The sequence below is a fragment of the Stegodyphus dumicola genome, chromosome 7 (assembly GCF_044657685.1).
Source record: "Stegodyphus dumicola isolate Sdum_Otavi_A_Nest chromosome 7, ASM4465768v1".
In the NCBI taxonomy this organism is placed as follows: Eukaryota; Metazoa; Arthropoda; class Arachnida; order Araneae; family Eresidae; genus Stegodyphus; species Stegodyphus dumicola.
The window spans coordinates 97,812,222-97,956,400 of NC_140774.1; the positions used below are offsets into that span (position 1 = coordinate 97,812,222).

The 144,179-nt window shown below is 33.3% G+C and overlaps 2 protein-coding genes across 4 annotated transcripts; both read left to right on the top strand.

Moving 5' to 3' along the window:
* Nucleotides 1-24,973: 24,973 nt before the first annotated feature.
* LOC118201343 (uncharacterized) lies at nt 24,974-72,589 on the top strand. 3 transcript variants are annotated; one of them, XM_035373436.2, is made up of 7 exons: nt 24,977-25,201; nt 29,105-29,221; nt 43,215-43,531; nt 56,196-56,342; nt 60,098-60,300; nt 68,954-69,041; nt 71,156-72,589. In XM_035373436.2, the coding sequence occupies exons 1-7, from the start codon at nt 25,111-25,113 to the stop codon at nt 71,345-71,347; spliced, it is 1,155 nt and encodes a 384-aa protein (XP_035229327.1). In that variant the 5' UTR covers nt 24,977-25,110; the 3' UTR covers nt 71,348-72,589. The 3 variants fall into 3 exon arrangements, with proteins under 3 accessions (XP_085676749.1, XP_035229327.1, XP_035229328.1); XM_035373437.2 differs by having other exon boundaries at nt 29,108-29,221; XM_085820623.1 differs by lacking the exon at nt 56,196-56,342 and having other exon boundaries at nt 24,974-25,201.
* On the top strand, nt 25,201-27,704 carry LOC118201344 (transcription factor YY2-like). The gene has a single exon (XM_035373439.2). It carries the CDS (start codon nt 25,359-25,361, stop codon nt 26,385-26,387), a length of 1,029 nt encoding a protein of 342 aa, XP_035229330.1. The 5' UTR covers nt 25,201-25,358; the 3' UTR covers nt 26,388-27,704.
* Nucleotides 72,590-144,179: the final 71,590 nt, after the last annotated feature.

Sequence of the window (144,179 nt, forward strand, 5' to 3'; positions counted from 1 at the left end):
GTCCAATCTCCAGTCGCCCTTTAAAAGGGGGAGTATATAAAGTATTTTCTCCCTCCTTCTAGTATGCCTTGTAATGATTAGCACCATCGGTGCGTATTTCAAGAGGTCCGGGTTCGAGTCCCGGCAAGGGCATTGCTCATTTTTCACGTCTCCTGCATCAAAATAACCTAATGACTCTAAAAAGTAATCTTAGCTTCCTTTATCAAAATCGAGTAAGCGGTAACCATTTCTATTTTATAATAAACCCCATAAAATATGTTTTTCACCTGGCTAATAACATTCGCTACAGATGCATATATTTTTATGTTATGTTTCAGATTTCAGCGATCTTGCGCTCTGTTCGAGATTTAATGTTTCTCCAGCTCCTTTTACAAAGTGGGCAAAACTAGTTTTTAAAGGTCTATTTTCTACTATTATGCATGCAACTTTCGCTCATTTATCCTTTTGTGATGTTAATTCATTGTTAAGTAAATAAAATGGAAAAATCAACATGAAATCAGATTGTTCTCTGGGATTTGATTGGCCTGGTTTGGTGCGTTCACTAGATTACACCGAATCACTCGGCAGCTATCTGTATAAGGGGAGGGATGCCTTCGTCGAGGACTTGCTCAGTAAAGCTGGCTTATACCGACGTTACGACAAAAACCAGGAAAACGCCCATGAAGCCTGTGATACGAATCCGAGAAAACTATTAGTCTTCAGCACTTTAGCGCTCGCCGCTGGTGGGCCCGTAAGAAATAGATTAAGAATAATTATTGAAATAACCGATTTAATTTGCTAACCTATGTTTATCACTCGGCAGTTCATAAATTAGACATTTTAGCTTGTAGTATTGTGTGGCCCCAACTTGTCAGCAACCGTGGTGGTGACTGCTATGAACTGTAAATTTACACAAACACGTAAGAAGGATTTAAAACCCTTTTTATTCCACTTTAGAAATAACAGCTGCGTTCACTTGACTCTCACAAACTACGCCGACCCGGCGGTTTAACAAAAACAGAAATGTAAAATTAAAAATTAATGATAGGATGAATAAACAACTAGATCACTACCTACGAGGCTCTGAAATCGTAACTAACCTAACCGCGTTCTAAAATACAAATGAGATTCAGCGAGCTTACTAGTTAAGCAGTTGAAAGATTCAGCGAACTGCCGAGATAGGCACACAGGCCGAAATGCGCGGTTCTTCAATTTCTACCTAGCAACCTTCACGTTAGCGATTCAAGAAGCACACTTACAAACTTGTTTCCCTTCTATTTAAACTCAACTTACTTCTGCTAAAATTTGAATATACTGCGCGTTCTACTCCAATTTACATACTCTGGCATTGGGAATTCTAGGGGAAAGTAAAGGCTTGACAGGAAAGATAGCTTAAAATAAATGTTAGTTAAAATAAATATAAACCTTACATTTGCAGCTGCCAGAATTTGGTAAACTTGAAAGCAGGTCCTAGAAACGACCTGTTGAAAAGTTTCCATATTCTGACCTAAGACTCAAGAACTCCGTTTACATAAGACAAACTTTTGCCTAAAACATTTACCAATCGTTTATGTAGATGGTTAGGATACAATATCTTCTTACAGGATCCTTTTTGCTGTTTGGTCTTCATCAATCAATCTTTTTCTCTTCCTTCCAGCATCTGGAAGGAATAAGTATCAGTATATTCTAAATACATTATGATTTACACTTTCTTAACACTGGATAACGTTTTCGTTTTCGATCCTTTTCTTTTCCTTAATTAACTGCTTACATTCACATTCATTCAAATATTCAAACATGAATTTAACTTTACCTTGGTTCTCCACCATGTGTGGTGTCAAACGGGAATCTTCGTGTTTTTGTATTACAACACTTCCCCTAACCACAATGATTTGTTAGAATTCAAACGACCAAATATGACACACCTTAATCCAGCATACTGAAACTCGATGAGCTATGTTTAACATTCTTAAATTCAAGTGTAGGTGGAGAACCCTAAAAAACACATTTATTCTAATTTTCCCCCCTCATTCATTTTTAGACATGCAGGCTTTCGCTCTAAAGCATGATTTTATCTACTGTTTAATACTTAGATTTGAACTCATTTCTTTTGAGCATTTATTTTCAGCATCTAAAATTTTATGCTTCTAGACTAAATTCTACTTTTACGTAACTTTCAAGTATTTACCTATATTTACAAAATTCTAAGTTACGAAGTTATTTTACTTTCGGCCAAATTTTGGCTTTAACATAACAGAACCAGTCTTTTGACCAACACGAACTGCTTGCTCTTAGATTTTACACCTAAAGAAAATAATGTTTTTGCCTTAACTAAATACAGTAAAACAAAACTAAGTCTCAACCGGGACAAATTGACTTCCGTCAACACATAGAACTTCGTATTTACACATAACATTTCAGAACAAAAGAAAAATTTATAGAAGATTTTAACTTATCTTTGACTTTTCGATGCTTGGAACTCCGACATCCTCATCTGGCAGAATTGATCCCAGGTTACAGAGTTCATGGAAGTTAATCTCCTCTTTTGGTTTCTTCGAGTTTCCTCCATGGTGACTTTCCTTTTTCGAACTCTCTACGCCGGCCTCTTGGGGTGGTAGTCTTCGGGTTCCTGTCTTTTACATTTGGCCCCTGGACGGCTGGTCTTGGCGGCTTCCGGTCTGGATTCTTGCTTGAATTTTTTCTGCTAGTGCCAATCTTTTCTTTCCTCTTGCTGTCTTTTTCTTCTCGTGAACGGCGGCCTTGTTTCCTCCTGACTATCTGGCCCTGGAAGTGGTTTCGTCGACTCAGATTTTCTACTGTGGGAAGTTGTACCTGGTCTTTTCCTGTTTACCAAAGATTCTTTACGAGGCGGCGTTGATTTCCTGCACTTCTTGAATGCTGGAGTGTGACCATTTTCCTTCCTTCTTTTCGGGACCCTAGAATGACTTGTAGAAGGGCTAGGTTCCTTTTCTCTTCTCTGCTTCTTGGGTGGTGGAGCGGGCGGCGTTAATTCTGGAATTTCCACTTCTTTTGCGCTTGAGTCCTGTAAGAAACTTTTAAGGATTTCGAAATCATTTTGATTACAATATTTTTTCACCTGGTCGGGACTTGCTTTACAGGTTTCCCCTCTGTCGCTCTTAAGGTACAATACGACTCCTTTGATTTCCTGTATTACATAGGGGCCTTCAAACTTTGGAGCCCATTTTCCAGTGAAATTATCTGGGGCACTTGATAAAGAAAATTTCCGCTTTAACACTTTATCCCCTACTTTAAAATCTGCTTCACGGCGTTTTCGATCATAGTAAAGTTTCTGTCTATTTCTTGCCGTATCCGAACTTTTAACCGCCTAATCAATAAGTTTCTGTATATCTTTTTGTTTGAATTCTTGTTCCCTTTGTTGCACAAAGAATAATTCATCTAGTGGCGTAATTAACTTACGTCCTAAAAATAATTCTGCTTGATTTTTTCCAGTAGTATCATGATTTGCAGTTCTTAAAGCATAAGCTAACTCATTTATGTAGCCATCCCAGCGCTTGTGATGTGTGCTAACATAGCTTCGAATTAGTCTTACAATATTTTTATTAACTCTTTCTGCGATGTTTGCCTGTGGTCTATACGGAACCATTTTGATATGGCGTATGTTAAGTCCAGAGCAAATGTTTTCAAAAATTTGGCTAACGAATTGTTTACCGTTATGGCTAATGACTTTTATCGGTGCACCGTATTTTAAAATGTACCTGTGTAAGAATGCATCTGCAACTGTTTTGTCTGACGCGCGTTTAAGTGCAACAATTTCTGTCCACTTTGAAAAATGATCTACAATTACTAAAAGAAAACGATTTTTATTTAACTCACTCTGGGGAAAAGGACCAAGATCTATGCCTAAAATTTCATTTGGAAATGTAGGGCGAATGCTATTTAAGTACCCGGCCGGGCTGTAATTAATATCATTTATTAATTGACATTGATTGCAGGACCTGACATACGCAGTTACTATTTTGTATAATTGCGGGAAATATACCGCCTCGCGTACCCTTTTTTATAGTCTTTCTGACCCCTGAATGACCCGATGTTGGCGCGTCGTGTAATTCCTTCAAAATGCTCAATCGAAGAGAGGCTGGGATGACTGGTCTAAACTCAAAATTTTCGTTTGTTGATTTCGTATAAAACAATAAATTATGTATTATTTCATAGTTTTCTGCTCTACTTCTTATTGCGGCGACATCTGTATGTTCAAAGATTTCGGGGTCTTTTAAATAAGCATAAATACTTCCAAATTCAGGATCAGCTTTTATTTCAGCAATAATTGTTTCTCTAGAATCTAAAATTTTAGAAGTCAACACACCGCATTTGAGTTCATTCCCTTCATCGTCCAGTTTTATTCGGGATAGTGCGTCAGCTACATTATTTTCTTTCCTGGTTTATATTTAATTATTAGATTATATTCTTGAAGTTTTAAAGCCCATCTTATTAACCTGGGCATTAAGTTTTTCCCCGAGTATAGTCTATCAACAGCCGCATGATCCGAAAAGACTGTTACTGGCGCTTTGCCGAAATAAACTCGAAATTTCTGTACAGCCATTAATACGGCTAATGTTTCTCTCTCTGTAGCTGTATAATTCCTTTGCATAGAATTTAAAGTTTTACTAAAAAATGCCAAAGGATGCCCATTCTGCATGAGAACGGCACCTACGGCATAGTCCGACGCATCTGATGCAATTTCCAGGTTTTCGTGTCCTTCCGGGAATTTCAAAACAGGGGCATTGATGAGTGCTTCTTTTAACCTTTCAAATGATGTATTTGCTTCTGCTGTCCACGTAAACTTACTTTTTTTCCTTTTAATTACTAACAACGGTTCAACAATATTCGCGAAATCTTTTATGAACGACCGATAATAAGAACATAACCCAAGGAAAGTAGAAAGTTTCTTGGCGGTATTGGGAGGTGGGAAATTCTTGATAGCTTTTATTTTTGAATCTTGAGTTTCTATACCCTTTTGCGAAATTTTATAACCCAGATATTTAAGTTCTTTAGTCGCGAACTTGCATTTTGATGCGTTAATTGTAAGACCGGCCTCCTTTAATAATTTAAAAACCTCTTCCAAATCTTTAATATGTTGCTCCAACGTACTACTCGTTATAATTATATTATCTAGATAGATTAAATCGATTTTCCTAGGACAGGCTTTAGAACAATGTCCATAGCTCTCTGGAATGTTGACGGGGCCCCACACAACCCAAAGGGCATGCGTAAAAATGCATAAGTGCCCGATTTTGTGATAAACGCGGTTTTATGTATATCTTCAGGTCTCATAGCTATTTGATAGTAGGCCAGACGTTAAGTCCAATGTAGTCATGTATCTCGTAGACTTAATCTTTCTAATAATTTCCTCTATTACCGGCAAAGGGGAAACCGGGAACTTAGTAATACTATTAAGTTTTCTGTAATCGATAGCAAACCTCCAAGCCCTTTTATCCGAAGGAGGGAAATCGTTCTTTTTCCTACATAGTACGACTGGACTCGCGTACTCACTATTTATGGGCGTTATTATCTGGTTATGCAGCATTTCTTTAATGTGTTCCTCAATAACTTGCTCTTTCTGTTGATCATACCTGTAGGGTTTAGTCCTACAGGGTTTATTGGCAGTTAGTTGTATATCATGTGTTACAATTTGACAGTTACCAGGCCGTTCTGAAAACAAGTTTGAAAAAGTACTCACCACTTGCTGGATGGCTTGGCTTTCAAGGACACTCAAATGGCTCAAGTCTACCTGAGATTCTTCCACTGGCTCCACCACCCTCCGATCCATTTCCAGCATGATCGAATTCTCCTGAAAATTTAGCTTGGCTTTCGCGGCCTTTAAGAACTCCATGCCTAAGATGACTGGATTCTGTAAATTTTTCTCCACAAAAATTAATACTTTAAGGCTCTCATCTTTTATGTGTATTTTTAATGATAATTTCCCGATACATTGACAGATTTTTCCTTGGGCCGCTATAATTTCTGTGTTTTTATTTTTAAATAACCGTAATCAATTAAAATTCTTATTGAAAAATTTATCACTCATAAAATTACCTTCTGCCTCTGTATCAATGAGGTCTTCCACTGGTACATCGCCAACCAAGACTTGTATAATTGTAATTGTGAATTCTTTACCACGACCGTATTTAGGTATCTTCTTGAGGATTTTTTCGAAACTTCCGGGGTCTGGACCCTCGCTTTTACAGGCCCATCTAATCGTTTAAAGCTTTCTTTTCAACTTCAGTCTTTTAGGTACGCGGACGGTTTTTTTCAAATTTCCTTTTTGTGCCTTGACCTTCGAGCTTCGATGAGTTGGCTTGATAGCTCTTTCCCCCATAAGAGCGATTTGTGTTTCCGGTCTGTTGATTTGAGAATTGCCTTCGGGAAATTTGAGAATACGATTCCCTTCTAGATTTTTCCGCTATTCTTCGGTTTTGGAACTTGACCGCCAACTCCAAGAGTTCCTGCAAGGTGCTTGGATTTCGGATTTCCAAGTAATCTTGGACAGTAGGTAGCAATCTTGGTAAAATTATTTCAATTATCTCCGTGTTGGGTTTCTTTCCATACAGCATGTTTGTCAGCTTAACTTTTCGCAGAATAAAGTCTGTCAAATCTTCCATATTACGTTGATAAAAACTATACAGTTCGGCTTCTAGCTTTGCTCGGTCTTTCACTATGGGGAAGGCCTTTAATAAAGATATTTTAAAATTTTCAAAGGTATATGTTTGGCCTCCGAATTCTCTTAATAAAAATGTCCCTATACTCTTCCACCATAGTGAGGCCTGTCCTCTTAGTGCAGACGTGGTAATGGCAACTTTTTGTCTTTCAGGCACAGGGTATAACTGGAAGTGATTTTCGACGCCTTCTAAGAATATTGGCACCGATTTTTTCCGTCGAAATTGACGTTTGGCTTGATAGATGCTCTCATCGTTTGGACCATGTATCCAAACCCTTCTAACTGGTTCGCCATTTCTTGCTGTTGGAGTTGTACAGGAGCTTCCATCAGGTTATCGGCCATTTGAGTTCGTAAGTTGTTCGGGCGTCAATGTAGTATTGTGTGGCCCCAACTTGTCAGCAACCGTGGTGGTGACTGCTATGAACTGTAAATTTACACAAACACGTAAGAAGGATTTAAAACCCTTTTTATTCCACTTTAGAAATAACAGCCGCGTTCACTTGACTCTCACAATCTACGCCGACCCGGCGGTTTAACAAAAACAGAAATGTAAAACTAAAAATTAAAGATAGGATGAATAAACAACTAGATCACTACCTACGAGGCTCTGAAATCGTAACTAACCTAACCGCGTTCTAAAATACAAATGAGGTTCAGCGAGCTTACTGGTTAAGCAGTTGAAAGATTCAGCGAACTGCCGAGATAGGCACACAGGCCGAAACGCGCGGTTCTTCAATTTCTACCTAGTAACCTTCACGTTAGCGATTCAAGAAGCACACTTACAAACTCGTTTCCCTTCTATTTAAACTCAACTTACTTCTGCTAAAATTTGAATATACTGCACGTTCTACTACAATTTACATACTCTGTCATTGGCAATTCTAGGGGAAAGTAAAGGCTTGACAGGAAAGATAGCTTAAAATAAATGTTAGTTAAAATAAATATAAACCCTACAAGCTGATTGTTTGTGAATAAACTATATTGTAGTTTTCTCCAAATTTTCATATTACGATTTTATATGGAATTTCAATGTTTCATTTTACGATTTTACATGGAATTACAGCAATTTGGAGTTATTTCTCATGTATTTATTTTGCTCCGTTCATCATTCTGATTCTTTATTCTGTCAAAGAGAAGATTTCGCCTTTGTCAAAGAGATTGTCAAAGAGAAGACACATAAGAGGATCTTTTATGAAAAATTTGTCAGCAACAATTTTCTTAATTTTGCTTTGAAAATATTCCTGGGTAATCGTTTTGATCACTGAAAGAAATATAAAAAACATATTTCCTGCATCTAAATGTCAACACCCTGTATGCCCTTATTCTTTTGAAAGTATAAAAGATTAATCTTTTTAAAATAAATTAGAAAATTTATTATGTAGAACATATGTATATCCATTTCATTTAAAATCAAAGAAAAATAAATCTTTGGATATAACGATGGTTTTGGACGAAATGCGCCTATGAAAGAAAATTGGCGTAGCATTCTTTATCAACATTTAAAACTGTCCTGAAAAATATTTTTGTTAAATTTATGTTTTCTAAAATTTTAAATCATACATTAAAATTCTCTTCGATAAATAGTTGAAAGAAGCCTAAAAGTGCTTTCGCTCTCTACGGATACCATGAAAATGCGAAGATTTAAGAAATTATCTCATTAACCTTACTTCACACTGCAGGTATAAAATGGATTGCGTATTTGGGTATAAAATGGATTGCATATATGGGTATTGCATATATGAGTATAAAATGGATTGCATATATGAGTATAAAATGAATTGCATTATAAGGTATTTCTCCCACTTTTCCTAGCGTCCTTCGTGGTGTAGTGGTTCTGCGCACTGGGCCGGTATTCCAGAGGTTCGCGGTTAGATTCCCGGCGAAGGCGTTGTTAATTTTTCGTTTCTTAGGCCTCCAAAAAGTATCCTAATGTCTCTACAGTGGCGCTCGAACTAAAAGGGTTGTGGATGATGATTCTCCGCACCCAGGATTTGGCGACTAGGTCCCCTAAAACCCTAGTCGCCCTTTAAAAAGGGGAGTATATAAGGTATTTCTCCCACTTTCCTAGCGTCCTTCGTGGTGTAGTGGTTCTGTACGCTGGGCCGGTATTCCAGAGGTCCGTGGTTCGATTCCCGGCGAAGGCGTTGTTAATTTTTCGTTTCTCAGGCCTCCAAAAAGTATCATAATGTCTCTACAGCATATATGGGTATTGCATATATGAGTATAAAATGGATTGCATATATGGGTATTGCATATATGAGTATAAAATGGATTGCATATATGGGTATTGCATATATGAGTATAAAATGGATTGCATATATGGGTATTGCATATATGAGTATAAAATGGATTGCATATATGAGTAATTAACTCAGAATGTATACATCAGTTTTCTCTATAAAATTAATTTTATCTATTCTTTCCTCTTTTTTTTTTCAACATATTTTTGGCTTTTTACTGTTACGGAATTGCTAGGGGTAATTTTTCTTTAGGGTTTTAAACATTTCTACTTGAAAAATGTAGAAGGATTTGAAGGCAAGATTTACAGACCCACAAGAAAGTAACCTGATCGACATCTCCCGTGGTGTCAGTCAGACTCGCTGTCCCATCTGCTGTTGAGTGGAAAGAGAATCCTGACTGGTTTTCCGACATCGATCTCGATCGGTGTCCAGACTATACTTCAGCGTCCAGCTTTTTGTTTAAAAATTAGCTAAATCTTGTCAATCATTCAATGACCAGCAGGAAGACATCCCCTTTTTCGGCATTATTGGCGAACAGGCCCGGCAGAAGCGGGCTTGCAAGGCCTTTGTAGGCGGGCGCCGACCAAGAGAGGCGCTACCAGCCGACGACCTAAAGCTATTTTTTTAATGCAAAAGAATGTGCGCTTACCGAGAAGAAAAACGAATTTACATTGAATGCTTCGCAGAACAGGGACCGTGGGCGTTTGCGCCCCCCCTTGCCTCTCTAGACCATCCATTAACGCCTTGCCACCCATCCATCAATCGTTAGGTACAGTGCCACACAAAGAAGTTCGAGTTCCAAAAGCCGTGGGAAATCACGCTTTGAATCAAGTTTAATCTCGGTAATATCGTACTTACACCGACTACACACGAAGATGTTATGCACTACTTAAAATAACTCCTCTACGCACTTAGTACCATATAATGGTCATTTTCCATGAGTCTAGAAAGCCGCGTGTTATGTATCATCTGCACATTCTTAATATTTATTAAGCGTTTGGCGAAGAAAATTTTCGATGCACAATAACCTTCCTACTGGAAAAGAAAAATCCATTTGATGAAGTACGTACTTATTTTATTTTACTTAATATACTTTCTATTTATCCTCATTTAATTCATTTTATTATTATTTTTATTTATTTATCCTTGATACTTAGGCACGATTTGCTTAACAGAATTAATCTTGTCAGCAAACAGTTGCAAACTTAAAAACATTCATCGGAGAATATAAGAAGTGACATCAATTACAAAAGTATTCTTGAGAAAGCCAAACAACTTAATGAAGCACTGGATGGTGAGCCGCGGTTTAAAACTGTTGAATAAGTTCGACGAAGGAAAAGGATCTCCAGAAGAGAAGTTTAGGATAAATGTCTTTTTTAGAATTATGGATACTGCATGGGCATTATTAAATGAAAAATTTGATGCAATGAAAAATCACTGTGATAATTTTAGTTTCCTGGGTAATTTATCAGAAATCGATAATACAAATTTGAAAATGAAATGCAGTAAATTAGAAAAATTGTTACAGTGTGGTGACAATAAATATATTAACGCAGAAGAACTTTATAACGAAACAGCTTCGAAAGACAATTTTACAGCCGGTATGAATGACCCATTCGATATTCTGAACTTAGCTGTGTCAGATAATTGGTGCTTCCCTGAACTTGAAGATCATATTGAGAATACCACTTAGCATTCCTGTTAGTGTTTCTAGTAACGAAAAATTATTCTCCAAATTAAAATTGATCAAGACACATACGGTCAAGTGTATCGCAGGAAAGACTCACGAATCTAGCTTTGATTGCCATTGAAAATGAAATCTGTCAAGAAATAGACGCAAAAGGAATTATAGAAAAATTTTAAATATGAAATGCAGAAAAATAAATTATTCTCGAGAAATTGTTACAAAAAATTTCAACAAATGACTCCTTCAAAACTTCCTTCTCCTATATAAAAATTAAGAAAAAGGGGGGTGACTTTAGCTATTTTGCTGGCGGGCGCTCGGTAACCTTGCGTCGGCGCTGTTGGCGAAACTGCAAATTCTAGCAACCCCGACCTCACCCCACTCTTGCAACGCCATCTAGACTACAAGTCTAGGTGGCGTTGACTCTTGACGAGAAAAGCAATTAAGGCATTCATTCATTCACTGACCGGGAGGAGAAAAAAGCTATTGTTATGGTATCTGCTTCATCTTCGACATATGTGTATAATTTTCAACCTCATAAAGCTGGAAAATCTCATAAACCTGAATAAACAGTACCACTAAGATTATGGTAATGAATGTTTTTGTCAATTACGGGAGGGCATTTTTTTAATAAATACGATAGCATTTTCCAATGCCACAAATTAAAAATACAACAGCCGTTTTCAAGGCCAAAAAAAGAAGGCAGACCTATAAACAGTTGTAAATAACATTATAAATACAAGCTAACAAATCCTTTAGAAAATATAATATAGAACTTGGCACCAGTACTACCACTCTGCAATTAACCACTCGGCAACAATGGTAACTAACCATTCGGCACCAGTAGCCGAGTGTACGAAGCGAACTCGAAAATCATGGTAAGTGAATATTTGCTTCTGGTAGTGCTTAAATGTATAACATGTTTTTCCTTTTTTATGTTATTTTATTGTTTGGTTTAAAATGTATTTTATTGAGATTATGTATTTTTTGTTTGCCTATATTGTAGACTTTGGTGCTCTTTGACTTTTTAAGTGATAATATATCGATGTGTACATGGACAAAGTAAAGGGAGTGCGCAATGCAAGTTTGTGCAATTCTGGGATTTTTTTTAAGTGAAAATAGTTCGACGTGTACATGGATAAAGTTAAAAGAGTGCGCAATACCATTTTTGTGCTATTCGGGGATTTTTTTTAACTGAAAATAGGTCGACGTGTACATGGATAAAGTCAAAGGAGTGCGCAATGCCATTTTTTGTGCAATTCGGGGGGTGGTTTAAGTGAAAATAAGTCGATGTGTACATGGATACCGAGTTTGTGCAATTGTTTGTCTTGTTATTTTGGCTTTGTGTACCGGCGATTTTTGCGCCAAAAATCGCCGCTTCGCAAGCCAAAATAACGAGTCAAAGAACTGCACAAAATCGGTATCCATGAACCTGCAAGTTTCGCCAAAGGGCACCCTAAACTATACTTTTACCAAATGCACTTTTTAAGAATTTAATTTTTTTAATACTTTTTTAGTTCTTATGAATATTTTCGCTTTCTTGTAACTAATATAAGACATTTCTAATGCTATAATTTTAATTGATTAGTGGAATTAGTTGGTATATGAATTAATTAATGGGTATATAATCATTTCATTCTTAATTTTTATGTTTGTTTCACAATTTTAAAGCTTTAATATTTTTCTAATACCTTCAAATTTTTAATGGTAAGCTCTTTAGTAGACTGCAATCTGAAGATCTCAATTTCCAGTCTTTTTATTCATTTTATTTTTGTGCCCACCAGTGGCCGAGCGGTTAAGACGCTGAACACTGGTAGTTCGGTCCGAGGTTCGAATCCTGCGAACGGGCTGGCTGCATGGGCATTTTCGTGGTTTTCCCCATGTGTAACGTGCATATTCACAAAGCCTACAGACCGTTTCTGCTACTGTTTGCTCCGATTGGTTAAAACAGGAAACGTTGGGTTACAGAATTTTGTGCTTGGCTACTTTTGCTTCATCGCCTTTACTATGAGCGTGCCGTACCGAAAAGTGTGCGAAAACCACTGGAGAAACCACAGCTCAGCGGTAATGAACACGGAAAAAATTCTTTGGCTTCTTGATCGCCGGTTCTATCCCCGTTTGTGACTTTTAGAAACTCTGCCCTGCACGGATTTATTTTTACCCTAGCTTTATTGAATGACTTTGTCGTTATTTGTCGTTTCGTCTTCGGGTGCGCTGTTAAAATTTTAACACCTTTATTTTCTCTATTCTTGTTAATGCTAATTGTTCTTGTTTTTTTATTACTGGTTTGTGCTCTTTTTAGTTGATACAAGTAGCAAGATTACGAAAAGCGTTTCAATTGAAATAGCGCATGATGGAATAAAATATAATTTTAGTTATACTTACTTCATAATTTAAGTGAAACGAATAGGTATTCGACGCCGTTAAATGTTTTCATTTGGTTTATTTTTTAATATTCCTTTATTTATATAAATAAATGCGCTGTGGAAATTTACACAGCAGACTCTTTCTAAAAATGACGAAAAAGTACATATGTCATTTCCATGCAAACACTTTTCCTTGCAAAAGAATTATCGTACTTTTAATAGTTTAAATTCAAATACAAATAAACTATTAATAAGATCAGTAGGTTATTTAAAATATATTCCGCACAATTCCCCTTAGCTTTCATTCAAAAATTAAAAGATTATCGAATGAAATAAACGCTGTTTCTTCTCGCTTTACTGAAAGCCCAAAAGGTTTGTTTGTCGTTAATTAACACGCCTACAGAGCGATAACTCGCCATGCCAAATACGACGCCAAGCAGATGTTTCATACAATGAGAGCAGACCGTAGAAGAATGGTCTGTAGGCTTTGTGAATATGGATGTAACGTGTATACGGGCTAGTTTCCCTTAGAAAGTACTCCACGAAGGCATCTCTCCATTTAGGCAGATAGCCTTCGTGTGCTTTGCCATAACTGAATAACCCTAAGGTACTACTTTGGTAGACGGTTGCACGGATTTTTGGCGATTTACTTTGGCGCAATTGTTGGCGCGGTTTTTACAATCGTCAGCCATCTTGTAAAACGCCGTTTTTACGTTATTTTCCGCATAGTAAAGTATTCGAAACTTAAAAAAAATAAATATCGTTAAAAATAATAGATTAATTTTTTTGTTGAAAACTTTGTTTTTTAAGATGGCAAGCAAATGTAAATAAATACATTTACTACGAGTATAAAATACTAAAGAAAGGTTAAATTATTACTTTCATAAAGCACAGAAATAGAATAAAAATACCGCTATAAAAACATTGCGCCAACGTTTAATTGGATTAAAATATTTCGTAAATTGAATATCGAATTAAAAACCATCATACCAACGTTTCAAAGAATTAAAATATTACTTAAATTAAATACTTTAAAATAAGTAGGCTTCGTAAGCGTTCTTATTTACTTATTTTAAAGCTAAAATTACAGCAATTAGTTTCTTGTCGGTCAAAAAGGAGGAATGTCTAATATTTTTCTTACCGTTACAGCGATTATTTCTTCCAACATGACCACAATACCATATACGGCCGTCTTCAGAATGGACTCTTCTAACGATCTTCATCTGTGATCGAGGTTTTCTCAAAATATTTAAAATAAATTTCCTCTGACCCTTGAAAGAATTTATAAATAAATCTTTGATTAGGAAAGCCAGGCTGGCCAAAATAAGGTCTCAAAGGACAATTTTTGATTCCGATACCAATAATTCTTGGTACTTATCAAAAACAACATTCATCTTTGAAGGAGACATTTTTGAAGGAATTCGAAGATATGAATTAAATTTTAAAATGGCGCGGTAATGCACAAATTTTCAGCAACCTATCAGGGAGCTGATTACAGCTCGTTAATGCACAAATATTCTATAACCAATCAGAAAGCTGATTACATTACGCCTAGAATTAAAATTATTTAAATAACCGTTCATAATAAAATTATTTTTAAAACAAATGCAAAATTAAATTGTATTTTAATATTTAACAGCCATAAATAATGTTTAAAACATTAGATTAAATTTATAGATATTAATAAAACCAATTACTTTTTAAGTAAGGTGACGTCATTGATTACATCATCCACAACATAAAATTATATAAAATATTATAAACAACAAGATTTTTGTTTCAAATAAAAATGCAAAATTAAATTGATTTTTTTCTTAAGCGTACATCATCTGAATTATCTTTTTTAAAATTATAAATAGAACCACATCCAGAAATTAGCTGATGCCATTTTTTAATAGATATTTTGTCTAATAACAATTAAATAATTTACAATCGTGCTTTTAAACAGTAACCAGAAAGATAAGATAAAACGTATTGTAGGAGAGTGATTTTCTGAGACTGACTTTAAATGCTTGTCTTAGGAGACAATTAATACAGGATATAATATTCATAATGCCTGCTATAAAATATTGTCAGAGTTATTATATCGCAAATTAAAATCAAATTAATGTCTTTAAAAAATAAAAATAAATATTTTCTCCTCGTTCACTGTTTTGGTAGCAACAAGCCGTTAAGAACAAGCTGTGTTGTATTTTATATGTGTTGGGTACGTGCTCAGTGATGATTACAAGATGTACACAAACATCGTTTATTCTACATTACTCATCTACTATTCTATATTACAGTTAAAGATAATAATAGATACAGTTACAGTTACATATATAACATCTCCCTTTTTTATAAAAAAATAATAATAGTAGTAAAATTAAACATATTCTTTTAAATAATAAGGTTTCTTAACAGTCCTACCAGATCGAGTGACGTAGTTATGTCCATTTGAAAACTTTGATGATACTATACCTCTTTCACTATTTGGTGACACAACACTTCTGTTAGATTTTGAAGGACCTTACAGGCACATCTAAATTTGAAGTGCTCCTACTATTTTCATGTATCTCGGGTTCATCTATAACTTCATTCTCATAGTTTTGTATTGCAAACTCTTCCTGATTAGTTCCTTTAAGAAGGTCTCTTCTGTTCCTTTCTACAATTCTTCCATCTGTTCTTATAATTCTATATGAATGTGGTCTTTCTGCTTCTTCTATAATTTTCCCTCTTTCATTTAGTTTTTTCCCATTCTCTTTTATGTAAACATGATCTCCTGTTTTCAGTGGTTTTAATGGTCTTGCATTCCTATCATAATAACTTTTTTGTAAGGTTTGTCTCTTCAATAAATGTTGTTTATGGTCTTCATATCGTTTAGCTTGGACAAAATTCTCTTTTATAGGCATCAATCCATTTACTTTTCTTCCAAACATCAATTCTGAAGGTGACTTAATTTCATCTGAAATAGGAGAGTTACGATATTCCAGTAAAACTAAATATGGATCTTTGTTGTCAACTACAGCTTTTTCTAACATTCGCTTGACAGTTTGAATATGTCTTTCAACCATTCCATTAGACTGTGGATAATTTGGACTTGAAGTTCTGGTTTCAAAATTCCATCTTCTTGCAAAATCTTTATATTTTCTACAATTATATTGTGGACCATTATCCGAATATACTATTTTCGGAATACCATGTCTTGCAAAAATTGATTTCAATTGCTTTATCACTGCTACACTTGACAAATCTTCCAAATGTCCAATTTCAACATATTTGCTAAAATAATCTATAACTATTAGATAATCCCTTCCTTGAAAGTAAAAGAGGTCTGTTCCCAATACTTCCCATGGACCATTAGGTATTTCTTTAGATATCATTGGTTCTTTAGTATTAGCTTTTTGTAAACTTAAACATGTTTGACAATTCAGTACCAAATCTTCAATTTCTTTGGACATTCCTGGCCAATATAATATTTCTCTTGCTTTGATTTTGCATTTTACTACTCCTAAATGACCATAATGAATTCTGCTTAACATATCTTTTCGTAAACTTCTTGATACAACAACACAGGAATTTTTAAATATTAATCCATTTGCTTCTGATAGTTCTTCTCTGAAGTTAAAATATGGTTTTGCCAGTTCTGGAACCATACATTTTTCATCTGGCCATCCAGTTTTAATTAATTTTCTTAAAACTTCATCTTTTTCTGTTTCCAGTTGAAAAACTTCCATTTTACCATTAGACATTGGTATACATTCTACAACTAATCCAACATGAGCTTCTATTTCTCCTTCAAAGAAATCAGATCCTTTATCAGTGAATGATCTTGATAATGCATCCGCTATAAAAAGTTCTTTTCCTGGTTTATATTTTATCTCAAACTGATATGTCTGTAATCTTATATGCATTCTTTGTAGTCTTACAGGGCATTTATTTAATGGCTTTTTGAAAATTGATTCCAGTGGTTTATGATCACTTTCCACAGTAATATTTTTTCCAAATATATACTGGTGAAATTTCTCACACGCAAATACAATAGCTAAAGTTTCCTTTTCAATTTGAGCATAATTCTTCTGTGTATCTGTTAATGCCTTAGATGCATATGCCACTGGTAAATTATTCTGCAGTAAGACTGCTCCTAGTCCTTCTTGAGATGCATCTACAGATAAAACTACTGGCATGTTTATATCATTAAAACTGGTTTATTTACCAAGACATCTTTTAGTCTTCTAAATGCTTTTTCATGTGTTGCATTCCAGTTCCAGATAACTTGTTTTTTCAACAAATCTCTTAAACATGATGTCAATTTTGATACATTAGGTATAAATCTAGAAACATATGTAATCATTCCTAGGAAAGTTTCTAATTCTTTCACATTTTTTGGTGGTTTTATATCTAGAATAGCCTTAATTTTGTCTTCATCTGGTTTTAAACCATCTTTAGAAAATATATGTCCCATATATTTCACTTCATTCAGCCCAAATTTACATTTATTTAAATTAAATTTAACATTCTTTTCTCTGGCTCTGTCCAACAATTTCTTTAATCTTGAATCACGTTCTTTTTTATCTTTACCCCAAACTAATAAGTCATCTATATGTATTTGAACTCCTTCTAAATCACTAAAAATTTCAGAAAAACTTCTGTGGTAAACTTCTGGTGATGAATTCAGTCCATATGGCAATTTCAAAAAACAATATCTACCAAACGGTGTGTTAAATGTAGTAAATTCACAACTTGAATCTGACAGTTTAATTTGCCAAAATGCTTTGTTTGCATCTAAAATACTAAAGACCTTTGCATTTGTCATTTGAGATGAAATTTCTTCAAAGGTTGGTATGTGATAATGTTCTCTCAGTATATTTTGGTTAAGGTGCTGAGGATCTAAACACACTCTTAAATTTCCATCCTTTTTCCTTACTACCACTAATGATTTCACGAATTCTGTTGGTTGGTTAACTTTCTTTATAATACCATCTTTTTCCATTCTTGCTAATTCCTTTTTTAATGGATTTAATAAGCTAAGTGGAATTTTCCTACAGGGTTCTATTTTACCAACAGCTCCTGATTTTAATTTAATATGATATGTATATTCAGTTAAATTCCCAGTTCCTTTAAACAAATCTTGATATCCTTTTAAAAGTTCTGGTAACCTTTCATTAGAATCAGGATTTACTGTACAAATCCTTTGTATTAGGTTTAATTTTTGCAATGTAGGTAAACCTAAAATAGCTGGAACAGTTTTATCACTTGCTACGACTTGAAATTCTATTTCATCCTTGTCCCCTTTCGATGTTTCACATAATAATTTACATTTTCCAACTACATCAATTGTAGTACCATTGTAATTATTTAAAGTGACTTTTGATTTAGTCAAACATTTCTCTCTTAAATTTAATTGTTTAAATTTAGGCAATAGTAGCACATTACACTGAGCTCCAGTATCCAACTTAACAAATAAATATTTAGATATGTTTACTTTTAGTTTTTCAAACCATTCAGTTTTATTTTTAGAAAATGGATTTATATCTTCTACTGACCCTAAAATATATTCATTACCATTATTATGTAACTCATGCTCTAAATTATTCTGTACAACATTAACATTTTTAAAAGTGCACATTTTAGAAAAGTGATTTTTCTTTTTACAGTACAAGCAAATCTTATTATAAGCAGGACAGTTGTATAACTTATGAAGAGTTCCACATTTTCTACATGGTTTTGTATTATTGTACTTATTTCCTTGATAGTTTGAAGAAGATTTAGTACTTTGTTGCTTTTGTTTTACATGAAAGTCTTTCTTACAAGGCTGACTTTTTTCCTCTGAAGGTCGAAATTTATTACGTTTGATAGCTTCTATTTTATTTTCTTCAGTTAAAGTTTTCAGCTGAAGTTCTGCTAATTCAGAAGCTGTACACATTTTAATACATTTCTCCAATGTTAACTGATCTTCCCTTAATAATCTATCTTTGAGATTTTTATTTAGAATTCCATTTACTATTCTATCCCTTATTAAACTATCTTTTAATTCTGAAAATCCACAGTTGCTATTTAATTTCTTTAAATCGGTTAAGAAATCATCAAACGATTCACCTACATGTTGTGTTCGACAGAAAAATATATGTCTATCAACACTTTCGTTTGCTTTCGGTATGCAAAAATTTTCGAAAGCTTCAATTACTTTGTCAACATCCTTCTTATCTTCTTCACTTAAATTAAAAGTATTAAATTTTTCAAGTGCTTCTTCACCAATTATATGCAATAAAATAGCTACTTTAATTAATTTCAGGTGATTTAGTAATACCACCAAACGCTAACATATAAATTTGGAATTTTTGTTTCCATTTCTTCCAATTTTCGCTTAAATTTCCTTCGAAACTTAGATTACTTGGTGGCTTTAATCCATCCATATTTAATTTAGGACTTTAAATAGTTTATATATACGTATTTTTAGCCACTTCCAATAGAAATAAACAACTCACTTACCAGCGATATAAGTTTCGATTTCACAGTAAACAACTTCCCATGATGTTTTTGTTTAGAACATCTTTACCGAGGCTGCATGGTTCTTCAAAAAAGATTTTCTTTTTTAATCAACGACGGGCTGCGCCATGTGTTGTATTTTATATGTGTTGGGTACGTGCTCAGTGATGATTACAAGATGTACACAAACATCGTTTATTAGACAGACAGACAGACAAAGTAGACAGATGTCTTGTTTTGCACCCGCTAAGTCTTTCTGCACCGATGGGCGAAAAATCAAGCATAGGTGCGAAGGAAAGGTATATAGAAAGGGGGCAATTTCGTATTTGAGGAGAGTAAAAAGGGAACTTCGTACATCTTGCACGAGTTCAAAAGGTCAGGAAGAAAAGATGGGACAAAATAAAATTTAAAATAAATGGCCCAAAAATAATAGAGAGGAAAAAAAAAGGCCTATAGAAAAAAAGGAAAAGAAGTAGAAAATATCCTAAAATACGATTGTGTCCATGAGTGTAGTTAAAAGGAGGAAAATTTTTCTTCATTTACAATAAATAGTGTCTCACAAGTGTGTGTGTGTGTGTGTGTGGTGAGTGTGTTTGGTAATGATGAATAGATGTGTTACTGGGGGAGAAAAAAATATTGACGGTGTTAAATTGCTTCGTATCAAGGTATTTAGCATGAAATACAAAGTAATATGTATGCTGAGTATATGCAAAGTAATATGTATTGCATCCTGAGATATCAACAAAAGTCATCATACAAAGTATATATTAATTTAACTAAAGTAAATTGTGCTATTTTCGTTCCCAACATTTTCATACATTTTTGCAAAAAACAGCAGCAGACAAACAAGATAGAACCATATACAATACAAGACCACAACCGTACACACACACACAAAAAAAAAAAAGATATATATATATATATGTGTGTGTGTATGTAAATTACTGAGTATATGTATTAAAAACACAAATTAAACATAGTATTTATTAATTTATATATCATAATTTGTTACAAGATTTATTATTTTGCTATCATAATTTATTACTACTTAATTAATTAATTACACAATTAATTACTTAATTAATTACACAATGAGGGACACCGTTGTTTATATAAGCTCATAGTTCTAAGAATTTATTTAAGGCAGTGACGAATAATCCATTCGTTACATATGGACATTTAACAGATAGCAAGGAACAGTATGAGAAAAAATCGGTGAGGTATAATATTATTTAAAGGCAAAAATATTTAAGCGATCTAAAAAAAAAAAAAAGAATCCAGAGGATCCGAGAGGAAATAGCGCGATGCCGTGAGTCCCCTATTTTCCCTCTCACGAGATTCCTCAAAGCAAGATAAGGGGGCTTTGTAAGTGACGACAGACATGAACTGATAACGTTGGCGTCTGTTCGGAATTGTTTAACAAAGGAAGCCACAGGCAATAAGCAATTTCAAGTATTTTTTAATGCTAAAAACTGATTAAAAGTTAAAATTTATTGATTTAAACGCACATATTTATAGAAATTTGATTGAGTGTAGATGAAAGAAGGGTACTTATCTTAAAATTCCAGCCTTTCGTTGTACTTCCTCACATTGTCCGCTGTTTCATTCTCATCAACATCGCAACTGAAAAACTTTTGAAAACGTGTAGGTATTGTAGAAAAATCAGTATTTCAAAGTAATTTAATAGATATTCCCCAAGGGGAAAGGAATTTTTTTCACTTTTTTACGGAGCGCTGCGAACGTCCAGCCGCTTGCCTCGGTGATCGCAGCGCCCTCCTTATTCACATCGTTTATTCTACATTACTCATCTACTATTCTATATTACAGTTATAGTTAAAGATAATAATAGATACAGTTACAGTTACATATATAACACAAGCGTTAAGGCTGTTCTCCGAACCTTATCCGCGTAAACTCTTAAAAATTAAAAGAAAATAACTTACTACTAGATATTCGAAATTTATATATTTTACTTTTAAATAAGCGAACGGTCTTGGGAAAAAAATTAACTCAAACTCCAAAAAATACATTGTTGGCTCTTCCGGTTTCAAGTTTTAAATATCGTCAAATTAGTATTCGTCGGATTTAGATAATAGTGAAATATTTCACATAAATTAAGACAATGAATAACATGCCCTACATTTTACACTATGATGAACTATCAATTTCAATTACAGCTTCACTGCATAAAACGATTGTTATTAAATACGCTGGATTGGCAAGAAGTCGCCAAATGTGTAGCAAATTGGAGGAACTGAATATCCGCGGGCAGTTTACTGCATACGGATAACTTGAAGAACAGGGTGAAAAGGTCGTACTAGCCTTGTTTGTGTTCTCAAGTTAGCTTGTCGCGAAATATAGACCCTTGAATGATTGCTTTCCGATTTCGATCACATGGGCAAAAAATAAAGCTCTCTTGAGCTAATGTGGCTCCCTCTATATTGCATCAAACTAACTACTTCTGCAATTTTCCTATTTCTGCTCATTACTTAGATATTTTTATGATGTGGAAAAAACTTATATGAGATGTTTTGCTTTGTATACCATCTATAGTAGTTATTTATTTTAAAGGCAAAATTGCCTCGTGCACAAATTAAAAAAAAAAAAGCCTATAATGCATGTCCAGTTTTACGATTTTTGAGGGAAAACCTATACGACGAACCAATAAACTAGTTAAACAGAAATTAGTTGTTTTTGCAAACTTTAATGTAATTCTTTCACGTTTGCGAACAAGGATCATGCACTTAGCAACCAGGGATAAATAGAAGGGCTAGCTCATTTCTTTGTTCGACTCCTCGCCGACGCGAGCCTAATGGGGGGACGTAACAGGCAATAATCTGACGTCACTGTGATGCCACCTGTCCTGATTTCTCGCGTTTAAAACAGTATTTTCATTGAGCTGCGAGACGATTTTCTAGAGGTTACGTATCCCAAATTAATTTTAATAATATATATATCTGTTTTCTAATAATGTATATATTTAAAATAATTTATATATATGTAATTTTAATCAGTTTTTATTTTAAATTCTATATTGTAAAGTATCGTTTACGTAATATGGCTTTTTGCGCTGCAGTAACATGCCGTAGCACTTACAGAAGTATGAAAGGATGATATATTTTATTTCATGGGACCAAAGGATCCAAATGAGAGTTTGCTTTTGAAGAAAGTATGGATACACAAATGTCAAAGAGAAGATTCTATTAATGTGAAGAGCGGAAAAATTTGCAGCGAACATTTTCTATGCAGTGTTTATGAAGATGATATGAAAAATCGCTTGTTTGGATAGCCACAAAAAGAAACTGTTGGAATGGAATGCTGTGCCGAAAGTAAATTTTGATGACAATAATAAATCGAAATTGATGATGACAATAATGAATCAAATTTTAATGATTTTGAAATAAAACTCACAAATGAAAATGTAGATCATCCTGAATGTTTAAGGATAAACAAGAATGCATTGATAATTTGAAGAACAAAATAATATCCTTGGAAAATTGTATTAAATTGTATTAAAGTATTGAAAAATAGAGAAAAGAACAATTTTAGAATGTTTGTTCAGCGACAAAGAAGGTGGACGACATCTAGACAGAAATTAAAATCTCAAATAGCGAAATTTGGGGAGGGGAGCACAAATCGGAGAATTTTGAAAAATGTCTAAAGCTTATTTTTATAAAGACGCAGATTAATGCATTACTGAAAAAGAAGAAAAAAATCAGGTGGACTAGTGAAAATATTTCACGTAGCATCGTCATAAGAGCTCTGTCATCTTAAAGCTATGATTTTTGGAAAGAAAAAAAATTGGAATATCTTTACCTGGTATTATCAAATTAAAGAAATGGTGTTTATTTTATTTTTTAGTGTTTTCTAAATTTTATTGTAGTCAAAGAATTCAAAGTAATATTCTTACTCTAAAGAAGGAAGGAGGCGAATATTTGTATTCTGTAGAAAAAATAGGCGTTCTCAGTTTCGACGAAATGCATATAGATTGAAAACTTTGCTATGACTCTAAACTGGACTAAGTTGGTTCTTTTCAAAATGTGCAGTTTGTTTTAATCAGAGGTCTCATTTCGCGCTCTGCCTCAAATTACTGAGAAACCGCGTTTTAGATAGAGGATTTGTTTTAGAAGATGGATCTGTTTTAAATTTTGATATTATTAAAGAGGTTTTAAATAGAGATTGAGAAGAAATCAAATTGTGTCAAAAACTAAAATTATTTAATGTTCAAGGGAAACGAGAGACAAAAAGTCTCTCCAGAGAAAACATTATTTTCAAAAAGTACCGCAAAAGGTATACTCTACCGCACAGGAAATCAGAAAGCATCTGACTTCTATGAGTTAATCGATAATATCTTCGGTATTATGTGTATGTGTGTATTTAATTATGGCAAAGCACACTAGGGCTATCTGCCTAAGGAGAGGGATGCCTTCGTGGAGGACTTTCTAAGGGAAACTGGCTCGTATACACGTTAAACATGGGGAAAACCACGAAAACACCCATGCAGCCAGCCCGTTTGCGGGATTCGAACCTCGGACCAAACTACCAGTGTTCAGCGACTTTACCGCTTGGCCGCTGGTGGGCCTCTTCGGTATTATGAATAGTACCAAAATAGTACCAAGAAGAATAACAAGTATTTAACAAACTAATTTTGTTAAAACGTACTTTTAAAGTTATTCTTATTGTATCCTTTGTAACTAATTATTGATTAGATTTTGTGCTAGATTAGCATTCTAGATAAAATATAATAGTATAAAACATCAAAGTAATTGGCATAAAAAGACCTGCTTCCTCACACTTTACTCACACTTTTGAAAAATTAAATAACTATTTTAGGTACTCTGAATAAAGCTATTTTGTCATAATTAAGGTAACAATCTTATATACATTTATTTAATTGTAATATAGATATAAGTATAAATTACAAAATTATTTAAAAAATATCTATTATATTGAATCGGAAGAGAATTATAACAATGTAAAATTTACAATTAGGCAAAAAATCAAACGTAGGTTAGCAGAAATGTTGCCATATATGTCATATATGTTTAAACCTATGTCAGTGTAAAGTTGTTTTTTGAGTAAATTTAAATAGCTGCTATTATAGTTATCTTAGAAGCAGCATAAAAATTCTCACAGTTAGCATGCAAATAAAAAAATGATTAGAAATAAACGTGCATTAAATAAAAAAACCTGCAAATAAAAATTAAAAAAAACCACGGAACTTTATGTTAAAAGAGTAGCACATTTTATCTATTATTTTAAAATTGAGTAAGCATTATTAAATTTTTTAATGGTTCAGTCTAAAATTCATAAATCAGTAACATTGCCTCTTCCAAATTATAGCTATCTTTCACACACAGCTCATTTTAAACGCTGGTTCAAAAACGCTAATTTCCAAGCTGTGAATTATATTGGCGCGCTCAGCGTCATCATGGCTACGTCATCACTTCTCACTTTCTGCTTCAGGGGAAAAAGCTCTATGAGCTAGCCCTTCTCTTCTAAGTCCTGCTTAGCAACAAGCAATTTGGATTATTTGCAATGAGTAGTTGAATAAATCTGGCAACATCGCGAAAAAGAAAATGGTGGTGTATGTTTCTAAAGTCTGTGAAACTGTTTATGATTTGAAAATGTTTATATTTTGAAAAAATAGCGTATAGTCGTAATATTCTGTTTTCTATGTATAAAGAAGCAGATGCCGAAATGAGTTTCAACAGAGAAAAAGGTCTTTTCAATGTCGCACCTGGTTTTCATTTCCCGAAACGTGAACGTACGTATCTGATGTTTTAATGTAAAAAGAGAATTTTTGACTTGGTTGTATAATTAATATCGCTGACCGAATTTAAGAGCACTTCAGAATCGGATTTTTAGAGACATTAAAAGGTTATTGAACTCCTTACATAACTGAAATCTGTTGTAATGTAAATATGAATATGAATAGTCTAGGATCTACAGATATAGCTTCTGAAGTTGTAGTTTCTGATACCCGTGAAGTTGAAATTGCGGATATCTTAGTTGGTATGCCTGTTGAGACTGTAGTTTCAGGTGTTGAAGTTTCAGAAGAACAGCCATTAATTGCCTTGCAACCATTACTGGATGCCAGTAGTCAAGGGATAATTTTACAACCCCAGGAAGAAATAGTTGGTGCTGATTCCGAATCGGAAGGTTTGTCAGCTTACGAACAGATACCAGTCTCTACAAATGACGTTATCTTAGACACTAGTGCTGGGCCTGTAAATAAGCGAGGAAGAAAAGGCAAAAAATTAGCCAACAAAGGCAAGTTGACTGGAGAACAGTTAACAGAAAACAAACGTGCAGCACGAAAATGGGATCGAAAGCAAGTTCAGATAAAAACTCTGGAAGGAGAGTTTTCCGTAACAGTATGGGCATCTGGTAGTGATGATGATAAAAAAGGTATGTCTGTTGACGATTCTTTAACGCCAGAACCTGATCCTGATTACACAGAATACATGACAGGAAAGAAGACTTTGCCTGGCGGTATACCTGGTGTTGATTTGAGTGATCCTAAACAACTTGCTGAATTTGCTAAGATGAAGCCTCGTAAACAGAATGATGATGTTGCTAGAACTATAGCTTGTCCTCATAAAGGCTGTAATAAAATGTTTCGCGATAATTCTGCTATGAGAAAACACTTACATACACATGGCCCCAGAGTTCATGTGTGTGCTGAGTGTGGTAAAGCATTTGTGGAAAGCTCTAAATTGAAAAGGCACCAACTTGTCCATACTGGGGAAAAGCCTTTTCAGTGTACATTTGAGGGGTGTGGGAAACGTTTTTCTCTGGACTTCAATTTGCGTACTCATGTTCGTATTCACACGGGAGATCGACCATATGTTTGTCCTTTTGATGAATGTAATAAGAAATTTGCCCAGTCAACTAACTTAAAATCTCATATCCTTACTCATGCTAAAGCTAAATTTGAAGTTTTTGGTTAGTTTATTTCATCTGCAGAATTTTTTAACACATGATTTTTTTTTTTTTTTTTAAGTCTTTAAATTTGTTCAGAAAGTAATTGATTTTGATCTGACATGTTTTTCGAGAACTTTTATTTAAGTTTTTACAAAATGAAAAATAGCATTTTTTATAGCTACTTTGATTATAAACGTAAAAACTTTCTGTGCAAACGTTTAAAGTAGGAAAGTATTAATGATTATTTTTTACTGAAATGTACTCATTTAGCTAATTGTAGTAATATTACTATGTGAGCTGTTAAAAATGAATAATAAATTGTAATTACTTGGTGCTATAATGTGTGCATTTTTTATTTCATGTCACAGAAACTGCGGTTCAGAAATCTATCGCTGTGGGTTTCAGATTTTTGTTTTTGTAAAAATTGCGTTATCATTTAATTTGTTACATGCTCAAATTTTATCCAACGACAACAGTAAAATATATTACCATGTAATAAATTATGTTTCCTTATTTAGATTTTGATCTGAGCTTTCTGAAATGAGTATATTTTTGGAATATTTCCTTCCTAATTTTTATTTTCAATGTTTAAATATTTTTTATTTTAGAAAAAATTGTATTTTTTGCTTAATTTGAAAATTTGTAGTTAAAAAATTCCAAATGTGGATTAATTTATTTTTAATTTTTCTTCCTTTTCGTGCAAAATATATAGAAGTTTTAAGTTGTAATATATGTGATACCTAATGTGATATGGGTATTATTCTTTTTGGTATTGACTGTAGAAATTTTAAACTATGTCTGATTTGTTTGTGATATTGTTATTTAAAGGAGATATCCCATCTGTGTTATGACTGAATATCAGATGTAAGAAATACTTTTGTATTAAAACATTAATACTCTACTATTTGTTATCTGTTGATCTCCTTCTATACATTTTCTGTTTCCATATTTCTCTGTGCTGTTTTAGCTTTTTTCCTGTTTGTAATATATAAAACAAATAAAAAGCCCAAGTTATAGGCTTTTTATTGTACATAATTTTTTGCATATTGCAAGTAATCTAGTACACCTTGTGGCAGTAATTTCATTTTGCCAAATGTTTTGTGTTTATCATTAAGTGTGAATCTTTCTTCTGAAGTGTAGTGACTTTGAATGACAAAAAGACTACAAGTGTATATGATAGCTTGTATGGAAAAAAAAAAAAAAAAAAAAAGATTAATTGCTAGTGTGTGTACATTGTGGCAAGACAAGTCATTTTTTATGCTGGCATTAAAATAATTGTTTGTTTTTAATTCATTTTTGTAAGTTAAAATGTCTATGGGTTAAATAAAATTTCTAGAACTAAATTGTTTTGTCATGTGTTATTCCTCTTTAAGATAAAATCACACTCAACGAAATATATGTATGTAAAACTAAGAATGTTTTTTAAAGATAAAAGAACATGTAATATATATATTAATTAGTTAAGAGAAGGAAATTGATTACCAATCATTTAATGTGTTCAGTAAATGCTATTCTGCTTTAAATTTAAAAATGGTAAATTTAATCTAATTTTGCATTGACTTTAGATGAAAGTGGTACATTACCTTCTAATTAAACTGAATATTTTTGTTTATAAGAATGAAATTAAGGCTGACCTTTTCTCTTTAAGCAGTTATGTATATAAATAAAAGTGTTATGATTTTTTCCCTTAAATTTCTGAAAGCAAACGTGGTTAATCTATGGATTTTGGTAACTCGGCGATTTTTTGGCGACCAACCCTGCTACAGCAACCTGCTAGTTTTGTTTTGGACGCCATTTTGTTTTCACGAGGTAAAGGCTTTTTTTTTTTTTTTTTTTTTTTTACTCAACATTTTTTTTCCAACAATCTGCTAGCTGAATTATGCTTATGCTAGAACTTTTATGGAACCAAAGTGCTTAATCCTCACGAAGATTAGGTGCAAAATTGGGAGAAAGTGCAGAATTGGCCACTGCTTGCCGCGTTTTTAAGAATTGCAGATACACTGTATCATCCATGTACACGTCAACCTATTTTCACTTTAAAAAAATCATAGAATTGCACAAAAATGGCATTGCGCACACTCTTGAATTTATCCATGTACATTGCTAAAGTCCTAGCTAGTAACCTTTATCGCCTTACCAAAATGTCACCAAACTACCTGTTACCATATTCCAAAGATTATCTGCAAACATTTTTATTAATGTAAAGTGACAAAATTTGCATCCTGTAAAATTAGGAAATATATCCTGTATAAAAAGAAAACTAGATACCAATTTTTGATTACTATGTAACATTTGCCAATCCATGCATCGTAATTTAAGTAATGTGTAAGTAAATATTTCTTTGAATTAAAATTTTAGCATTTATTTTGTATGTTTTACAATAGCTGAGGTACTAAAATGGCAAATTTCCAGACTTAAACCAGGAAAATCAACTAATTTTCATTTTTATTTGCTTATTTATTGTATTTGCTGTTCACTTATTTGTAATGCTTTTGCTACAAGTGAAATTTATACAGGTGCTTTCAAATAATTGTTCAAAAACTTACATTAGCATTTCAAGTTTCTTTATGAATGAAATTTGTTACTAATTTATATCTTAGATGTGTTACAGAGAGCATTTAATATGGTTAATTTTTTAATCTTAAAAAATCTTTTGAGGCAAAGCATTGAATTTGTGGAAAGGTAGGTGAAAGAGTTGTAGCATATTTTCTTAAACCAATTTTCTCATGATTTCTGTTTTCAGCAGGAATTATTAAAGCCCTTCAAAAGCTGCATGAAAAGATACAACGTTTAGAACAGGTTAGAAGGTCGGAGAAGCAGGCAATATCAGCTGAGGTACAGACTGGAGTTGATGATGGAGGTAAGATTTGTAATAAGTAAAAAAATCTCACGATTTGACTGCAATATAATAATTTCACATTTAAAATTCCTATAAGTTATTCCACTTAAATGTGAAGAAAAATTTTACGTGGAAGAGGTTGCATTGTAATAATACATTATTTTCATGACACTTTTGACTTTGAAGATCTTTTATGAAAATTCACGTGATGTGAAAATATTTGAGAAGAAATTCAAATTCTTTAATGATTCGAAATGATATATATCAATGCAATAAGTGGAAAATATTTTTTAATATAACTTTTCAGGCTTTAATTTTTTAGTGTAAGTTATTATTGTTGTGTAGAGTCAGTATAATCTGTTACATAAGAAAAAATTGGGTACTTTTCCGTTTTGCTGGCGCAGGTGATAAAGTCACCAATTGTGGTAAAACTAATGCCAAACGTAATATCTTTTTTACGCCTCATTTTCAAAACAAGTTGCAGCCATTTCTTATCAGGTTGATTTTTTCTTTCAATATTGGCATACAATTACATAGAATTTTTACCAGATAATTAAATTTTATGCCCTAAGGCCATTCGTGATAATTAAGTCAGGATGCAATCACACCGCTCATCTGAAGGCGAAATATAGAAGAGGTAAAGTCAAGGACGTTCATCAGTTCTAATGAGAATACACTAGCAAAGTAAAGCACTGCTGTTTTACATAATTTCTGAATAAGCTATTCATATGAATTGAAATAATTCTTGCATTTAAACTATTATTCCAAATTAAGATTTAACTTGAAATTAATGTAGATAATTGCTGAGAGAATTAGATTTTTGTAGCGTAGTTTATGTGAGAATTAGATTTTTGTAGTGTAGTTTATGTGAGATGAGATCACTTGGTGTCACGTGATATGAACCAGCGAATCAGGATGTTGAACCATGAAAGCGTAGTAAGTTCTTAAATTAATGTCTGTACAAATTTGTCTTTATTTATTGGCTTTTTACAAAATTTTAAACGGTATTAAAATGTTCATGCCTTCAAAATAAAGAATTCTTAGAACTAACATTTTTTATGTGTATACTGTATGTTGTTGCCAATAAAGTCTACTTGGCAAGATTTGCGCCGGTGAAACGGAAAATTGTTTCCTAACCCTCCCCGTTACGTGACTTGCTGCGAAGGATTGTTAAATTATGATTTTTGGAAATGCACATTTTCTTGTTTGTAGTATTGCTCAATATTTTAAGCATACCAATGTATTTTTAGCTCAGAAGGGCTATTGGTCTTGAAGCGGCATTTTGTGTAGAGTCACACATTGAATCACTTTTCGAATTGTTGCCATCAAGTATTATTTTCCTGTATTATTTTTAGAAATTAAATAATGAAGAATCTGCCTGAATGTATGTATGCTTCTCTTGTGAAAAAATGATACATAGAATTTTTTTATTTTTGAATAATGTAGTCCTGCACCTAAATATGGGCTCTAATTTTGATTTTGTTTTATTAGCTGTTTTATGTTTTGTAAAACTTTAACGAATTCTAGATTAAAAAACTCAACAATTTCAAAGCAAGCAGTGGCAACACTGTATGGAACAAAACATTTTTATCTCCAACATGCAAAACTGTCTATCATAAATTCTAAAGATATGCTGTTTTTAAATATTCTTAGCCGAAATGCTCTTAAAATGTGTATGCATGTATGTATAAATGAAAAAAAAAAAAAAAAAAAAAACCTTTTGGGCGTAATATAAAATGAGTTCTTAAAAAAATTTTTTTTCATTATTTATTGTACAGTAGAATTCCAGAAATCCGCAAAGCTTGGAACCAGACGTTGAGCGGATTTTAGGATTTTGCGGGTTTCAGAACAGAAAAGATAAAGCATAATATTTGGACTAAAAGTGCAAAATGAATAAGGCATATTAGATACATTTAATTAAATTATTATATACATTATTGCAATAAATTATTATATGCATTAAATTTTTGTTACATATATAAATTGATTATATTTTTTTAAACTTTTATATCAATAATTTAGTATTTCCGTTTTGACTCGTTATTATTCGGTAAGTATTTTTTTCTTCAATATTTCGTACTCAATGTTGCGGCTTCTGGAACCCATAAACTGAATGTTTATATTTGAGAGGCAACACGGATTTCAGGTCGGCGGATTTTCGGTATTTGACTGTACTTCTTTACCTTTATGGCTAGTGTTGCCACCTCTTGGCCGTATCTTCCCTCACCCTCTTATCTTTGTACAAATTGTTTTTGGCAACGAAGAATCAGGAAATAGAGTGGTATAGATAATGTAGTCCTGCACCTTAAATTAAATATAGAGTGCTATAAAAATAGAGTGTCTTGTGATTTTTGATGCTATTGACCATTTCGTCTGTGCACATTGTGTCGTTATTTTCGAGAAACTTGATATTCTGGGAGAGTAATATTTATTTTAAATTCCTTCTCGGAGCCAGGAGATTTTAATTTTCAGGGCTCAAATCCAGGAGTTTTGGGAACCTATTTATGGCTCCTCTTTTTTAAATTCTACCAAGATTAGCAATAAATTAATATATGATAGACTATTGCCAATAGGCTAGCAGTGTTATGTGAATTAACACTTTCTCAAAACACTGCCAGCCTTTTGGCCTATTTTAAAACTTTTTGATTTTGCAACCACTAAGGATGTTATGATTTTTGCATTTTATCTGAATTAATTTTACATTATTATTTCCTGTTTATACTGTTATTAAAAACAAATATTTAATTTGGGGGTAACAGAATTTCATTTTAAGGATATTATCAAACCAAGGGCAAGCTATGTAAGTTTAATAATTAGATTTTAGTCTTGGTCTTTATAGCAAATTTTTCAAACCCTATTAAAAAATATTCTTAAACTCAAACTTGTTTGAAGAAATTAAGTATTTAAACCGTTCTGGACTTGTCGGTTTCAAATGCTCAATTCTGGTGAATACGAAATATTTTAACTGTTATGCTGCATGTAAATGTATACAACTTTAGCACATATTTGGAAACATATTTTGTTAAAGAAAGTTCAATAACTTTATATTGAAAAAATATGCACCATTGAATACTCTAAAAGTTCAAAATATAATGCACACAATACAGTGCAAGACCACTGTAGTCGCTTAAAAATAAAATTACATGTATCTAGAGTATGTCACAGCTCCTTTCTGCAAAAAAGAAAGCTTAGCAAACATTCAATATGCACTCTTAATGAAAACATTTAAAATCAATTTTTTAACATTATGGAACAGTTTAGTTCTTTCAATACCAAGTTTTCATATAATTGAGTAAGAGGTATGGTCTTTTGTTTGGTTTATGTGGTTAATGGCAAAGCCTCGAGGGCTATCTGTGTAAGGGGAGGGGTGCCTACGTGAAAGACTTTCTAAGGGAAACTGGCTTGTATGCACATTACATATGGGGAAACCACGAAAATGCCCATGCATCCAGCCTGTTCGGGGGATTCGAACCTTGGACTGAATTATGAGCGTTCAGCGATTTTACTGCTCAGCCGCTAGTGGGCTGTGCATGCTCTTTGGATAATATCTTATCGGCTCCAAAACTTTGTAACGCTTATGGAGGTGAGAAGGAGTACCACCATTATGCTTAAGTCTTTTTTAAATTAAATAATATAATGCCTGTAATTTACTTTATTCATTATAAAAATATTTTAAAAACTAGTTCTTAATTCGTAAGGGCATGGGTAAACTGAAGGAGGAACATCTTCATGTATTTTATAATATCCTTGTGGGAAGTAAACACAAGCTTGGCAGTAATCTTGGCACCATTTTAATGGGGGCTATGAAATAAGGAAGTACCTTATTTTTATACCCCTAAGCAGAAAAGAGAGGTGCAGACACACTGGAAATTTTCACTATTAGATGAAAATAGTTTTTGTTTCTTTTTAATTAGCTAACAGCTTTTATTATGATATTCTATCATACACATTTTGTGATATAAAATTTAAAGTGGTTTGTATTGCCTATAGGTAAAGTGGTAATTTTATTGGATTTCAAATTTCTGCACTTAGTTTTGTAAATTATATAGGATTTTCTGACATTTTTCAATATGCCAAGAATGAATAATGAAATTTCAGACCTTTTTTTTCTTATTTTTTAGTTTCTGTTAAAATTGCAAGATAGTTTTTAACTTTAATACCTTTCATTAGAATTTGTGTAAAAAATACGCAGGAAATTCTGTTCCCAAATCTGAAGCAGAATTTTCAATCTTAAATAACCTCTGAATGTGTTTTCAATCTTGAATAACCTCCGAATGTGTGTAAGACTTGGGGAATACGAAGAAATATTTCCAAAGTGATGTAAAATTGCTCTCCAATAACAGCCCAACAAGCAGTTTTAAAGCTAAAAGGTTATTTAATCTAAATCTTAAAATTTTTAAATGAATGAAAAAATTGGATATGTATAGTTACAAAGTTTATATAATGTTTCAAAATTACTTTCTCCTAGTGGGAAACTTTATTTCAAATAGAGGCATTGCTAAAATTTGACTGGTTTATAAATTATTTGTCCTAACTAAAACCAGAGATCTACATTTTTTGCTATTTACATTTATATATATATATATATTTAGGAGAGTTTTCAATGTTATACATCAGGGGTGGGTACAACTGTAGTGCAGATAAATGTATGAAATATTGTAAACTACTCTGTGTCTAAAACAAAATAATTAATTTATTTCATTTCTCTTTAGAAAATGTTTGATTTATAACAGTTTCACAGGAAAGACATATTATCAACAAAAAAAATAAGATCAAAATCATTTAGAACAGTGGGATCTGTTTGGGTTATTTTACTGTAACATATGACTGATTACCCAACTAAATATTAATATCTGAAGTAATACTGTTATGCTTTAACCAAAGAGGTGCCTCCCACCCCCACTCACTTAAGTTAAAACTATTTTCTCCTGCATTGGTTTTTGAAAAATCTGGTAATTTCAGTTGTGGGTTAAATAATTTATATCAAGCTATGTAAGTGTTGAATTATTTAAATAGAATTGGGGCCTTGTAAAAGCAGCTACTGCACTTAATCACAAAAACTGGTAAACTTAATTGTCTGATCTGTAACGTGCAAATTCCAAATGTCACCAAAGGCCTATGGTACTCAGTTTAGCAATAAAATCTCTGAAAACTTTAAGTAATATAATTTAAATTGCAATATACAGTAAAACCTTGAGAGTCTGGAAAGCTTAAAAATGGGTACTGTTCTGTTACCAGAACCTGATTCAGAAATGTATGAATGTATATGCGGGTGTATGTATGTGCATATATGTGTATATGTATACACACACATACATACATATATTTCTGGATCCAGTCCCCCCTGATAACAGAACAGTGCTGAAAAATGCAGTATAAGGAAAATTTCAGGTATTTGAGTGTATGAAAATTGCAGTTCGTGAATGGAAGAATAAATTTCCAATCTAAAATCATCAAAACATCGAAAATCTAAAATCATCGTACAATAATCTTATTTCTTTATACAGTCAAAAGTCGTTAATTCGGACACCCATAATCCGGAATGATCTATAATCCGGACCTCAAAGCTAAAAACTTTCTGCGCATGTGCCGAATTGGCACATGCGCACAGGCGTTTTACGCGTGCGTGTAAGACCTTGACTACTGCGCATGCATGTGCGCAAGTGCAGAATACGTTTTTGCCTGCGCGTTTAATGTATAACGGACGGTGTAAGCTAAAATTAGCTAATTATCTATTTCAGTTAATGTTAATGATTGCGTTGTTCCTTAATCTTCGAATTGGATCCCGCTTATTATTTTTTGCAGACTGTAAGAGCAATTTTATAAAAGTAAACTTGAACTTTCGATTATGTCAAATAGAATTTCCGATGCTGGAACTTCCAAAGGATCTACAAAACAAAAGTATGTTTCGATGTCCAACAAACAAAAAGTGGAATTGCTGCAAAAAATGGATAAAGACATGAAGAATGTGACAGAGAGGTTAGTGAAAACGAAAAAAATTTCGATTGACAAGTTAGTCGGTATTCTCGGCCCATCAATTACGGGACTTGAACAGCGGAACTCTGTAACTGAACAAGAAATTATGTCTGTTTATAGAATTAAAGAGAAAGTATTATCACATAAAACGAAGCAACTTAAACAACTTACATTGAAAGAAATGTTTAATAAAGTAAAGAAATAAATATTAAGCATTTTTTTTTTTTTTTTTTGTAAATTTAGATACCCTTTAGATCATAATTGTTCTTTATTTCATAAATTACGGTTTCATATTTTTAATTGTAGAATTTCTGCATGCCATCTTACGAGATTTAAACTGATGATCTATAATCCGGAAAAATCGATAATCCAGAATTGGCGAAGTCCCGACGAGTCCGGATTAACGACTTTTGACTGTATTGTACATTATATATTATAGAAGTTTGGAAAAAATGCATTTCATACATAAAACCCAATGTATTTTTAAAGGCCTTTGTAACACATGAAAGTAAAACGTCTTGTCCAATAATGAAAGTTCTATGATGAAAGTTTATTATAGATCCTGCCAAACTTGTAGCAATTATTCTGACAGAGGTTTGAAAGAAGTGATTTCACTTTATTTAGTTAGATAATTGAAAGATACAAGTTACAGATATATGATATGCAAAAAAATTAATTACTTGCCATCGTTTTTCATGTTTTATTGCAATTATTCATCCATTTACAGATGGAAGTCGTGTATCATGCCCACTAACATACACTTTCCGTTCTTTACTTTTCACCGCATATCATGCCCATTAACACACTTTGATGCCACAAACCTGTTAGTTTGTATTCTACTGCATGCTGTTTTGATTAACATAGGTCCTAAGTTCTGATTTATTTTATTTCTTTATTTATTTTTCAAAACACAAAGAAAAAACAGATAAATAGGGATTAACTTGCATTCTTCACAAAAACTAAACTAGTATGGCTGTTGTTGATGAATGCCATTTTTGATTGCACGTTGAATGTTAATGAAATCTGACTTGGTAATATTAACATTTATATTTAATTCTAGGATGATATATATTTTAACATACATTCACTTATACACAATCACATTGCATGTAAATACGATATGAGCATTTTTCAGTTCGCAAGTCCGCATGAGTAAAAATCAAGAAAGTCATATTACAGCTACGATAACATCACAGAGAGAAAGAGAGGTGAGTGCGTGCTTCACCAACCGAGTAACCAGTTCGAATTTTCCTCCAGAGAGGAAGAGGGAGAAAGCTGGTAGCGTCCTCTCTTGGGGCAGCGGACAAATAATAATAATGAAGAGTTCTCCACAGTATTCCCCCCCCCACCGAGTACCAAAGGTACGATGAAAAAAATCAGTTCACAAATATCTGGTGTTGAAGCGCACATGTCTTCCCGATCGTGTGACGACTGGTGGAGCACTGGGAGGAAGCGTAAGGTTGGTCGAAGGAGGAGTATCTGGAGTAGCAATTGGATCCGGGGCGTCAGGAGGATCGCTGGTCACAGGAACCTGAGTGTTTGAAGCTTCGAAGAAAGCAGGCATCAGATGATCTATGCTCAGGATGGTTTCCTTGTCGCACACGAGAACGGTGAAATGCTTATTGTTACGTGCACAGACCTTGAAGGGTCCATCGTATGGAGGAGTGAGTGGTGGTTTGACCGCATCGTTTCGCACAAACACGTGAGTGCAAGTGCTCAGTGCATGGTGCACAAAAGGAGCAGATTTGTTGTGGCACGAAGTAGGAGTCGGAGACAGCTTCTTCATCGCCTCTCGGAAAGTCTGGACAAAGGATGCTGGATCGACTGGAGCAGAGGATGGCTGAAAGAACTCAGATGGTAATTGAAGGGGTGTGCCGTAGACAAGTTCAGCGGATGTACCTGTGAGGTCTTGCTTGAAAGAAGAACGCAAACCAAGAAGCACAAGAGGAAGTGAAATAGTCCTTGCGGGTGTCATTACGGCACTTCAGGGCTGCTTTCAGGTCACGATGTAAGCATTCCACTAAGCCGTTGGCGGAAGGATGGTATGGTGAAGTGCGAATTCGGCGTATTCCAAGCATAGATGTCAGAGAAGCGAAAAGGTGTGACTAGAATTGTCGACCTTGATCAGTAGTCACGACTGATGGTACACCAAATCGTGCAATCCAACAGGTGATGAATTGTCGAGCCACAGAGTCAGCAGAGATATCCTGAATGAGAAAAGCTTCAGGCCAACGAGTAAATCTGTCAATGCAGGTGAGTAGATATCGTTAACCGTCAGATGGTGGCAGAAGACTGACGATGTCTATATGGACATGGTCGAATCGTTCGGATGGCATCGCAATTTTTTCCAAAGGGCTATGTGTGTGCCGGGTAACTTTTGAACGTTGGCACATGATGCAGGAACGAGTCCAGTTAGCAATGTCCTTTAGCATGGATGGCCAAACAAATCTTTCTTGTATGAGCTCTTTGGAAGCCCGGATACCTGGGTGCGATAGGTTGTGAAAACAGTCAAAAACTTTTTTCCTGAACTCAAATGGTACATAAGGTCGCAGTCTGTTGTTGGGAGGTATCGCACAATAGTTGGATTTCCCGAGTAAGTTGTAATGAGTGGAATTTCGGCGAGCAGTTTGGGTCTTCACTCAGACGTTTTAGCTCCTCATAAGTGGCTTGCAAGTAAGCAATAAGTGTGAAATCCAGTGGTGCATTGGCATCGACGCCCTGAATACGTGAGAGAGTATCCGCGACGACATTGCTGGAACCTGATATATGCTGAATTGAGCTATATAATTTAAATGCCAAATTTGTCTCGGGGAAGCAGAATTTGATTTTGCTGTGAATGCATGAGTTAGAGGTCGGTGATCAGTAAATATAGTGAAGTGTTGACCTTCAAGATTATGTCTGAAATACTTAATAGCTGTATAAATAGCTAATAATTCTCTGTCATACGTGCTGTATTTTTGTTCTGTAGGGGACAGCTTATGTGAGAAAAATCCTAGCGGCTGGTAGTCATTAGAATGTCAAACGTTTAAGACAGCTCCGATGGAAATGTCAGAAGCGTCGACCATAACACTCAGCTTTTGGTTAGGAGAGTGATAGGAGAGAGTTGCAGCATTACTAAGGTCATGTTTACATTTTTCAAATGCCTGATTAAGTTCGTCGTTCCAAGGAACAGGGCGTTTATCATTTTTACGTGAGTCTTTTGAGAGTTCATTCAGTGAAGCTTGGGTCTCGGCTGCCTTTGGTAAGAAGCAGCGATAAAAGTTTATCATGGCTAAAAAACATCTGAGCTCGACAATAGTGGTAGGTTTTGGGAAGTCGGCAATTGCTTTTGTTTTCTCAGGCAGGGGTTTTACACCTGAGGCAGTAATGAGGCAACATAAAAATGAAACACATTTGTTAGGGTTTAATGTCAAACCATGTTTATTCAAAAGATCAAACACTTGACGAAGATGACGGCTGTGCGCTTCTTCGCTAGTTGATGCAATAAGGATGTCGTCAAAAGGGATAAAGGATGCAAATAAGGGATGCAAAAATCCAATCCAAATAAAACTTCATGTATAAAACGTTGGAAAGTTTGGCCTGAATTTCGTAAACCAAATGGCATAGCCAAAAATTCAAAAAGACCAAAAGGAGTTATGACGGCAGTTTTCGGAATGTCTGCAGGGTTAACAGGAATTTGATGATAGGCACATGCTAAATCAAGTGTTGAGAATATGTTCTTTCCTGAAAACATTTGAGTGCAATTCTGAATATGGGGTACGGGATAGCGATTCGGAATTGTAACGGCATTTAAGCGACGATAATCCCCGCACGGTCGCCATTAGCCTTACGAACCATGTGCAGGGGGCTTGCCAAAGGACTTTTTGAAGGCTGAATGATGCCTTTTGATAGGAGAAAATCAAACTCTTGACGTGCAGCTTGAAGTAATTCTGGAGATAATATTCTAGGTTTGGAGAAAATAGGAGGTCCTTTAGTTTCAATGTGATGGAAAATCGTTGACATTGGTGGCTTCTCAAAAGTTTGCAAAGGATTCGTCAAGCTAGGGTAATCGGCAAGAATTTTGTCGAATTTTGAGTTACCCATCAAAATATGAATGCTAGTACTGAGCGGGTTCACATTAGGAAGTCTACCGCAAGAATATAGTTTTGTTTGTCCATCAATTAAACGGTTGTTTTTAACGTCTATGAGTAAGTTGAACTTTGTGAGAAAGTCAACACCTATGATGGGTTGATTGACGTCTGCCAGGATAAAAGGCCAAGTAAATGAGCGACATAAGTTTAAATTGATGGTCAAAAGTTTGGTGCCATATGTTGCAATTTTAGTGCCGTTAGCGGCAAAGAGTTCCAATGCAGCTGGTATTTTGGCATGCTGACTGTAACTCTTGGGAATGACCTATAAATCGGCTCCAGTGTCAATTAAAAAAGTCAGCTTTGAGGATGAATCGGCTATAAGAATTCGATTGATGTGGCGGTCGCAACGTTGGCCGGCAAGCGATCGCCGATCTAGTTTTCCGACTGCCGGAAATTGCACGGAGAGACACATTTTCGTACCTTGGAACCAAAATTAGTATGGTAGAAACAGATGTTGTTGCACAGTTCTTTATACTGTCGATAGCGTCCACTAGATCTATTACGCCTACTGTTGCGTTTGGAATAGTCTCTTCGTTCACAGGAACGCTCACGGCTGTTTTTGAGGGCTAGCGAAAGTTCATTTACCTGCTTTGTCAACTCTGCAACTTGCTGTTCATTGGGAGAGGTAGATGCCGTAGCAGCACTATTTATGTGCAGGAGAGTTGTGAGATCTGTAATTTTATCAGCTATAACTGCTAGTTTTGGAAGATCATCACTTAAGGCAGCAAGAATACTTTGTGTATTTTGTGGGAGACGAGATATCCATAGGGATTTCAACATAGGTTCTCCAACGGTCTATCCAGCGAGGTTTCGCATACGGCAAAGTAATTGTGATGGGCGTTGATCACCAAGTTCTAGCCCTTAAAGAAGTGTACGTATCTTTGACTTCTCACTTTCAGAATGCAATTCAATTAAGCGTGTTTTTAGTGTATCATATTTGCCAGTCACAGGTAGGTGTAAAACGATATCACAAACGCTATTGAGAATATCAGACTCGATTGCAGATATCACATGATTGAATTTCGTGGAGTCATCAGTGATTCCGGCGATATCAAACTGGGCCTCTAGTTGTGCAAACCACAAAGTAGGGTTGACCTTCCAAAATGGGGGAGGTTTGACGGAAACACGTGAAATATTAAGATCGTCTGTGATGGGTTGTGGTGGAGCCATGATTCACAAAAACAAATATATATTGCCAATATGACACAAATAAATACACAATAATCAGTCACTAATAAGTTCACATACGACACTAGTGCAAAATAAATAAAGTTAATGTAAACATTAACGTGAGAGAAACACTTTTGCAGGTAAGCTATCTGAATATAAGCATAAGTAATACTAAGAATTTGCGTGGCTTACCTCCAAATTATGCGAGAAATATTTGCTCAGTCAGCAGCAGATTCAGCACAACACAATTCACTCATAGAAAAAATATTCCGAAAAAACTTATTTTATGATATGTAACCACATTGTACGATTTATATGGAGATAACTTCAAAGCACTTTGATGATTTGCATGAGACACATGATAATTCACAAGCACGTTGTTAAGCAGGCACAACTCTTTTTCACACTATATTGCTGATGACACGAAAATAATGATGGATTACGCTAGTAGTTTGCATGAACAGAAATAATTTTCACTTCATAGCACATTATAATCACAGAACTTGAGGATGCAAGCAGGTTACAGGAGGCACGTGTTCACTAACTTGACGAGTCACCATTTATGGCTGTTGTTGATGGATGCCAGTTTTGATTGCACGTTGAATGTTAACGAAATCTGACTCGGTAATATTAACATTTATATTTAATTCTAGGATGATATATATTTTAACATACATTCACTTATACACAATCACATTGCATGTAGTTACAAGAGAGAGCATTTTTCATTTCACAAGTCTGCATGAGTAAAAATCAAGAAAGTCATATTACAGCTACGATAACATCACGGAGAGAAAGAAGGTGAGTGCGTGCTTCACAGACGGCAGCCAGGAACCGAGTAACCAGTTCGAATTTTCCTCCAGAGAGGAAGTGGGAGAAAGCTGGTAGTGCCCTCTCTCGGGGCAGCGGACAAATAATAATAATAAAGAGTTCTCCACACTAGCTTGTCAAGAATTATTCAGGTTTACATAAAAACAAGATGTTATGTTTGTATTACAGTGTCATGCTTATCACTTATTAACATTAAATCCTACTATAACTGTTAACTAATCACCCCCCCATTCCCGAGTAAGAGGTTTTTAGAATATTGCAACTGAGTTTTCAGGTTAGTTACAAAATCATTTTCATATGTCAAGTATCCATATCTGGATGTCTGTTTTGTAAATTAATCACTTCATCATTTTGGAAAATGTTGGATAAATAAGATTGTAATGTATGTGATATAAATTTTCTTTTGACTTGAGTGAAAATCTCTTTTTTACAATATGAAATTAGTGAGGTTTCTCTGTTATGTCAACTTATCCAAGGATGAAAATACTGAGCTTCTATGGAATTGTTGAATATATAATAAATATTGGTTTGTTTGAACCATCTGTTTTAATACACATCATAAATTGATGTACGGTCAAAAGTCTAATCCGGACTCCTCAGGACTTCGATTCCGTATTATTGGTTTTTCCGGATTATAGATCATCAATTTAAATCTGGTAAGATGGCATGCAGAAATTATAAAATTAAAAAAATGGAACCGTAATTTATGAAATAAAGAGCAATTATGACCTAAAGAGTATCAAAATCTACAAAAAAAAAAAAAAAAAAAAAAAAAAAGCTTAATATTTATTTGTTTATTTTATTAAACATTTCTTTCAACGCGCGCATGCGTAAAGCCTACATTGCGCATAGTCGAAATTAGAAAATTGCAACCAGAAAACTATTTGATGTGTATTCGTGATATTTATAATGACTATGAATTTGATTTAAATCATATCAAAGACGAAGTACATCGAGATTAAATACTACATTTAGTAAGGAATTATAAGCAAAATAAAAACATCTGCCCTGAAGATAAGGATAGTGCTGACAGATGAACTTCCAGTACATTGCTCGCCGAGACGTCCCCCCTTCCCCCCGCAGAGCAGCATGAAATTGGTAAACAGATTTCGGAATTGTTAGAGAAACAAAGGATATGCCTTTATCCATTTTTTGCAGCAATTCAACTTTTTGTTTAATGAACATCGAAACATGCTTTCGCTTTGTAGATCCTTTGGCAGCTCCAGAATCGGAAATTCTTTTTGACATAATTGAAAGTTCAAGCTTACTTTTATAAAATTGCTCTAACAGTCTGCAAAAAATAATAAGCTGGATTCAATTCGAAAATTAAGGAACAACGCAATCTGCAACATTAACTGAAATAGATAATTAGATAATTTTAGCTTGGCTTAATACCGTCCGTTATACATTAAACGCGCATGCATAAATGTCATATGCGCTTGCGTAAAGGTCATATGCGCATGCGTAAACGCATTATGCATTACGCATGCGCAGAAAGTTTGTAGCTTTGAAGTCTAGATTATAGATCATTCCGGATTATGGATGCCCAGATTAAAGACTTTTGACTGTAATAATGAATTAAATGATGTAATAATGCATTATATTGTGTAAATAAATGAAATATTAATCATGATATAAATCTGTGCTTAATATATAACTGAAAATCTAATTATAATGACTGAGGAGATTTCTGTCATGTACATTAAATGTGAAAAAAATCTATCTGTATCAGTTCTAAAAGGTAAATGCCTTTTATATATGTTTTAGTTGTTGTGATGGAAGTATATCTGTCTTATTTAAATTATACAGTCCTAATTTAGAAGAGATAACTAATTCACATGTCAATTACAAAATTTTTAATCACTATCAGTTTTCTGAAATATTATATTTGATATTGTATTTTATAGATTTGACACTTACTGACATCCAGTATCTATTGCTACTTCTGCAGCTTAAGTATGTCCGCGGTATTTTAAAGAAAAAAACTGTTGATCAACAAAATTCTGCATCTTCAGAAGAAGTTACCAGGAGTAAAAGTTTATCTAACAATAACATCCCATTATCTACAGGCATTAATTTAGGAAATACAAGTGATAGATACGGCAAAAATAATCAAGATAAAGAAACTCAGATTGGCTCTAGTTTTGCGAAGGTTTATTTACAGGAAGAGGAAAGGGATAATAGCAAACAGTGTCCAATTAAAGAAAATGGGAACATTGTAAAGGTAGGTAATTTACTGGAATTAATTCATTATTTGTAAAGTTTTTGCATGCAACAATTCTTTTTTTTTTTTTTTTTTTTTTTTTTTTTTTTTTTTTTTTTTAATTCTCATAGAAGTGGCTTAAATTTATTCAAAAATCAATCTTAGATTAATGCTTTATAGAAAAACTTCAGATTCTGAAAGAAGCAGCAAAGAGTCCTTCTTCAACAGTAAAAGTACCTTGCTCTGTAAACCTGAAATATGTTATTTGAATAAGCAAAAGTAAAGAAATATTTAAAAGCAATGAGAAGCAACAAATATAGTCTCATCTGATGAATAAAATAGAAATCAAACACTTCAAAACTATAAGAAAAAGGATTTTAAAAGCAGTTGAAAAATTTGAATTGGAATTAGTATCATTAATTAAAGTTAATGGATTTTGGTAAATGTGAAAGGCTCTAAGAAATTAATGAGATGTTTTTCAGTTCCCTTATGTAAGGTCAGGTGAAAAAAGCACACAGGGGGAAGGAAAAAAAAAATGCACAGTTAGCTCCTGTGAAAAATACCTGTATGGATAAAACTCCTTCACAGTAAAAGCCAACATGGATAAGAGGGCAGATGCTTCTGCGAAAACTTTGAAAATATAACGCTGATTTTTGTTGTTTGACTTATGAATTAGTATTTATTCGGCGTGTTATTGTGTCTTAATTATTCACAATGTTATCAAATAATTAATTCTTAATAAAGCATTACGTGTGTTATTTCACTTGTCTGATACAGTCAAAAGTCGTTAATTCGGACACCCATAATCCGGAATGATCTATAATCCAGACCTCAAAGATTGCGTTGTTCCTTAATTTTCGAATTGGATCCGGCTTACTATTTTTTGCAGACTGTTAGAGCAATTTTATAAAAGTAAGCTTGAACTTTCGATTATGTCAAACAGAATTTCCAGTATATATTTACTAATATCTAAAGGATCTACAAAGCGAAAGTATGTTTCGAAATCTGAAATCTGTTTATCATTTTCATGCCGCGGCGCGCAATGAATTGGAAGTTGATCTGTTAGCACTATCCTTATCTTCAGGGCAGATGTTTTTATTTTATTTGGCTTATAATTCCTTACTAAATGTAGTATGTCATCTCGATGTACTCCGTCTTTGATATGATTTAAATGAAGTTCCTCGTCATTATAATTCGCTTCCGATAGTGAAGAAAGTGACCCAGAGGTTATTGAAAACGAAAAAATTTCGATTGACAAATTAGTCGGTATTCTCAACAGAGCAATTATAGGACTTGAACAGCGGAACTAACTAACTAAACAAGAAATTATGTCTGTTTAATAGAATTAAAGAGAAAGTATTATCACATGAAAGGAAGCAACTTAAACAACTTACATTGAAAGAAATGTTTAATAAAGTAAACAAATAAATATTAAGCTTTTTCTTTTTGTAAATTTTCAACCCTTTAGATCATAATTGTTCTTTATTTCATAAATTACGGTTTCATATTTTTAATTTTGTAATTTCTGCATGCCATCTTACCAGATTTAAACTGATGATCTATAATCCGGAATCGCTGAAGTCCCGACGAGTCCGGATCAACAACTTTTGACTGTAATAGCATTGTATCAAGTCCAGAAATTTTATTGTTGCCAAGAAGCAAGGCATTAAATTAATTTAGTAAGCCATATTCTTATTCTTGTCAATATAGAATGTATTTACAGTTTTAATGGTAATATATGGAGTATCTGAGTCAAACTCATTTTTGATGTCTCAGAACTATATTTGGGCTATGGGTTGAAGATAAACTTCTCCAGAATCTTCTTGAAGATATTTTTCGAAGATAGCAACGTGATAATTGAAAAGTATATTTAGAAATATTCTATAAGTGTGTTAGCAATGCGAGCTGCTCTGCTTTCTAATTAAGTGGTCAACTATATATAATGTTCAATTGGTAACTTTATACATTTTGCTTTTCCACTTTAATTTCTTTCCTCTTTTCTAATGCATGAATATCATTGTGAAGTTTTTCAAAGCGAGTTTTAGCATCATGCAGTCCTAAGATATCAACACCCATGGGCTACTGACAATAATGCACCTCTCTTTCATACAAAATACATGAGAGGAGTAATGGGAGTGGGGTGACCAGCAAAGTTTTATAAAACTTTCAGAACTAGAAAAAAGTAAATTTATTGCTTATACACAAAATAAGTATATAAAATTCATACCCCCCCCCAAAAAAAGCCTACATGAACATTAAGCAAACTATGTAACGGCTCATTTCAAATTTTGCTTATGTATGTTGTCCCAGAAGAAAAGAAAGAAAATCCAAGATAAATTAGATTTAAAGTTTGAGCATAAAAATTACTACAGTCAAAAGTCGTTAATTCGGACACCCATAATCCGGACCTCAAAGCTAAAAACTTTCTGCGCATGCACCGCGTTGACACATGTGCATAGGCGTTTACGCGTGCGTGCAAGACCTTTACGACTGCGCATTTGCGTGTGCGCAAGCGCAGAATACGTTTTCGCGTGCACGTTTTGTGTATAACGGAAGGTATAAGCTAAATTATCTAATTATCTATTTCAGTTAATGTTGATGATTGTGTTGTACCTTAATCTTCGAATTGGATCGGGCTTATTATTTTTTGCAGACTGTGAGAGCAATTTTATAAAAGTAAACTTGAACTTTCGATTATGTCAAATAGAATTTCCAATGCTGGAGCTCCCAAAGGATATACAAAACGAAAGTATGTTTAGATGTCCATCAAGCAAAAAGGGGAATTGCTGCAAAAAATGGATAAAGACATGAAGAAGGTAACAGAGAGGTTAGTGAAAACGAAAAAATTTCGATTGACAAGTTAGTCGGTATTCTCGGCACAGGAATTACGGGACTTGAACAGCGGAACTTTGTAACTGAACAAGAAATTATGTCTGTTTATAGAATTAAAGAGAAAGTATTATCACATAAAACAAAGCAACTTAAACAACTTACATTGAAAGAAATGTTTAATAAAGTAAAGAAATAAATATTAAGCATTTTTTTTTTTTTTTTTTGTAAATTTTGATACCCTTTAGATCATAATTGTTCTTTATTTCATAAATTACGGTTTCATATTTTTAATTTTAGAATTTCTGCATGCCATCTTACGAGATTTAAACTGATGATCTATAATCCAGAAAAATCGATAATCCGGAATCGCCGAAGTCCCGACGTGTCCGGATCAACGACTTTTGACTGTATAAATATATTTCTACAATTTTAAAATTTAAAAAAAAAAAAAAAATCAACTGAGATTTTTTATATAGAGTACAAACTCTTTAATATGGACTTGTCGGGACTTCGGCGATTCCGGATTATAGATCATCAATTAAATCTGGTAAAGTTTGTAGCTTTGAGGTCCGGATTAACGACTTCGTACTGTATAAATCTTTAAAAATACAATCGTAGGCAAAAATACCTGTCCCTTTCAGTTTTATGTTATTCAATCTCTTTGTTTTGTAACCTAATTCATTTTTTTAAATAAAGAAGTTTAATTATTTTAAATATGAATTTATTAGTGTGTTATATTTATAATAAAAATTAATTACAGAAGTTTTTTTTTTCTTTAGCAAATCAATTAAAAAATTTTGTCTTCCACTTCTTGCCAAGTTTGTTACCTGGAGATTATTTTACCCACAATTAATTTGTAAATCTGCCTAAAAGGGGCAGTACATATTCAGTGGCATAAATAAACTGGTCATGCTAAGATTGACTACTTTGAATATGTACTGCCTCCTAAAGGCAGATTTACAAACTAATTGAGGGTAAAATAATCTCAAGGTAATGGACTTGACAAGATGTGGAAGACAAATTAATTTTATTGATTTGCTAAGTTTATGTGTAAAAATTTTCAATTGATTTTTTTATATTTTAAATTGTAGAAATATATTTTTAGTCATCTTTATGCAATGTATTGCTAAAATTAAACTTGAAATATTAATTTATCTTGAATTTTCTTTCTTTTCTTCTGGGACAGCATATGTAAGCAAAATTTGAAAATGGGCCATAAACAAAAAAATATATATTATAACTGATCTTATGTACTATATTGTATATAGCAGATATACGTCAGTCAAATACGAAAGTATTAAAATTTCATGTAAAAAACCTGAATTTTATAAATAACCTGAAAATAAAACGAATCATTATTTGTTTGAATAATTTTTAAAATTTTAATTCTGCTAAATTATCCAAAAGACTTCTTCATTTGGGAAATTGGATTTGCGTGAAGCTTTCCACATTTACCAAAATCTGTCAGTTTTAATTAAATATTAATTATAATTTCCTCAAAAAGCTTTTAAAAGAATTATCTCATAGTTTTTTATCCCTTTGATTTCTTCTTTCTTGTTAGATGGCACATGCTTATTGCTACTATTTTTTATTATTTAATTTATTTTAATTCAGCTATTCAGATATTTGCAACTCATATTATATTTTTATTGCTTAGCGCCAAACATTCTATGCACAAGTCCGATGAAAAAGGAAGAAAAATTTATTATTATCACAACAAATATGCTTAAATTTCATAAAATATTCGTGCAGTAGTACAATATCTCACGGTAGTTATCTTTTAACTACTCAAACATTCAATAGAACTTAATTCAAAACAGCTAAAGAAAGCTAATCCGCGAATTCGCTACAGTCAACAAGAGCAGTTTTCTAAACAACAACAAACTGAAAGGTTTTCCTCCTTTTATAAGATTTTAAAATCGCGCGCGAGAATTTTCTAGTACTTTCTCGAAATAAAAAAGAGATATTTATTAAATGTTAAATGCACACACTCTTGTATTTTCAATTTTCCAGCTTAGCTTTCTTTTAATATTCGTCACGCGCTGCATTGCGCAGGAAATAAAACCATTTACTTTATAACTGAACTAACATTAGCTTTTTAAATACCAAATTCATAACACTGACCCTTTCCCAAGGACTGCACGTCCCGGGCAGTGCAATCCCTGGACAGGAAGCGAAACTTACAACTAAAGGTATAAATGCAATAATAAGCATTTTATTACAATAACAAAAAAACATGAACAATAAATGCAATCAAATACTAAATACAAATCAAATACTAAATACAAATCAAATACAAAATACAAATCAAATACTAAATACACATTTAGAAACAAAAAGGGACCATGGTCTTACACTATTTACAATTATTTACACTACGTACTATAGCTATAGTAATGAGCTAACCTGTCGTAATGAACGACTTTAGGTTTAGAGTTCGAAGAATTACGAATCCGAACCACGACGTCATTCAGCCTGTTTAGGACTATGTACGGACAATCCCAAGGTGACTGTAATTTCAGACAAAGTCCTTTCCGTCGAGTCGGATTCCACAACCACACCTTGTCTCCTTCGTGGAATTGATGTTCAGTAGCTCTTGTGTCGTATCGGGTCTTCATCTTCTCTGTCGCCAAGTTGACTCGCTCTCGTGCTAAGTTGTGCATCACTTCAACCCGGGCCTGGAGATCTTGAATATATTCCTCAAACGATGAAGGAGCATCCGGAGGGTGACCAAACAAGAGATCACAAGGCAGACGAAGGTCACGACCGAAGAGCATCTGTGATGGGGAATAGCCGGTAGTCTCGTTGACAGCACTGTGGTAAGCCAGTAAAAACAGTGATAATTTCTCGCCCCTGTCCTGCTGGTTTCTGGAAACCACTAATGAGAGGTTATTAAGGATGGTTCGATTGAACCTCTCTACCATGCCGTCCGACTGGGGATGTAATGGCGTCGTTTGGGTTTTGTCAATGCCAAGTAGTTTGTAGAGTTCTTTGATTGCTGCTGACGTAAAATTCCTTCCCTGATTGGAATGTAACTGTAAGGCACTCCAAACCTGAAATCCAGTGCTGTACCATCACTTCAGCTATTGTGTATTGTGACTGCCTCTTGATCAGGAATAGGGTACGCTTCAGGCCACTTGGTGAAGTAATCAATGACAACGAGTATGTATTTGTTGCCATCAGCGGTTCGTGGCAGAGGTCCCAAAATGTCAAAGGCGGTACGTTCAAAATGCTCCCTTACATTGTAACGTTGCAGCTTCCCTCGGCTGCGTGTCTTCGGTCCTTTCCGACCTGCACAGGCATCGCAAGATCGGCACCACTTTTGCACGTCATCCTTTGCATTATTCCAGTAAAAGTGCTCACGAACTCTCTGCAAGGTCTTCATTATTCAAAAGTGACCTCCTGTAGGGCTGTTATGTAGTTCTTTAAGGACATCAGGAATCCGGTATCTTGGAAGTATCAGTTGCCATCGGAACGTCTTCCCATCATCCGATTTGAACTTCCGGTATAAGGGGCCGTTTCGAATGTGAAGTGAATCCCAGAGTGCCCAGTATTGTTTTGTTGTAAGACTACAGATAGAAATGTCCTGCCAGGTAGGTTTTCTATTTGATGACTCCATTAAATTAATTATGGGTTTAATGTCGCGGTCTTCCAGCTGGTCTTTCCTGATTTCATCATCACTCCACGGGTCTCTATCAGCCGATATTGATGTTATAATTTGTCTTGTGACCGGAGTCAGCAGCTCGTATTTTGCTTCCACCCTGGAACATTATCGGCAGCATTCTGGACAAGGTCTTCTAGACAGGGCGTCGGCGTGCCCGTGTGATGATCCCTTACTATGACGGATAGTGATGTCATATTCTTGGAGTCTCTGTATCCACCTGGCTATTTGACCCTCAGGATTCTTGAAATTTAAAAGCCAGGCCAATGAGGCATGGTCCGTGCGGAGGAGAAATTTTCTGTCGTATAGATAGTGATGAAAATGCTCTACGGCTTTAACCATGGCGAGCAACTCTTTCCTAGTGACACAGTAATTCCTCTCCGGTTTAGACAGGCACTTGCTCCAGTAAGCTACTACATGTTCTTGGCCATCTATTTCTTGGGACAAAACAGCACCGACACTTTCATTGCTCACGTCTGTGTCGAGAATAAATGGTCTGTCGAGCTGAGGATACGTCAGGATTGGAGCAGATGTTAAAGCTTCCTTTAAGTTGTTAAATGCATCCTCACATTCTTTTGCCCACAAGAACCTTTGCTTGCTCTATGTCAGCTTGTGAAGGGGTCTTGTAATGGAAGAAATGTCCTTAAAGAATCTCCTAGAGTAGGTGCAAAACCCTAGGAAGCTTCTCAGCTGATGGACATTTTCGGGACGTTTCCAGGATTTAACGGCTGACACCTTTTCAGGATCTGTGCACACACCTTCTGCAGAGATAACATGTCCCAAGTAAGTCACTTCCTTTCGGAATAATTTGCATTTAGTGGAACTCAGCTTAAGATTGGCTTCTTTCAGTTTCTGAAGCACCTTTCTAAGATTTTTCTAGATGTTCTTCAAAACTCTTTCAGACGATGATGATGCTGTCCAGGTATATCAGACAGCTTCGTAGAAAAGACCTTTCAAAACAGTCTCCATGAGGCGTTCGAATGTTGCCGGCGCATTACGCAGTCCAAACGGCATCACCTAGAATTGCCAAAGCCCTTGCCCTGTAGTAAATGCCGTCTTTTCTCAGTCATCAGGATGTATTTCTACCTGCCAATACCCACTCTTTAAATCAAGTGTTGAGAACCACTTGCTTCCAGAAAGAGTGTCTAGAATGTCATCAATTCTAATGAAGAGGGTAACTGTCTTTCTTCTTAACCTCATTCGACCGGCAATAGTCGACGCAAAATCTTGTTGAGCCATCTTTCTTTCTGACGAGAACGATGGGAGATGCCCATGGACTCGCTGAAGGCTCGATGACATCGCCTTCTTCCATATCTTTTAACACTGTTCGCACCTCTTCCTGTTTAGCAAACAGTAGACGTCTTGGGTGTTGCTTGATCGGGGGATGATCGCCGGTATCTATTCTATGTTGTATCAAACTAGTTCGACCCACGTCAGAAGACGAGCGGGAGAAAACAACTTGAAGATCTTTAATGACGCAATCGGCAGCATTTCTCTTTTTATCGTTTATTCGTGTATTCTGCAATAACTCCGATGTAATGCTCTTGGAGGACACAGATTCTGGAATGTTACTCTTTCTTTCAATGCTGGTTACTGGAGTACATGTTGCAACCACTTCACCTTTCTTAATAACTCTCGGCTTCTCAGTTACATTGGTGACTCTCACCGGGATAACCGTTCTGGATAGGTCGACGGGTGTTGAGGCTACTAGTACTCCTTTTGGGCTATTACAGTTATTGGGATATTCTATGATGCCGTAGCGGAAATTTCTATTTTCGGCCATGGATCCAGGAAGTAAGAACTTGGTTTTTGTGGATATTGTGATATCATCTTGAGCTATAATTTTGTGGATAGATTTTACTCCATTATTAATTCTGAATAGGGCTATGTCCTCAGATGTAAAATGCAATTCGTTATTTTTAAAGTCCAAGGGAAAATTGTATTTCCTTAGAAAGTCTAATCCGAGTATGCAAGAATCAGTGATCTCTGTTACATATGCTGTGTGATGGTAAGCGGCACTTCCAAACGTGATGTTAACGTTTACTTTTCCATCGATGTTGATTTTCTCACCGGACACAGTCTGGAGGGTAACGCAGGGCGGCGTCCAGATAAGTTTGTTCCCCACTTGTTGAGCCAAATCTTTTCGGATGATGGTAAAGTTGGCTCCTGTATCTATCGTCATATTGCAGGGAACTCCATTAATATGTCCTATTATGAAAAGTCCATTACTGCTGCCTCTCACTGCAGAAATCTGAAACGCTTTAAACTGGGGCTTTTCATTATATGGCAACCTCCACCCAGCGAGATGGCCACTAATTAGTTTCTCTGCTGTTTGTTAGGAGCGGTCTTAACATCCGTACCCTGGCGTGTTCTGCAGTTTCGTCGTATGTGTCCTTCAGCACCGCAGTTCCAGCACTTAACAGTCGGTTTCTTCTCACCAATATTCCATCTCAAGGCATTCAGTTGTCTAGTTAAATCATCTGGACAAGCGGTGAATTGATCCCCTGGCTCCTGGACTTGAGCAGCTTTGACTGGGTGGCAGCCTCGACGAGTGGCTTGCTGGGCTGCCTCGAATTTCATGGCGTACACTAAAGCGCTTTTCAAATCTTTAACATCCGCCATTCGCAGTGCTTTCTGTCTTTCAGGGTCCCGGATGCCATCGATGAAATATTGCAGCGACAGGATTTCCCTCGTTTCTCTCGGGAACTCCGTAAAGGCGAGGTGGGACAGCCTTTCAACATCTATGGCGAGTTCCTGGAGTGATTCGTATGGGCTTCTGTTGACAGGATTTTAATTGAAGCCTGCTGTAGTCTTTTAAACATTTCTTGCCAAAGCGCAACTCCAATGCGCCGGATAGAGTTTCGAAGTCAAGTCTTTGGTTTTCGGTAAGTGTCTGCAATATATCCGCTGCGTCTGCTCTCAGCGAAGAGGCGAGATGACAGGCCTTAGTTTGGGAATCCCATCCATTCGCATCCGCCACTATAGAAAAGTGTGTTTTATACACTTGCCAGGAGGTCTTCCCATCATAAGTGGATAACTTCAGAGAGGGACGAGCAGACATGGGTAAAAATTTAAAACCATCATTATTGTTCCCTGCCGTCGCTACAAATTTCTTTAAAATATCCACTTCTTTGGCTACTGCAGAAACCCTATCATCAATTTGTTGTTCGATTTGGTGTTGTACGGCACAAACACTTCCTTCAATTCGTTCCTCCACAGCAGAAACTCTCCCTTCTATATGTTCTTTTACAGAAGAAACTCTTTCTTCTATTTCATCTTTCACCGAAGAAACTCTTTCTTCAATTTGATCTTTTACGGAAGAAACTTTTTCTTCAATTTGTTCAACTTTATTTTCAACTGTGTCAATTCTGCCTTCCATAGCTTCAAATTTATTTTCTATTATGCAGGTAATTTCTCTTTTCATTTCTTCTTGACCTGCTTCAATCTTTTCTTGACCAGCTTGAATGGCTTTCATTTCGTCCTTAACGGATTCCTGGCCCAAATTCATCTCCTCTTTAACGGAATGCATCTCCTCTTTAACAGAATCTTTCATCTGTTCTTTAAATGATGCTTGGCCAGCTTCCATCTTTTCTTGGAAGGCAGCAAAAGCAGTAATCAGCTGCCTCAAATGTTCCTACATCGCTCTAGTAATTGGCATTCAAAAACCCCACTCCTGACACCAAAAATTGTTGCGTGTGTACGGGTTCGTTACGAAATGAATGCACAAGTCTGATGAAAAATGAACAAAATTTTATTATTATCATAATAAAAATGCTTAAATTTCCTAAAATATTCGTGCAGTATTACAATATCTCACAGTAGTTTCCTTTTAACTACTCAAACGTGCAATAGAACTTAATTCAAAGCAGCTAAAGAAAGCTAATCCGTGAATTCGCTACAGTCAACAAGAGCAGTTTTCTAAACAACAAACTAAGTAACTACAATGAACTGAGAGGTTTCCTCCTTTTATAAGATTTTAAAATCGCACACGAGAATTTTCTAGTACTTTCTCGAAATAAAAAAGAGATATTTATTAAATGCACGTGCTCTTGTATTTTCAATTTTCCAGCTTAGCTTTCTTTAAATATTTGTAACGTGCTGCACTGCGCGGGAAATAAAACCATTTAATTTATAACTGAACTAACATTAGCTTTTTAAATACCAAATTCGTAACACTATATTGACAAATGTCAAACTGTGTTAACAAAGGGGTACAAATGATATGTTTCATATTTTGAGCATGTTAATAAAATGTCTTCTTTTATTTTGATGGGAATAAATATTTGTCTGATTAGCAAAAAGGGAATGCACCTCAGATTAATAAACAGAAGACAAAAGTAACATCATAAATGTTAATTATTAATTAATTATTTTTTAGCTCCAAATCTATAGAACTAGTAGAATATTCAGATTTTTATTTTTATTTTTATTTTTATTTTTATTTTATCCATAAATTTGTAAAGAGTTCTTGATTTTCTTTTTCTCTTAGCTTGTAGTACTCTATGTTCTTGATAAATCCCATCATCTTTTTGAATAAATTTTAAGTGAACATATTATAACTTATGGTAAATCATTGATTATAGCAATATGTTCATCTTTGTTTTTATCTTTATCATTTATTCCATTTACTCACAGATACAGCAGCAAGATCAACACATCTTATTGTATCTTAGTAAGAACTTTCTCTGAAGTTAAACATTTTCCTTTTGGCATATTTAATTTATAGGGCAAAATATTTTTCAACAGAAGGGCAAAATCTTCTAATGGGCTAATGTTAATTTAAAAATATGCAAATTGTATAACTGTAAAATATCCACTAACTTGTTGTTCTCAAACTGATGGCCTCCAAAGCAATTTTATGTGGCTTGCAAAGACATATCAATTATGCATTTGTTACAAAGATTTCAAGATTTTAATTATTTGAGGTCTGAGTTTATTTTAGTTTCATTTGCCTTAAAAATGAACACGATTAAAGTGCCAGGATACCTATAAATGGAACTAACTAATTTACAGTATGATATATAAATCACACTGTAAGTTAGTTAATGAACAGACAGATTTTATTAACTTTTATTTGTAATTTTAAAAAAATAAATAAGCCCAGTTTTTGCACCTAAGAACAATTGTTTTGTTTGGATATACATTTATATGTGAACAATTTTTTTTTCACTCTTGAAAATTATTAAGAACCCTGTTCGCTGATGAGCATCTTCAATCCATAATGAAGATAATTTCTAGTAATTTCTCACCAAGGCTACAAACTTTATTAGAATCGAAAGGACATCAAGTCTTAAGCTATAGTAAGAAATTAAAAAAATTTATCGTTATTTACATACAAACATATGTGTTTTTATTCATGTGTCGAACAAAAATTTAGTGAATAGGAGACTATGTTGTGATTATTTATTCTGAAATTTGTCTCACTTGGTAAATTTTCTTCAAAAACTTAGTTTTCATAATTTGCTTATTTTAGTTTAAATTTAAGTAAGTTATTTAATTATTAATTAAAGGAGCTTGGATTATTTGAAATTAATATCAGTCTAAGAATTTAATATTTAGCTATCACAATATATTTGAATTAATAAATGCAACCAACAAAAAATGTCTTGCTTGTACCAAACTTCAGATTTCAGATAGAAAATAAATATAAATTTGAATTTTTCCATTTATGATGTTATTATTGTTTATGTATGTTTAGATAAATATTTAGTAAGCAAGATTTAAAATGTATTTAAAATATTTTTTGTTTTATTAAAAAAAGGGTAGCCTGTCAACTGTTTTTATGTTGTGCATTCATCCCACATGCCATTTGAATCTGAGACTACTGCACTAACTTATCTTTATTCTTTTATTTTTTACCATATTTTTAAAAAATTACATTAATACAAATATTAGAATAATGAACACTAAATGGATTTTCAGTTATGCTTTTAAAATAGTTATGTACTTTTGGAAATTTGAGAATAATATTGCTATAAATGTTATAATCTTTCATATTTAAAATTTATTTTTAATATATTTTTCATAGTTGTGTTTTATTTATAAATTTCATATTCTTTTCGCCCATACTGTTTCTTATTAATATGAAAAATGTACCCAGCTTGAATTTTAAAATTTTATTTGAATTCTCCCCTTTACTTCCCCCCCCCCCTTTTTTTTTTTTTTTTTTTTTTTTTTTACATTTTTTTTAAGGTTGCTGCTGCAGTTCAGACATTTGATGAAACAGATAATACTGCCGATTTCAAATCTGAAAGTTCAAAACCTGTGCCTACAAATTTTAAGTCGACTCATCCACATTACTTTCTAAAACTTTCTGATGTGCCGTTCATTATTGGAGCTGTAAGTATTATGCAGTAATGTAAGTTGGTAAACACAGCGTAATAATGGTATTCTCCATTTTAATGTATTATTATGATGCATTTCAAAACTTTGTATTATATTTTTCCTTTTATGGAGCAAGATGAAATTCTCTCCATCTAAAAAAAAATCCTAAAACCCTGTACAGTCAAAAGTCTTTAATCCGGACGTTCATAATCCAGAGTGATCAATAATCCGGACCTCAAAGCTACAAACTTTCTGTGCCTGCGTAAATGCATAATGCATTTATGCATGTGCATATGTGTTTACACATGCGCATAATATGTTTACGCATGTGCATATGCTTTTATGCATGCGCATGTAATGTATAACGGATGGTATAAGCTAAGCTAAAATTATCTAATTATCTATTTCAGTTAATGTTGCATATTGCGTTGTTCCTTAATCTTCTAACTGGATCCAGCTTATTATGTTTTTCAGACTGTTAGAGCAATTTTATAAAAGTAAGCTTGAACTTTTGATTATGTCAAAAAGAATTTCTGATTCTGGAGCTGCCAAAGGATCTACAAAGCGAAAGCATGTTTCAATGTCCATCAAACAAAAAGTGGAATTGCTGCAAAAAATGGATAAAAACATATCCTTTGTTTCTCTAACCATTCCGAAATCTGTTTATTAATTTCAAAATAAAATTCCTCGTCATTATAAATATCACGACTACACATCAAATAGTTTTCTGGTTGCAATTTTCTAATTTCGACTATGTGTAATGTGCGCGTTAAAAGAAATGTTTAATAAAGTAAACAAATAAATATTAAGCTTTTTTTTTTTGTAAATTTTGATACCCTTTGGATCATAATTGCTCTTTATTTCATAAATTATGGTTTCATATTTTTAATTTTATGATTTCTGCATGCCATTTTACCAGATTTAAACTGATGATCTATAATCCGGAAAAACGGATAATCCGGAATCGCCGAAGTCCCGATGAGTCTGGATTAAAGACTTTTGACTGTATATATTTTTTTATTAAAATATAAAAATATTACATAAAAACATGGTCTTCATTTCATTTGCTTCAATTTTCAAAGTATTATAGCCTTTTATTTTTCACTTCATCTTATGTTTATGTGAATAATTTTAAAATTAGAATGATCAGTCCATAAATAGTAACAATTAAGATTTGTATCAACTGGATATCATTTTCTATTTATTATTTCTTGTACACAAAATATAATTTATTTGTTTAAATTTTATGTTTCGTATTCACAATATTAGCATTTAGTTTTAAATTAATAAATCAAGATTTCTCAATATATATAAAAGATAAAAAAAATATGAGCTCAAAATTACTAATTTTAATTTCATATGTTTTAGAAGTCTTGAATTTGAACTTTGTCTAAGTGAAGGATATGATATTATTTACTGCTGGGTACCCAGATATGTTGCAATAAAAGAGAACGAACTTGCAGATATTGCAGCAAAGAAAGTATCCAGTAAAGCTGTTGTGTTTTCAGATATAAGGTCGTATATTAAATTGAAAATTTTAAATAAATAGCAGTTACTCTGGGACATTCAGCTTAATAACAAGCTAAGAAGTGTGAAACCGAGAATCAAAGTTTGGGAGAGTTAAAGTCATAGGGAGGAAGTTTTGATAACTCGTTTAAGAATCCGTCATACCCAAATCGCTCATAAGTACCTCCTAACATTGCAGAGTGAGCCATTGTGTCTTAACTGTCACAACATTTTGTCCATATGTAATTTTTTATTGTATTGTCTGTTTTTTAACAGTCTTCAACTGAAGCATTTTATTATGTGTGACTTGCCTCTTCATCATATAATCGGAAAAGAGATTAATATTAATTTATTTGAATACCCAAAAGAAATAGGTCTTTATAATTTTATTTAAGTTTTATCTTTCTATTTTAATGATGTGTATTTTAACGTCTCATGTTTTCAGATAAAGAGATTCTGGGACTATCTAGTGGTTTTGTTGATTCTTCAAAAGAATTTCAGTTATCTACTATGTCACACAGTCAAGCTATGTGCTGACACTATCTCTACCACTCCAGCCATAATTATTGGTGAATTATTCTACTAAATTCTGTCATTGTGTCAATTCATTATTACATATATATAATAAATTAAAGCAGATTATAGGCAATTTATAATAATTTTGAAAGTAAAAGATATTAAATATTTAATAACCAAAATTTTAAGACTTGAAATATACTGTGAAGTAGGGATGTCAACAGCCTTTGGCTAAGAGTGACATTTTTTAAACTAAAAAAAATTTAATTAGACAGTATTAAAAAACAATTAATTGATGCAGTTTTAAGATCCATCTCTCGCTGAAATTCATCTGGAGGTGATCAGCTAGAACAGACATCCAAACTAGCATCTAGTACTCAAAAATATGTTTCTGTTTCACCTCTAGTTATCAAGTGCTTTGTAATTAAAAAATCAGTTTTAAATTAGTTCATGCATGTTTTGATAAATTAAGGAGACTACCTCTATGTATTTTAGATACCAACAAATGTAAAAATGGTGCAAATTTCGTAGAAGGTACTTTGTAGTATAATCTACTTAAACTAATTTAAAATGCGATAATAAAATATTGAAAAAATTAATCACAATTTATCTACAATGATTAATAACATCATAATAAAATAAAATGCCAATACTTCTTTAATTACGAGAACATATATATATATAAATCAGTGGCCTAAGAAAAAGTAATGCGTGCTTGTCAAGTCAAGGTGAAAAGAATCTTTATGTGGCAATATCAAGTTTAAGGATGGTTACCGGGAAGAATGTACAGAAGGGTTACTGTTTTCTAGTAAATTTTTTTTAAACTTTAAAAACAAAATCAAAATCTGGCAAAAGCATGGAAAAATGAAAAAGATAATGTAAAATAGTAATAAATTCTTCATGCAAACTGGCTATGATGCTACTGTTGAAATGAAAAGGGCCTTATTAGAAAAAGAACAGAAATTGCCATATAATGATCTTATAATTTTTGCAAATTATGTGTTATATACATAAATTTTTTTACAAGCTAGAGATACTATTTAGCACGCATTGGCCTTTACCCTCATTGCAGTTTAGAATATGCCAATAGAAAAAAAAAAGAATAGGCATATATGTAGCTGTAATAACAATGGCTATCAAATTCCTGCCTATTTAAAATCAAACTCTAATTTAATTCTAAATTTTTAGATTGCAGTATTATTAAAACTTTGATCATTTATTGAATTAAAAACAGAATTGGACAATTTTGCTTTTATATAAATTGGTAGTATAAAAGTATTTGTTGGTTGATGGAAAAGCTAACAATTTAGCAGATAGAAATGAAACACTTTATGAAATATTCCAAATAAATTATCTGAAATGAAATGAAGAATAAAGTTGGAAAATCAGTCAGTTTATTACTCAGTGGATGGCTGCCCTAGTATAAGTGGAAAAGAAAAGAATTCTGAGAACAGAAGATTAACTTCATATTTTTATGCAAGGTTTTCTTGAAAAGAAACTGAGTTGTGCCTTTTTGTTTTATTCATATAATAATCAGCAACAGCAAATTTTTCAGTTTTAATGGTTATCATATTGAATTCTTTGGAAAGAGAGAGAAATATTTTCATGGCAGTTTTGGACTAACTTTTCTACATTTTATGTTCTTTTTCTGTATATTGTCACATATGTAGCTATAATGTCTTTATGAAGTTAAAAATGAGTGAATACTGTAATTTATCTTTTTTTCCCCCTCTCCAATTTAATTGTAGTCTACATCAGATAGCCATTCTGTAATTGCTAATCTTCAGAATATTATTGCAAAGTTGAAATCTCACAACAAAGCAACCTGTGGTCATAAACTTCCCATTCAGCGCAATTCAGTTCCTGCAACTAACAAGAAACAGAAGCAAGAGAGCGTAGATACATCTAAAATGTTGAAGAATTTATATAAAGAATTGTCAGAACTTTCACAGTGAGTTTGTTTATCTTGACAACTTATTTTTTCACACTTTTTTGCTCTATCTCTAAAAAGTGCTTTTTTATTACCTCATTTATTTTTTATTATTATTCTGAAAAATACTTTTTAATGGCTGCTTTAATATATATCACACAAAGACAGATGCAAATTAAAATCGTATTAGTATTTTTATTTTCTATTTGCCTTTATTTCGCTAAAATGAATTTATTAGATTTCTTTTTGGTATAGTATTCAACATTATGTAATTCAGCAGCATATATGTGGTATTCAAAAAGTGGCTGTGGGCTATTTTTGCTTGGAATAATAATCTTGGAGATGCATTTTCAGTTACAAAGGTTCTCAAAATAAGATAGAAATTTGGGTTAGAACAATTTCAATAGTGAAGAAAGAAACAAGACCAAGATGCACACCCAAAATGTTGTGAAATTGTAGGGAAAATCATCAGCTGAACATTCAAGCAATGGCTAAATTAGTAAACATAGAGTAAAAGACTCCTTGATAAATTTTATATGACAGTTTTGAATGCAAAAAAATACACTCTTCACTCCTAAACAAAAGAAATTCAAGAAAATACTTCCACTGACATGCTTCAAAATATAAAAAATAACTCAAATATTTTTAAAAACGTTACAGCTTTTGGTAAGTCACATTCAGCCTTCCCTCATTCCCTCTAATATGGCTTTAAAATTAAGTGCCAAATCACAGAGTGGAAAAATTTATGTTCACCAAGGCAAAGAATACACAGCAAAACAAATCAGGTATAAAGCAATGATAATTTTTTAAGTATCAAAGGAAATGTTGACATGGAGTACATATTTGAAATTTCACAGCTAATTACGCAGCTTTTTGGCTAAGCCCATGATCAGAATCTTAGCGTATTCACTCTGCTTAGAACCCTGCTATTAAACTTAAGTCTACCTACCTAATGGTGCTCCACGCAAGAGTATTCCTTTGGGTTTTGGCAATGTATCACCCTGAAGTATGTAGTAATCTCATAAACGGGCAAATTAAAATTAAATAACAGTTTACTGAGCCATCTCACATGGGCTACGTTTAAAGCAAAAATATACAACACAAAATTAGTTAATAACCTATTGATGATAAAAACAAAATGAGGGAATTTTTCCCTTTTTATGATTACAGTTGTACAAGATTGATTTCTATCAGTTCTTACTGCACCTGATTATTTTGTATCAGTTAAGAGCTAAACAAAACGTTTTTGACAATTCTTTGTGAGAAAGTGAAAAGAAAATTCTCTGAAATGAGAAAGGGAGTTTTTCACTATAACAGTAGACTTTCTCATAATGCCTTCTGCCAGGCTGTTTTTGGCTAAGCCCATGATCTTAGCATATTCACTCTGCTTATAACCCTGCTTTTAAACTTAAGTCTACCTACCTAACGGTGCTCCATGCAAGAGTATTCCTTTGAGTTTGGGCAAAGTATCACCCTGAAGAATGTAGTAATCTCATAAACAGACAAATTAAAATGAAATAACAGTTTACTGAGCCATTTCTTGTGGGCTGCAATTAAAGCAAAAACATTTAGCATGAAATTAGTCGATAATCTATTGATGATAAAAAAATGGGGACATTTATCCCTTTTTAGGATTACAGTTGTATAAGAGTGATTTCTGTCAGTTCCTACTGCACCTGGTTTTAGCATTTTGGAGGAATATTTTTGGTGATTTCCTGATAAGTATGGCTATCTTTTGAATGGGTTCATATGTTATAATTTGTTTGGATATAATATAAATAAATGTTGGGATACTTGAGTTCCTGAGCAAGAAGTGAAGCATAAGTATTTCGAAATTATTTCATTTTTTCTAATGAACAACTTAAACAACATAGCTCTTAAACAACTTTTTGCTTTGGGGGAATGTGAATTCTTTTATTAAACTTTTCTAAATTTGGCAATTTTATGATAGTTTCTATAGAAAATTTTTAATTCCGTGATCTGGGAATGTTTTGACGATTTTTTAGAAAATATTGTAACATTGATAAATTTCATTATAATAATGGTAATATATTGGAAAAAGAAAAAATAACATTAAAATAAAATATTTTTATTTTTTGCTGTCATATTATAAAGTTCAATTTTGGCCACTTATTACATAATATTTTGAATCTGAAAAATAAACAAGGTATGCTTAAAGCACAATTTAGGAAACAGTTCTTAGAAAAATAGCTATCTAACTGATTAAAAATGTTTTTTAAAAATTATTTCATGGTAAGAGTTTTTTCCATGTAATTGTCTCAAAATATTCAGAATTCTCATAATATGCATTAATTTTCTCTATAAAACGAATTTTACACTTCCCTCTGATTTTTCTTTTCAAAATATTTCTGGCTTTTCGCTGTTACAGAATTGGTAGGGGTAATTTTTCTTTAGGATTTTGACACTGCAACTTGGAAAGCTTAGAAGGATAAAGGCAAGATTTATAGAACCACGATTCTAGAAGATTCCAGAAAAACGTTCCAAAATGAAAAATGTTTCCACGGTGTTAACACATAATGGTTGTATTTTACAGAAAGTTTACAATGAATTTCTTTGGAGAACATCTGGAAGAACATCGAAAACATAATTTTTGAATGTTTTACTTCTGATACTAGAACCTTTTTCTTAACATGTTTATCTTCCCTACTTTTTTACTAGACCGAAGCATGGAAAATACCAAAAATGCTTCTAATTTTATCACATGGACGGGCATTATAGAAAGGAATTTTTTATTAACAAAAAAATTGAGAACTGACAATTTTAAAGATTTATTTAATACATCTTAATGCATCATACACAGGGCTAGCACTAGACATTTCCCCCTGTGATGTAATCTCTGTGGATCCTAAATTCTGCTTCCAGTGCCTGCTGTAAATTCTAAAAGTTTTGCCATTTCTAGATGTTCTTTTTGTTGCTCGGTGTATCACTAAATTCTAAAAATTCTGCCGCACCAGGTCTGTAACTGCCCTTACCATATATATTTCATATTCCTTCTGAATGTTCATATAACTAAAGAAATGAAATATACTTTTTCTATACTTTCTAAATTCTTTTAGTTTTTTAGAATAACAGGAATCTTTAATTAAATTCAAAAATTCTAAAAAGAAAAGGAAACTGAATGCATAAAGAGAAAGAAAATTATTCTTCAAAGATATGTACAGTTATTATTATTAAGTTGCTTAATTGCTTATAATTTTAGCCTTCTATAATTTCCCATTTCTATTTCCTCACTAGAATGCAAACCACTTAGAGAGTTTTTAAACTGAGGTTTTTGGAGTGCAAGACGGTGTGTTTCTGAGCCTCGCTTGGTCGCTGCATTAGTTCCTGCCAGCTCTGATAATTTGTAATTATTTGTCTTTGCATTATTACTGCCGACATTCAAATTTGTTATGATGATAGAATTACTTAGCCAGCTTAAATCTAATTGTATAGTCTTTGACCACCAGTCTACGTTTTTAGTTTAAATCGACTCTTCTTGTTTAATTACATCACTACTAGCTGTAATCTATTTTCTTAGCATGAGAACATGCTTTTGCATAAGTTCTTTTAAAATAAGAGGCTCATTTATACTTTGGTCTGACTTTGTAGTTACTTTTACACATAGTGATAATTTGCTTCACGTCTGTCGGGGGGGGGGATTATTTAATTTTATCAGATCAAGTAAACCCTCATAGATACATTGTGGAGAGGTTGACAAGTTTAAAGCACACAGAAACTAGTGAGAACATTGGTTTGCATATTGAGACAAATTTCTAATTGTCAGAAAGATGCTTAAAGAGAAGGAAATCGATATAAATTAGCCAAAATATCTAGGAAGCCTTTAAATCAAAAAGATGTATAAATATTTTGTTGAGTGTTGTGGCTACAAAATGTGTAATTTTTCTAATATCATTTATGAATCGATGTCATAAATTACATGTATTTTAAACTGCGAAATTTTATTACATTGTGATTTGAATAGGGCTTTTTAACAAATATTTTGAAAAATTAAATAACATGTAATAGTGACCATGTAAATCCATAAGGACTAAGGTTGTAATGACTAAGGTTATCCATAATGACTACCTAATTTAATTATCTATAACTAACCCTTAAAAATTATTTCTGCATATTAAAGTGAGTTATTGCCTTTCATTAATCTGTACCGTGGTCACAAGATAAAACATAAAAATGTAAAAATTCATGTAAAACTTATTTTCTCCATCTAGTAAGACTTAAAATAATACCAAACAACTTATCACATCTGGTCCTTTAGTGGAAACGTAAATTGCATTAACTAGGTTGCAACCCCTGGAACTCTACACGAAGCTATGATACTAACTGCATCAGACAGAACCCTACTAACTTTCAAAACTGTCACTTATCTTCTTTCAAATATGTCCAACTATTATAAGTGTAAAATATTTAATGCTACTTGATAAATTTCATAAAGTTTATTTTACTCTCAAACTTATTAATAATTATGTTAATTAAGCTATGTTTAATAATAATGCATCCTACTTTGAGATCTATTTTATTTTTAGGATGGTATTACAAAAGTGAAGTTCGGGCATAGATAATATTTTTAACTGAATTAATTGAGTTTCCATTTGCTCATAGCTCCTTAATGTTTTCCATTAATGGTTCTTAAAAATCCTTAAAAGTACTTAATTTCCATGTGCAGAAATGTGTACGAACCCTGTTCTCTTAACAGGTTCTTGCTTTCAGATGATAGTCATCCAAAGTGGGCGTCATCAAGGCTGAAATTTTCATGCTTGAACTTCTCAAATCACCTTTGAAGTGTCATCAAAAACAGTATTTTATCCATATACAGCACAAATTTTACAAGAAGTCTTTGATTAGCACTTCTTCTTTTTTATATTTCCAAATACGTATAAATGATACAAATGAACTTTTGGATTACCCTTTCTTATCACATCGTTGAAACAAAAGTTATGCCTCAACACATCATAGAATTATGTAGCATTAGTAAAAGAGACCATATTTATGCATCTGCTCCAATAAAGGTCACTCCTTGTCAGCAGTAACAAAATAATTAGAAGGAAAAGCACATCAGTTTGAAAAATTGCAGGATTTTTTGGATGACTTAATACGTAGATTGCGTAACTTTAGTAAACTCATATATAAAAAGGTAACAGTAGACTGGTAAGGAGCTAAAAGACTTTTCTCCCTTACAGTGTAGTATTAACATATCTAGTAGTTATCTTGAGTTGAATTAAGTAAAAGACGCAATTGACTTTGCAAGGTTTCTAGCAGCAAAAAATCTAAAGGCAGCAATTGGATAATTTATCAGACATCTTACTTTAACATACCATTTCAGAGAAAGTTTTAATATATGTTAACAGATTCAAATAATATTATAGAGAGCTTTTTTATACATTTTTGAAGCAAGAATATAAGAGAAATTAATTGTTCCATAATTAAGAAACAGATCACAGATCTTCCAGTTTCTAGCTGTGTGGACTAACTATTTACATAACAACAGTTTGTGTGAATTTGGTAAATCCTTTCATTTTTCCCATTTAAAAAAAGGACTGAACAGAAGCATGAGATCTTTTCGACCAAATTCAGGTAGTGATGAATTATCGTTAATCAAATTTTAATTCAGGTACCAATGGGAGATTTTTTATACTTTTTCTAGAAGTCAGGAACCTGAAGAAAGCAATTGTGCCCTTAATATATACAGTCAAAAGTCTTTAATCCGGACTCGCCGGGAATTCGGCGATTCCGGATTATAGATCATCAATTTAAATCTGGTAAGATGGCATGCAGAAATCATAAAATTAAAAATATGAAACCGTAATTTATGAAATAAAAAACAATTATGATCTAAAGGATATCAAAATTTACAAAAAAAAAAGCTTAATATTTATTTGTTTACTTTATTAAACATTTCTTTTAACGCGCACATTACGCATAGTCGAAATTAGAAAATTGCAACCAGAAAACTATTTGATGTGTAGTCGTGATATTTATAATGATGAGAAATTTTATTTTGAAATTGATAAACAGATTTCGGAATGGTTAGAGAAACAAAGGATATGCTTTTATCCATTTTTTGCAGCAATTCCACTTTTTGTTTGATGAACATCGAAACATGGTTTCGCTTTGTAGATCCTTTGGCAGCTCCAGAATCAGAAATTCTTTTTGACATAATCGAAAGTTCAAGCTTACTTTTATAAAATTGCTCTAACAGTCTGAAAAACATAATAAGCTGGATCCAATTAGAAGATTAAGGAACAACGCAATCTGCAACATTAACTGAAATAGATAATTAGATAATTTTAGCCTAGCTTATACCGTCCGTTATACATTAAATGAGCATGCGTAAACATATTGTGTGCAAGCGTAAACGAATATGTGCATGAGTAAAGGTATTATGCGCATGCGTAAACGCATATGCACAGAAAGTTTGTAGCTTTGAGGTCTGGATTATGGACGTCCGGATTAAAGACTTTTGACTGTATGCGAAAATATTCTTACACTGCAGCTGTTCTTAATAGTAAATACCACGACTAGGCAGATTTGATCAATTGCAAATTAATTTTTATACTGAAACCCTCTACAAAAGCATCCCTTCTTTTTGGCAAATAGCCTCATCTTTGCCCTAATCAGTTAAATAAATGACAACTTTCAGCTCTCTTAAATGAAAACTTGCTCTAAAGGCACCCATGCTTCAGAAATTTAGGAAACTGGAACAATGAAATGAATAAATATTCCAAGATTAGAATTTTGCAAACCAATTCAAGAGCTCTACAACATGTCAAGAAGGTGAAATGCATGCATTACGAAAAGTAGACATTAGATGAAATGCATGCAGAAGGCTTCTCTCTATATCTCAACTTTTTATGAAGTCACTCCTTAAATTTTGCAAATGCATTGTGTGTGTGTCTTCTCACTTATAAAAATTTATATAGAAACAAACATTTCCAAATGCTCTCATGTTTATATATTTATTTAATGTTACCTATATCCTATTCTTCTAGGCAAAAATGTTTTTCAGAACTAAAATTAATAAAAGATTACTTGCAATCAACATTGCCCAAATAACCTTCTTCAGACATAATAATGATATAAAATAACATTAACATTATTTATATATAAATGAATTAATTAAGAATTACTGGGAGATTAAGTGTGTAACCACTTGCATTGCATTGTAAATATCAAAAGTTGAAAGTATATTTTTGTACTGCACTTTTTGTGATAACTGATTTTTATTTTTATTACTGGTATTATTAAAAACATACATATGTATATCTTATTTTTTCTTATATTTTGTGCTAGTTAAGTAATAATTTCTTGAAATTAATTTTAATTTTCAAATTTTTATTAGGGAAGATAAAAAGTTATAAATTTGCACAAATATGCCTGTAACCCATGGGGCAGCACTGAAATTTCATTCTAAAGATTACTTGAATATAGGATCACCTTGCTTATAGTGGCACATTTTAATATCAGCTGAATATATATGATTTCAAGTGTAAGTTTACTGCATATAATGTCAAGTCTCTAATGTTAATCATTTTCATTTCAGTTTAATAACATAAGGCATTTGCATTAAGAGTTTCAAAATTTTCGAGGTAGTGTCCCAGCTGGTGAAACTGATATCAACTTATAATTGATTATTCTTTTTTGAGCTTATTATTCTTCTTTGTACTGCCTGCTCGAGCTCTCCGCTGATAAAACAAGGTAATGAGTGCTAAAATGACAAAGCAGGGCTTTTTAAATCATTCTATATTAAATTGTAGAACTGATTCAAAACAAATCATGTGATCTGTGATGAATGAATGTGGACTTAAGCTTCAGTTTTCATTAGATATTGGCAAGATGTTTCATTGAAAGAAAATAAGTTTAAATACTCTTAATAAAGAGAAAATCATTGAAAGCTTCAAAGAAGCTACTTTTGCCAAAGTAGCTTTTTCAAAATTTAAAAGAATTCCACAGACCTACTTAAAACAAATTTTTAGTTGCAGATATTAACATAATCAGTTGGGTAAAGAGTATTTCAGGACAGGAATACCTTATTTAGGAAAGCTCTTGTTACTGACATTGCAACAGTAGAAAAAGTCTGCTTTCAATGATGTTTGTAATCCAGGGCTTGAAAGGCAAGTTAATGTGAACCTTCCATATATATATTCCTAAACGAGGGCCTATAAAAATGCATTTTCTTGAAATTTCCTGAGTGCCACTGACATAACTTTAAAACTTGTTTTTAAGGCTTGGTAAGTAGGACCGTTTCTATGCATATCTCTGGTTCTGTCTGAGCTTTTTACTAAAATTCCAGTGTCAATTAACTTAGTATTCAAAGATCTATACCATAATACTCAAAATAAAATCTGCAAACACAACCAGTGCCTGTAAATTCGAAATTAAATAAAATGTACAATAAACATTGTTCCCAATATTGTGGATAAAAATTACTTTCCCGTAAATATCGTATAAGTGTATTTTAATTTTGTTTTATTATGGTCCAGTGTAACAATTTTAATCTTCTGTTTCATTTATTATGGTATTCTAAAAGTTTTCTTCAAAGACTGATTGTATATAGTAAAGATTCACTTATTTCTAAGATTAAGTATACATACATATATATAAAATTCACTTCTTTCTCTAAGTATCTATTATAATGCTTTGTAATTTTACTTTCAAGGAAACAAGAGGGACTGAAAGAAAAGATTGATCATATTGAAAAGAGAGATCGGTTTGGAAGTAAAATGGAACTTAGCTGTAGTCTAAAGGTTGTTAAAATTCAGTTTTATAACATTAATCCCTTAGCCACAAATATTGAGAAAATTTTTTTTAAATTTCTGTGCCGTTTTCTCGTATGCATGTATGCTGAGTGATTGCTCATATTGATTTAATAAAATATTTTGCATGCTTATTTCTAAATACTTGTGAAATTTGTAATGATATTTTAGATTTCAGTTTGTGAAACATATTATAATAAATACTGTCATATTCATTTAATATTAACATTGCACTGTTTTAATACCAACCTTTAAGGAAAAAGTTAAATATGTTATAGCTTTCCATTTTCCCTGTAGTTTTGCATTGTGTTATGTTATGTTACCAGGGCTGCATTCATGTCACCTGGCAAATTTCAACTCCCGGAAGTGCTGCTATTTCATGAGGCATAAGAACTTATCTTTAAAATCAAATCTGTAAATTACTTAAAATCTGAAAACTTTAAAAGCAATAAAACATATTTATTAATAATTTATTGTAAGGTATTTTCTCTCTTCTTACTGCTTTCCTTCATGATATAACTAAATAACGTGTAAAACTGGCAATCAAGAGGTCCTGTGTTCAAATCCTAGTGAAGGCATAGCACATTTTTTATGTCTCCTGCTTTGAATAATTTAATGACTCTACAAAGTGACACCCGAACTAAAAAGGTGACGGACAGTAATTCATCACCACCAGGAGCTGGCAGTTGAGTCCCCAACCTTCTCATTCACCTTTTAAGAGGGGGGAATATGTAAGAATTATCTGCCTCCTTATTGTGAACTTTCATGGTGTAACTCATCTGGCTGGCAATCAGGAAGTCTGGTATTCGAGTCTCACCAAGGGCACTGTGCATATTTCATGTCTCTTGCTTCAAATAACCTTATGACTCTACATTATAACTGTATTTAATTTCTAATTATATATTCAGTAATTTAATTTATATGATTCTTGCCCAACAGAAAATTTGTGGAATGCAATTTTGCTTGTAATATCTCAGTACAAGTATTATCTCAGTTGTTTCCATTTCATTTCTTCTACATTAGAATTTCATTCATATGCGGTTAAACATTAATTCATCAACACTGAATGTTTGCTGGAATCAGCTTTTGTCAGAAGTTATCAGTAATTTTAAAGATTTCCATCAGTTTAAAATGGAGACCCCCCCCAAAAAAAATTGTATAACTTGCAGAAAACATGAAGCATTTTCAGATATGGAAAAGGAAGAAGGCAAAGAGTTAGTTGAGAAATGAATATCAAGAAATGACAAATGAAGAATGGATAATCTTATAACACCATCTGACAATGAGAATAGCGATAAAGAAGCAGATTATAAAGCTCGTTTATTTACAAGAAGTTAAATTAATTGTTTAAAAAAAACAGAAATTGTCTGATTTTACAATGACTATTGACCCAAAAGAAGAAAGAAGAGAATTCTTCATGAGAGACATTGAAAAATTTAGCACTCCTTATTGTGAAACTTTTAAAGAGTTGCATCAGTCATTGTCCTGAGCAAAAAATCATCAGCTTTTTTTTTTTTTTTTAAATCATATATTTATTATGCTCTAATAAAAATTCTTTCAATTAATACATTGTTTCCTTTTCATTACAACAGTATTTATGTTCATTTAAATTATAGCTACCTACTTAATCTGAAATATACCTACTCCATTTTTTTCATAGGCAGTTAACTTTGTGGAACACTATTTTGCTGTACGCGTAATGTATTAATGACACAAACCTCACGTTTGGCAAGGGTTTATATATCTTAATACAAAATAATCATTTGCATGCCATTTAGCATTACATTTCATTTTATTTAAATTACCTAGTAAGAATATATTTCAAGAAAAAAACAATCATCATTCTTCCTCTTGAGATGCTCTGTTTGTACGGTGAACTGTCGTTTGTAATTATTTCCAAATACTAAAATATTTTGTTTTTATGTTCAATAATTTCTGTATCTGGTTTGGAATATAAATTTGTTCTTTCATAGTGATCTACAGTAATGACTTTTTAATTTATTTTAATGCAATGATTTCACTATGTTATTTTAAATAATTTAAATGTCATTTGAATATAATGTTACTATTCAGTGTTTCTGAATTATATTTTCTTCATGATTTAGAAAGGGATACATAATCAAGGCAACTGTTCTCAAAAACCTTCTAAAATGTCATCTAAAGTTCAAGAAGAAAAAATCATTATACCAAATGTCAGGACCCAATGTAACGTAACTTCACAAGGAAGACGTAAATTCCTACATTCTTTACAAGATTTTAAAGCTCATTTATCAGACGAAGATATATCCTGGAATTAAATTTATATTAGCATTTTACTTGCAATAGAATGTACGGTAATTTTAAATCACAGTTTGTTATTTAATGGTTGAGATTAAATGTGACTGTATGTCAGGAAAATTATGCATGTGAATCATTTTATAGTCCTAAAGCTATTTTTTTACATTTTTCATATTTTTACAAAATACTCAGTTTTTATACTTAATGTCATAGAAGCTTTAGAAGTTCTAGACTGGTAAAATTATTAAAATGCTTTTTTAAAAGTATAGTTTAAAAGCTTTTAAAAGATTTTATATAACTAAGATTATATTGTTTGAGAATTTTTTTTTTTTTTTTTTTTTTTTTTTTTTTTTTCCCCTGTGTCTTTTCAGGAGTATACATATTTCTGACTTTGGTTATTTGAAAAATGATGCATTGTTGCATTATGATTTCTCATTTTATGTTTCCTTTACCTTATTTATAGAAAAATGCTATATAGAAATAAAATTATATGTTCATTATCATGCAATATAAAAGATTCTCATTATATTTTTAGAATTGGTTCAGACACTTTTAAAATTAGAAATTATAATAAAAACCTAATATGTATTGGTAATATCATATTTGTAATGTATTGTGTCAAGTATTTGCCACTGGTTAAGCAATGTTTAAATGTCAGTTTCTGATGTTTGCTTTAATAGTGTAATGTGTTGCATTTTCTGGATTTAGTATTTCCCGTTATTACATATGAAAGCCTCAATAAAACTACAAAATTTAATTTTAAGTATGTATTTTATAATAAATTTTTGAAGATTTATATCAGTGTGCTACATAGAAAATGGTAAAATAATACATTTTCTTTCAAAAAATTGTTTGGAGTTGTTGGTACACTAAATAGTATATATCCATGTTCATCATTATCTTTGAAAAGACTATTCTTATGACTGTGCATGTTTTTTAATAAAGCAGTTTTATAATATAAAAATTAAACTTCTTTATTCATTCACTAGTGGAAGTGTCGTATGCCAGTTAAGTTAGATTAAGAGTAATGTATTATTTTACTCATGATATCATTTGGAAATTTGTTAATAGCATATTACAGGTCATGAGGAATATGATGTATCATTGTAATGCATAAAAAATGCTAAAGAAACAAAAAGTAATATTCAATATTTGTACCACAACTGACTATGTAATCATAGAATCATATGGTATATATAACCATATGACATATGGAATTCCCATTTGGGTCAGAAAAAATAAAAACAAATACTACATCATTATTTTGAGTGAAGTGGAACCCACATAAAAATTTTGATGGAAAAATAAACTAATTCTGTCTCATTATATCAGCAACAATAGCACACAGCCATTGTTGCTGATACATCACTGTTGCTGATATCAGCACTGTTGGCACTCAGAAAAATGAGGGCGAAAATGAAGGTTTTAAGAACTTTTAATTAATATTTCTCTTATTTGTGTTTTTTTTAACTTGTAATCAGTTATTTAATTTTCCTTTCTAATTTTAAAGTTCTAACTATTGAATGAAAACTGATTAACTGTATCAACTCTTTTATTCAAATCATATTGCAGTTCTGTTATTTGCTGAGACTTAAGTCTCATTAACTTAGAAGTCAAACAACAAAAATCATCCTTATATTTTCAAATTTTCAGAGGACTTGCTTTGATGGTTTTACTGAAACATCATCCTCAGCTACAAAAGCACAAATGAACAAGTTAAAATATAGTGATAAGATAAGGAAGGCTGGATCATACTTAACTTTCCAGCATGCGTTTATGCACAAAATTTATGACAAATTCAGTTCTTAATGCACATTTTTCGCATATCAAAGCTGGGATGCCTGAAGGTCATTTCTATTTCTCCTTTCTACCCTTTCCCACATCATGGAATGTACCAACAGGAAGTCATTTGACTTTTTTTTTTTTTAACTGGGCTTTTGTGCTACTTGGTAGCTTTTTCATAAAAGTTGCGACATGCGCGTGGTCGTGTTTTAAAATTTGGAAAATATTTTTTTTCTCAAATATTTTGTAATTTTGCATTATTAATTGCTGTGTATTCTTTTAATTTGAATACATTTGGCTCTGTAAATTTTATATCGGTTTTCAAGGCAAAACAATATGTGCAACCAGCTGATTTTGCTCGGATTCTTCAAGAATTATCTGATGAAGAAAAGGAAGATAAGGAAACCTTTGGATGGAAGAACAATAGCGATTTCCATTTCTTTCTTTCTTTCTAAATATTGAATATTTCTTATTTTCTTTTATTTCTACTTTTTAGAAATAAATAAAAACATTAAAGTTAGTTTAAAGTGTGTTTTTGTAACCAGTAAGAAGTAAATTTCCTTGCAGAAGTAAAGTAATGCTAAACTTACTTTTTTTCCTACCAAGGTGGTTTCCTTTTTTATTGTCTATACTTGTCTTTGATGAATATTAAAATTAGGTTCGATTTTAAAATATAATTAAATAATAAATTTAAAATTTTCTATAATGAATTACATCATTGTATTTCCATCTCACTAGCATAAGAACTTAAAAATAATTTACTTATATTTGAATGTAATATCATTTGTATTTTACAATAATAAGATTAATATTTTATTTTTTAACAAATATTTTATCAATAATAACTTATTTCTGTCATTTTTCGCGCCAAAAACGGTAAAATAACGGATGTCGTAAAAAAATACGGCGCACGCGTGCTCATGTAAAATTGTTAAGTCTCATAGTTTAGTTTGAAAAATAATTTCTAAACATTTAAAAGATTTTTTTTTTTTTTTTTTTTTTTTTTTTTTTTTTTTTTTTTTTGTTCACTGAAATGAGAAGTCAACTTTCGTGACTTCTTTCTGTAGACTGCTTTTAGTACTTTTTTTTAATGTAGAACTTATTTCCTACTTGTTGCATAAAAAAAGTTAAAATGTTTCTTTTTGTTTTTTGTCTCTTGAATTCCATAGTGGAAATATATTTTTTATCGTACGTCTTTAAATTTATTCTGTAACAAAGCACATTAAGAAAGATGAATTTTTAAATGTTGTAGGGTTGCTATTAATCTGGAAGCTAAATCCTGCTGATCCTACTAGATTAGCAAGTCATCATTACATCTTAAATATTCAGAAATACAAGATAAGGTTTTAAATAATCTTTTATTTTAATCTAATGTTATCAGGACTTAAGTTTCTCTTGATTTGCTTTGGAAACATGGTGTGTCCTGAATAAGAACAGGGAGTTTACTCAAGCTATGTTCAAGATTTGTGTATAACAGACAACACAAGCAGTAACGGTATACGAAACCCTTTATTTTCAATACTTTGCAGGTACTTCCGGAATACAGAGACCAACCACTTGTGGTCTGAACATAAGAATATAAAACTACTAACTAAAAGCTAACTTTGAATTAGTATACAAATGCCTAGCACTAAGACTGGCCTTTATTTAAAAGGGTATGTATGTAGTTCGCCGAGCTGCTGAAACTACAATACGTTCTCAAATATCAAGAGGGCTAAACCTCTGGCCTTAAAGGCAACCAGCAACTGAATGAAAACTCGTTAAACTGCAGTGGCAAGCGGCTTGCTTCCTAAATCTCCTTCTCTCTCCCTAACTCTTGGCAAAAAGCCACAACTTAAATACTTGGGTGTTAGCAAGACAATTTGCATAAACAAGTTAAAGCATTTAATTCTGGCCGGAAGTAGAAAATAACAAGTGATATTACAGTTTTAAAATAAAATAAACGTTAGTAAAACTTAGGATCCTTACATAGTTCCCACCAGAGTTAATTAGTTTGAAACGGAGGTCTAAAATGACCTTGTTGAAAACTTTTAGCTCTAGATTCTAAATCTAACACGAGGCCAATCTTTTACAAACATTCCTCACTAGAAACTATCTAATTTAGAAATTAAAAAGTCGTTTTTACATGATCAATTCCATGAACAATTACTTTTCATCTGTACTGCATCTATAAACAGTTTTTCTTAGTTGAATCTGGTTCCTTCCAGAGATCTAGAAGGAAAACTAGTTTAATGAAACGTTAAAACAATCAAATGGCAAGTAACATGAACACGTATATCTTTCTTTTAAAACTATTCTTATTTCATTCATGCCATTATTTAATTATCTCCCCGTGCTCTCTGACATGTGTTGTAAAGAGAAACACCCAACACGTGCGTGTCTATTTACAAATGTTCAACACTACCACCTGCAATCAAAACACTAACGTGTTAAAATTCAACATAACAGGACCTCAGAATACACCTTATATTCATCTCTGAACCCTGAGGTACTATTCTCAAGAAGTGGCTAACTCTGAAGTGTAGTGTCAGACAGCCTAACTACGTTCATTCAACCTTTAGCACATATTCACCATGCTTAACTCTTTTTTTTTTTCAGTCATACAAATAAGTTAAAATTTTGGCATTACTACAACATTTTCATTTCTAACATATCACAGTACTTCTTAACTTTTAAGATAACATTTCACATTGTACATAAGAACATATTAACATGCCATTAATTTTACGCATTTCAGAACATAAATTAGTAGTACAATGTTTGTTAACTTCTTATTTCTTCAAAGCAAGTGCTAATTCTTTTACATTTAAATACTACATTTCAAAAGTCCTTCAGACTAAAATTTCTTTTCTTGACAGAATTTTTTTTTTTTAATAAAATTTTATACAATAATTTTACAATTTTCTTAAGGTACCTTCCTCATAGATTACCAAAGCTTTTACAATACTCAAGTATTTACACATTCCTATTATACAATAATTTTAGTTTACTCGCGAGTAGTTGAAAAACCAAGGAGGTTAGAATAGAATGAGGGAAGGTTCAACTCAAACGGTGAAGCTTGGCGGCCATGTTCCTGTTATCTCTGTGACTTGTGCAAGGAAATCTGTAATTGCAATATTTTTTTCCTTTCCTTTTTGAAGCATGTCAGCTTGTGTTGTATATTGGATGTACAAACAGTTTTCTAAAAAGATTCCTTGGATTACTTTTCACGCGTAAGTATTGAGTTTCTTTTTTTTTTCTTATGTAATTTGATAACTATGGTAAAAAATAGCACAATATCATGTTTTCTTTCCAGATGTGAAAAAAAAGGACTTAATAATAAAAATATGTTAAATACATTTTAATGTTTTTACAGCTAAAACACGGACAGCTTAAAAACACGTACGTTTCACTGCCGTAGTTCAATGTTTTGAAGTTACTAACATGGACGCCGCTTGTTTGGGGGAGTTTCATTCTCCGATAGTGGAGGAAACTACGAATCCTCCCTTCTCCTATTCTAACCTCCTTGTGAAAAACATAGTAACAAAATAGGTAAAACTCATTTCTCGCTTTTTTGGCGATAAAGGTAGGCCCTTCAGTTCCTTCCTCAGTGAGCTTTCTTTTTTTGCCTGTTTGATGACCCTTTAAGAACTTCTTAACTTCTGATTGTACTTCCGGACGCTTGATAGCAGCTGTTCTTGGCGGAATCGGGACAACTCTCTCCCGTTGTTGCCTGGATCTAGTTGACTTGGTAATTTTTTCTTGGCTGTGATGGCTTGCTTCTTGGAAATCTAGGGCATCCACGATAGGACGCTGTGTGATTTTGAGACAGTTGCTACACTTCGGATTTTCTATGCGTCCGGGCGTAGTGGCCGAGTGAAAATTTTACACAGCGAAGTTAAAGAAGCAATTCTCAGAGGAATGGTGCCACCGCTGACAGGTATAACATTGGGGCACTTGGCTTTTCAAGACAAATTTTTCCACTTCAACTGAGAAAAGTAGAAGGGCCTTCAGATGGTATATGTTGTCGGAATTCTCGTTCTTGATGACTTGAACCAAAAATAACGGCATTGGCGCTCTTGTTCTTCTGGTGAGCTGAGTTACTTTGGCGATTGCAAAACCTTTGGCAGTCAGGGCATTAATAATATTTTCAGTTTTGGTCGATCTAATGACGACTTTAATCGGCCGGTCATGCATGGCATTAATAACATAATGCTCTATATGCTTGCTTTTCAACAGTGCAGTGAGCGTTCGATAATCTTCCTGACTATGTGGTAGAATTTTAAGCAATTCTCCTTTAACGTTTCCTAAGAATTTGGCTTCAATGATATTAGCAAGTTCTTTTAGAAAATCCTCGTGCGTTAGATCGCCTGGATTGACCATAATGGGCGGAACAGCCCTAGGGTTGGGGGCTCGTCTGCTGCTGCACAGCTTGGTTAACAGTAGCATCATCAATATTATTATCAGTGACCCTTTGATCCTTTCATACATTAAATTCATTACTAGTTTCAATATTATCATTAACTTTTTCTAATTTTTGCAATTTAGTCGTTTTAGTAGCTAATTGGAAGCCGTTACTATCAGTACTTTCAGTATTAAGACTAATTCTACGTTTACTATTAGTTTCAGAAATTTTTTCCTGTTTCTTTGATTTAGGGGGTGTTAATGCCTGAAGAACTAAGAAATTTGCACTTACCTCTTAATACGTCTGCTTCGACTTTCAACTCCTTCAGAAGTTTCGACATCAGGGCGGTAATAGCGTCTTCTTCTGTAACAGGATGGTTTTTCTAGTAGCATCTAACGGAGGAACGTATCTGTTCGATCTCGTCTTCCAAATTCTTAAGTTTTCGGCGATGCTAGACTGAAGTGACTGCTGCTCACGGCGTAGAGGAGGTAGGACGGTCAGGTGACTGCAGGAGCTAAAGCAATTGGAAGAGAGATAGGCATGGTGGAGTAATAACTATTGGCAGGCAATGGTGGGGAAGGAGCAAGGGGAGGATTTTCATAGCCATACAAAATTTTGGAATAGGATGAGCCGAAAAGGGGGGAGGGACTAAAGTAATAGAAATTTATCAGGACTTTTTTCGCTTCGTGAGCATAGTTCATTTCCTTGGGCTCCTGGGAAGACTCCTTATCCCAATGTAATATGTAAATAACTTTCCGAACATTGAAGAGGATAATGTGATGTTTTGAGCAACACATGGTAAAGGAAGAAAAAGTTATGGGAATTCAGTAGCAGCAGATAGCAAATTTGTAGCAATTTTTTCAAGTCCGATAAGATGCAGTAGTCAATATAAGATACACGTAAAATGTTGAAGCGAGATATTTTCGACAGTTACTCTGTGATGAGATGTACAGCTTCATCGTAGGAGTGCAGCAGCTGAGTGGTGATCGATAGCCAGAGGTAGATGTTAACATTGCCAGGAGCAAGTAGAGAGCATATTGGATACAGTGCAATTTGTGTGCTAAGACTTTTTTCTGAAGTTGAGGCAGAACATTCAAAGAATTAATTTAGCAGTAGAATTTAAGTTGAAAATAATGCAAATATATAATGAGAAATTAAAATTAGATAAACTGAGCCCGTCTTGGGCAATAGTGATTGAATTCTAAGATAATAACTAATTCAAGGCTCGAAGAAGCGCACCAGCTCTCCTGGTGGTGTTTCTGTCGTTAACATCAGAGTTCATTTCTGGTATACTTGGATTTTCTACAGTGCTGATTTTCCTAAAGAATTTCTTGGCAATTTTGCCATATACCATTGAAGATGAGGGATTTTAAACTCCTCGTGGATTGCTGCATTTCGAATAAGCCAGCGGCATCTAGTAATTTGCCGTAGTGTTATATTTTCTAGATCTGCTTGTCGGTCATATTTGGAATTATCGCCTTGTAGGTGTGGTGCAATCGTATTTAACGCCAAACAAACCTTGTAGGCTTTCAGTGCAGCGAGGAGAAGCAGCGTTTATTTCATTCGATATTTTTTTTTTTTTTTTTTTTTTTTTTTTTTTTTATGAATGAAAGCTAAGGGGAATTGTGTGGAATATATTTTAAATAACCTACTGATCTTATTAATAATTTACTTGTATTTGAATTTAAACTGTTAAAACTACGATAATTGTTTTGCAAGAAAAAAGGGCTTACATGGAAATGGCATATGTACTTTTTCGTCATTCCTGTTAGAAAGAGTCTATTTTGTAAATTTCCATAGCGCAATAATTTAGGCAAATAAAGGAATATTTAAAAGAAAAACATGAAAGCATTCAGTAAATATTTAAAGGCATTGGATACCTATTCTTTTTACGTAAATTATGAGTAAGTGTAGCTAAAATTATATGTTCTTCCATTATACGCTATTTCTATTGAAACGCTTTTCGGGATCTTGGATCGTAATCTTGCTACTGGTACCTACTACAAAGAGTACAAAAATAAGCAAAATTAGTGTTAACAAAAATAGAGAAAATAAAGATGTCAAATTTTTAACACCGCACCCTAAATCGAAAAGACCAATAATGACAAAATCATTCAATAAAGTGAGAATAAAAATAAATCCGTGCAGGGCAAAGTTTATAAGAGTCACGAGCGGGGATAGAACCGACGATTTGAAGACCGAGAATTTCTTCTATGCTCGTTACCGCTGAGGTGACAAGCGTCTAGCCCCTCAGACGCTAGTTTCCTCTTGGTTCCTCCCTGAACATCTGCGCAGATTACTGCGTATGTCGTCATTTCCCTGAAGGCGCGCAAGCGTGCCTTATTACTCTATTATTTATTCTGCTCTTTGCACTGCTCTAATTGCGTGTGATTGCTGAACATTTTTCTTTTATATTTTACTTTGATTTTCATGTCTTCTGCACAAAATCAAGAAAAACGGCCCTTTTCAGGGCCAAATACTTCTGTTTACTGAGAAGGAATTTTGTTTCCTCAGGTGTGCGATAATTCCAATTATTCTGATTCTATTGTGAGTGGTATGCATGATTGTCCAATGATATTAGTGTGGCTGAGAGAAGTATTTTACAGCCAAATACTTCTGTTTCCTCAGAAGGAATTTTTGATTTTGAATGGAATCAAAATCTGAAAAGAGTAATCGTGTGGGATAATTCCAATTCTAGTATATGTGATAATTCTGAGTCTGTTGCGACTGATATGGTTGAGTGTGAAAATGATTTTAGTGTGGATGAGAATGATTTTGTTTGCCCTGATTGCTTAAAAACTTTCAAATATAAATGCAATTTGAAACGCCATGTATATAAATTTCATCATAGTAATACTACATTAATTGAATCTTTAAAAAATCAAAGTTCTGTTGCGTGTCATGGGGAAAGTTTTAGTAGTATGGTTGATTGTGCAAATGATTTTAGTTTGGCAGAGAGTAATTTTGTATGCCCTGATTGCTTGAAAACTTTCAAAAATAAATACAATTTGAAACGCCATGCAAATAAATTACACTCTAATAATACTGCATTAATTGATTCTTTAAAAAGTGATCGATCACTAGGCTATAAATGTTAGGACTGCCATCTGAAATTTAGTGACCTAAAAAATTTGAAATATCATCAAAATAAAATTCATACTTCGAAAGTCAATCAAACAGGTAATTATGTGTGTCCTCTATGTTATGCTAATTTTGAAAAGCGAGAAAAAATATTTCATTTCAAGAATGTTCATGATGTTGATATGAATCATACTGCGCTAGAATTTAATTCATTTTATGAGTGTTTGGCATGGAAGGCAGAAACTGAAATAAATACGAAGTCAAAATTTGTTTCTTATGGTACTAAGCATTGTAATATACATGGTGTAAAATATTGTTACGAAATGTAAAGGCGCGGTGAGATGGCAAAGAAGGGCAGGGTTGCTACATTTGGCGAGAAATCGCCCATTTGGTGACAAATTTGGCGATATACCATGGACGGTTGGAGAACCTTCTGGAACGAATTCTTACCGGTTTAGCCCAGAATGTTCCCGAACACAAGCCAAAAGCTATATAAGCCCTGCTGGTCCGCAGTCAGTTAGTTTGCGTCTCTCATCGAGTGAGTGTATCTCGTCTAGCGAGTCAATCCCTGCGAAGGTGATCGCGTTGACAGCCGGCCAGCGAGTGCCGAGTGGGTCGTCGAGTGCACCGAAAGAGTCTCGTAGAGTATCGCGGTTAGTGCATCGTCGAGAGAGCGTGTTGAGCTCCGGGAAAAACTGAACCGAAGAGTCAGGAGCTGTGCTCGTGTGTCGTCGAGTGCATCGCGAGTTGTGACGTGGAGAGTCTCGAGAGTACGTGGAGTTCCGAGAACGACCAAGCAGAGTCGGGAGCTGCACTCCGGAAAGCAGAGTCGGGTGCTTTGCAGGAAGCTGTCTCCACCGTGATAGCCTGATAACCTTCTGTGTCGCTGATTGTTCCAGCGTGTTTATAGTAGATCTTCGACGACTGTAAAACCAGTTTTGGAGCTGTCCTGACAATACTGGCTAATAAAGTGTGTTTCGATACTTCCTAAAGTGTCGTCGTTATTCACTCCAAATCTACGAACCCCGTGCGAACGTGAAGAAAGGAAAAAACGTAACAACTGGTGTCAGGAGTGGGGTTTGAGGGTGAATGCCAATGACAAGAGCAATGGAAGAACTAGTAACACAGCTTGTGACTGCCTTTGCTGTAAATCAAGGAAAGATGGACGTCGGATATGATGATATAAAAGCTGGATATAAAGAGATGGCAGCTGAGATCAAAGCCGGACTGAAAGAGATGAAAGCGGGACTGGAAGATAAGAAAGCCGGGGGAGAAGAAATAAATGTCGTCCGAGAAAAGGTGCGAGAGCAACTCCTCCAACAGCTGAAAGTGGAGCTTGCAGAAGAAAGTGGAGCCATAAAAGAAGATGTGAAAATGAGAGTAGTGGCATTAGGAGAATCCAAGGAGGAAGAAATGAAAGTTAGTAGCTAGCGAACTGCCTGAGAAAGATCCAGAAATGAAAGCTGAAACAACTAACGGGATTACAGATAAAGAACGAAAACACGAAGAAATAAGAGACGGGAAAGTAGATTTTGATTCTGAAGTGCCTGAAGTGGAAGAAAGTGAAAATGCGATTGTTAAGTTCGTCAAAACTGATAGTGAAGTTATGAAGTCGCAGTTCGCGAGTATTGAACCATCTGAAAATGCATGTGATGCAGAGATGGCAGAAGTTGATGTGCAGCTTAAGCAGTTTGCTCCAGTATTGCAAGAATATTCACCCACTTTGCAAACTATGTATGTGCCTTATAGTGCAGATTTTGCAGACAAGGACTTGATTCCAAACCTGGATACTTCTGCTTGTAAAGGATCGGATTCTATTCATGACCCTGGTGCAAACATCGGAACTGGTTTTCAGGAAATAGAGGTAAATAAGCATGTACCATCAGCCTATAATACCGAGGTGAACTATACGCATGCTGCGAATGATCTACAGAGTGGTGTATGAATTGTTTTAGATTTTCTTGTGGATGAAAAGTTTGAAAGGACTGAATCTTCATACTGTGATATGCAAAACATAAATATATCTGAGAACTGCAGTGGAAAAGTATTTGACCCGGGTATATCTTCGTGAAACTGAGACTGAATTTCATTATGAACTTTTCATTTGTAAAATTTAAAACTGCTATGTTTAATTTGTGAATATGACTTGAACATAGTGTAAATATTTGTTTCTTTTAAATTTGTGGTGTGCTTAATTTGAGTATATAACTTGTACATAGTGTAAATATTTGTTGCTTTAGTTATGTTATCTGTATGTTTTAAAACGATTTGATTGTATCGAATTAGGCTTCTGACCAAGGGTTGTACTGCCCGGGACGTGCAGTCCTTGGGAGGGGGCAGTGTTACGAAATATAAAGGCGTGTTGAGATGGCTTCCTCGCAAAGCAGTTTAAGGGTTGCCATAAAATGTCGAAGTAGGACAAAGTTGCCACATTTGGCGAAAAATCGCCCTTTTGGCGACAAAATTGGCGATATACCATGGACGGTTGGAGAACCTTCTGGAACGAATTCTTACCAGTTTAGCCCAGAATGTTCCCGAACACAAGCCAAAAGCTATATAAGCCCTGCTGGTCCGCAGTCAGTTAGTTCTGTCTACGGCGTTGCTTTATTCCTGCGATTTTGTGAAGCAAGGGAAAACGACATTGCTCTCACTACTGAAGCTGATGCTGAGTTGCTGTCGTCTCTTCTTGATGTTCACGATAAGTATGTTTTCTTTATTCTTTTCGCCATTAGGTTAAAAGTTAGGATTCATGCATATCATGGACAAGGAGGCGATCGAAAACCGTATCAAATCTGTGTGTGATTACAGAAATCTGAAAGTTACCTGCGATAACTTAGAAAAACTTAAGCAACTTATGCTTTCTGATTTTCATGCTTATCAAAATTCATTTAATCCAAAAAATGCGACTGAAGTTCACTTAGCCCACGTCAATGCTATGGAAAAGGTTATACAAATCTTAGAATTATATATTAATGAAATGAAACAAAAAGAAACCCTAAATAATCCAACAGAGGAAACAAATCAATCTGATATTACTGCTAGTCAAAAATCTTGAATCAAAAAGAAAATCACAATAGATAAAGAAGGATACATAATCCCTAGAAAAACTCATAAAAGAACTCTATCAAATTCCGAAATTGAAGAACCAGCTCAAAAAAATAAATTCGAGGAACTAAACCCTGAAGACAATATGGAAGCAGAGGAAGGTGAATTTATTACACCCAACATAAAAGCAGGACACATTCCCCCTATAGTCTTAGCAGACTTCACGGGGGATTGGAATAAGATGAAGGAAGATTTTTGAAGAGCAATTAAATATAAAAAAAATATCGTGGAAACCTAAGTGGAGGTACACTGACCATAAGAGTTTATGACTCAGGCCACTACCGCACAGTTACTGAATACCTAACTAAACTACATATTCCTTTTCATACTTTTAAACTCAACTGTGAAAAACCTATCAAGGCAATAATTAAAAAAACTTCCAAAAACAGCTAATATGGAACTAATCAAAAACGAAATTGCCCAAGAAGGTATCCCAATTCAAAAAATTCGACAAGTAATTCACACTATTGAAGGAAAGAAAGTTCATCTTCCTATTTTTATAGCAGAATGTACTAGAAATAAAGAAGGTAAAAGAATATATGATCTAAAGAAACTCAGGATGTCTTTATCGAGCCTTTTAAAGCTCGCTCTGGACCCGTGCAGTGCCATAAGTGCCAAACGTACGGGCACACACGAGACAAATGTCACTATAAACCTCGGTGTTTAAAATGTGCAGAGCCTCATGAAACATTCACTTGTAAGCAAACAAAAAATGACAACAAACCCCCTGTTTGTGCCCTCTGTGGGCAAAATCACGTTTCTTCCTTCAAAGGTTGCAGTAAACATCCTTACAATGTTTAGAAGCAAATCGAAGAATTTAAAGCTTTAAAAGAAGAAAAGAAAAAAGAACAATTTAAATTTAACAGAAAGGATTTTCCTTCACTCCCTGAGAACAAACCAAAAAAATGCATGGAATACTTCCAAGGAAAATGAAAACAATAATAAAACAGAAGACACAAACTCAAACCCACTTGGCTTTTTTAACTGGATAAAATTCCAATTCACTCAAATTAAAGAATTCTTCCAGAAATTTAAAACAGCAAACACAATATTTGACAAACTAGAGGTCGGTATGGAGGCCTTCGAATATTTCTCAAATCTAAACTATGAATTTTAATCAAACTCATAGCCAAATAAATTTTATCTCAGCTACAAATAGCTTCTTAAAGATTTGTTACTATAATGCAAACGGCATCAGATACCAACAAGTGGAAATTTCAAATTTTCTTACTAGACATAACATTGATGTTATTCTAGTAAATGAAACCCACCTCCGCTCTTGCGACAAATTTAAAATACAAGGCTACGGCATCTACAGAAAAGACAGAAGACATAATAGAGGAGGAGGAAACGCAGTTCTCATTAAAAACCATATCAAAACAGCCAAATATGATTTAAACCCTGCTTGTACTATAGAAAATGCTGCAGTACTTATCTATAGTGGTTTTAGAGAACCTTTTCCTTTTATCTCCGTCTACAATCCCCCCTCAAGCACTCTTCATCTCAATAATCTGAAACTACTTACTGAAAATAACTACCCCACCTTAATAGCAGGTGATTTCAATGCTAAACACTCTTCTTGGAACTGTCACAAATAGAAATGGAGAAAATTTAAACAACTTCATCCACAATAGTAACATCAATCTCATTGCTCCCAATCACCCAACGCACTATACGCACAACGGACTCGAAGATATTTTAGATATAGTTATGATGAAAAATCTTCCTAATATTCCTAATCTTGATGTTCTCCCGGAACTTCCGTCTCACCACCTCCCTATAGTCTTCAACTTCTATGGATTTCATCCCCTTCTCCCTAAAGCTTATACAAAAGTTAATTGGTATATGGTTACCGAACAGCTAAATTCTGTAAACAGCAGAGCCATACTTTGTTATGATTGCGATATTGAGCTGGAAATCACCAGATTAAACTCAAAAATTCAAAACGCTATCAACAATGCTACCTATATAGTCAAGAATAAAAATCCCTATGACATCCCAGAAGAAATTAAATCCCTTATACAAGAAAGAAATAGACTTAGAAAAAGATGGCATATTACTCGCAATCCTACTGAAAAAGGTCATATTAATTATTTAAACAGAAAAATAAAAGAAGACATCGCCCCCCATCGATCAAATTCGTGGGATAATTTCCTAGAAAACATGGATCTTTACCCAAACTCTGTTTGGAAAAGTAGCTAAATCACTCATCAATCTTTCATCCAATCAAATTCACCCCCTGTATCACATGGGCAAATTTCACCACTTCGAAGACTCCATTGCTGAAATTCATGCAAAAGAATTAGAAAACATTTTTAAACAACATGAAAATAATAATTCTTATCACGGAAAAGATATTAATTACTCTGCTAATAGCATCCTCAACAGTCCCAGCATTAATATTTTTACGCCTGCATCTCCAAACGAAGTTCAGCAAATTATTAAAAAATTAAAGAAGCGCAAAGCTAAAGGATATGACATGATTTCTAATGAAGCGTTGCAAGCTTTACCTAGAAGATGCATTGTCTTAATTACAAATATTTTTAATGCTTGTATTAGGCTCAGCTACTTTCCATCGCAGTGGAAACACTCAATCGTTGTTACCATCCCGAAACCAGGAAAAGATCCAAAGCTAGCAAAAAATTATAGACTCATCAGTCTTCTGCCAGCGCTTGGAAAAGTTTTCGAACGAGTACTTAGTGCTCGGCTCACCAATCATCTAGAACGCCTTAATCTAATAGACAAGCATCAATTTGGATTCCACAAAGGCCACACCACCACACATCAAATATTAAATTTAGTTGAATTTATTGCCCAAGAATTTACAAAAAAGAACGGAGTAGCAGCATGCTTCCTCGATTTCGAAAAAGCTTTCGATCGAGTGTCGCATGCTGGCTTACTTCATAAGCTATCTAACTTCCTTTTACCAAACAGCTTTATCAAGCTTATGCATTCTTACTTTTCGTACTTTTCGTACTTTTACTCGTACTTTTCAAGTGCGCTGTGGTGAAGCAATCTCTTCAAAAAAAGTGCTTTACAGTGGAGTAGCTCAAGGCAGCGTTTTAGGACCGAAGCTTTTTACAATATTCATAAATGATATGCCCCTACCTTTTCATTCTAATATACTCAAATATGCCGACGACACAGTCATCCTCACCAGTTCACGAAGTCCAAATAATGCTTTAGAGAAACTTCACCTCCAAGTCAACATTATTAACAAATTTTGTCAAGACTGGAAAATCAAACTAAATACTGATAAATGCTGCGTAGTTCTCTTCCGCAGATACAGAAAAAATATCCCAGTGAATATAAATATCCGACTCAATAACCAAGATATTCCTGTTGCCAACTCCTATAAATATTTAGGTGTCTATATTGACAAAACCCTAAATTTCAAAGATCATATTCAATATGTTACAAATAAGGCTAACGCTGCTTTCATTGCTCTCTACTCATTAATTGGAAGAAACTCTAAGTTAAACCTCCGTAGCAAGAAAAATATCTACATCTCACTTATTCGCCCAATAATCCTCTATGCAGTTCCAGCCTGGGCTACTGCCCGAAAAATAGACAGACAAAAATTAAATGTACTCCAAAACAAAATCTTACGTAGCATAGTGAACGCACCCTGGTTCGTGCGAAATTCTCAAATTCACAAAGACCTGGATATCAACCAAATTCACGACCAAATCCTAATTTCTGCACACAACTTCTTTGAAGATATGAGAAATTCTCCCTATGAAGCTATTAAATCGCTTACAGACTATGATCCTACTATTGAGCACGTAGTGAAAAGACCTCGAACGATCCACCACAATTCTAAGTGGTGGTAGTGTATATAATGTAAAAAAAAAAAAAAAAAAAAAATTACTATTCCTCTGCAGTTACTATTCAAGAAAGATGAACTTTGCAAAATTAGGACTTTATTTTTCATCGATGAATTCTTCGTTTTACTACTTATTTAACCAAGATTTTTACTTTTACTTTTTATTTTTACTATTTCGTATCGTGTGTTTTAAAATCAAAGTTCGTGGTAACACCAAGTGCTTACTCTCACTCATTATCCCTAGTGAGCTACATGACCTCGTTTTCGCCTTTTACAATTTCCTATTCATTTAATGATTATATCGCTAGTTTAGAAGATTTTCAAGTGTTTCAAAAAAGACATAGGACTCTTTAAATTCACAAATAGATGTTGCTTTTACTATGTTCGAACTTTATTTATTTCCAAAAACTAGAAAAAACATTTTTCGAACTCTGACTCCTCGACCAATCTAAATGCCGGACGCTGATCACGTGTTTCTGCTCTTCTTGATTCACCCAGAAGCTTAGACTTTCATTTCGCTTCTCGCCACCATTTATATAATCACCCATGCTATGCCATGATATGCAATTTAGCAAAACTATTTTAGGAGTTCTCTCATTTATTGATCTCGCCTTTGGGTGCGGTGTATTTTTAAATACACCTCTTAAATTTTTAACTTTATGGCCTATAGTAAAATGATAATATACTGGTAAGAGCTCCTAGTAGCTAAAGCCAGCAGTAAAGATATGATCCAAGATCCAAGTCAGTTAGTTTGCGTCTCTCATCGAGTGAGTGTGTCTCGTCTAGCGAGTCAATCCCTGCGGAGGCGATCGCGTTGACAGCCGGCCAGGGAGTGCCGAGTGGGTCTTCGAGTGCACCGAAAGAGTCTCGTAGAGTATCGCGGTTAGTGCATCGTCGAGAGAGCGTGTTGAGCTCCGGGAAAGACTGAACCGAAGTGTCAGGAGCTGTGCTCGTGTGTCGTCGAGTGCATCGCGAGTTGTAACGTGGAGAATCTCGAGAGTACGTGGAGTTCCGAGAACAATCAAGCAGAGTCGGGAGCTGCACTCCGGAAAGCAGAGTCGGGAGCTGCACTCCGGAAAGTAGAGTCGGGTGCTTTGCAGGAAGCTCTCTTCACCGTGATAGCCTGATAACCTGATAACCTTCTGTGTCGCTGATTGTTCCAGCGTGTTTATAGTAGATCTTCGACGACTGTAAAACCTGTTTTGGAGCTGTCCTGACAATACTGGCTAATAAAGTGTGTTTCGATACTTCATAACGTGTCGTCGTTATTCACTCCAAATCTACGAACCCTGTACGAACGTGAAGAAAGAAAAAAACGTAACAATATTATAATTTGATATGCCACCGTTCAGGAAGTTTTATATCAGAAAGTAAAGGTCTGCGCCACTTAAAAATCCTAGGTAGCAATAAAATAAATGCATACTGCCTAGCTGCATTAAAAGTAACAGAACATACAGATGGCAAATGTGTAGTGTCATATCAGAAAATACATATTGGGCATCAGAATGATTTAGGCCACTTATCTTTAACAACAGAAAAATATTGCGTCAATGATAGCAGCCAAAATTCCTCTGGATAATATTTTAAATGAAATTAGAAATTCTATATCAGATACTGGGCTTGAAAGGGTTCATTTACTTACGAAAAAAGATTTGCAAACCATTGAAAAATCTTTCAATTTGTCTTCTAATTCTGTGAAACAGGAAAATGGTTGGGTCAGTGTAGATATGTGGGTACGAGATATACAAAATTCCGAAAATCCATGTATTTTATTTTATAAAATCGAGGGATCAACATGTGCACAATATTCATTCCTAAAAGAAAAGGATTTTGTTTTAATAATTGTGACAGAAGCACAAGGGGAGATACTGAAAAAATTTTGTTCTGACTGTATATGTATTAATGGTATACATGAGGTGAATAATGGATACGGATTTGAACTCATGACTTTACTTACAATAGATGATTTGCGCCAAGGATTCCCGTGTGCTTTTTTAATTTCTAATCGATGTGACCAACCTGTGCTATCAAATTTTTTTTCATGTAAAGTTGGGCAAATACAACCACAAATATTTATGTCTGATATGTGTGAATCTTTTTTTAATTCTTGGAAGGCTGAAATGGGTTTACCACAGAAACTTTTTTTTTTTTTTTTTTTTTTTTTTTTTTTTTTTTTTTTGTGCATGGCATATTGATAGAGCCTGGAGAAAACATTTTTAAAAGATCAATGGTGCAGAAAAACAGGAAAAAACGTATAAAATTATTAGATCTCTCTTAGAAGAACAAGACATTCATACTTTGCATATACTGACAGAAGCAGCAATAAAATTACTTAAAGAAGATCCTGACACTATTGAATTAGCAAATTACTTTGAAACACATTATTTACAAAATACATCCAGCTGGGCATACTGTTACAGACTTCACAGTGGAATTAACGCAAACATGCACATCGAACGAATGCACCGAACATTAAATTATATCTATCTTCATGGAAAAAATGTTAAGAGATTGGATAAAGCTATACATGGCATTATGAGATTTATAAGAGATAAAATGATTGATCACTTAATTACAGCACACAAAGGTAAATTGACAAGCAAGATACGAGATTTAAGAATCAGACATAAAACAAGTGAAACACTATCTTTACAAGTAATACAAAATGAGAATGGGTGTTCTGTGTCATCTACACAGAATACAGAAATATACACTATACAGGAAAATAACAAAACTTGTACATGTCATATACAGTGCACTGAGGGCAATATATGCATTCACCGATATATATGCAACTGTATTGATTCTTCAGTTAGGTGGAATATGTACAAACATACACATTACTTACATCAGCACACTACAAATACTGCTACTTATACAGATACCACAACACATAATGAATCTCCACTTATTATAGATGACAAAAAGGAATTAATTTTGAATGAAGTAGCAAAAACAAAGTCACAGACCCTCTCACTGGAACATAGAAAGAATGAACTAAAACAAAATGTGCTTAGAATTAGATTCAATAAAATCTGACAAACAATGTGATGTGTTAAGCAGGATTCTAAAATCAGCACCTCTACAACTAGAAGCTGTTAATATGTTAAATGCGCAAGAAATACATTTCCCAAATGCTAATAAAGACATTCCAGCTAATAAAAATGTAATACCCCAAAGATTCTCAAATACAAAAAAGAAAAGGAAACTGACCAAAACTTGTACAGTAACTTCACAGAATGAAGACAGTAATACGATTCTAAACATTATTTTGGATGACAAAAATTTTACCTGCAGTCCCACTGAAGAATCTTAACACATCTAGTGAAAAATATATATTTTAAGAATAGTCATTAGTACCTATTCATAATTCTTTTTGCCCATTTTTATCATCTAAACATCTTCCTTCAACTGCCCCTGTGTTTTATATGTGTCAGGTGATACTTTTCATTTATTTATATAACACTCTCTCTCTCATTCTTCAGACCTTCTCTTTAATAATAAGATAATGACTAAGGTGACCAATTTTTTTACAATGAAAATGAGAACAAAAAATTTAAGAAAAACGTAAATCGCAAATAAGTGAAACATTTTATTAATTTAAACAAAAATACAACAATTATGTTTACATCTCTTTTAATTATTTAATTAAAGGAATATTTTTTGTCAATACAACATTTTCTAACCAAATACTAGAAATATCGAAGCAAGAAATATATACTTCATATTGAATTTTACGATAAGGTGCTGCAGCTAAAGTATCAATATTCAACCTTGATTTCTCGCTTGTCCAAAAATCATTACCAATTGAAAAAACTCTTTCAACTGCTGCATTAGTTCCAGGGCAAAAAACATAAATTCAACAAGAATAATTATATTTTCATATAAAATGTGTTCATTTTTAAAATGGTTAAAAATTTCCACCCATCTTTTATCAATTTCAATATGTTGATTTTACCATTGTTGTAATTTATCAGTGTTTAAATATATGTTCAATCTTCTAATTTTTTCAAACAGATGATTGTCATTTATTTTAATATCAGCCATTTCTTTCAATAAAAAATCAAGACAATTTTCAAATACCTGCCCAGTTTACTTGCGCTGAAGTCAAAAAGCACCATTTAAAACTGTTATTTATTGTTTCTGACCATTCTTCGACATATTGGAAACATATTTCATAAAAATTTTTTGCTTCTTTGGTAAACTTTTCCATTATACCCGGATTTGATTCCTCCAAGTTTGAGAATTTCCTTTTTATTTTTAAAGGAATGAATTTTTCTTCAAATCGTGATTTATATTGAAGGATAAAATCGTTCAAAATAAAGCAGACTTTTGTAGCTGAAACACGTTCACATTCAATCTTTTGAATCGTTTTGTGGAAAACAGATGCCTGATTATGGACAAAATACATTATTACCTCCGATAATTCATTATTGGAAAAAGATTCTAGATTTTTTTTGAAATTTCTCTAAAAAAGATATGAACAGAGAGGCTCAAATAATTGTAAAACATGCTCTATAGCAAGTGTTAAATCAGGCCATCTATTTTCTGAATATCCTAAAAATTTCTTGTATTCAGCATTTGAGTCTTCACAAAAAATTTTTGATGCATTCACACGAACTGTAAAACGACTAAAATACAAATAAATTGTCGTTATTATTATTTCTACAACAATTGGCATGGCAGATGACACTGTGTTTATTGCATTTGACAAAATATGTGCATTACAACCTATGCCTAGTATTTTCTTTTGGAGTAAATCTTGTAATTTTACATAGACATTATTTACTCCTTTGCTTCTTCACCCACCAAAATTTGTGTTTGTATTATCTGCTGTTAGTGCAACAATTTTATATTTCAAATTTTCATTTATTACTCTGTATAGGTGGTTTGCCAAAATTTCAGCATTTTCGTCCTTAATGGACTCTAAATTTAAAATTTTTGCGTGAATGCCCTTGTTAAACATTATAATATCTTACTAGTATTGGATACAATTTTGTTTCATCATGATTTGATGCATCAGATAAAACCGTTACAAATGCTACCCTTTTTCAAGTCTTCTCAAGTATATTTTCACAGTAATTTTTGAATACTGATTTAATAATAGCCTCACGTTTTTTTTCTGGCACATGATAATTTAGGATTGTGAGTTTTTCAATAATTTCGTTGTATAATCCATACTACAAAAACTTTGTGAATTATTATATGAAATGAAAATGTTCCCTCCATTACAGCTAACTGTTTTTCTCTTCGGAGTAATTAGAAGTTTAAAAAAAAATCGTTACTTTGCTACTAGAAGCTGATGCATCTAATAATTGCTTATGTTTGTTGGTGTTTAAGTGCTTAGTTAGGGCTGCTTTGCCTTAGGGCTGCTTTGCCTCCAACTGCAATACAAAATTCTCCTCTGCAAATATTGCAGAAAACAATGGTGTCTTTCTTTGATACGAGAAATGGAAATTCCTCCTTCAAATGATTGTTGAAATAGCACTTCCTTGTCTTTGATTTTTCCATCCTTTAAATAAAATATGGAGCTACACGAACAATATAAGCACATTATAAATAAATAAAAGTAAATCTTTAATAACAAAAACTATAAAACTTTACTAAATGTATATTTAAATTTTAAATTATTTTATACTTGTGTTGAAAACAGAGTTCATCATCGCATTCATCGTTATAGATAAGACGAGTACAAACGTATAAGCAAAAAAGACATTGGCATACACAATACTATATAAATTATACTTCAAGAGTAATTCATATGCACACAAGAAATTGCATTTAGCTTTGGATGAATGGATGAATGCTCATGAATAGATAGAGCTCTTTCTCTTTCTGACTCGATATTAGATTCAGAATAACGATTTTCAATTGAATTTTTTATTATTTCACATTTAATTACTAGGTCCTGATATTCGTCCTTAAGAATTTTAATCAGCTGTTATACCTTCATAATGCCCTACTAATACATAAAAATAGTCGAAAGTGTTCGACGACAATGGCTTCGAAAAGTTTTGGGGATCGAGAAGTGATATGTCTTCATACAACTTCCTATGTCCTTTAACCAACTTTCCATCGATTAAATGGCGTTATCCAATATAAAAGTAAAGACAATAACTTTGAATTGTTTGATAGAGCAATTGAAATTATAGTCGGCCGATTCTTCCTCGTCCATTTGTTTCACTTTTTGGTATCTTCTAATTAATATAATAGGTTCTAATTAATATAATTAATATATTAGGTAGCTCTTCTTTTATAATTATATCACACCCAGCCTTTCTAGTTTATTATTGCAATCCGTTGCAAACAATTTTGATGCATTAAATATTAAATTGAAGTTTCTAAAAATGGCTTTCAAAGAGCTTGCACCCTCCCTAACTATATTATATGCTAGGATGTAATCTAATCCTTTAGTCTGCAAATATTTCATTACTGGCTCAGTATATTGAAATATTTTCAAATATACGTGAGCAGACAAAATTATTCTAAAAGTTGATATTTTATCCAGAATAGATTTTGCCATTTGTCGTATCTGTGAATTTGGTATAACATTGGAAGATATACTTTTCAGAGAAAGTATTAATTCTACGCACATACCCCCCTAGCAGGGCCGAGTCATCTGTGTCAATTCGCTTGTTCGAATTTCTTGATCAGCCCGAAACCGCACCAACCCGCTGGCCTTATCGACCACGGAGTCTTACGGATATCTAAAGTATGAAGGAATATGTGAAAAAAATTTTTTGCCCCTGTGGCGACTTGCCTATTACAACTCCACGCTACCAGTGTGGTAACCCATAGCAATGAAAGATAAAATAATATTTATTCTATTGTTATGATTATTAACGATCTGTCTCAATTATTGTACTACATTAATTAAAATTGTATTACCACAGCCCCCTACCCCCTTGGCGGCGAATTCTCAAGGGTAGGGGTTCTTGGGGGCCGAACTTCTGAAATTGATTTTTAGGTATTCATGTTCCATACATTTTAAGAAGAGATTTTTGAAAATTCAGCACCCAGTGGGGGGAGGGCAAAACACGTTTTTACGTTTTTTCATATAAGGAAGAAACAGATGTACACAAGAGTCTTGCTTTAAGTCTTGTCTTCAGTAGACAAGAAATGAGCTCCTAGGTTTTGATATCTGCATCTGTAATAGCTTTGGACGATGATGTATAGATGAATGAATGAATAAATATCAGGAATTCTTTTATCAGGAATATCAGGAATGAATTAAAAATCAATTTTTTTAGAATTGTGGTCCTTCTAGCTGGTCCCTTCGATTCGTAAATAGAATGCAATTTACTCCACAGTTCGTGAGATGTTACACAATTCTTTACTTGTGGAAGTTCACTGGGTAAGATGGATAGGATTATATCCGCTCGTGCTTTTTGGTCAGTAGTTTTCCATTTAGCAAATTCTTCATCACCACATTCTGGTTTCGGAATTTCCCCAGTTACGTAGTCCCTATGACAATTTTTAATCAGTATTGCATTCATTTGCAACTTCCACGCATCAAAGTTGCCCTTGTTTAATTTTTCAGTTGACACTGTATTAGTCGTCGTCATTTTCATTTCAGTCGACGCAGCTTGGCTTGCCGAAAGAATTTAACAATGGTAGTTGGACTGCACAGTTAAGCGCTATCTGGGCCCATAACCTACGAAGAATAAAATGACGTCTTCCATATACATGACAAACATTTATTTAAACTAGGAAGAAGTTGAACAGCAGAGTAGAAACATGATATTACAGAGCGCTTTGCACTTCTCTCTTACAAGCAATACTCACCATTGACTTTTGGCTAACTACCTATTAACTAAGTATAAGTATTACGCAGCAGAAAACTTGCTTATCATGCGCATACGCTATGGGAATCAACGGCGGTTCCCAATATACCCCCTTTCGACGTCGATTCTCCTATTCCTGAAAAGCAAAACAAAATACATATTAAACAGCATTCAATCCTATAATTGTACAACAGTTTTGATGTTTAACGGGAGTCAGGGGTTTGGTTAACACATCAGCTCCCATTTCACTGTAGGTATGCACTGCACATCTAATTCACCGCGTTTATATACTTCACGCACAAAATGATGGCGAATGTCTATGTGCTTTGTACGGGAGTGAAACACAGAGTTCTTTGTAATTTTCTGAGCTCCTTGATTGTCGCAGTATATTGTTGTTGGGTTTTCTATGCTGTAACCCAGCTCCTTGAGGAAATGACGTAGGTAGACGGTTTCTTTGGCGGCCTCAGACAAAGCCATATATTCCGCCTCCGTTGAAGATAGAGCTACAGTGCGTTGTTTTCGTGATTCCCAGGTTATGGCTGAACCACTTAATATATATACAAAACCGGTGTGGGATTTTCTATCATCGACATTTGATGCCCAATCTGAATCCACAAAGGCGATGAGTGGTTTTCCTGGTTTTGTATCAATTAGTCCTTGATCTTGCGTTTCCTTTAGATATCGAAGTATTCTTTTCGCAGCATGCCAATGTTCTTTTCCCGGAATGTTCTCAAATTGACTTAAGAAATTCACAGCGTATGTGATATCTGGTCTAGTAGCTACTGAAAGGTACATTAGTGATCCGATCAGATTTCTAAATGGAACATTTTTCATGTCAGCGATTTCGTTTTCGTTTTTAAGACTCGTCTCTTTTAATAATTTTTTGCTGTTATCTACAGGTGAAGATACGGATTTAGCATTTTGCATATTATACCGATTTAAAATATCATCAACGTATTTCTTTTGAGAAATTTTAATTGAATTCTCATTTTGGTAAAATTCTATGCCTAAGCAATAATGTAATTTTCCCAAGTCTTTCATTTTGAAGGCAGAAGCTAAACTATCTGAATTGTTTCATACGTTTGCTTAGAATCAGTAAAAACGATAAGATCGTCTACATAAACAATTATAATAGTTTCACTTTTAGGCGTCTTTTTAATGTAAACACAATTATCTGAATTAAGAGATTTAAATTTCATAGATTTTAATTTTTCATCCAACTTTTTGTACCACTGACGTCCTGATTGTTTAAGACCGTATAATGATCTCTTTAAAAGACATACTTTATCTGAATGAGTTTTATCGCGAAAACCTTCGGGAATTTCCATGTAGATTTCTTCATCTAAATTTCCATTTACATAGGCCATTACAAAATCTAATTGGTAACCTTTCAGATTGTGTTCTACTGCATAGGCTAAAACTGTTCTTATAGAACTTAATCTAGCAACAGGGAAAAAGTTTTCAGTGAAATCGAGACCAGGGATTTGAGCGCACCCTTTAGCAACTAGCCTAGCTTTGTATTTTTCGATAGTGCCGTCGTGATTATATTTTAATTTAAGAACCCATTTACTACCAATAACTTTCTTGTTTTCAGGTCTTTTTACTAATTCCCAAGCCTTTTCTTGAACAAGCGAGTTATATTCTAACAGCATAACATTATGCCAATTTTCAGCATATGGTCCATTTAATGCTTCTTGCACCGTAGGATTAATGCTTTCGGCAACAACATTTAGAGTTTGTTCATTTTTATTTACAACTGTATAGTGATATTCTTTTTTAGGCCTTCCTGGCAAACCTGGTTTTATTTTCTTGGGTCGACCAGGCCCCCTTTTAATCAGAATAGGAAGCATTGATTCGCTATCTAAATCACTTCCGCTTTCCTTTTCAGCTTCAGAGTGAAGTGGCGAGTCACTACTGTCCAGAGGTGATGATTTTTCACAACATGTTTTATTTATAATTTTTTTTCTCCGGAGCGAAAGGCAGATTTATTTCTTGCTCTGAGTCATAACTACAACAGTTTTCAAACTCATTAATAAATTTTACGTCTCTGCTTATTATCACTTTACATGCCTCAGGATCCCAAAGTCTATAATTTGATTCATCAGAATAGCCAATAAAAATACATTCCTTAGATCGAATATCAAATTTGCCTATTCCTGGCCTTTTATTTAGCAAAAATGCTTTTTGGCCAAAGGTTCTGAAGTGAGAGACAGCTGGTACTCTGCCAAACATCACTTCGTAAGGTGTTTTTATTTCGTTTTTTAAACCTCGCGTTGGGCAGCGATTTTGAATGTAAGCAGCCGTATTGACGGCTTCGGCCCAGAATTTCTGAGGCAGATTGGATTGCAATAACAAACATCGCGCCATTTAAACTAAAGTGCGATTTAATCTTTCGGCGACGCCATTCTCGGCTGGCGTGTAATGAGTGCTCATTTCGTGTTTTATTTCCGCATTATTAAGAAATTTATTAAAGTTTCTCCCTAAATATTCTAGCCCGTTATCGGTTCGCAGGATTCTGATTTTAGAGTTAAGTTTATTTTCAAAAGATGCTTTAAAATTTCTGAAAGCTTCTTTAACCTCATCCTTAGATTTCAGAAAATAAACACGAACATATCGAGATTTATCATCGATAAATGTTGCGAAATAAAATGATCCACCTATTGATTCGGTTCTCATGGGACCACACAAATCAGAATGAATTAGATTTAACAATTCAGTACTTCTATATTCAGATTCTTTGGGAAGGGGGGTTGCGGTTTGTTTACCCTGAATGCATACCTTACAAGTAGAAAGAGAGTCATTTTGAGAAAAAGAAAGACCTCTAACCATGTTATTTATTTGAAGTTTTTTAAGATCATTTTCATTTAAATGGCCAAATCTTATATGCCACTGATCTATTTCTTTAGCAATTGATACAGATTCAAATATTGGCATGACAAAATAAAGATCATTTTCGCGTTTAGCTAAAATTACTGTTTCGTTATTACAATTAATTATTTGAGCACATTTTTCTTTGAAAATTACTGAAAGATTATTTTCAGTTACTTTAGACACTGAGATTAAATTATTTTTCAAATCAGGTACACACAATACATTTTTCAGTTTGATATTTTCAGTTTTAGAACCTATGCGAACTTTAAATTTAACAGTTCCTTTTCCAATAGCTTTAACAGTTTTATCAGCAGCTAATTTAACATAAGTATCACCTACCTCGTGAATTTCTTGAAACAGTTCCTTGCTGTTACACATATGCGATGTTGCACCACTATCCAGACAAAAAATGTCTTTAGAATTACTATTAGTGCATGCTACGGCTTTTTCTTGTTCCAAGGAATTCTGATTTTCTGCAGACATCGCAGTTTCACTGAGGCGTTTGCTTTTAATTTCTTTACTTTTCTTCCTACATTCCGATGCTCTATGCCCATAGAATATGGCAGAAGTTGCATCTGTAGTTAACTGGATACTGTCTTCGGTTTGCAGACATATCTGATTTCGGTTTAGGAACCGGTCGTTGAGTATAATTCCGATCTTTTGAATAGAACGCATGTTGTGGTTCAGAAAACGATGAATCTTTATTTTTGCGAGCGTTAGCTTCTTCCAACAGTTTAATTTTCAGCATTTCTGGAGGAGGCATTTCATCACGAAATTCGATGGCTATTCGAAAATTTTCATAAGAGTCCGGTATGCTATATAAAAGCAATATTGTAAGCAAATCATCCGCAATGTTTATTTCCATTTCTCATAGTTTATCCACAAGAATGAAAAAATCATTTAGATGATCATTCATTTATTTTGAATCACTCATTTTGGTAAAAATCAATTTTTTTTAGAATTATGGGCCTTCTAGATGGTCCCTTCGATTCGTAAATAGAATGCAATTTACTCCACAGTTCGTGAGATGTTACACAATTCTTTACTTGTGGAAGTTCACTGGGTAAGATGGATAGGATTATATCCGCTCGTGCTTTTTGGTCAGTAGTTTTCCATTTAGCAAATTCTTCATCACCACATTCTGGTTTCGGAATTTTCCCAGTTACGTAGTCCCAATGATAATTTTTAATCAGTATTGCTTTCATTTGCAACTTCCACGTATCAAAGTTGCCCTTGTTTAGCTTTTCAGTTGACACTGTATTAGTCGTCGTCATTTTCATTTCAGTCGACGCAGCTTGGCTTGCCGAAAGAATTTAACAATGGTAGTTGGACTGTAAAGTTAAGCGCTATCTGGGCCAATAACCTATGAAGAATAAAATGACATCTTCCATATACATGACAAACATTTATTTAAACTATGAAGAAGTTGAACAGCAGAGTAGAAACATGATATTACACAGCGTTTGCACTTCTCTCTTACAAGCACTACTCACCATTGACTTTTGGCTAACTACCTATTAACTAAGTATAAGTATTACGCAGCAGAGAACTTGCTTATCATGCGCATGCACTAGGGAAATCAACGGCGGTTGCCAACAACAACTAAACAAAACGGTGCAAAGGGGAAAACACAAATCAAAATAATATATTATTTGACAGAAAATGAGAAACAACCAAAAATCAATATCAAACATCTAAATATGTATCCGTATGTATATATGTATTCAAAAAAGAAAAATACTGTAGAAAAACTAATAAAAGAAATTAATTTGCACTGAGTAATGCGCACCACGTTCGTAACTTAATGGCGTGGCGTCGGTGCCAGCTGATTCCTTTCTGCATGCCGAGCTCCCTGACATAAACATGCTGCGCGTGAATCTGCGCAAACGATCAGGGAGGAATCAGGAGGAAAGTAGCATCTGAGGGGCTAGGCGCTTGTCTGAGGTGCGGTTTCTGCGTTGGCTTTCGCACAGTTTTCGGTACACTACGCTCATATACAAATAGTACAGGCGATGAAGCAAAAGTCGCCAAGCACAAGATTCTGTAACCCTAAGTTTCCTATTTTAACCAATGGGAGCAAACAGTAGAAGAAACGGTCTGTAGGCTTTGTAAATATGCCTGTGTCGCTTTCTTCCTCATACAAGCGTTTTCCTCTTCTGTGAACTGGTTTTTTATCCTTATGAATTTTGCTGGCCTTGCAGAAATTCAGCAGAAACTGGCTGTTTCTCTGGTGCTTTCCTTCTAGGTAGTTGATCTGCCGTCAATGACTTTGTTTCGCTTGCCGTCTTGAATTTTGACCATTGAATTGATTTAAAGCTTAGATTTCGGCTTGGCTGACCTGTCATTTTCCTGTTGCTGCAAGTTTGCTACTGGTTTTCTCTACCGATTTATGGTCGAACGGTAAAATTGCTGAACACTGGTAGTTCTGTCTGAGGTTCGAGTCCCGCGAACGAGCTGGCTATAGGCCCATTTTCCTGGTTTTCCCCATGCGCAACATGTATACGAGTCAGTTTTCTTTAAAACGTCCTCCACGATAGCATCCCTCTTCTTAGGCTGATAGTCCTAGTGTGCTTTGCCATAATCTCAATAAACCAATCTAAATCTACCGCTTTTCTTTCGTCCTTCATCCCACTGTCGTTGTTTAGCCCTCGGGTCGTTGAGACAACTCAGGATTCTTTAAACTTCCTCTTTTGTAGCTTGGATACATTTTTTGTTCGCTTCTTTCTTCTTGCCTCCCCCCTCCTATTCTCTGTAGCTTCGTTTTTTGAAGCCTCGAACCTCGGCCTTTTTTTTTTCTCACATTTTCTGGGATCGTTTGGAAGATCTTGTAACTTGGACGTCAGAACTGTTTCATTCTTTCCTGGCCCTTTGTTGTTCAAGCTAGATGATTCCCACAATACTCTTTGTAACAATGGCATATCAGCCCACTCATAATAACGTTTTATCTGACCCACATGTGCTTTTAGGTATTCGTTCTTTTTTCATTTCAAAAACACCAGTTTCCATGATTCTGCCAGTTACCAAAGGAGCCTTCGAGCTCGTTACGTTTTGCCAACTTTTCTTTTGGTGTACACGAAACACAATGCTTAATTTTTAAAACTTTTCCTCCTACCTTAAAATTAACCTTTCGTCTTTTCTTATCATAATAAAATTTTTGTTTCACATGGGCCATATGCAAATGACTATTTGCCTCTTCCGCTAATTTCTGAATGTTTGCCAACTCGAATTCTACAGACTTCTCCTAAAAAAATAGTTTATCAATGAAGTATCAAGAAATAATTCAGCAGGCATCTTCCCAGTTATATTGTGTTATTTACTGGAAGAAAAAATCTAATATAATAAATTTTAGAAATAATCTCAGAAGTTTAGCGAAAGGGAATATGTAAAAAGTTCAGCACTGTAAAGCAGTATGTCATTTGTAAAATTATAATAATGAAATATCTTATTATATATAACTAGAACCTGGTTACCTAGTCACCATTTGTAATCTTACGGAAATATGGTATCATTTGTGATATGACGAAAAGTACCATGCATGGAAATAATAAATTAATTTGTAAAATTCATTCTGAAAAATATCAGAGCACGATGCAAAGTATATAAAATAACACACATAAAATAAATTGCTTTTTCTCCTTATCTTTTAATTTTAAAAGCAACAGAAATTGAATTATATATTTACTAAATGAAACTGACTCTCTAAATTAAAATTTCTATGCAATGAGACAAAAATTAGAGTAAATTTTTATTGATGCTCCTGCTTCCGCACTTTTGGTAATACTAGTGAAGCGATTGTCAATTTATTATTTATTTCAGTCAGGAGTCAAGGAAGTGTTATTTTCCTACATTTGCATACGAGACACTTCACTGGTGTATCTCGGCGTGATCGAATTCTACAATGGCTGACGACGAGGAAACCGAAACAACTGCGTCTGTGGCCAAGGTTAGCGTTAATGTTCCTCCTTTTTGAAAGCCAAAATATGGTTTATTCAATTAAAAGCAAAATTTAGAAATGCAAACATAAACGCAGATCAAACAAAATATGATTATGTTATAAGTTCCATTGAATCCGATATTTTGTCACATGTATCTGCTATTTTGCTAAGTCCACCACAAGATAATAAATATCAGGCAATTAAAAATAGACTAATTTCATTATATGCAGATTCAGACACTCAGAAAAACCCAAAATTACTGAGTGAATTTTTGACGTCATGGACAAATCGACTAGTTTCGCCTGGATGGTAATTCTTGAGCATGCGCTGAAGGGCGAGATGTAACATAAACAGAACTTTGGCTTGCGCTTGTAAGCAATATTAAGTATATTGTCTGAAAGTGTATTCGTTTATGTAAATGCATAATTTTACTGTTTCTGTAAGAAAACTTCATTCAGATAAAATTTATTTTAATATTATTATTATCTGGTTATAGGAGTATACGAAATGCTGAAAACTCTAGATACTATCGTAATCTTCGCATAACCTTTCACATTGGATTTTGCCTTATCATTTTAAAATATATTGTATTATAAAGATTAAATCAAAGCAAATTACTTTGCTAGAGATGTGAATGTTCTGACTTAATTTTCTTTTTGTCACTTATTATTTATTTCCTCTTTGAAAACACATTCATATTTGACAAATAATTATCTCCGCTTTAAATTTTTTGATTGTTTAAAAACTATATTTGTCAATAATGTAATAAAAACTCACTAATCTAGTGCTTCATAGATCAATATGACAACGAATTCAAAATGTTTTAAAAACAGTTCTTTAATCTTTATTTTGTAGTAGATGCAGCTAATATCACAGAGAAAAAATATTTCAATAAAAAAGTTCTCCATGCTAATTCAATAGCAAAATTATTTCTATTTCAGTGAGAAATCCACTTTCAATGCTTATATAACAGAAAAATGTAACATAAGCATTTTAGAAGTTTTAAATAGAAGCTAAAGGTTTACTGTACAATTTTATGTAAGAAACGTAATAATTTACTTTCATTCCTTTTAAATCGGCATATTAGTTTCCAATCAACTAAAATTTTTGGTAAGTTACTTAACTTAACACACAGTATTCCGTCACTTAAAATATCAATTAATTGTTCTTTTTCATTTAGAGATACATTGGAATTGAAAACACCAAAGGCAAAATGGGTCACAGATCCAACCTAATTCCTTATTTGGAAATTTTTCAAAAACATTTCTGTCAATTTTATCATATGTTGTTTTAAACAAGAAATCTGTATTATGTTCTTTAGTAAATTGTGAAAAGCATGGTTCTGTTTTTTTTTTTTTTTTTTTTTTTTTTTTTTTGTTGTTGTTGTTGTTGTTTGTTTTGTTTTGTTTTGTTTGTTTGTTTTTTTGTTGTTCAATTCTCCTTGCCAAAGAATTGTCTTAGTTTTAAAAGCTTACATTAGTACAAACTGCGACACAGTGTGTCTAGGTAACATTGTTTCAAAATGTCTGTTAATAATTTCAAATATTTTCTCTCCAGTTTCTTTTTCTTCCCAAATATTACAACATAAAAAATATTCTACTGCGTCGTTTTCAAAAACATATCTCACATAAGCGATAAATTGAAACATTTTAGTAATGTCGGTAGTTTCAAGTTTTATAGTAAAGACTGAATTTTGTATTCTATAGTGTCTGATATGACAAAAATTTGGTGAGAAACAGTATCTTTTTTAATGTTATTGTTTTTAAATCGTTACTATATTTTTCTGCATGCATAAATGATGTCATTTTAATTGCTGAAGGAAGAATGAGCGATTCTCCAATTGTATGAGGTTTTAAATTTTTTGCAATTAAATATGAAACTGTTAAGGATGCCTGTAAATCCTTCTCAGGAACTGTTGTATATTTTTTCAAAAACATATTTTAATTTTTCATGCTCTCAGCTCATTTCTTAAAAAAATTCTTCAGATTTATTTATTTAATCTTTATGTTTAGTTTCTGAGGTACTTTTCAGTTTCACTGGCGCAAATGTCGCCAAGCAGACTTTGTTGACGACAACATACAATATACACATAAAAAATGTTAACAACTGTTAATTCTAAGAATTTTTTATTTTGAAGGCACAAACATTTTAATATCTTTTAAAATTTTGTAAAAAGCAAATAAATAAAGTTAAAATTATTAAATTATTAAAAAGACATTAAGAATTTACTATGTTTTCATGGTTCAACATCCTGATTTGCCGGTTCGTATCACGTAACACCACGTGATCTCATCTCGCGTAAACTACGCTACAAAAATCTAATTCTCTCAGTAATTACCTACATTAATTTTTAAGTTAAATCTTAATTTGGAATACAAGTTTAAATGCAAGAATTATTTCAATTTGTACAAATAGCTTACTCAGAAATTTTGTAAAACCGCAGTGCTTTACTTCGCTACTGCATTCTCATTAGAATTGATGAATTTAACCCTTGATTTTGCCTTTTCTATATTTTTGCCTTCGAGTGAGTGGTGTGATTGCAGTCTATACTGGTGTGCAAAAATTAAGGACGAGACGGTTTTTTCAATATAACTTTGTACAAAAGCTTTCCAAATCAACACATTTAATACCGTAAGATCCCCCAATACGTAAGGACCTGAATAATGTAAGCAACACTTATTAAAAGAGAAATCAGAGGGATAAAAAGAAGCTTTATTGAAAAAGTAGAATAGAGCGCAATGCGACTGAAGGCCGAAACATCCCTGTGATGGGTGTCCAGCAAGAAACATCCAATCTTTAATAGGGGATATGATCTGTCCTGACTGCTAGGCAGGTTTCACAGCGTCTGCCCATGCTGAGAATGAGGGTGTCAATGAGTTGTTGACGCATTGCTGCCCATTCGTCTTGGAGCGGCAATCGAAGCTCCGGAATCGTTACTGGTGGTAAGGTACGAGCTGCCCAGCGTCTGCCTAGAAAATCCCATACATGCTCGATGGGATTGAGATCCGGAGATCGTGCCGGCAAATCCATACGTTCAATATCCTCACTCTCTAAGAGCTGTTCGGCAGCTACTGTGCGATGACATGGTGCATTGTCGTCCATGAAAAGGAACTGCGGACCCATAGCGCCTCTAAAAAGACGCACATATGGAAGAAGAATCTCGTTACAATAACGAGTCCCGTTGACTGAACCTGCGTCGAAGATGTGAAGGTCTGTACGACTACCAAGCATGATGCCTCCCCAAACGAGAACACCGCCACCTCCATACCTGTCCCTTTCAATGATGTTCGAGGGATGATTGCGACTTCCCCGCTCTCTCCAGATAAGTATGCGATGAGAATCGCTACTCAGACTGAATCTGCTCTCATCTGTAAAGAGTACTCGTCCCCATTCATTGTCTCTCCAATTCCGGTGTTCCCGGCACCACAGAGAACGCCTTCTCCGATGGGCAGGCGTTAGAGGTACACACCGTACAGGGCGTCGTGCAAACAGACCACCACCGTCCAGTCTTCTGGCCACGGTAAAACGCGATATCGGTCGTCCAATCGCCTGTGTCGTGTGTCTAGCGATTTCTCCCGCCTGTTTCTTCTGGCCTGTAAGGCAATATACCGGTCATCTGTGGGTGTGGTTCCTCGTGGACGACCACTACTAAACCTCCGGATAGCTGTTCCTGTAGTTTGAAATTGTCTCCAAAGTCGTGAAACGATGCTGTGAGCAATTCCGAACTCCGCAGCCACACTTGTCACACTGCGGCCTTCCTACACCTTCCCAATGATTCGACCTCGGGTAAAAGCATCCAGATGTCGTCTAACAGAATGATTATTCGCCATTTCTCGCTGAGGCAGCAACTCGGTGTGATTTTAACTGCTATACGGCGTGCAATCTCTTTGCCAGAAATACTGATCTTACACCGACAACATGCTTTATACTACTCAGACACTCCCCCATTATGTCTACCTGCATATCTGCGCATGTGCTACCGTACATCACCTTACTTAATCTCCTGATTGGTCTTTCTGTCAGCTCTGCCTCTTCGTTTAGCTGATATGCTAATTTTTCGACTTCGTCCTTAATTTTTGCACACCAGTGTAATTGTCTTAATTACCGCGAATGGTCTTGGGGCATAAATTTTAATTATCTTGTAAAAATTCTATGTAGTTGTATGCCAGTATTGAAAGAAACAATCTGATAAGAAATGGCTGCGACTTGTTTCGAAAATGAGGCGTAAAACGTTGGCAGCGAAGATATTCCGTTTGGCATCAGTAGTACCGTTGTTGGCGACTTTACTGTTTGAGGCGGCAAAACGGGAAAAGTGCCGTTTCTAAATGTATTTTTAATTTCGCAGGTTTCATGCTTTCCATGTGCCAAGTTTTCACTGCATTTAACACACAATGGATATTCTTTTTCCATTGATAATGCAACATGTAAAACAGTATAAAATAAACTCTTCTTGATATTTACACAATTTTTTTTTTTTTTTTAGAAGTAGAAAGAGAGCCAATGGTTACATTTTTGTTTGCATTTTCATTAATAGTTTTTCTCTAAGTTTATTTGATGTTGGTGCATCCATCCCATTTCTCTTACAAGAGATTTTGGGCCATTTAACCATCATGAACAAAATTGCAACGAAAACAAAATTGTTTTTATTATCCTTTGAGACACTACTGAATTTTCCAATGCTTAGGAAATGTTTTGCACTTACTTGACAACAAATTTGATTAGAAATAAGAAACATAGTTTATAAATGATGCGTATTACAATTACAAATTGCATGCAAGACATTACTAAGATAGCCGAAAAAACTAAATCTTAGCTGCGCGTATGCAGTTGCTTTGAAATTTGATTCGAGCTGTTTGAAAATCATCAAACATAACACATAAATCAAGTGAAAAGCAATAAAATCAGAATTAAAATATGGAAATGTTTAATTTAAAATTCCTGGCAAATGTTAAAAAACATCCAAAATTCTCTTCAAATTCTGTATATCTTTTATCGTGAAATAAATTTCTTTGAATTTGGTGACCCCCCACAAATTTGTTCATAACTCCCAGGTTAAAATTTTGTAAAAAAACAAGTTATCAATTGCATTTTGAAAGAAAAAAATGATTTCAGGCTTGTCTTGAACAGAACAGCATACAATAGAATATTTTCAAATTTACGAGAAAGTGAAATTGTGAAATTTTTATGTGAAAATTGATAAACATTGGCTGTCTAATGTGAAAAGTGAATTACGGTTTAATATGTTATGTTCATAGCTTGTGTATTTTGATTATCTAACTAAATAAAGAATGATCCGTTCTTGCAAACTTCTGCTGGAATAACTGCTAGAATATCTATCCCATTTCAGATGAACCGAAAGCAAGTGTTGTATTCTTATTCAACAATTACAATACTCTTGCATAATACTTACAAGGAATGAGTTAGGTTATTTAACTAAAGTGCTGTCAATTTTATTTCTTATTTACATGAAGGATGTATCACACAATGCTGTGTAGGCTGGTGACCTAGCGATGATGACTCAAAATGCATCTTTGCATTCAGGCATACACTCTTTATAAGAATATAACCATGCACTGGAGTCCTAGCTTCAGCAGATACATTTTGTTCTGCTATGCAATCTCTGTGGGTCCTAAATTCTAAAAACTTTTCCACTCCTAAATTCCAAAAATTTTGCTACTTGATATTTCTGTAAATTCCAAAATTTGCACACCTGCCATAACTGCACTGGATGTGGCCTCAGTTATCCAATGTTCCAACAAAATCAAATATTGTAACGTTATTTTAGACCAGACTTTCTTAAACTGTAGATCGCAACCCCCCTCTACAGCAGGGGGTCGCAAAAAATTTCAGTAGTTTTGGTATTTCTTAAACTTAATATAATAATTTTACAATTATCCAATATTTTTACACAATGTATCTGAAAATAGATAAAGATGAGACCATACAGACAAAAAGAAAAACAAAAATGTTTCAACGCATTCTGTTTATAATATAAATGTTCACTTTACTTGCTTTGCATGTAACGCTGTCATTTCGTCTGTTAATTAATTAAACTTTCACATTGTTCTATGTCTTAAAATGAGAAATTAAAGATATGACCTAAAACTGCAATACTATCTTACAATACAAGTGAAAAAATTGACAGTTTCACTCGCACGTGTGTCAGATTTTCCGAATGCTTATAGGGTCCCACAAAATTTTCATAAATATTTTGGGGTCGTGAAAAAAATCTATGATAAAAAAGGCTCACGACTGAAAAAACGTTTAAGAAGCTCTGTTTAAGACCAATCAGTTTCCTGATGCCAACCCAATTTTTTGCCTGTTTTGTTTCTCTGCCGAATTATGTTTCTATGGGAATTTTTCTATATTTTTACTGTTTCAGCTGAACGGAAAAACACGCTAAAATGTTTCAAATGACTATTAGGGGAAGAGAATTAAATACCCCACATTAGTATTATCTCTATTTATCTCCTGTTTTGATTCTGAGTTATGTTTTTTTGATGGAATTTTTCCATATTACATATTTCAGTTCAACAAAAAATCAACTTTTAAAATATTGAGGAAAAGCATGTACTAAAATGTTTCAAAATGAAAATGTGGGATAAATAAATTTATAAATTAGTTTTTTCTAGGAGTGTAGGAGTTCTTATATATAGTATATAAAGAAATTTGGAACCAACTTTTCACAAAGACTTAAAAATTGAAGTTCAAATGATCTTCATAAAATCATAAATGTAGAACAAGAATACTTTAAAATGTAAAAATTAACACGTTGACTGCCGCGCGCATTTTACGTGATTTGCTCATGACGGCAACTTGAAATTTTTATTATGCGATATATATTATGTCGAAATATTATCTACAGAAAATAATGTTATATAATTGTGCTTCATGCTGGGGGTCACCAGCGACCTCCAAACATCTGTAGACCATTTTTGTGATTTATAATTTAAATTTTTACGATTTATTATTCTTCAAACCATTATAGTAACAGTGGTACTATTTAAAAATTTATCAGTATCAATATTTATTCTAGTTATGTATTTTACTATTGGTCGCGTTGCCAGTAGCACCCACGGCGCTGTAGCCAAGTCGAGTGCAGGTCACCGGTGACCCCCACGGCAGTCAATATGTTAAAATAAACCATCACAAGAAAAACCAAAAAAGTAGTATAAAAGAACAAGAAAGGTGAGGAATCCAACCAACTTTAACATAATATCATCAAGAGGAGATATGTCGAATTTAATTACATTTCCCCTTCTAAAACAAAATCCTTGCTTCTCTGTATCCAGAATCAGCTGATGAACCATTTCAATATATTTTTTTATCTTAATAGTTCACCAAAAAAAAAAAAAAAAAAAAAAAAGAAAGAAAGAAAAGAAAACATGCCCTTAAAAATGTAGAAAAAATTAAAATCCTGCAGTTGTTTATCTACGGTACTTTCGCCTTCCACGTCTACAAACGCCACACAAACATCTCATCTTTCATCAGTTAGCTTTGGAATTCAGTGATGAGTACATGGCAGTGTCAGTAAAAATTAGTGAGTTTGGCTCATATGTTGCACTGCACAGAATTCAACGACTCCAAGGATGAATGAAAATTATTTTCATTACACACGATTCTCAAAAGTATCAGATTCTTCGGCGCCGAAAGAAATGGAGAAGTAGGATATTGAAACTGAGCTGACACTTAATGAAATGTTTGAGAAAGTTTCTGTATTAATGAACTGTCCTACTGTACTATCGGAAGAATTCGTTGCAGTAGTTGGGAAGACTCAGATAACCGGCACTTAGCGCAATTTTTTCCGCCATCTTGAATCGGCGAAAATCGCCAAATCCTCGGAAGGATTTTTTTGACGCCAAGAGGGAAATGACGTGAAAAGAGGCTTTACGAAATTTCCCTCTTGAGCCCGATATAGGGGAGAAACCCGTGCTAGGCGAAAATGCTAAAAAAGACAATGCAAAGAAAAATATCAGATTATTTTCCCAAAACTCAAAAAATGTTTTGTTTTTCAAAAACTTGAAAATTTTGCATTGAATTCCATTATGTTCTTGTGGATGTTTTTGTTTCATTGGTTTTTATTAAATACATATCTATGTAAATAAAATGTACTCTAATAAGCTTAATTTTGTTGAATATATGTTTTTTTTCTTTTCTTTTCTTTTCAATATTCTTTAACACGAAAAAATATTTCAGTCCCCTCAGTTTTGTGTTAAATGATTTTCACTGTATATCTGTTGCACATAAATCCCTTTCTTACATAAAATAACTGTGAAATCTTAAAAAAGTACATAGTAGGAAATTTATAATGGCAAGCATTAAAAATAGATGAAAGTAAACAAAATTTAAATTATAGAATGTACTTTAAAAAATTAATAATAAGTGGTTAAAATATATTTTTTAATTTCTTAAAACATGGAAGTTATTTGGCAGAGATTGTTGGATATAAAATTACTACTTCAAATTTTCAGATTACTATTGTTCATATTTAAAGTCTCAACTTTCAGTCTTAATCCACATAACAACCATTGTAAAAGTCACTCGTTATCATATTCCAAAGATCAGCAGCATACATTTTTTTCAAAATCGTGCATAATATTAAATATTGGCTTTTGATAGTCAAGTTGATACAAATAAGATGATCTGTTTTTATGATTTTAGACTAGTAGTTTATTCTTCCATTCACTTATTACAATATTTCATTTTTTATATGCTCAGCTATCCAAAATTTCAAGAGCTTTCTGGATATTTTTTTGTTGAGTTTTTACTATACATACATTTCAGCATTTACATCGTCAAAATTACACAGACACATACTTGAAGTGAATTTACTTTTACAGCTAAACACAGGAACTTGAAAACAAAAAATGTATTTATTCGGAGATTGTATTTCTTTTTCGTTCATGAAAATCAAAGTTCATTACACAAACATGCATTCACACTGCACAAGCAGGTATGAAATTCTTAATACATTTAATAATCCTGATGATTGATTACGCGTTTAGTAAATAAATCAGAAAATATTTTAATGTATAACAAATGAATAGTAAGTAGCTAAGCTTTTAGTTAGTAGTTAGCTTTTAGAAGTAGTTAAGTTTTTATAAAACAGAGCATTACAAAGATATTTAATGTTATAAAGTTAGGTAATTTAGTAAATTTCAGTTGTTCACCAAAGCAATGAATTATGAAGTTCCTTGTATATCTTTATAAATGAACTTTATTGCTGTGTTAAGCAATTAAACAACTGTTCAAGTTATTTTAATAATTTTGAAATATATACACTAAAAGGAACAATAAAATGTATTAATCTATTTGTCAACCATGATTTTGGCACGAAAGTCTGCAGAATGCTTCGTAGTTTTTAAGCACATAGAGGCACTGCAATTCTTATTCCTTGATCTGAAGTTTTCTGCAATTTTTTTTTTTTTTTTTTTTTTTTTTTTTTTTTTAAATTTAAATTGCTGTATTGGCACACATACAATTTTTGTATAGTGGCTTCAGATGTGGATAAGTTTTTCGAACACTTTCGTTTGTTTTACTGGCGTCGCTGAATTTTGCGATGAAATGCAGCACATTTATTGCCGAGTATCACCTTCCAGATTTTTCAGATGTTAATATATACATCAGCAGTGAATTATTCTCCTCCTTCCTCAAATACACTACGGCGATAAACAATAACCATTCACTAAAGATTTTGCGTAAATTCCCACTCATAATAATTTAAATTGCGAAAATCTCACAATTAGCACCTAAACACACTATTTAGCATTACAATTCTTTGGAAAGCGCGCTGTAGTAGTCAAAAGTGGGGTAGGAGTCTCGCCAGGTGAAACTAGTAGATATTTCCGTGACGTCAAAAATTCGAAAAGTGGGGTAGGGTTTGGAAATACGCTTCCCGGAGCTCAACCGTGGTCTTCGAGATTAGATGGCCTGGTCAGCTGCAGAATCACGTGATTTGACGTCACGTAAGGCGTCTGAACTTTCACCCTTCGCACTGCAAGCGAAGACTTCTTATTACGTTGATTGCGTGCTGTATATTTTTGTTATTCGCGTCTTTTTTATTGCTAAATTTAAATAATGTTGTTAAGGATATTTTCGTTTTTAAATTGAGATTAGTAGTTAACTTATTTGTTAACAAGAATAACGATCGACGTTCTACGTAGAGCTGTCTTCATCATGCCTGCACGATGTTGCGTTCCAGCATGCAAATCCAATTACGATGGCACTAATGAATATGTATCAGTATTAAAATTTCCAAAAGATACAGTAAAACGAGATTTATGGATCAAAAAAATTCCAAGGAAAAATTTTATTTCAAGTGATCGCAGATGAATTCAATGTGAAAAACATTTCGAAAAGATGATATTATTCGCTATGATTATTTACCAACAAACGAAAGTACTTTTATTCAGATGTGTAGAGGGCATCCTAAATTAATAACGATGCTTACCCATGCATTTTTTCTGGTTGTCCAAAATACTTATCTGAAAGTCCAACCCCTCGGAGGATGAGCAGGGAGGAAAAAAGAGCTAAGATGGAGAAGCATATTTTTAATGAATTTTTGAGAAAGGACAAAATAGCATCATTTGAGGATTTTTCTTCTATGTTACCAAATAAATTAAATATTTCAGATACTTCAAATATTATTTTACACAAATCTATTGCTGGTATTTATATTTTATTGCTCAGTTTTCATCCATATCCTAAAATTGAAAAAGTATCTTTGTATCGCTTCATATAAATATAGCAGTTTATCTAGGAGATAAAGTTGTTCCAGTTGAAAGTAAAGAACCAGTAAAGAAGTTGAACAGCATTCTTTACTGGTCAAACTTACCGAGATATATGTTCAAAAGATTAACATGTTTGATGTTCATGAAACTTGTTTAATGTGTGGAATTCCCTTTTTTAGCAGATTAAAAAAAATAATGAGCACCGTTTCAAATATTTGTTTAAACAATTATATTAAAGTTCTTCAAAATAATATGCATACAAAAATCGATGAAAGGAAACTTAAAAAAATCAAGAATACGTGATGAAAAGATATGAGTATGTAAATGACATTGTTTTATTTTTTAAAAATAGTGTACTAAATATGATGCAGTTCAAATATATTTTCAATAATGTATCTTTTACATTTAAATTTATTAATCCTTTTGCTGTTTCCTTATTATTTGATAATACTTCATAATTTTTCGAAATAAATTATCAATTGCGATTAATTATTGCTTCAGTATACTAGTACAACTTGCACAGTATTTCCTAATTAGACAGAAATCATGGTTTGTTCTATGTATAGTTGCTTTGAGGTTTTCGTTGGCAAATTTATTGATTTTACGCTTTTGTGAAACATTATATGGATGGCTTTTATTTGTAAATATATTATTTATTATGCATCTACATATAACTAATAATGTAAATATTATTAAATGATGTAAATATCCTTATAATTATTGCTATAGATAACATATAAATATGTGAAAATTATTCGTTTTCTGTAATGTTGCAGCAAAATTGTAATTTATTTAATTTACAAAGGTTTGAGATTTAAATTTTTTCTGTGGCTTTTCTGTTCATTTTATTAGATAATAATTTAAATGAATTAAAAATACATTTGCATAATGTTTGGAAGCTCTGAAATATTTATAGTTTTAAAAAAAATTATTTTTTATGTCTTTTAATATGCTAAATTATATTTACTTTTGTTAGTGAATTATTTATATTTCTAAATCTTTTCATTCCTTTCATTCCTCTCCTTCTCAAACTGTAAAGACATTTTTATGTTAATAAATAACAGCCTTTTTATTTACTTATTTCAGTACTTTCTTTTTTGAGTGTATTCTAACAAATTATTACAATACATTGTAAAAAAAATGCACAAGATAACCTAAAACATGGCATAGAAAATTTCGTGAATATTTCTTAAAAAATAATATTTATTAAGTTATTAATCTTAACTGCAAATGAATATACGACCTTTTATATACGTTTTCAAGTCTCTGGAAATTTAATTATTATGCATTATTAAAAACAAAACTCTCTAAACATCGAACGAAACGCTCGCATTCAAATCTGAAGCAAAGAAAGTCATGGAAGAATCGGACGCCTTTCGTGACGTCACTCGTAGCTAACCAGGCCATGTTATCTCGAAGGCCACGGCTCAACGCACTCTCTCGACGATGCATTAACCGCGCTACACTAACAGACTCCTTCGGTGCACTCGCTGCCCGGCTGTCAGCTCGATCGACTCCGCAGGGATTGACTCTCAATACTACTAACTCGCACTCTAGACGAGGCACATACACTGGCCCTCTCGAAGAGGCACACACTCTGACTTCTTGGATCTTGGATCATATCTTTACTGCTGGCTTTAGCTACTAGGAGCTCTTACCATATACTTACCAGTATATTATCATTTTACCATAGGCCATAAAGTTAAAAATTTAAGAGGTGTATTTAAAATACACCGCGCCCGAAGGCGAGATCAATAAATGAGAGAACTCATAAAATAAGTTTTGCTAAGTTGCATATCATGGCATAGCATGGGTGATTATATACGTAAATGGTGGCGAGAAGCGAAATGAAATTCTAAGCTTCTGCGTGAGTCAAGAAGAGCAGGAGCACGTGATCAGCGTCCGGCATTTAGATTGGTCGAGGAGTCAGAGTTCGAAAAATGAAGTTTTTGTAGTTTTTGGCAATAAATAATGTTCGAACATAGTAAAAGCAACATCTATTTGTGAATTTAAGAGTCTTATGTCTTTTGAAACACTTGAAAATCTTCTAAACTTGCGATATAATCATTAAATGAATAGGAAACTGTAAAAGGTGAAAATGAGGTCATGTAGCTCACTAGGGCTAATGAGTGAGAGTAAGCACTTGGTGTTACCACGAACTTTGATTTTAAAACACACGATACGAAATATTAAAAATAAAAAGTAAACATCTTGGTTAAATAAGTAGTAAAACGAAGAATTCATCGATGAAAAATAAAGTCCTAATTTTGCAAAGTTCATCTTTCTAGGATAGTAACTGCAAACGAATAGTAATTTTTTTTTTTTTTATACATTATATACACTACCACCACTTAGAATTGTGGTGGATCGTTCGAGGTCTTTTCACTACGTTCTCAATAGTAGGGTCATAGTCTGTAAGCGATTTAATAGCTTCATAGGGAGAGTTTCTCATATCTTCAAAGAAGTTGTGTGCAGAAATTAAGATTTGGTCGTGAATTGGATTGATATCCAGGTCTTTGTGAATTTGAGAATTTCGCACGAACCAGGGTGCGTTCACTATGCTACGTAAGATTTTGTTTTGGAGTACATTTAATTTTTGTCTGTCTATTTTTCGGGCAGTAGCCCAGGCTGGAACTGCATAGAGGATTATTGGGCGAATAAGTGAGATGTAGATATTTTTCTTGGTACGGAGGCTTAACTTAGAGTTTCTTCCAATTAATGAGTAGAGAGCAATGAAAGCAGCGTTAGCCTTATTTGTAACATATTGAATATGATCTTTGAAATTTAGGGTTTTGTCAATATAGACACCTAAATATTTATAGGAGTTGGCAACAGGAATATCTTGGTTATTGAGTCGGATATTTATATTCACTGGGATATTTTTTCTGTATCTGCGAAAGAGAACTACGCAGCATTTATCAGTATTTAGTTTGATTTTCCAGTCTTGACAAAATTTGTTAATAATGTTGACTTGGAGGTGAAGTTTCTCTAAAGCATTATTTGGACTTCGTGAACTGGTGAGGATGACTGTGTCGTCGGCATATTTGAGTATATTAGAATGAAAAGGTAGAGGCATATCATTTATGAATATTGTAAAAAGCTTCGGTCCTAAAACACTGCCTTGAGCTACTCCACTGTAAATCACTTTTTTTGAAGAGATTGCTTCACCACAGCGCACTTGAAAAGTACGATGTTTAAAATAAGAATGCATAAGCTTAATAAAGCTGTTTGGTAAAAGGAAGTTAGATAGCTTATGAAGTAAGCCAGCATGCCACACTCGATCGAAAGCTTTTTCGAAATCGAGGAAGCATGCCGCTACTCCGTTCTTTTTTGTAAATTCTTGGGCAATAAATTCAACTAAATTTAATATTTGATGTGTGGTATTGTGGCCTTTGCGGAATCCAAATTGATGCTTGTCTATTAGATTAAGGCGTTCTAGATGATTGGTGAGCCGAGCACTAAGTACTCGTTCGAAAACTTTTCCAAGCGCTGGCAGAAGACTGATGGGTCTGTAATTATTTGCTAGCTTTGGATCTTTTCCTGGTTTCGGGATCGTAACAATGATCGAATGTTTCCACTGCGATGGAAAGTAGCTGAGTCTAATACAAGCATTAAAAATATTTGTAATTAAGACTATGCATCTTCTAGGTAAAGCTTGCAACGCTTCATTAGAAATCATGTCATATCCTTTAGCTTTGCGCTTCTTTAATTTTTTAATAATTTGCTGAACTTCGTTTGGAGATGCAGGCATAAAAAAATTAATGCTGGGACTGTTGAGGATGCTATTGACAGAGTAATTAATATCTTTTTCGTGATCAGAATTTTTATTTTCATGTTGTTTAAAAATGTTTTCTAATTCTTTTGCATGAATTTCAGCTATGGAGTCTTCGGAGTGGTGAAATTTGCCCATGTGATACAGGGGGTGAATTTGATTGGATGAAAGATTGATGAGTGATTTAGCTACTTTCCAAACAGAGTTTGGGTAAAGATCCATGTTTTCTAGGAAATTATCCCACGAATTTGATCGATGGGTGGCGATGTCTTCTTTTATTTTTCTGTTTAAATAATTAATATGACGTTTTTCAGTAGGATTGTGAGTAATATGCCATCTTTTTCTAAGTCTATTTCTTTCTTGTATAAGGGATTTAATTTCTTCTGGGATGTCATAGGGATTTTTATTCTTGACTGTATAGGTAGCATTATTGATAGCGTTTTGAATTTTGGAGTTTAATCTGGTGATTTCCAGCTCAATATCGCAATCATAACAAAGTATGGCTCTGCTGTTTACAGAATTTAGCTGTTCGGTAACCATATACCAATTAACTTTTGTATGAGCTTTAGGGAGAGGGGGATAAAATCCATAGAAGATAAAGACTATAGGGAGATGGTCAGACGAAAGTTCTGGTAGAACATCAAGATTAGGAATATTAGGAAGGTTTTTCATCAAAACTATATCTAAAATATCCCCTAGTCCGTTGTGCGTATAGTGCGTTGGGTGATTGGGAGCAATGAGATTGATGTTACTATTGTGGATGAAGTTGCTTAAATTTTTTCCACTTCTATTTGTGACTCTACAGTTCCAAGAGGAATGTTTAGCATTTAAATCACCTGCTATTAAGGTGGGGTAGTTATTTTCAGTAAGTAGTTTCAGATTATTGAGATCAAGAGTGCTGGAGGGGGGATTGTATACGGAGATAAAAAGAAAAGGTTCTCTAAAACCACTATAGATAAGTACTGCAGCATTTTCTATAGTACAAGCGGGATTTAAATCATATTTGGCTGTTTTGATATGGTTTTTAATGAGAATTGCGTTTCCTCCCCCTCTATTATGTCTTCTGTCTTTTCTGTAGATGCGGTAGCCTTGTATTTTAAATTTGTCGCAAGAGCGGAGATGGGTTTCATTTACTAGCATAACATCAATGTTATGTCTAGTAAGAAAATTTGAAATTTCCACTTGTTGGTATCTGATGCCGTTTGCATTATAGTAACAAATCTTTAAGAAGCTATTTGTAGCTGAGATAAAATTTATTTGATTATGAGTTTGATTAAAATTCATAGTTTAGATTTGAGAAATATTCGAAGGCCGCCATACCGACCTCTAGTTTGTCTAATATTGTTTTTGCTGTTTTAAATTTCTGAAAGAATTCTTTAACTTGAGTGAATTGGATTTTTATCCAGTCAAAAAAGCTAAGTGGGTTTGAGTTTGTGTCTTCTGTTTTACTAGTGTTTTCATTTTCCTTGGAAGTATTCCATGCATTTTTTGGTTTGTTCTCAGGGAGTGAAGGAAAATCCTTTTTGTTAAATTTAAATTGTTCTTTTTTCTTTTCTTCTTTGAAAGCTTTAGATTCTTCGATTTGCTTCTCAACATTATAAGGATGTTTACTGCAACCTTTGAAGGAAGAAACGTGATTTTGCCCACAGAGGGCACAGACAGGGAGTTTGTTGTCATTTTTTGTTTGTTTACAAGTGAATGTTTCATGAGGCTCTGCACATTTTAAACAGCGAGGTTTATAGTGACATTTGTCCCGTGTGTGCCCGTACCTTTGGCACTTATGGCACTGCACGGGTCCAGGGCGAGCTTTAAAAGGCTCGATGAAGACATCCAGACCTCTGAGTTTCTTTAGATCATATATTCTTTTACCTTCTTTATTTCTAGTACATTCTGCTATAAAAACAGGAAGATGAACTTTCTTTCCTTCAATAGTGTGAATTACTTGTCGAATTTTTTGAATTGGGATACCTTCTTGGGCAATTTCGTTTTTGATTAGTTCCATATTAGCTGTTTTTGGAAGTTTTTTAATTATTGCCTTGATAGGCTTTTCACTGTTGAGTTTATAAGTATGAAAAGGAATAAGTAGTTTAGTTAGGTATTCAGTAACTGTGCGGTAGTGGTCTGAGTCATAAACTCTTATGGTCAGTGTACCTCCCCTTAGGTTTCCACGATATTTTTTTATATTTAATTGCTCTTCAAAATCTTCTTTCATCTTATCCCAATCCCCCGTGAAGTCTGCTAAGACTATAGGGGGAATGTGTCCTGCTTTTTTGTTGGGTGTAATAAATTCACCTTCCTCTGCTTCCATATTGTCTCCAGGGTTTAGTTCCTCGAATTTATTTTTTTGAGCTGGTTCTTCAATTTCGGAATTTGATAGAGTTCTTTTATGAGTTTTTCTAGGGTTTATGTATCCTTCTTTATCTATTGTGGTTTCCTTTTTGATTCAAGATTTTTGACTAGCAGTAATATCAGATTGATTTGTTTCCTCTGTTGGATTATTTAGGGTTTCTTTTTGTTTCATTTCATTAATGTATAATTCTAAGATTTGTATACCTTTTCCATAGCATTGACGTGGGCTAAGTGAACTTCAGTCGCATTTTTTGGATTAAATGAATTTTGATAAGCATGAAACTCAGAAAGCATAAGTTGCTTAAGTTTTTCTAAGTTATCGCAGGTAACTTCCAGATTTCTGTGATCACACACAGATTTCATACGGTTTTCAATCGCCTCCTTGTCCATGATATGCATGAATCCTAACTTTTAACCTAATGGCGAAAAGAATAAAGAAAACATACTTATCGTGAACATCAAGAAGAGACGACAGCAACTCAGGATCAGCTTCAGTAGTGAGAGCAATGTCGTTTTCCCTTACTTCACAAAATCGCAAGAAAAGCAACGCCGTAGACAGAAAGAACAATTTCTTTAATCAACAGCAACACCTCATGCCAGCACTACCAAATCGAAAGTGAGATGTATATCTCCACTCTGACTGCGCACCAGCAGGGTTTATATAGTTTTCGGCTTGTGTTCGAGAACATTCTGGGCTAAACTAAGGCTCCTCTAAACCAGGCTGAATCACCAACTTTTCTCTCTTGGCGAGGGAGTGAACGCGCTGCCAATTTTGGCGCGTTTATCGCACACGCTGGCTGAATGTCTGCTGTTTTTTTAAAGATTTATTTATAGACGCGAGGCATTCAGCGCATATAAACTTTTCGGATAATTTATTAATTCTCGAATAGTATATGGACGTTTTCACTTAAATAAAAATTTCGCGTACATTTTGTAAACATATTCAAAATAACTTATTCTTTAGATGTTTCAGTTTCGTTAGCAGACTAAAATAAATAAGATATGAATGAAAACTTTCAATAGTGTCAAATGGGGAAATAGTTAAAGCGTAGAGTGTGCAAATAAATTTATCTTAATGACATTTTAACAAAAATTTCCATAAAAACACTGTAAATTCATACTAAAAAAATAACTTAAGAATATGTTGTCATTTAAGTCTGAGGTATATGGAAATAATTGTGCAAGATTCTGAAGAAACACTTTCTTTTAAATGTGTGAAATATTTCATAACATATATGGAATAAGTACAGCATTCTGTGTTTTGGATGCTTTTCATCAAATGTAATATAAATACGAACTAGAAACCGTAATAAAAAGTCCTTCCTCTTCAATCAGATCACCTTTGTGTTGCATTGTATTTGCAATACTTCTAAAAATCCAATTTTTACCTAAATTAAAAAACAGTTATTCCATAAAAGATAATAACTTTGAATGTATATAGAATGAATTTTGTAATTTGAGTTATGTTACAAAATAATTCATAGTTTATATATTTTATACTAACAATTTAGATAAAACCTGTCCAATTTAAGAATATGTGTTAACCACATTCTTAAATAGTAAAAGGATGACTTAACCACATGTAATTCATTTCAAAGCATAAAAGAAAGCTTATTTTTTATTTTACACAGCAACAGCATTTTCATACAGTCAAGTTTTTTTAACTGCTAGTTATTATACATAATACTTAATTTTAAACCCATTCTTATTAGAAAGCATAACTAAGAAACTTCTTTTTAAAGCACCACAGTGATTGCAAAGAATGTCGTTAAATTTACAAAAGTATTGAAGATATATTGAACAGCATTATAACAAGAAAGTACTGTACAAAATATGTAAATTTAGCATAACTTCTTTTTTAGTATTTGCATAGTTTTCCTCCAAATGAACCTTAATGGGAAGTTATCTTGCGAAAATTTAAAAGTATTAAAATGGCCTCTATTTAAGATGTAACTGCATTTATAATTATTTTGTAATTGCGAATAGATTATATTATTGCAATTTTCAAAATAAATTTCAAAATTTAAAAGTATTAAAATGGCCTCTATTTAAGATGTAACTGCATTTATAATTATTTTGTAATTGCGAATAGATTATATTATTGCAATTAGATTATGCACTTACAACATAATTGCATAAAGTAATGAAATTAAGAGTTCACAGATACAATGTAATATAATTACAATGCAATTACCTAAATTGTAATTATAATCACTTCTTTAATACCACAATATTATTACAATCACAATGTAATTTAAATTGGGTACTATATTTGCATACCCTCCACTCAAAAGGAGGTACTGATAAGCCTGGAAGTTATTATCAACAAAAAGCCTGTTCAGGACAGTTTGATGACAATTTCCACCGGGCGAAAAGTACATTCTTAAGCCCAGGCAAATCATGGCAATAAAAATCATTTAGTCTTATGATTCACTATATTTTAAACCCTAAATTTGAATTCTGCACCAAATTATTTACCTATATTTTAACATACTTTATGAATTATTAGAAGCGATATGGCAAATATCTTCTAAAAATAACTGTAAAATATTTGTATCCATTAATTGATTCAGATACACACTTTTATTATTTAAGTATATCAAAATAACAGTTTCATGTTCCTGAAATACAAAAATTATGGAAAAAGTTAAAGTAATATTCTTAGAAGCATATGATATTAGTCACCAGATGCAAAATTATAGTTAATTTTTTGCCCTAAATACAATTTTATTACACAGTAGTCAAATGTGTAACTTAATAACATGTTATATAAAAAAATTAATGATAAGTTTATCAGAAATGAATTAATTCTGCAAATAAACTTTCTGCACTTGAAAATTTTCTACACCTGAGGGGAGGGAGAGATCTAGTAAAATTAGATTTATTATAACTTCAGTTGGACCAAACACCTTCTCTTTATATATATGCATCACTAAAGAAATAAATAAAATTATCATGCTTACAAAACAGATATACCATACCAGTTTTTTTCCCCTTGTTACCCTTTACATTGAGAAATAACAAACAGTACAACACTGAAAAATACTATTCTTGAAATTTTGTTTAAATGAAGAAACACACACCATCTTTTTATTTAAGCATTACACTTCAAAAACAGATACACATACCAATTTATTTTCACTAGCTTTTATACTGATAACATGCCATATAAAAATGAAAAGAATTATCCTTGAAATTTAGATAAAATGAAGTAACACAATGGGAAAATTTATGCACACGGACATCTTTTTTTCTATTGCATGTTGTCTGACATGATCCACAAGTGCCTAAAAATGTACCCAAAGAAACACATTTCAATATTAACAAAAAATTTTTTACAGATTAAAATTCATTCATTTCATACCAGTATTATAAAGATCATGCATGAAAAAAATCTGCTTTCCATACTTTTAAGTAAAACTTTTATACTGGAAAATAGACTATATTTCTACATATTAGAAACAAGAAAATACTAATTTGAATGTTCTGCATTCATTTCTAAATCTTTACTCCATTGCCAAATTGTATAATACTGTGATTATAAATAAACTTGCACAATCCTTGCAATTATTGAAGTCAGATTATATATATTTTGTCTCACACTATTCAATTTATTCTATTGACTTCAGATGTCAATGTCAAAATTCTGGAAGTTATTTTATCCAAGAAACAGTAGTGGGCACTGTGCATAAACAACTCATCTAACTTTTTAACAATAGTGATTATAAAATAAAGAAAAAAATTATATATCATTCCAACGATATTGCAACTATAGTATAATGTTACATATATCTTTAGCAAACATTCAGATTTTATCTTGACTTTCCAAATTATTATTTATTTTTTAATAAATTTCAATATGCTAATGATTTTCATGTTACATTAGTATAAATTCCACAATTAGCACAGGAAAACAAAATTCGCGCTTTATATTAGAAGAGAAATTTCTTTTCTACATTCAAAACATCTACATTGGCGATGTTTGGCGACGGGTACATTAACCCTAGACTAATTTAATTATAGCTATTATTACAGAAATTAGCAGATACTCAGGTTATTGTACACAAGAATTTCACTTTACTTGCACATTATAAACATCAGAGAAGATATAAACTCTAAATGAAGGCGTAATTAACATTATACTTACTAAGCAAAGTTCAGCGCCTGCACCAGGTTTCCAATCGTCTCTTCGGCAATTATTTACCCATATTTTTCTTCTTTCTTCATTTTTAGGAAATTTTACCAATGTATGACCTTTCCGTGAATGATTTGAATAATTAATAGCTGTACATCCGCCTATTTTACACAAAAAAAACACAAAAATTGTTGCACCGTAACTAAACAGCCGCCATTAAATCTCCCACTTGGGAGCGCGAATGCCTGATGATTCAGCCTGGTATATAGGAGCCTTAGGCTAAACCGGTAAGAATTCGTTCCAGAAGGTTCTCCATCCGTCCATGGCATATCACCAATTTTGTCGCCAAATGTCGCCAAAAGGGCGATTTCTCGCTAAAATATGGCAACCCTGCCTTCCCTTGTCATTTTATGGCAACTCTAAAACTGCTTTGCCGGGAAGCCATCCTACCACGCCTGTACATTTCGTAACAATATTCAAATTATAAATGCCGTATTTGATCCATATAAACCTATCATTAACGATTTTCCGGATTTTTTAAAACTGAATGTAGTTAATAATGAAATTAAGAATCATAACATCGAACATTATATTGAAACCAAAGGTCCACCAGTTTTCGCTAAAGCTAGGAGACTATCAGCTGAGAAACTGAAAGCGGCCAAAAACGACTTTGAATTTATGCTCCAAATGGATTTATGCAGGCCAACGAAAAGTAACTGGTGGAGCCCACTACATCTCGCTATGAAGAAATCAGGTGATTGAAGATCTTGCGGAGACTATCGAGAGTTAAACAACGCCACTATTCTTGATAGATATCCTCTCCCATTTTTAACAGATTGCAGTTCCATTTTAGCTGGAAAAAGAGTTTTTTCATCCATAGACCTCATTAGAGAGTACCAACAAATTTCGGTTCGCGAAGACGATATACCGAAAACGGCCATTTTCACTCCCTTTGTCTTATTTGAGTTCCCATCTGTGACGTTCGGCCTACGAAATGCGGCCCAAACGTTCCAACGTTTCATGAACAGTGTGTTGAATGGACTAGAATGGACGTGTTTTACTATTTGGATGACATTCTAATAGCCTCTCCTGACGAAGAATCTCATCAACAACATATATGAGCAGTCCTTGAGAGACTAAATGAATATCGTCTGCGTATTAATGCGACAAAGTGTAAATTCGCTCAAACAAAACTTGCATTCTTAGGATACGAAGTGTCAGCTGAAGGACTTAAACCTCCTTCAACAAAAGTTGATGCCATCAAAAAGTTCCCAGACCCAAAGTCATTTACTAGTTTAAGACGATTTTTAGGTGTGGTGAATTTTTGTCACAGATTCATACTAAATTGTGCAAAACTGCAACAACCTTTAACAACATTTCTCAGTGGTATTAAAAAGAACTGCAGAAAAGAAATAACCTGAACGGCAGAAACAAGGAACGCATTCCAGATTTTAACCCATCAACGAGCCCGCCTCTCGGAACGAAATGCTTTGAAAACGGCCGCGTTGTCAGACAACAAACCCCTCCAAAAAAATCACTTTCGTTTTCTGAAATCTCTCTAAGATGGCCCAGCCTAAGGCAGTATGTTTGCTTCCCCTTAGTGTGATGGATAAGCCATAAAATTGCCTCCCCGGTATTGAATGGCTTGCGTTTCGTTTCGTCTCCCTCCTCTTTCTTTGTACTATAGTAGCCTGTAGACTTGTTTCTTTTAACATGTGACGGCCGAATTTTCCGAAATCTTTTTAGAATTTTAGCTTCCAAGCTTGTGAACATTCAATTATTCGACATGTTTTATTTGGCAGTATTTTAAGAAAGATCATTATTTATTTTGTTACACAATTTTTTACTATTTACTAATCTATTTTATTTAGTTTTAGTACGCCAATTTATTTTTGGAAATTAAATTTTAATCCATTCTTTTACCGACTGTGTTCATCACATTATAAGTCCATATATATTTACGATGAGAGTACAATATTTATCAGGAATTTTTGGAAAATTTGGCATACGTATTTATATTTTAGCGTTGAATTTTTTCCACAAGTTGTTCGTTAACAGTCGAGCTCATCCTCGTAAACGCTTGATCTTTTCAGCATGGAAATGGCAAGCAATAATCTTCCTAATATTTTTCGGGATTTTATAGCAATTTCTAGAATTTTGGCGGTTTTCTACAAATATTTTGGATACGTTTAGCTATTATGCAGTTGCTACTAATGTGGAATTTAAAGCCAAAAATGTATTCCTTCGTTGATTTGAGAGATCGCATTTCGAATTTAAACGGAAGTTTAAATGAATTTGATACAATCTTAGCACAGACTAGAAGAATTATTTCTCTGTGTTGGATGGATTTTTCTCACTTTTCTGCATTTGATAGATTAAATGCATAAAGCAGACACGCACAAATAGAATTTAAATAAATTTATTTAAATAAATTTCTATTTTCATTTAAAATTTGTCATTATTAGCACCTCCCGCAGTTTTATGCAATCATAGGATTTTCCGAATTCTATTAGGTCGTTAACATAATTTCAAGGCCGAATAGAAAAGTGATAATATGGAAAGACTATGTCTTAAGTACCAATAGCCAAGTATTTGTAATTAAATAAAAATAAATATTGAATACCAGCCGCTTTTTTATTTATTTTTAGTCGTATAACGAAAGATAAACAATATAACGAAAGATACTATTACATCTAAGAATTATTTAGTAAATTATTTTGCTAATGTTTTATGAATGAGGAAACACGGTAAAAATGTTTTAATGATTGAATTCACCGTTAAAAATCAAACTAACTCCAAAATTCCTTTTTCCCATAACTTCGTAAAATGTTTTGATTAAATATGATTTGAATGAGTTTTCCAATTCTGTTTTGAGTGATATAAATGAGGATATAAATATTATTAAATTAGGATATAAATATTAGGATAAAAATTATTAGTAGTAATAATTTTTGTATTATACAGAATATCGTTTACCGTTAAAAATTATATCTAAAAGAATTAAATTTTGTAAAAGAATAAAAAATATAATTAACTGTTCCATTTTGTCCTCTATGCATCTATTTATATACAAAAAGGAATCTGGCTAGGGAATTTACGACTTGTATATGAACTAAAAATTGGTATCTTGACAAAACTTGTCAGAGCATAAAAAGCGTATATTCTGTGATATTAGTGTATTAATCATACTTCTGTATCGGTAAATGCAGTTTATAATTACCAGCATAAGTATCATAATGGATTTTATTAAAACGACGAAAACTGAATGCATTATCAAAGTACGGCTCTTTATCCCGTTAAGTATTGCTTGGGTCGTAACCAACACGAGTTTTATTTTTGAAATATTATTCCAAATAAAACAGGAAGCGTTAAACTATATGCATTTTAAACAGTTTTACTTCTTTATATGCATACAAATGTTAAGTAGCTTTAAACTGTACTTCACTTCTGAAACTTCTGCGGTATTATTTTTAGAACAGATCAAGGACTTTAAAGAACAAGTACATTTTAGTAATATGCAACGTTAATGATATAGTTCAAATGTTATTGAACAACTGTACGATTTGTAACTGGCACTGGAAGAAGCAAAATTTATCTACAACTTTCCCTTTCTTCTCAAATTCGTCTGATTAGCAAGGATTGAATAGATAATTGTAAACGTCTTTGCTAAAAGTAATAATAATCGGGAAGAATCCTTTCTACCCCTGCCTCCTGGGAAAAGAAAACGACTTGGAAGGGAACCTGACCTCCGCAGGCTAACTGACACTAAGGTCTCCAAAGACTATTTCTAGTCAATAGAGTTTTTTTCATTGTAGAAATACTCATTATTTAGAGCTATCTTTTTTTCTAGCCATTGTAAGCTACAGATATAGTGGGAAAAAATTCTCATTTTACATAATTTTCGGATAATTACATTTTACGTTAAATAATTTTAGATTTTGATTAACGCAATCGATGAATATGGCAGAATAATAGTTTGTTGTAAACATTGTAAATTTCAACGTTTTTTTAAGTAAAGATTTCAAATAAACCAAACCAAAGATTATTAAATTAGTCTTATAATGTTTACTGTTTGGTTTTCAGTGTTCTGAATTTGCATTTTAAAAACATAATTTAAATAATCTTTCTTTACGCTAGTCGCTTTTAAAATGTTTACCTATGTAAACACTTACTAATGTTTAATGTAGCAACTTTGTATGTACTTAACGAAAGACTTAGAGGAATTTATAAAGAAAACTAGTTCACATGGAAAAAATCACGAAATCTTCCTTACAGCCAACGTATTGACCAGAAACCAAAACCAGGTCAAAATACTTATGATCATCTCTTTTATCCACATAGCCATTGGTAAACTTTTCAAACTTATACTTGTTCTTATTGCAGTTATAAACAGAAATGTGAACAATCAGATACTGCGCTTGTTAAAGTTAGTACAGTCTGCGGCTGATTCTATATCTGCCGAGGTGTTTTCAAAAAAACTTGAAAGATAATAAATTATGTTACCTGCTGAGTCATCGAAATATTATATATTTGTTTATTGAAACTGAAAATTTTATAATTTTCTATAAAACTGCAATGGAATTATTGCAATGAGTAATCTTCAGTGTGATGTAATTAGTGTCCTAAATATAAAAATATGTAAAAATCAAATTGGGAATTACAACAAATCAGTCCCTAGAAATATGCTATGCCTGTATTAATCTAGTAGCAATCAATTATTCATGAACATTATAGTATGCATGCCATATAATAATTTGTCAGCAGTACAGGAAACAATTTCGATATGCGTGCCTTTTCTTTTAACATTGATTTTCTCTCGTTACTTTTAAGATAAACATATAACTTGAAATAGTTTTTCTTCCTCCAGCTTTCACTTATTCACTTCTTAAAATATCTCCACTAAAATCAGAGTGATATTATCAACGATTTTTCTTTATTATATAAATATAAAATTTATCCTTTATTATATAAATAATTGAAATGCTTAAATTTGACATTCTAATAAATATTTTATAGTAACTCTCTGAAAAATTTAACTTCTTTTAAAATGTATGAAAATGAATTAAATCGTGTATTTTTTCCAGTCTTAATGATAATAAAATTTTAGAATCATCAGTTATATATCCGTATTGATTATGAGAAATTATCTCATTTTTCTTTGAGCTGGAAATTGCTCAATGGAGCTTCTTCCAGCTAGAATTTGAACTCGGGGTGTAAGTGATAGTAGATCGGACTATCAGTCGGAATGCCTGTGGTGCGTATTCCGCTGATAGGATAACGGATGTTTCGTGTTTTTTTTTTTTTTTTTTCCTCGTAAAAACGCTATGTCTCTTCAATGGCACCCCAACGAAAACATGTCAGACGATAATTCGTTAACACATGAATTATTCCGACAGTGCCTCGTGCTTCTTCTCTCTCTCTCCCTTTAAATAAAACAAATAATAAAGGAATTATGTCATTCTCACTATCTTGTTATAAATGGAAGTCCTTCCAGCTAGAATTTGGAAGACCTCCTTATTAGAAGCACAATGAGGGCACTGCTGAATTTTCGCATTTCTTGCTTCGAAAAAAATTCAATGTCTCTGCATGGTATCTTTCTGTTTGTGCAGCATTCGAAATTATTCCGCTTTCGCAAATTTTTCAAATTTACTTTTTCTTGTATCGTTTTTCCATTTGTCGTATATTGATAGGTGAAACAATGCAGATTTCTGTTTATTTTCTTAAGTTTTCGTGTCGGAAGAAAAATATACTGTCGCATTTAAAATTGGTTTTAATGCTGAAAATGATTTGATTGTTTGGTTCTATTTTTCCTTTTTCTTCCTTTAAAGATTTATTTTTCTTCCATATACTTATTTATTTATTACATTTTAATCTAATAGTCTCCCAAAAAACTAAAGCGATAAAAAAGTTCTTTGATTCCAAGATAAAAGAAACTTTCATTATGCTTTGAATTTCTTCAGCAATCTTTCACCAGTAGGATTTATTTTCTTCTTTCACCTACTGATACTATGTGATTATATATCTGTATATGTATGTATGTGTGTGAGTGTGTCTAATGGTTTAATTGATATATATATGTCATCAATGATATATATATATAATCAATGATATATATATGCATTCATATTTTAGCATATGTATATATTAGAATGCATATATATATATATATATATATTTCATTTTATAATTTCATTACACAAAAATTTTATACCTTAGGGAGTATATCTTTTATAGTAGATTTTGGGAATGCTTGAATTTTAAGTGAAAAGGAAAGTCAAGATTTCTACTACTTTCCCCCGTTCAGTGCTTTCTCTTTTACTAAGGAATTAACATCATAGGAGGGCTGTTTTTGCCCAAATGTTCGGCTTTTGTGGGAACGGTTAAGGGAAACCGGAAAAGCAAGAAATAATTTTTCATTCATGAATTGACATCTTCAAGAAGCATTGACTCTCAGAGTAAAAGACAAACATCTGGAAAGATGTATAAGCATAAAATGGTTTTCGAATCAAAATAACATTAATTTAGAGAAATTTTTGTGGATGCAATATATAATATTGAGATAAAAGTATGTCTAAGTTACTAATGTAAGTAAAAGAGGGCGATATAGAGTGATTTCACTGTTCGACTATTCCATACACTATTCGACTATGTTAGAGAAAGGCCTCAAACATAGTACTGTCGGCTCTGTGTTTAGATTTGCTAAATTTACTAAAGCACACGATATCTATCTACCAAGATAGAGATATTCTACTTCCGACGAGCTTTCTAAGAAACACTTCCAAGCATTTAGTTTACATGTTGAGAAAAATCATAAAAATTCCATGCAGTTGATCTATTTCGTCGCTGAAAATAGAAGCTAAGAAGAATCGATAGTGTTCTCTGGCTTCACCTAGATTTTTCACTTTGAATTTGGAACTAGAAATATAATTACAAATGTCTCTACTAGGGAAGATCAAAATTCATTATTTTTTCACACATGTAAAATCTGGATAAATACGTTTTCTCGTTTATAAATTACAGAAGATTTTTCAATAATTCCTGATATTTTAAAGGAAACTTTTGATGTATTTGTTTCCTGTAACAGGTCTAAATAATCATTCATTACAGTCACACTAATTTTAACGATCTGAAAATTAACAAATGAGTTGAACTCTTTCATAATTATAATAAAAAACTTAATTTGGGTTTAAGATTACCTCAGAAGTGAATTTTTTTTTTTTATTTCTTAATTTAGATGCCTTACAATCCAACAGTTATTTCCCCTATTAAAATACGGCCATATTAGTGGCCGGTAAATACTGGTAGTTCGACTTAGATTTACACCCTGACGAACGAATACGATGGCTGAATGGTATTTTCCCATGTTTCTTCCTATGTATAACATGAATATGAAACTTTTCTCGTTAAAAAGTCCTCTACGAAGGCATCTCTTTCCTTAAAAGCAGATAGTCTTCGTGTGTTTTGCTGTATTCAAGTAATCCTAACCTTCAAACTACGGCACCTGTCACACTAAATCAAGATAAAAGGCTTCTAAACAAGATTTTTAATCGGTGATCAAGCGCTAAAACCGCTGAGTACTGGTAATCCTACATAAGTTCAAATCCTGGTGAACACGCTTGTTCGGTGAAGGTTTTCTACGTTCAGTGTGAAGGAAATCTAGTTTTCATTAGAAAGTCCTCCCTGATAGTTTCCATCCTCTTGCGCAGATGCAAATTCCATTAAATTTTCTGTATTAAACACAATTGTAATTCTTTCTTTTTAAAGAAATCTCAGGGGAAATAATTGTAAACATCAGATTCAGTGCGATTATGAATTTTTATTTTAAAGTAGTTAACATTTTGAGTGGGAAAAGCATTTTTAATACGCTCATAAACAACCCCTCCTCTAAATTGGCATCAAACTGTGTCGATTTCTACAACAATCTATATAAATACGTTTCCAAAAAATTCTGCTAAAATATTAAAAGTTGTATTTGTAGAGCATTTATTAGTTAGATTTGTGACTACCTACTCAACTTTTGGTTTTCATAACCTATAAGGTATTTTCTCCCGCCTTCTTAGCATACCTTCGTGGTGTAATGATCAGCACGCACGGCGTGTATTCGAGAGGTTGGTGGTTCGAGTCCCGGCGAAGGCATTGCTCCTATTTCACATGTCCTGCTTAGAAATAACCTAATGTTTCTGTAGTGGCACCCAAACCAAAAAAGGTGGTGGATGATGATTCTCCGCCGCAAGGATTTGGCGATTCGGTCCCCTAATCCCCAGTCGCCCTTTAAAAGGGGGAGTATATATGGTATTTTCTCCCGCCCTTTTAGCATGCCTTCGTGGTCTCAGTACGCTCGGCGCGCATTCGAGAAGTCCGTGGTTCGCGTCCCGGGTAAGGCATTGCTCATTTTTCATGTCTCTTGCTGTTAAAAAATGTAATGTCTCTACAAACCTTCCATTCATCAGAATAGTAATAAAGTTATGAAGCATAGGGGGTAGGGGGAAAAAGGAATTTTAAAGAAAAGATTATTTTTACAAAATGACTCAAAATTTCTTGAGACAGTATAAGTAGTTATATAACTCAAAAAATTAAATATTTGACCTCTTAATTTTACTAGTATTTCTGTATAGAAATAAAACATAATTAAATATCTTTAATGAGTATCATAGATAGTGGAGCACATCGAGTGAGCTTCACAATATTTTCAAAAGCAGCCACTTTGACAAATGAACAGAACTGTCGGGAATCGCTTATGAATGTCACTTACACGTTTCATAATGCCAAGAATGTTATAAAAATAACGGTTATGCTATATCAACAACTTACCGATCTTTCCAAAGTGCTTAAAAATAGAGCTGTTCCAAAAATTGTATTCAGTTCATTCACGGTGTTTAATCAAAAGCTCGTCGTCGGTTTTTGAACTACTTATCGATAAGCTATTGAATTCAAATTTTGTACACACACCGTTTACGGATGATAATAATTCGATTTAGAGTTTTTAAAATTTAATGTCGAAGAAATTTTTTGCGCATATTTCCATTTAAGAATAAACTAAAAATCTCAAAATTTTTAAATTTGCATCATTTTACAGAGCGTAAAATAGCTTTTGAAATAAAATTTGCATGAAATTCGTAACCTAATTTCTGATTTTGGGGCGAATTTTGTTTTAAATTTATATATCTTTTCGATTATTTGAGGTAAAAGGATACTTGGAAGTAAAAGACTGAACCAATAGTAATAATAATAATAATAATAATAATTTATAGCATAGATTAATGGTAATAAGAGATTACTTAATAGCTTCTTTGCTAAATTCCTGTACAGTTTTATAAGAAGAATCATAGGTTCTTAAATTACGAAATCAAATAATTGAATCGCATTGTCAGATGCATAATATTTATAAATTTATCAAGACAGCCTCACGTTTTTGCTATTCGTGATATAAATTTGTATTCACTGATTTAAATTTCTAGATAAATTTCTTAAAGAGAATTATTTAATCTCGTATTCCCATCAAATTACACGATACATTATTTTTAAAACAAAGGGCGTTAGCCGAGAAGGTCTATTAACTTCATTTTTTCATTTTCCGTTGAAAACTATGTCAGTTCACTTTTCAAACTGTTGCTACCACATATTACAGCCCTGTATTATATTTAAAGAAATTAAATAATGGTTTTGGTTTATTAGATTACGGCAAAGCACTCAAGGCTATCTGCTTTGAAATTAAATAATGAATAATTTGCATAAATATATGTATGTTTCTCGCATTGTGATAAAACAACGGTACCTAGACCCATCCAATTTTGAATAACGTACATTTCCACCCGAATATGGGCATCTCGAAGCCGAGATTTGGAATTTGTTTTATTATATGTTTCATATTTCGTAAAACTTCAATGAATTTTTAATTAAGAAACTCAACGATTTTAAAGCGAGCAAAGGCAACACTGTATGAAAATAATAATATAAAAAATTATCTTCAACGGGCGAGACTGTGTATCGGAAATTCTAAAGATATGCTCATTTAAAATTTATTTTGCGGTATTGCTGTTTAACTGAAGTTTTATGGTTTAAGTACGAAGAACATGATATTTAAAAATAAAGGTAACCCACAAACCGTTAAAAAACGCACTTTGGGCCTAATGTAAAATCTGAAAGATTTGCATTTATTACTTTTATTTTTCTCGTTTTAATTCATTAATGCTCTTATAGGTAAACGTTCATTTTGTAAAAAATTCTATTTTTTATTCAATAACTGCTCTAAAACGGAAATTCTTAAATCCCTTTATATATGCATCCACTTTGTAACTGGTAATAAATTTGTTTCTTTAGAGTCAGTGTAAGGCCTTTATCCCAAAACATCAAGAAGATTTCTCCCCACGCTAATGACAGTCATTACCCATCGTCGTCAGAATTGCATGGACCCTTGTACCCTTAGGCATTGGGGGTTGGAAGACATACAAAAATACGGGCTAGTCCTTTTTAGCATGTTTTTTCGATAATACAAAAACACGGGACTGTCCGTTTTCGAGGGTACATTTAAACTAACAATAATCCGTAACGAACCGTTAAGAGACCTGCATAAAAGAACGAGAAAATCCGGGCCAAACCGTTAATGGGTTAAAAGATGTACTTATTCATGCCACAAACTTAACTCACCCATCCGAAAAGACTGAAGTATCGCTAACAACTGATGTTTCCGATACTGCCATTGGAGCCGTTTTACATGAGATTGTGAAACCCTTAAGTTTCTTTTCCCGAAATTTGACACCAGCACAACAAAAATATTGTGCCTACGACAGAAAACTCTTAGCCATTTATGCAGCAGTGAAACATTTCAAATACATCTTAGAAGGGCGACCTTTTGTAATATACACGGATCACAAACCACTAACATTTGCCTTCCATCAAAATTTGGAAGCTTCGCCACGGCAAGCTAGGCCACTGTCATATATTAGCCAGTTCTCAACCGATATCCGATTCATACAAGGGGATGAAAATAACGTCACTGACGCTCTCTGTCGCATAGACACCATTTCTGTACCATCTGCAATAGACTTACAAATTATAGTAGACTGTCAAGAAGATGAAGGTTCGGAGATACTGAAAAACAACCCAAACTTAAAAATTATACAGATCCCTATGCCAGACAGCGACAAGAAAATTTACTGTGATACTTATACAAGTTATAATCGACATACATCCCTGCAAAGTTTCGGCAGAAAATATTTTCGTCAATCCATAATTTATCTCATTCTGGAATAAGATCCACGATAAAATTGATAACACAACGTTTCACATGATCCAATATGAATAAAGACTGTCAATTATGGACTAGAGCATGTTTATATTGCCAAAGATCTAATGTTCACAGACATACACAGCCATTTTTGAGAGAACCACTTTAGCATTTTTGCAACAGTAGCTCATATGAAACAGTCTGAATTTTCTCAAAACTTTCAGAAAATAATAAGAGATATGAAGCCAAGTCCTACCACCACCCATGGAAATAGAACAGTCTTTGTTTCTAAACATCTTTCCATATTTCTATACAACAACATTTTTCACATATTTCTATACAACAACATTAACAATTCTTCACTACAGCCTATATATCTTGGACCTTATTCTGTAAGAGCAAGAAAGGATAAGTATTTCGATATTGAAATCCACGGAAAAGTTAAAAGATTTTCAATAGACAGACTAAAGCCATGTTTTCTAGTGAAAGATTCTGATATTCCTTTCCATGACTCCCATTCCAAGAAAGCAGAACTTGGGGAAACACCTACACTCAAGAACACTGAAGAAAATTCAGAAACTCAGCATGAAACCAAGACTACTAGAATTGACAGACATGTGAAGTTCCCCAGTCACTTTAAAGATTATCTTCCATAATCGCTGTCACTAGGAAAGGGATGTGTAGCGTATCTTCAGTTTTGTCAAGTTTCTAATTCAATTAAAGTGGAATGGCAACACTTCTTCCAGGCCCGCGCCAAGCCTAATCGGCACCGTCGTGCAAATATCTAGCGAGCGCATTTATATATTAACGATATTAAAGGGACATTACTTATTGTTAACACTTAAAATGACGCATTATTAACATAATAATATGAAAAACAAAAACAATTGCATTTTATCTTTTGGCTAAATATACAAACATTTTGTGCTTTGTTAAAACCCACACGCAAATATATTTATTGAAGAATTATGCATCCATTTATGTTATAAAAAGCCGCCCAACAGGTATAGCGGTTAGCGTTGCTGATTGCCGTGCCGAAGGGCTCGGGTTCGAATCCCGGAAAAGACATGGTTGTTTGTAAGTATATAGTGTCCATGCGGCATGGGGGCATTCTAAATATGCGAGGCGAAAGTCCTCTCGAAAGGTTGGTGGTAAGGGAAGAGGGGACACTCGGACCCGTCACCCCAGGGTGCTCTCCATCAAAATTGCAGGCGAAACTGAGTTAAATCGCACTGTCACCCGTAAGGTGCTCAAGGCTGTAGCCAGCGATTGGTGTATCTTGCGCTCCTTGCCACGAGGAATTTCGTGAACTTGGGCTGACTATAGGTCAGACAAGTGAGCATTAGTCAACAATAACATGTTATAAAAAGTAACACTGCAAACGAAGCGAAATTAATATACTAAACGCATTGGATACCCACTATGTTGCTGAACACTATTTATTATCTTAAAATTAAAAACAAAGTAATATACATACCTGATAAGTTTGCACTGAATGAATTGCGTTTTACGACAAGGTTCAAACTGTGATTACAACACGGCACAAAAAGTGCTCTAGGGCTGATATCTAGGGATATATCCAAATTTTTTCTGCACATCGCTATGTTGTTGACAACGATATAACGTAGAGTTTCAACCGACTATGCTACATTTCCTCCAAAAGTTTGCAAAACTGCAATTCATGCATAAAATCTATACAATTACTAATAATCAGAAACTAATAATATATAATAATAATCAGAAAGTGATATACACTTTGAATTTTATCAGTTAATACTTTTTGCAGTTTTTAACATAAGTTCAGCTAATCTTGTAAATATATGTGAACGAAAATACGTGATGCCGATGCGTATGTAAGAGTACAGGGGCGCCGTAAACGCGTTTGACAAATTACTTAGTTCTTATTTTGCGTCTACTGTTGCAGTCGTAGTAATTTGTGCAACATTTATCTTTTTTGGTTTTTTATTTGATGGTTGCTTGTTGTTATTGTTGTTCTACATTAAAAAAGGTAAGTGCAGTTTCATATTATGTTAAACTTAGGTTAGCTTTTTTATTGAGAAAAGCGACGATTTGAGCATAATTACTCGAAAAAGGTTTTTTTTTACATGATGAACCATTTGTTTATTAAACTAAAAATTATTATCTTTAGAGGAGAAAGGATTGACATATTTACGGAGTACCACTGAATTTAAAATATACCTATTTGAAATTTGAAGTGAAGTAAAAATATAGAAGGTATTCTGAAATCAAAAATTGGCCATTTTCCGATTTTTAGCTATACGGAAAATCAAAGGAAAATGTTTCGTTATTTCATTGCGTCTTAAATACATGCTTTAAATTTGATTTATTTACTTTAATAAACAAAAGACTACCACCACCTCCTTGAATTATTCGGTATTTATCTAATAGTTCATATATTTTCCAACCAATGGTTTAAGATATACTCACTTTTTCAGATGTAAGGTAAAATATTTCAAACAGTGACTTTCCGAATGTTATTAAGAAGTGTTTTACGCAATAGTTCTTATAAAAATTATTTTCTACTTTTATTTTACTTCCACTTTTTCTCCTTCCATTTCCCCCATATGTTGGAAGAAAAACAGGAAAAACTGTATAAATATCAGAATGTAATGAAGAAAAGAAAATGAGAGGAAGCCTTAATAAAACAGAACTTCAAAATTACTCAGGTTTTCCAAAATCCAAAGAATACCTAAGCTGACACTACTAGGTCTAGTTGTTCATCAACGTCTCAGCTACCACTGAAATTACCAAAAGAACCTAATAATCAGAAACAGAAAGTGTTTTCATGTGGCAATTACCTTTAAATTCAATACAGCCAGTCGAAAAAGCAGAAGAAATACTATTGAAATCTACAATTTCTGCATTAGATACGCATTTGCCTGTGCCTGGTGATTCCGGATTATGCCAGTACCTCCTATATACATGTAGGAGGTACTGCCGTATCTACAGACAGAATGGTTGTCACATGAAGCCACTTATCGCTGTTATCGTGGCTTTGTATGTAGGAGGTACTGATTATGTCCAAGTCCATCATTGCCATCCCAAGTTCAAGCCTGAATAGAAAGAATAGAAAACGGTCCTGGATATTACCAAAACTTGCTTTCGAGTTTCAGTTTCCCGAAAGACATAAATTGACGTAAATTTCTTTAGATTTACTTTTGTCGAATCTTGCCAGACAAAGAAAAAGTTAACCTGATTTCTTAAAACGATTAGGAAAGAATAAACCTGTTAATTCGGAATTTCACATTTTATTAAAAAAAGAGACTAAGCATTGGCGAGATGTTGCTGTCAAACATGAGACGTAAACATGAGATGTATCTGTGAAAATTAAGTTTTTAGCTTAAGAAAACTTAGCCTTCCGTGGTTCCAGTAATAAGTTATTCGAAAGAAATAATGATTTTTTAAAGTGTATAGAAATTATCACAAAATTTGACCCTATCATGTCTGTGTATATTAATAAAATTCAAACTAAAAAAATATGCTTCATTACCTTGAAAATAAAATTCAAAATAAAACAATTAGCTTATTAGGAGACAATATAAAACAAATTATGTTAAAGACGATCAAACAGGCAAAGCATTTTTCTATTTTTCTTTATTGTACCCCTGCTTAGTTCCGCTTATTAAGAACAGATATCAATTTGTATGAGATATCTTAATTTAGAAAATACGGGCATGAGTATTGAAGAAAGGTTTTCAGTATTTTGTATTACAATAGATACGAACAACATTCTTATTAAAGACTAGAAGAAAATGGTTTAGATATTAGTAGTTTACGCGGCCAAGAATACGACAATGGTTCAAACAGGAGATGTAAACATTTTTCGAGTAATTATGCTCAAATCATTGCTTTTCCGAATTAAAAATTTAACTCAGGTTTAACGAAATATGTAACTACACTTACCTTTTTTTTAATGTAAGGAAAAACAATAACAACAAGCAATCACAAAAAAAAAAAAAAAAAAAAAAAAAAAAAAAAAAGATAAATGTTGCACACATTTACGATTTCAACAGTAGACACAAAATAAGGATTAAGCAATTTGTAGAGCGCGTCTACTCTTACATACGCATCGGCTTCAGGTATTTTCATGTTCAAACAAGACAGAAGAGAACACCAGAAGTGAAATCCTGCCTTCGTTATAACTTTCGCTCAAATAAGACAGAGTGCTAGGAGGAAGGGACACACAGACCTGGCAAGCTCCAGGCTGCCTTAACATGGTTAAACGTCCCAACCCTTAGAGGCGATCCAAAAAGCCGCTAACTTAAGTCGATGCCGATGAGCTAAGACTAAGTTGAGTCGACAGGAATACTCAGCAACTCACAAACTCTGTTCCGTGCTGGAGGGATGGTAAAAACATCTGCTATCAACAGGGGCCCCCAACCCCGGACAGTAGATCGAAGTCACTTAAACACTCTCAGACAGACCGGGCCACACTACAGACCGGGCCTGCTAACACTACGTTACGTTATATAGATGTCAGCTTTAGGCGTCCCAGTGGGACGCCAAAGAAGGATATGAATATGAAGTTTTGAGGCTCCAGGCCCCCACTGGAAACCTCAAGCAGTTTAAAGGCTTGCTGAATTCTTTAACTCCATCGATGGGGGTGTTTCGTTTTCGCTCCGGACAACCATGAATATCTGACTATATAGCTCCACCATAACCAACTAACAAGACAGTATCATACGGTCCCTGCCAAGCCTGAAACAGACATCTCCAGCATTGACTTTAGTCCTTCAGAGACTGAATTTAAACACCCGTGGCCGAGACTGCCTAAGTGCAGATCCTAATGAGTAGTTTCCCAGGTTTTACCTGAATCGACTCCCAGAGAGGCGTTCAAATAAGACAAGAATTTTCTTGTTTAGACCATTTGGTCAGAAAGTTTTATTTGTTTCTTCTCCAGACAGGCAGCGAGACGAACTGCTTGCTTTAATGATTGCCCGGCGCCTTTTTGATTCAGCGCCTTCGTGCTGCGCACGACCTTGGAGTCAGGGAAGTGTCCTAGGAAGCCAAAGCGGAGGTGTTTGCTTGACTAGGAATTCTTTCTAATTTTAAAATCAACCAGCACTTCACGGGCCTAACCCGGCGACCCTTAACTATTTCTTAATTATTATCAATTACCCGCCGGACTTAATTCGGCCTAGTTCTTTCGGCAATATATCCGTGCTGCTATACATATCATGCTCCTCCACTTGCCAAGACCTCAGCTTTTCATATCTCACGGTCCAGACAATTAGGATTCAATATTGCACTAGAATAACAGACTAAATAACATTTAACGCCACTCCATGAAAGTCAGTAAATTCATAATCTTCACGTCAGATTTTGTACTTATTGAAGTTACTCTACCTTAAATCTATACAGTAAATATTCTTCTGATTAAAATTTATCAATTCAATACTCCTAAAGCATACAAGCTTGCATATTCTTCCATTCGCATCCTTACTCCCAAAAATTAACTTAATCCTGCCCTTAAAATTGATTCTCCCCCCTTTAATTCCTTTTTTTTATCCCTCTTCTTAAGCCACTTTACCTCGCAGGTCTTCCCTTTAATCCTCTCCCAAAAATTTCTCCGTCTTTTTCACAGTTAACTTTCCTCGCGGTCCTCCTTCCTTTCGAAAACCTGCTCCAGTTATTCAGTTTGCCACGGGCGGTTGGAAAACTTTTCGCCTTCAATGAATAGACTATCTCCCCCCCCCTCCACCTCTAGCATGGAGGTAGGAAAGGAAGGAGGAGCCAAGCGGCGCTAGAAGTGAAGCACTGCTTTGAAGCTTGGGTCACCAGATGGGGTGTTCTTTGTTTACATTCAGAAGCTCGCTTGACAGTGTTCTGATAGTATTTCGACACACGACAGTTCCATAAAAATCGAAAAAGGGACACTTTCGCATGAAAGAAACGTTCATAGTGTGATGGATAATAGCAATTTGTATAGTTTAGTGACATTTACGCAAAAATCACATCTTGGTTATTTTTCGATAACTAACAACAGCGATTTTGATTATGAATTTGTTTTATAAAATTCTAAGCTGTTGAACTACAAAAATATAGATTTTAAGAAAAATGTTATGCTTAAAGAATGAAAAACACCTTACGGTACATTTAAAATTGTATACGTCTTTCGATACCCTTTATAGAGTATTCGCTACTTCTATTTTATTTTCCAAACGCCAAAATGTTTGAAATAAAACAATTTTTTTTTACATCCATATATTATTTAACATGTACCTTTTGAAATTTTTTAGAGGAGAGGCTTTACTGCTGCCCATTTTAAACTCATCGTTTTAATTTTGTATATCTGAAAAATAAAAATAATCACTTTGCGCTTACACGTTTTATTTATTGGGGTTAATTAAAAATAAAATTACCATCAAATGCTGCAATCCTCGTCAAAATTAATAAATATACACACAGATATGCCAATAAGTTAGCTTTCCCTTGATACTGTGAAGAAATCTAATTATTAAATGTATCTAATTTATAATGATTATAAATGTTATCTTATTATATAATAACCTTAATACTGAATTGTAAACATAAATTGAAATCCTGTTGACAAATACGTTATAAAACTATTTAAGTAAGAATTGTTCGTATTGGAAAGCAATCTGTTAAAAGGTATTGTAAAGCAAATGCTATGAGATGCGCACTTAAGAACGTAATAAAGAGTTTTGGAATATGTATTGTTGAAATGAAGAGTAAAAAAAAGTCTGGTAAGTATAATTAAAAGAATTCTTCCCCTTACATTTTATAATAACTCAGTTACAAGTTTTAAATAATACTTAAAAAAAAAAAAAAAAAAACTTATTTTATTAACTTTCAGAAATCTTCAGAGAAAGTCAAGTACTATTTAAAGTATTTCGCTAATTCCTAATAATTCTCTAATTTAAAACGAACCGAATAGAGCATTAATTATAAATTGACATACATTTTTCGATTTAAAAGATGCCTTAGAAGCCAAAAAATCATGTCATATTTAAGAAAGTATTTTAGGAAGAAGCTCTATAAATTGAAAAGAAATATTGCATAATTTTAATATTAATAATACAATAAACTTTGATCTTAATTTTTGTACTTTAACCGAATAAAATCGAATTACCTTAATTTTTTTCTAATGTAATTAACGAAAACTTGTGAAAATATTTCATTCAAATTGAACCATTCTGAGAAAACTGTCCTGTGAAAAGTATAGCATTTAATTCCGTTCAGAATGAAATGTTGTTTAAAAATATGTTGTTTTCATATACTTAGGACTCTGAAGTGTGGTAGAAAAAGAAAATATATACATTTATATCTATATTTACGACGTAATTACAAAATATTTACCTCCGAACGCGTCAAATCCCTTTGAACTCAATGGTAAATGACCCAATGTTTTGGTCACCACGTAGGGATCGCCGGTGCTTCAGAGCAGGGTACGGGAGAAACTTGTTTAGGGCGACTCCATCTTACTTCCTACCTCTATGACCTTTAGCTCTTCCCTCCCTGGATTCAAGTTTTAGTCGCAAGACTCCTTCCCCCCCCCGCCCATCCCCAAGGCATTAGCAATCTCTGCGGTTTTCCGGAATACCTAATATACCTTTCCCAAGCCTTGGAAAATTTTGTTTCCCGGCTGATTGTCTTCCAAACTTTCTGATTCCATTAACGCAGTGCGTTCAGGAATTCGCCTTAATTATCTCTTCTCTCACTTTCAATCTTGCAAAACAAGTTGAAAGCTGAAAGAATTATTTCGTCCTTAGTGTGGACTCCTTATTCAATTCTTCTTCGTTAAACCCTTAACGGTTTTGTTTGACACTCTTTAGCCATTGCTAATTCTTAATTACTTCAGTTCTCTTAACGAAGTTGTGGAGGTAATTGCATTAATTTACAAAGGTACTCCGGAAACTATCGCCTTGGGCCTTGGGAAGTGTTATTTTCCAATGTTTGCATACGAAACACTTCAGGTAGGGATGATATTTTAGTCCAAGTATACGTAAGAGAATTATTGAAACTAATCATAAGTGTTAAAACTAGGGCAAAGTTTTTATTAACTTCTTTGTACGATAAACTTCATTCTTATTTACATGCTTTACAAACATTAGGAGTAACAACGGAAGTAGTAACCCGGGGTACTCGGTAGGCGGAAGTGACGTTACAGAAAAGGGGGCGTGGTCGCCGCCATCTTGAATCACGTGACAACCGGAAATGACGTAGATGGAAGGAATGACGTAGACGGAATGACATCCTCAAAGTTTCGTTTTGATTCTGTGGCAACGATTTTATCGTCTCAAAGTTTTTTATTTTTTGTGGCAACGATACTATTTCTTATGTTTGTGGCAACGAACTCTTAAACCACGTGTTTGGAATGACATCACTTATAATTTATTATTTTTAAGTATTTGACATGTGATTAATATTATTTTGTTATTTGATTAATTTTTAATACGTCATTAATTTTAACTTTTTAATTATTAACTATTATTTTTAACTATTTAGTACATCATTATTTTACTTATTACCTTTAATGAATTTTTGTGGAAATTAATATTATTTTGCCTGAATTTTAAAAGTAACTCCACGGCTGAGATTCGAACTCGCTATCTCTGGGATGGGAGGTCTAGCGCTTTACCGCTCGGCTACCCGGTCCTCTTATCAGACTTGTTATTTGAAACCCTTTTCGCTTTTTGACTTTTTGCAGCATTGATGACATAAGGCTGAAAGTCTGAGTATGCGCTTCATTTGTTTTTACACGACGGCTAGGATTTCTTTTGGCTTCTTAATAATTACTTTATTCATTGCTGTTTTAAATGTAAGATTTTCCCACAGTTTAATTTTTTATTATTATTAAGATATTTTTAATTGTTTTCATTTTTCATCTTATTACTATTTTTTTAGTAAATTTATTAATTTTTTATTTCATTTTTTTCTCTTTCCCAAACATAAATTTTATTTTTAATTTTCGCAAATTGACGTATACTTATACAAAAGTGAACTTAAATTTTCTTTTTACTTTTTATCTTGCAAAGTTTACTTTTTTAGATTTAATTTTCTTTTCGGTTTTACAAAAGTAATATTTATTTTTACGAATTGAATTTTTCCTTTTCACTTTTTTATTTTGCAAAAGTTTTTTTTTTTTTTTCGAAATTTTTTTCCTGTTCGTAATTTACTTTACTTTATTTTATTTTTTTTATATTTAATTTTCTTTTTGGTTCTACAAAAGTAATATTTATATTTACGAATTGAGTTTTTCCTTTTCACTTCTTTATTTTGCAAAAGGTTTTTTTTTTTTTTTTTTCCCCTTTCCAAAATTTATTCCTTTTCGTATTTTTACTTTACTTTATTTTAATTTTTTGTTTAAACTTTTTTTTTTTTTTTTTTGGTTTTACAAAAGTAATATTTATTTTTAAAAATTTAATTTTCCTTTCCGCTTTTTACTTTAAAAAAGGTGTTACTATATTTTTAACTTAATTTTTTTACAAAAGTAATATTTAGTTTCATAATTTTAATTTTTTTGAGTTTTTTTGTTTACACAAATGTTTTTTTTTTTTTTGTTACATTTTTTATTTTACTCTTAACTTTTTCCCTTGTTTTAAATACAATACGATGTTACATTTGCATTTCTCTAAAAGTAAACTTACCTACATTTCTCTGTCTTTGAAATTTTAAGCTGGAATTTACATGCATATAACTTCACTATATAATATTTTCTGTAACATTAAGCCAATATACACAATGCTCTTTCTATATAGTTTAACTGGAATACTACATTTCTTACTTTTTTACTACTAAGTTGGAGATACTCAGAACTTTTCCTTCTATTGCATTGTACTAACTATTAATGACTGTATTAACTTTTTTGGCCAACTATACAAAACTT

What these genes read in the sequence shown, in the direction of transcription:
- LOC118201343 (XM_035373436.2), top strand. Translation starts at nt 25,111, where the DNA reads ATGTATAAAGAAGCAGATGCCGAAATGAGTTTCAACAGAGAAAAAGGT. An exon ending in AAAATGGGAACATTGTAAAG is followed by an intron (nt 43,532 to 56,195) that starts GTAGGTAATTTA and finishes ATTTTTTTTAAG; the next exon opens with GTTGCTGCTGCAGTTCAGAC. An exon ending in AACTTAGCTGTAGTCTAAAG is followed by an intron (nt 69,042 to 71,155) that starts GTTGTTAAAATT and finishes TTCATGATTTAG; the next exon opens with AAAGGGATACATAATCAAGG.
- LOC118201344 (XM_035373439.2), top strand. Translation starts at nt 25,359, where the DNA reads ATGAATATGAATAGTCTAGGATCTACAGATATAGCTTCTGAAGTTGTA.